The sequence below is a fragment of the Lissotriton vulgaris genome, chromosome 2_1 (assembly GCF_964263255.1).
Source record: "Lissotriton vulgaris chromosome 2_1, aLisVul1.2, whole genome shotgun sequence".
Taxonomy (NCBI): domain Eukaryota; kingdom Metazoa; phylum Chordata; class Amphibia; order Caudata; family Salamandridae; genus Lissotriton; species Lissotriton vulgaris.
Genome location: NC_141687.1, coordinates 624481444 through 624625622, shown reverse-complemented (window position 1 = coordinate 624625622; position 144179 = coordinate 624481444). Strand labels below are relative to the sequence as shown.

The window sequence follows — 144179 nt, the reverse complement described above, 5'->3', positions numbered from 1 at the left end:
TCAATGGATGATTCATGAGTGGATGAGTAAATGGATGAGTGGATGGGTGGGTGAATGGTGGATAGAAGGATGGTTGGCTAAGTGAAAGGGGAATGGAGAGAGAAAGGGAGGATGGATGGATGGGTGAAAGCATGGTTGAATAATTAGCAGAATGGATGGGCAAATGGGTGCATGGATGAGTGAAAAGAAAAATGTAAAGATGGATGAGTGAAAGAATGCGTACATGAGTGAAAGGGAGGGTGGAGAGCTGGAAGAAAGGATGGATGGATGGATGAGTGAAAGGTTGAATGGGTGTACAGATGAGTGACTGGGAAGATGGGTGAGTGAGTGAAAGGATGGTTGGATGGGTGAAAGGGTAAATGGTTGGATGGATGAGTGAATGGATGGATGGGTGGATCGTGAGTGAAAGGATGGCTTGGGTGAAAGGGTAAATGGTTGAATGGCTGAATAGCTCCATCTGCATCTTGAGTGGTGGGAGGGGATAGCACTTGGGCCTGAATAGGGCTGTGCCTGCCTTCCACAATGCTGGCTCTACCTCCTGCTGGGCGGCTGATGACCCTGCCCCTCTCTCTCAAAGGAAAGAAGGAGTCATGTAAACAGAGTGCTCCAGGACTGACCAGAACTGGTTTAGACTAGGCAAAGGCCTCTCTGCCTTCAGAGAACAAAGAAAATATTGGTATAAAAAGGGATACCCAGATCCCAGAACTTTAAATCATCCTGGAATCAAGAAGGAACCTCCGACAAGGAAAAAAGCTGAAAGAATGAAGAGGAAGGTCTGCTCTGCTATGTGTTTGTAGGCTGACCCGCAGCTGCTATTCTGACAAGGAGAGGGGTAGGGCTTTGCTGTTGTTGTGTCCCCTGCTTGAAGAGATCTCCAAGGGCCTTAGGAGAACTTGCCTCCTGTTAAGAAGTCCCAGGAACAAAAGGACTTCACCCCCAGCTTTCCCTCTGAACTCTGCTGTGTGAGTTCTGACCTGCCTAGAGTGCTTGAGGCAGTTGTGGGGCCTCTGGAGTTTGTTTCCTGCTGTTTGGGGAGCTGGAAAATAAGAAAAGAAGAAGATCTACCATTTTGCACACATCGCTCGCTTGCGGAGCGCATCATCGACAGTGTGAGAAGATTCCCGTTGCCGCGAAGATTGTCGCAGCACCTGATGCCGCTGAAAGACCTGTTGCATTGCTCACTTGCGGAGCGCATCGCCCCATGCGGGAAGATTCCTGTCGCTGCAAATATCGTCGCAGAGCCTGTCGTCGCTGTGAGACCTGTCGCACCACTTGCCTGCGGACCGCATCCCGTCACTGCGAACATCATCGCAGAGTCCAGTGCCAACGCATCAAAGGGCCGCGACAGAAGAGGATCTCGCTGTGCCACGCATCATCGCTGCACCGAAGATCGTCGCCGCGCCGAAGATGGTCGCATCGTGCCTGTGTGGGACGCTTCCTACCGGAGAACCTGCAAACCGGAATCCATACAAGGTATCGCATCGCTTCCCATACAGACCGGATTCGACGCAACCCGCCTGCTGCGAGCAGCGGGGTTGTCGCATTGCCTCCCCAGGGTCTCAGAAGTGACGCATAGCTTGTTTTCTGATGCTGCAGCTTCCGCTTGGAACTTTTGTCGCATCTACAGGTACTTTGGGCTAAAAGTGACGCAACTGTGGATTATTTTGGTACAAACCTTTCAAACTCTTTTTAAAGACTTCTTCTGGAATAGTGTGTAGGAGAGTAGGGTCTGCTTCCTGTGGTTAGCCCCACTTTTTGCTGTGATTCTTTGGTTTTTCGATTTTAGTGTGGCTGTGGGCCTGCTAATCAGACCCCCAGCCCAGCTGTTGTCTCCCTAATTTGTTACCATGTACTTTAGGTACATACCAGATTGGTTACTCGGTCACCCTTGTGAGCACCTGTATAGTGTACCATCGGTACCCAGGGCATAGGTGCACCTTAGGCCTACCAGGGGCTGCAGCATGTATTGTGCCACCCCTGGTTTGCCTTCCAAACTGACACCACAGGTTTGTTCACACAGCCTGGGTAAGGTGGTGTAATCACCCCTTACTTAGATATAGTATACCTATATCTATATATACATATAGACACATATACACCTATAAGTCACTCCTATGGCAGGCCTTAACAATCATGGAGTAAGAGTGCTTGGTTTTATGTGAGAGGGTGCTCTAGCATGAGCTGAGCCCCCCTGCAGCTTTCGGAACCATCTCCTTATAGCTGTTCTATGATATAGCCGTACCATATACTCTTAAGTGCATTATAATCCTTGCGGTTAATGCTAACTTTTGTTTGGCTTTATTAAAACATGTCGTGTAAGGTGGCAAACACTTCGGAATACTATCCCCGCCAGTCATGTAGTTACTAGTTTACCCGGTTAAAGTTAAACAGAGCCTCAGCATCACAAAATGGATACTGCTGCCACAGACACGAGTCTGACCTCCTGTTGCTGGACAAAACTCCGGCAGGGGAGGCCTGGACAATAGGTTTCCTACTAGGGAGGTGCCAGCACCTCCCCAGACAGGCTTTTGTGTATTGGGGCAGGGAGGGCTGCATTCAGTGAATACTTTCCAGACACTGCCTGGGGACACTAGGTGCTCCATGCATTTCCCAGTTCAAACCGGTTGCTGGGGCACTCTACCTCAGCTCTGGCGCGAAACTGGACAAAGGGAAAGGGATGTAACCACCCCCTTCTCAGGTCCACCCATAGGAGGGACTTTAACGATAGTTCAACCCCTAAACTTAGTATAAGTATAGGAACCCATTCCCTAGGACTTTAGATTACACTGGAATAATCTTTGCAAGACATATCCTGGACCTTCGACATTTCATTTCGACTGGAAGACGGAAGACATCTCCCTTGTGGTCAAGGAGTGACCGCCCTGTTCAAACAGGCACCAACAGCAAATTTGCCAGTCTGCATTTTCGAGGCTCCTGCCGGATCCCGAAGAATCTGTGACACAGGACATGGACTTCCAGACATCTCTGACCCGACCCACACCCACAGCAAAGCTGAGACCCGTGGCGGACACGAGAGACGTGGGACCGGAACTCCTGGACATCCTGCATTTTGCAAGCTGCACTCCTTCCTTGAGGTATCTTGAAGTTGTGCACTGGGGTGCTTGAAGTCCCAGCCCCGAACATCATTTGCACCGAAGCACAGGGTCCCACACTCCACGAGTGTCCCGTGGGCCCCGCTTTTGTATTTCAGCTTGACACGTCTTCCTGGTTCCCTGCCCATTGGCTAGTGAGCCCCCTGAAGACTCCATTTTGAATTTAACTTGCTTTCCTGGTAGCTCCAGGCTTGCTCCAGCTTCCCTACAAAGGAGAAGCGCCACAGACCTTGTTGGTCTGCACCGAAGCCAATCTTGACATCCTGCGTGAATTACGTTTGCCAAGACTTGTTGCGTCCAATCCAGATACCAACACCGCAGTCAACTAGATCCTTTGTCGGACAGCTCGAATCCATCTCCTGGTCCTCGTGGCTGAAGAGACAAACTTCACATTTCCATCTAAAATCACCCGACATCGCCTGGTTCCTTCCTGGTTCCATTCTGGTCACTGGCAAGTGACCCAGACTCTGTCCCTTCTGTTTTCAGGTTCTTCAGATCTTCGATCCACCCTTGGATCCACCCAGACACTTTTCCTCTGGTCGCCTGCAGCACTTCTTTGCAGCTCTCCATTGAAAACGACGACGAAACCCGACACGAAAAGACACCTATGCATCCGGCTTCCCTGGGTGAGGTAACACGAGTACTCCGGGGCTCCCGTGGGTCTTGGCTCTCGAAGTGTCCTAGTTTAAAAGGGTTCCATCGTAGTCCATCCGGAAGTGTCCTTAAATTGTATATTTGTAACTTTTACGTTTCCTATAGAAAGTCAATGGTAACCCGCGCCTGTGTTTAAACACTGCACGCGTCTCCGGTGGGCCTCCTACTTCCTAACCTTTAGTTGTTTAGAGTAGCCCCAGTGATTCCACAGGCCACAGACCTGCTTTCTAATTCTCCTGTGGTTCTTATACCACTATTTTAGTATGTGGTTTGTGAGGCCCCTAGGGCATAACGTATACTGTGCAACTTATCGTATATTAACTAAGTGACTTGTATTGTATTTTTATCTTTGACCTCATAAAGAGTGCAGAGGGGTTGTGTTTAGAATAAATACATATATATTTGATACATTCCTTGTGTGGTGTCCTTTCATTTGGTACTTAAGGGATTATAATTGGTAAAACAACTTGCCTAATACGCTCTCTGAAGTCTTAGCCTGATGACTACTGGCCCATGCCACCACTAGGATTGCTTTCTATAAGGTTGACTTTACAACTACCATCAATAAGGGTCGATTAGACTCGTGCAAGGTTCCCACTAGAACTAGTGGACATCATATGCCAGGTTCACTTCTCACATAGTGTATGTTGGATTTTTGTCGTTTTGGTCTTGTGTAGTTTAGATAAAGATACTTTATTTTTCTAAACTGGTGTGGAGTCCATTTGTGGTGTTTTCTCTGTATTACTGTAAGTGTTGGTACACATACTTTACACATTGCATTTGATAAGCCTGTCTGCTTGTGCCAAGCTACCAAGGGTGTGAGCAGGGGTTAGCCAAAGAGTGTATCTCCCTTACCCTGAATAGAAGCAAGGGTCCCTATTTGGACATTGGTACCTACCTCAGCCAACTAGAGACCCCCAGATCTAACAGGGGCATATCAGGGGTTTGATGGAAGGATGAATGGCTAGATCCTTACGTTACGTTACGTTAAAATTATTTGTAACGCGCACTATCACCGTAGGTTTCTTGGCGCTCAATGACAAATAACGTGATCCAGAGTGAGAGGGTTATTCATAAGCGGATTGAAAGAGCAGAGTTTTCAGCAATCTGCGGAAACAGTCATAATTTTGGCAGAGACGGAGGGAAAGTGGCATTGAGTTCCAGGTGGTAGGAGCCAGAACAGAAAAACTCAGGCCACCATGCTTTTTCCTTTTGAATTTGGGAACGACGAGAAGATTATGTGATGCTGAGCGAAGGGCTCTAGAAGGGAGGTGACGGGATAGGACCGAAGAGATGAACGCCGGGGCTGCATCCGAGAGGGCCTTATAGGTAGTGCATGCCAATTTGAAGGTGCAGCGTTTAGAGACAGGGAGCCAATGTAGACTACGAAGGAGGGGAGTGACGTGCTGATGTTTAGGCTGGCGGAAAATCAGGCGGGCGGCCTGATTTTGCACCAGCTGCAGTCGGTGGAGGTGACATGCAGGGATTCCTGCGTACAAAGTGTTGGCATAGTCGAGCCTAGAGGTGATCAACGCAATAACAACTTGGATCAGGGCTTCTTTGGTGAGAAACCTGCTGATCCTTGGACAAAGAGAGCTCCACTGGTGAGGGTTGGGATGACTTACTTTGCTTTCTTGGTGCCATAACAGCTTTAGTTCAAAGTGGGAGGCACTTATATTTTCTGGCTACTCCCTTGCCTATGTGTTACTATTCTGTATTTGCTGTGTGCTTATGTGTGGGATCTACACATCATGCATATGACATTTTGAGTGACATCCAACTGCTACTTGAATGTTACACCAGTAACTGCAAATATTTGCATGTGTTTTTTAGGTGTAAGGTTTTAGGGAGAGCCTCATAGTGCCATGAGCTGTGCTTGAGATGTATATTGTGTTTGGAGCAATAGGCAAGGCGTCAAAAATAAACTATGTAATAGTATATTGACAGTGACTTCTTTAACAAAGCTGCAGGGAAAATCACCTTCGAGATTTCCGTCAGCTAGTGCAAATCTCTGCGAAGCCCCCATAAGCAAAGTCAGATTCCATATTTTAAGATCCACTTGTTGAAACACTCATAATGTGTTCCCTATAGTGGGTTCATCACAGAAATCCTCCCTTTAGTTCATCTATGTGTGCCGCTCTACATCTCACAATCACACTCAGATATGAGATGCTAGTAACAAAGTCTATCCGAGCAGATATTCCTGACCACTTCTCTCACCAAATATGCCTGCTCAAGACCATGAACTGTAAATAAAATATCAGACTGGACAACCCAGTGCAGTAATCATACCAACCGATTATTATCACTTGAAATACCACAAAAAGACCTACACAGTTGCTAAAAGCCGCGCGAATACAAAAATAACATGTAGTGCACGATGGTCTCAACCTAATTTAAACTTGTTTTGACTTGTACCTAAGTGGTTGTCTATTTACTTACTTTTATATTTTCGTGCAACTTCCTCTGATGTGTCTGAAAAACGTACCTTTTGTCCAAAAGTTTTGTCCTGAATTTTTACCTTCTGGCTTGAATTTTTTTCCTGGATTTTGACCTTTTGTCCTGAATTTTTACACTTCCCGTACGGAATTTGCACCCTTGCCAGTTGGTCACACTACATGAAGGGGAATGGATAACTGCCTGGCTTGTAGTGAAGATGTGGAAAGTGGAGCGGGCATCACATGCCGCGTCTATGTCTATTTATGTAGCTTGCAGGACTCGGTCTGCTGCGGTCATATCAGTGTGCAGCTTGATATAAACATACCCGCATGTGACCTGGATTGCAACTGGGAAATCAATAAATAAACTTTAAGAAAACGTTACTTTAAGATTAAGATACCTCCGGCTGACGCTAACAAAGGTCCTTTGTGCATGCAACGGAGCAATAAATCTGGTGAATGCCGGGAGTTACAAAGGCAAATAATGTTATTTAGTGGGAAAAGGTTGTTGTGGCCATTCTAACCTCAGCTAAAATCAGGCTTATTCACATCAACCAGCTTTGTTTTTGCCCATGTTTTAGGTAGGATTTTAAACTCATATTTTATAGTGAGATTAGCCAGTAATTTTCACAACACTGTGGATTTTTACCACATTTGAGCATAACAATAAAAATACTTCTGATTGCTTCATTGATTGGGGAAAGCCTTTGTTTTTGATGTTGGAATAACACAGTTCGTAAGAGTTTGAAGAAATTAACTGTGAAGCCATTTGCATCACAGACCTTTCCTAGCTACAGTGATTTGATAATTTGCCCTAAAAAGTCTTAATCTCTTGACTAAAATGTTCTTTCTCCAAATCAGCAAGAGAAGGAAGAGGTTCATTTTCTAAGGATAATGGATAGTTCTCTATGGATGTTACTCGACTACTGAAAATAGTTGAATAAGTTGTGTAGAATTCACCATTTGTCTTTGTTAGTTACTGTTCCATCTTGAGTTTTATAGCATTGGCTCAGTTTATGGTTTGAAACTGGTTTCAACTTGACGTTCAACAACAGATCCTGTGCACCCGCATATGAGTGGATATACAATAACAGTGTAATAGTTATTAAAGATGAAAACAAATATTCTACTTGAAGTGTTGATTTTTAATGGTGTGTTACTTCACAGGTCAGCCAACACGTGTTTCGTCAATGGGGTGTAAAACCCTTGACTTCTTCAGGGCTGTACTAGAGTAGAGTAAGTCTTTGGACGTTGCAACTGGTGATACTTCTGACCCAGTGGGTCCTAAAGAAATTTTTTTCTCTCTGCGTTGAAAAAGTTCCCCATTGATTCTGTGTATCTCAAATATAAGATAATGCAATATGAGTCCTCAAGACAAGATCTTATTCCTGGCAAAATGAGCCGCATTTCTTATCTCTTAACGCAGTGCCTGTACGCCTTGTCAACGCAAGACCAAATCAATTTGGCGCCAACCGCCGTAAACAAACAGCTCAGACGAGTACGTCCTGTCTGTCTCTCTGTGATTCCGGGACGGCGTTACACCGCATTTACAATTCACCTGCAAGCTAACTTCACGCCATTTGGCAAGCGCCACTCCATACCCTGTGAAAAATAACACCCCTCTTTCGCTGTTTTCAACTTGACGTCTTGGACAGAATTTAAGTTTGCTTCAATAAAGAAACCTGATGTCGGAAGACAGTTTTCCCTAGATTTTGATATATTGTTAAATAAAATAAATGGGTTTCTAGTTTGTGTTTCTTGTGGAAGTTCTGGGGAGGAAAGATTACACAGTGGGGCATGATTTGAGAAACTGACGATGCCTATCTTTGAGGGTTGAAATGTGCATCTTAAGGTTTACTGTTCAGGAAAAAGTAAATGCAAGAACATGTTTAATGTAGTGCAGAACAGCGAGCACACTCCTCAAAGTTCCAAATACGCTGTAGCGCTATGTTATGCATATGCGATTGTGGTGCAGATCTACCTCTTGGACTCATGTTTTAGTATTGCTGTTCCTATCAAGGAACACTGTAGATACCTATTGAGGACACTGTAGATACCTCCTGGAATAATACCATAGGTTGCTGCGATCAATGAGTTGTAGAGATAATTTAGGACCGAGTCTTCGGTGAGGTTTCGTGTGTAGACACTGGCAATCGTTAGATTTTCATGCTGAATTTCCAGACTTAGATTGGATCCCCTTCTTTCTGGATCGTTTCTTTCCTTTAGCACTTTGCATTAAAGTCATTTGTGGATCAGGATACGAACACCTCTTGATTTAGAGAAAAACAGCTATGAATGATGCTCCAAGCCCACTTTCCTGCCAGGACTTGGGAGGAAGTGTACAGTAACAAAAAGCAGCCCATCGAAAGGTACACTCTTCCACCGGCACCAATTCAAACAAGAAATTAAAAAATACCTCCGTTTTGAACAGAAGAAAAATGGTAATAGGGAGAGAACCAGGGACATTAGACACCATCTTAGGACCTTCACGTAACCATTGCTGGGTACTCTTTGAAAAAGAGCCAAATACAAATAATCAGTGTGCTCCTAACACACAATATACTGTGTGTGACACTTGCATTCAGCATTAAACGTAACCCGTTTACAACCTGGAGGAATAATGACAAGCATGGAGTCTGCCCCAAAGCCAGGACTGGACCCCAAAACGCTGAGAAAAGAAGCCAAACTTTAACAAATGTACAAGGGAAGGGAAGTTCAGGGTTCAGCAAGCAAGTTCAAGGAAATTGAAAGTCAAGGCAAGCAGAGAAGGGGCGGGGAGGGGAACTGAGAGGGAAACACCACAAAAGATCTGAGATGAAAGCTGGTAATGAACTCATTGGCAGCAAAGCACCCATAACAACAGGGGATGTAGCCAGGCTCCCGAGTAAGTGCAGGAGAGGGTTTATAATGCTGCATATGTTCTTTTAATAACTTTTTAAAATAGATTTTCTGCATGCAAAAACATGCACGTTTACAGATTCAACTAGTGCCAAGGCTTGTGTGATTCCCATCAATCCATGAGTACACTGTTCACATCTATCCTCATAATCCACCCAATACTCCTGTTCATATTGCAACATAAGCACTGAGGCCATAACTCCCATCCTTGAGCTGTCACCACCTGGGTCCAAGGAGACATTATTTTAAAATATTTCTTGTGCACCTCCCTTGCTTTGAATACCAATTCCTCAAGGGCCCCACATTGATTCATTCCATGTTCCCATTCCAAGTTGGAGGGGGCAAGAGTTTCTCACCAATAATGGGCTATATCTCTTTTGGCCACCAGGCATCCAATGGCTACCAGTGTGCGAGCACCGTGGGGCCCCCAACAAATCCATCACACCAAGCAGGGCCACCTTTAGGTCAAGATCTAATGGTCTATTTAGCACATCTTGTAGCAAGTCATTAATGGCTTTCCAATATCGTGCAAACACTAGACACTCCCAAACAACGTGAAGAAAGGTCCCAAGGGAAGACTCGTACCTGGGGCACGGCAGGCTTCCTGTTCTTCCCATTTGCCAGAGTCTATGTGGCGAGACATAGAATTTATGTAGTTACTTAAACTGTATTAAGTGAAAAACATACTTTTATTGTCAACTGACAGGGCACCATCTTGGCTTCAAACCATTCCTCCTCCTCAACGGCCCCCAAATCCACCTCCCAGTGTGCCCTGAGTGTAAAAAAAAGGGGTCTGGGAATCATTAATGAGTGCATTTGTATAGTGTGGAGATGCCCCCTTTCTCAAGGGTGCCAAGTATGAGGTGCCATTCCAGGCAATTACTTTCTGGAAGGGATGCAAGTTTGTCTCGATGTAAGTCCAAAGCGTGTCGTAGCTGTAGGTAAATATAAAATTGCGACCTATGGATGTGGAAATCTGCCGCTAGGTCCTCAAAGGACATATTGACACCACCCCTTCACACATCTCCCAACGTGGAGGGTCCTATTAAATACCATTTGGTAAAGCTGGCTAGTCCCACTGTTTGGAAAACCAAGTGTCCTCCCACAGTAGGGTCACCACTGTCACCTTAACATGTCAATGCATGGGTTTTAGCACTGTGGGCCTGCAACCAAACGGAAGACGAGGAACAGGAGGAAGTACATATGGTGGTGACTTGCCATATATTACATGTAGGATTCCACAGGAGTCAAGGAGTTCATGCTCCAGGCGATCAGCTGAGTAAGTTCTATTCTGATATAGCCAGTCATCTACTGGCGCCAGGTGGGACACTCAGTACTATACTTTAACATCTGCCCATCCCAGTCCTACTTCATATGAGGACATTCGACACTTAGCAAATGATACTCATGGGGTTTTGTTGGCCCATAAAAAGGCCCCGATCTAGGCCTGATGGTTCGAGAAAAAGGTTGGGGGGAGAATGCAAGGATAATGTTGGAGGATATAAAGGAATCATGGGAGAGAAATCCTTTTGAATAATGCTCCACAGTCCATCATGGTCAGCAGCAATGACGCCCAAATCTCCTAAGTTGTATTCCATCCTCCTAAGTAAAGGTGCCACATTTACGCCCGAAACCTCTGTTGGGTGAAAGTCACAGTCATACACAGGTAGCGGAAGCTGTCTCTTGCCTGCTGGAGTGCAGCATCAATTCCACCCATCTCACATCTTCCCCCTTCACCAGTACCAATAATGACTTTCTCAGTTCATCCGGAGCCCTGACGCATCACCATAAAGCCAAAGAATTCCCATCAGGTGGGGTATAGTGGTCTCGGGGCATTGAACAATTAGGAATATATCATCTACATAAAAGGAGACACTGTCTTCCAGCCCACTTCGCCACCTGAATTCCTGCACCCTAGTATCTACCCTGAGTAGCTCCGCCTGGTGCCCCACCGCAGGGGATAAGAGAAATGGAGATAAAGGGTATCCCTGTTGAGTGCCCCACTCTTTTAAGAAGACAAGGGAGATAATTCTTTTGGCCCTGACCGGTGCCCATAGGTCTTTGTAAATGGCTTCTACCTAGACAAAAACTGAGGGTCCAACTGCATTTTATGAAAGATTACTAGCAGGAAGGGCAAGTGGACTGAGGTGAATGCTCGCTCCACATCAGTTAACAGCAAGCACTGTCTTCATGCAGATTATCCCTCTGCACCAGTGCCAGGTGAAGGCGGTGCAGGCAGTGTCTAGTGCTCCTCCCAGGCAAGAAGCCATTCTGGTCCAGATGGACCAGCAAGCAGATAATAGTCGCTAGTCTTGTTGCTAGTATTTTGGTAAGTATTTTCACTTCAACATTAATTAATGATATGGAACGATACGAGGTGCATTCATTGGACGTATCCTGGGCTTGTGGATTAACATTATGGGTGCTCCCCACTGATCATGATGCTTTCCTCTAGAGCAACCTCAAATAGAGTCAATAGATGCGGGGAAATCATGGAAGAGTACCTCTTAAAGAATTCTGGGGGGAAGCCATCAGAACCAGGTGGCATGGATGTAATAGCATGTGGCAACTCCTACTCTGTGTCCAGGTAAGTCTCTACTCCCCAGAGAGGGTTCTCACTGGGAGGTCCAACACAGTGAGATGATCTCAGTGGGTGGGGGTTTTGAGGGGGACTCACTGGAGGAATATAGGGCACCAATATGGGAGGCGATTGCTGCAGCGATATGTACCACCATTTAGAGCACCTCCCCTACAGGCATGGACCGGGGAATCTCCAGGACAAGTCTACAGCCCACACGTGGGGATGCCAGCCAGTGCAGTAGCTTTGCAGCTTTGTCCCACAGTTCATGCACCCTTCCATGAGAATGGAACCAGCCCAATCAGGTCAATTCCATTAGTGCCTTCCAGAGGCCAATCTAGCTTCGTTGAACTCAGCTCTGGTCTAGGAGCTAGAGTGGGTTGCCTCTGCAAACTCAAGGTAAAGTATGTCTTGCTCAAGAGTCAACAAGGCCTCTTCATGTGCCCTAGTCCTACCTCTCACGCACATCAAGGTCTCCCCCGGATAGTGACCTTACGGGCTTCCCATAGCATAGTTGGGGAAGAGACAGCACTGCCATTGTGGTCAAAGTAATCAGAAAGGATGTCATGGATAAGGCCTCTAAATGAGAGGTTTAGAAACAACCACAGATTTAACGTGGGCAAAACTAGCTCACCACCAGCTGGTTTCCCGACTGTACCCACCATGGGGAGTGGTCTGAAAGACCCCTTGAGAGTATTCGTATCTGGGAAATGGCCCCGGCATCAATGGTTGGGGCAAAAATATAGTCAAGGCAGGGTGAGGTACCATGAATGTGTGAATAGATTGTGTAATTATGGACATCATGATACTGTTGTCGCCATATGTCAGAGGCCGGGGACCTTTTACCCTGTTTGTTAGGTGCCGTGAGCTGCCGGCCTCCGCCTGCAAGTCTGTGCCCAATCCGGGATGCATAATGGCATTAAAATACCCCCCAACAAGAGTGAACCCCAGGGAAGAGTTCACCACGAGTTACGAGATCTCTTCCCGGGTTGGGCCCAGCACCAGGGAGGGGGAATACATTCTAAGAAGTGTCCACAGGTTGCCATCCAAGAATCCCATAAGTAGGAGATAGCGGCAGAGGAGGTCTGTCGGGGATGCAGCACGCTACACCATTGGAAATGTTTTCGTTAGTAACATAGCCACCTCAGGAGCCCCGTGTGAATCACAAGTGATATCCCTGGTATAGCCATGTCTGCCTAAAATGGAGTAGTTTGTAACCAGCAGCTTCAATTTATCATTCAATTCTTTGACATTCATGAGTATGGTGGTCCCCCGGAGGCTGCGCTTGTAGTGTCAGTGGTCATCAAGGGTGGGTGTAGTGTGATGAAAGGAGCTTGAAGGTGGTCAAGGAGCTTGGCACCTTAAGGAAACACAAATGTGCAGAACTAAACAACTTGAGGATAAAGAATTATGTGACAAAACATTCCCCCACCCACCACCATACACTTCTACCCATGAAGCATCTTTTGCCTACACAAGAACTCTAAGCGAGAGGCCTGAGAATTACCCAAACAGAAGAAAAAGAAAAAACAGAAAAGATCACCACAACAGGAGGTGGTGGCACCTGTGTTGTGCAATGCATATGTGAACCAAGCAGGGGAGCCTTGCATAGCATTGTTATGACAGTAAGGGGTCTGGAACAGCAGCAGCCTCCCGGCCACCGCCGGAAGCCCCAGGTCCAGCACTATAGAGGGCTTACAGCGCCCCAGGGCACCGATGCATCAACACCTGGACAGTTTCCATCTCTGAGTGGTGCCTGCGTGTGTTCCTTCTTGTCCAATGCAGTAAGTGCCTCTAAGTCTCTGTTCCATTCCCTCCCATTTGCACTCGGTGGGATGGACACCAAACAGTGACAACAAAAACTGGGGCTTTCTTCAAGCCAGGTTCAGACACTTTGAGGCATATCAAAAAAGAGGGTTTTGTCTTTGCAGATCAGTTTGAGCAGGTCTAGGAATAGTAGCATATATTGTATTTGTAGGCCCCCGAGTTTTCCTTGACAGTCAAGGAGGAGCAACACTGTTGCTGTACTTCACATGTTTAATCAGAGAATAGTATCACATGGGGTTGAATAATAATATACTTGCCCAAGTCTGTGGGCCTCACAGAGAATGGTGTCCTGGCCAGTGTAGTTCAAGAGCCGGGCTATCAATGGGTGCGGAGGGGACCCAGGCAGTGAGCGAGCCACCAAGGTCCTATGTTCACTCTCCACGACAAAACATGTCGAGAGCAGCTCCACATGGACCTATGAGGCCAGCCAATTAGCATCAAATTACGTTGGTTGCCATTCATCTTTCCCCTCAGGGATCTCCACAATTCAGATATTATTTCTTCTGCTCCTTCCCTCGGCATCTTCTGCTAAAGCCTCTACCTGGCCCATCATACTCTAAAGGGTTGTTATGATATACTGAAGGATGCGGGTATTGTCCTCCATTCTGGACAGGAGGCCCTCCGCCTCGGCAACCCAGTCCACCACATTTCAAAGATCTTGGTGAAGTAGCAAAAGATCTATGCTGAGCTCATCAATTTTCCCCTCAAGGGACGTTCTGGAGTCTCTCATTGCCTGCAGGATTGATGTTGTTGAGTCGCTCGGAGGCAGCTGTGTTGCTCCGCACCTCTTGTTTGCTCCCTCTGAAGCTGGCTTGATGAAACAACCTATTCGGTAAAGTGGGGTTGGCATGCTTATCCTTACCCATACAGTCTGTGTATGGTACAGAGGCTTCCAGAAAAGTTGGTTCAACCAGAGTATAGGAGAGAAGGGTCTGACCATCAAACAGGGTCTACAAAAGCCAGTAGGGGCGGCAGGGAGAGAAGGGCCATCAATCCTGCAACCCACTCAGCACCTGGCAATTACTACCCAGGTATCCAGGCTGACTCCTCCTGGGGCCCCCCTGCCAAGGTGCCCGTACATCTCTCAATCTCAGCAAACCAGGGCACTGGGAGTGAAGGGATCATAGTGGACACCTCTATTCAGGGTCTACAGCGAGGGGACAGCACACTTAGTCCATAAGGTGTGGCCTTTTTTGATGTCTCCCGCTACACACAAAGCAATTCTCAGCGCCCCAGACCCACACAGTCTGGTCCTATGCCAGCCGCCCACAGTCCTTGCTCCCTTAACCCCCCAGGGGGCCTCAGTCCTGCACCTGGACGACTCGACTCCTAAGGGCATGTAGTAGGGACATCCCCTGCAAGGCTCTGTGCTCTCACCTCTGGTAGCAGGATCGGGGTAGGCTCCCATCCACTCTCCGCCACCCCTCAGGAGGCCACACCAGCAGTTTTGAACAATTCAATAATTCCATGCATCACATTTATGGTTTAGGGAGTCATTTCTAGGTCAGACCCTAGAAAGATAAGTCACTTGTGGGAACTGGACCTTGTAAACTCGAGCTGCATGTTACAGGTGAGACCAAACAGACTAAAACCAGTCTGGGGTTGTTTGTGTTCTCAGACATAGATGAAATGATAATGGGGTGGAAAAGGTTCCCTGCATTGCTTGGAAGAGCATACGCCCAGACCCTCAGTCCCTCATAGTGAGACTGTGGTTGTATTTGACATTTGAGCACACAATAATTATTTATGTAAGCGCACATGCAGAAGGCCTGCGTGGAAACTGATAGAGACCCAGAGCTGGACTCTGTCTTCTTAGGGACGATACCAATTGCATCCCTCCTTTACCAAGCACCATCACCAGGCTGTGCGGAAATGATAGTAGTGGTAGCCGTGACTCTACATGCGGAACAGGCCCTCAGCCTGATGTATGCAGACAAAGAGATTCCTACTGACCTTCCAAGTTAATTTTGCCTGCCAGCCCCCTCCAACATGGTCCTTCATTCCATCTGTGTGGGACATGGATGTCACTTGTGTATGTGACATGCATGTATATACTATGTATGTGTAGCATGATGAGGGTGGTTCATGTGTGCTTTGCATGACTGTTACAGCCCAGGAATCAATTGTGGAATTCCTGTGTGTGAATGATACATACGATAGTGGCTGGAGAGAGAGTTCCACACAACATTGTACATTGCAGTACTCCTCCAAAGCACTTGTGAGGTACTCTAGACGGGCCACTCTCTAGGGCCCTTGTGAAATATAGGGACATTCCTTGCCCCCTTCCTACACCATTCGCCCCCAGAGGTAGTACACCCAACAAAACGTGTGAGCGAGGAAAGTGTCCCTCATTTGTGCCTTTGTTTATGGTCTCACTGAAAGGGAGATCCCAGGCCTAATTTCTGCTGATACTAGAGGACAGACTGTGACTTGAGCAGCCTGGGAGAAGTAAGCAAAGACACAAAGCTGTCAGAAAGCAGGTCTAAAGCTGGATCTGAGGAACCCTGTGTAGAGGTGAGGCTGCCCCAGATACGACAGGACATAGATGTGTTGTGGCACAGCTATTTATTATTTAAATTATGCACTTGCACAGAGAGCGCCGAGCTGGCTGCCTTCCTCTGCAGCTCCTGCACCCGATCTCGCGCTCGCGCGAGACCCAAAATGGCCGCCGTTCATGCTACGTGATGACATAGCGTGAACACTAGAATGTAAATCCTACATATCTCCCCCTTTTGTATCACACGAACAAAGGCAGTCTTGGGGGTGTTACTGTCCATCACCCAACTCATAGTCCTGGAACCTGGAGGGTCTCACAATCAATCGCCCCCCCGTGTGCATCTTACCGGGGTGGACGTCACTTCTCTTCCACTGGCCATCGTGGACCCCCTCTCTCTACCTTCATGGGTACACGGACTCTCTCTGCAAGACAGCTCTCTCCTCTCTCGACTCTGGGTCTCTGCTCTGGGAGTTTCACTGCCTGCTTGCTCCAACCCTTGGTCCGCACTTTCCATGGTTCCTTCCTGGGTGGTGTGCTCATACTCTGATGTACTCTGATCTGTCGCTCCCTGTTCCCGATCTTCGGGAGCCCATTGTATGATCTTGTTGCATCGAGGTGTGCGATCCTGGGACCACACGTTTCCATCACTAAGTAACGCTGCTCTATCATAAACCTCATTGACCTGGAGGGGCCGGCTGTATTTACTGTCACCCTTCTTCTGTAACTCGGCCAGCTTGACCCTCACCCAGTCTCCTTCTTCCAATGACGTGTCCTTTACATTTTTCCTCTTGTTATAGTGTTCTGTATATATGGTTTGAGCTTTTTCCAAATTTTTCTGTACCACCGCAGGTGACCATTTGCTGGTGACCGTCTTCTCCTTCCATGCCAAATTGTCTTTAGTGAAAGGATCTCTGCTTCTGAGAATCTGGAAGGGGCTGTACCCCGTACTTGTGGGTGTGATGCGGTAGGCCCAAATCATGTGTAGGATTTCTTTTTCCCAGTCCTTCCCTATCATGATGGCTGCCTGGATAGATCCCATTATTACTCCATTAAATCGTTCCACTTGTCCATTTCCCGCGGGCTGATATATGGACGTGTGTTTTGTGATTATCCCGTTCCTCTCCATGTATCTAAACCATTTTGCTGATGTGAATTGAGGACCATTATCACTCAATATGGACTTGGGAATGCCTTCCCTGAGAAAGGTCGCCGTGAGGAACCCGAGTATGGTTTCTGTGTCCATCTCCTCTTGGATGTGAACTTCTGGCCATTTAGAGTACCTGTCTGCTAGGACGCACAGATATTTCGGAGTTCCATGTTCGTCCAGTATTGGTCCCAGTATGTCAATAGACAGTTCCTCCCATGGATTATTCGGGCCGCAAATTGTCCTAAGGCCGGCCTCAATGGTGTCATCGTTTTGTCTGCGAGCTGGCATTGGTCACACTCTCTTACGTGTCGTTCCGTTTGTATGTCCATGCCAGGCCACCAGTACCCTTGTTTGGCCCTCAGTTTGGTTTTTCCAATACCCAGATGACCCTCATGCAGTATTGCTAGTAGCCTCGGGATAAGCCCCTCCGGGGGTACCACCTTATCCCCTCTGTATACAAACACCCCCTTGCCGTCCAGGGACAGTTCATCTCTTACTTCATAGTACTTTCGTAGATTTCCTCTCACATGTTTTTTCTCAGGCCATCCTCCGACTATGTGTTCTATCGCCTCTTGGATATTCCTGTCCGCCTTGTACGCATCTTTCCATTCTTGATTGCTTATCACTTTCTCCGGGTCTTCCATCAGTGCTACCATCTCTTCACTCACTTCCTTCTCTTCATCAGCTGATCCCATTTCTGCAGCCCTGCTCAGGTAGTCTGCCACCTTGTTTCTGCTTCTCAGGATGTATTCCACATCGTACCGATACTCCAATAGTTTCAGGGTCATTTTCGCAATTCTGGGAGTGGCGCTTGAATGCCCACTAGACGTGAGGACTCTCACCAATGGTTTGTGGTCCATTTTAAGTTGGAACCTCGTGCCCCATAAGAACTGGCGTAACCTGCCCATGACCCACACTCAACTTCTTTTCTGTGTCTGTCAGGGTTCTGGATGCGAAGCTTAAAGTCTCCATTGTTCCTCCGCCTCTGTCTTGCATTAGGACTGCTCCCAGCCCCTTGTCGCTGGCATCCGTTGTCAACACCTTTTGACCTTGCGGATCGTACTCCTGGAGGCGTATAGCCTGAACAATATCTCTTTTGATGGATTCAAACTCCTTCTGCGTCTCTTCCGTCCATGTAAACTCTGTCTTCTCTCTCGTGAGTTGTCTCATGTGGTGCGTCTTGGTGGCTAAGTGTTGCACAAGCTTGCTGTAATATTCAGCTATCCCTAGGAAGGACCTGACCTCTTCCTTGCTGGAGGGGGGTGGAGTATCACATATTGCTCTCACATTCTCTTTCTTTGGTGTGGTACCCTGTTCACCAATTTTGTGTCCCAGATAGGTGACGGAGGCCATTCCTAGACTACACTTCTCCCACTCTGTGGTCAGTCCTTTATTCTCCAGCACATTCAGTACCCTGGACAATTTATGTTGTGGTCTCGTTGGTCCCTACCCATCACCAGGATATCATCTTGGAAGCATTGGATCTCTTCCATGTCCTTGAAGAGGCAGTGCATGAGTTTCTGGCATTCTGCACAATTGGTAACACCCGAAGGGAGTTATGAATGACGTCAGCTTCCAACTCTCTGGGTGTAACGCCATCTGGTGGTACGCCGACGTCAGATCAATGGTGGAGTACCATCTTTTTCCCTTGGTTTTCGCCAGTATTTCCTCGATGCGGGGTAACAGGAACTTTTCCACCACTATGCTTTTGTTTAGTTTACGCAGGTCCACGCACAACCGGACCTTGCCGTTTTCATAATCACCACCAGGGGTGCAAGCCACTCCGCACACGTGATGGGTTCTACTATCCCATTCCTTTCCTGCTCTCTCAGTTCCCGTTGCACTGCTTCCCTCACTGCGATCGGCACATTCCTCACTTTGTGTGATACCGGCGTGGCATCCATCTTGAGGACGATCTTGTGAGAGAATTTTTCCAATTTCCCAACCTTTCCGCCGAACACCTTTGGGAAGTCTCTTCTCCATTTTTCTAGGTCTGGCCATGGTTCCGGTGCCGTCATCAGCACCTGTACCGCTCCGCCGGGGTCCAGCTTGATGCCCAGGTCTCCTTGATCCATCCAGCCTAGGACCAACGGGTCCTTTTCTGCTACATATAATTTACAAGCGGCCCTGCGTCCCCTGAACTCGAATTTCAACAGCCTAAACCCCACCATTGGGATGCGGTCTCCAAGGTACGTGACAGGTCTGATGTCTGGCGGTTCCAACTGCGGACCCAAATGGGGCGTGAATTTCTCAGTCCATACTGCTCCCTGGACTATCGTGTATGGCGATCCTGAGTCCGCCACGATGCTTATCATCACACCGCCTATTAGCATGTCAAGTAACGGTTTGTTCGACCTCCTGGCGTTCACACTTAGAACTTGATCCTCTATACATAGCACCTCATCCTCTTCCTCTTGACATCTTCCTTCTATGCCTTCTTGGTCTTGGTCCACATACTTCACCGTGTTGCGACCTGCTTTCCTCCGGCATATCTTTTCGTAATGCCCCATTATGCTGCAAAACATGCACTTGGCGCGGAACGCTGGGCATCTCTTGTTGTGTGCTTCATGAGCCGAACTGCCACAACAGTAGCAGGGATTCTTAACTCCCTTCGTCTGCTTACCTTGTTGTCCCGGCTTAGCCGGCCACCTGTTGGGTCCTCTGTAAGCCGCACCCATGTTCTTATTCCCTCCTTTGGGTTCTTCTTCCTCCATCTTGTTTAACATTGGCCTCGCTGCTGGTTCTCTTTTAGCTGCGTCTGCACATCTCCGCGCCAATTCCACCTTCTTCACTATCGCGATCACTTCTTTCAATGAGGCATCTCCGCTCGCCCATAGTTTGTCTTGCACCGTTTTACTTGTTGTGTGCATCACAATTTGGTCCTTGATGAACTCATCATGGAATGCGCCATATTTGCATGTTGTCGCTAACTTTTTTAACGTCGCCACATACTCGTCGATTGATTCTCCATTTTCTTGTTTCCGCTGTTGAAAGTTGTAGCGGTCTATCGACACGCACACTGCCGGCCGGTAGTGCTCGTTGAGTTCTTCAATCGCGTGAGCGAAGACGTCGTCATCTATATCTTGCTGGGGCTTGGGTACTAAGTTCTTAAACACCCTGATCCCTTCCGGGCCTAAGTTGTGCAGTAAAATCCTCCTAATTTTCATCTTCCAGGACCTCAATGTAATTCTCATGTCATTTCAAAATTCTTTATTTCGGCTTAAATGCCATAAAAGAACAGTGCATACATTACATTACATTTCATTAAATAAAAATATTTCACTGCATATAAAAAACATTGATTAGAAAAGTACAATTCGTGTTCGAAGATAATTGGAGCGGAAACAATACAATCATAAATCATAGGATGGCCCATCACATCGATTCCAAGCAAATCAGTTCAGTTACAATTGATGCCCCATTTTTTTCCTTTGGTAGAAAATAGAAAGTAAAAATCTACTGACACTAAATGTCATCTGTTGCGATGTATTTGTAGTTAGGATTCTCAGAGCCTGTGAACATGACCTCAGGCCTAGCAGTAAGCATATTGGTTTAATCCATCTCTTTCTGGCCTGAGCATAAAAAGGGCAGAAAAGGAGGATGTGCTGCTCGTTTTCAATCTGGTTATGTTCACACATAGGACAAATTTCGTCCATTGCTGGGGACGATATATCACGGTTCCTAGCCCAACGAGCCAAGGTTGTTTTAATTAAAAGGTTTCCATATCTGAATTTTAAAAATAAAGTTTTGGCAAGTGGGGGCTCTATTTCATCCATAAAAATCTCGTAAAGAGGTTCGTCCTTAAAATTTAAGAACTTTGAGACTAGGGTCCCACTAGTTGTATTGCTTACAGTCCTATTTACTGTAAAGGTCCAAAAGGCCCTTTTTAAGATTAGTTTGGGGTTGACGGGTAATTGCTCGGGGTTCTCCCAGAAATGTGTCAATCCTATATTACTGAACCAAGCCTTAACGTGCCTCAGCCATGGGATAGCAGTCTGGCTGTCAAGTGCCATGATTTCTTTTAGCCCGTCTCTATAATCTTGGAGTTCGGGAACATGCCATAATCTAACCCACAGCATTAAAGGTCGAATCAGGACTTGGTGGTCAGTTCTTTTAAAGTTTAGGTCCAATTCCAAGGGTACTAGTGGGGTGCCTCTCGGGACCCTTACCAAACTTCGCATAAAGTTGTTGTCTAAGACACTGAAAGTCTCCTTGGACCCAGGGCCCCATATTTCTGCACCATAAAGGACTGATGATTGGAACTTGAATTTAAATAGTTCCATCACTGGGGACACCGCTTTACTGGTGCTCAGGTTTTGCTCCCTGAGAATTGGTTTAACATTCTGAGCAAAGATTAGTTTACTTTTATCCATTTGGGCTTTCCAAGTAAAGTTTGAATCTAGTGTCACCCCTAAATAGGAGAAATGGGGCACTGATTCCAACTTTACTCCTTTTAATGTTAAGCAGCCCTTGTCCGGTTTGATCGGATTTAGGGCCATACATTTGGTCTTCTTCCCATTAATTTCCAACCCCTTTCGGCTACAATATTCGCTGAAGGTGTCCAATAATGTCTGTAAACCATTTTTTGTTTGGGAAATCAGAATAGTATCGTCAGCAAATAGTAAGGATGTTACCTTTTCGCCGTTCAGTTTAGGGGAGTCATTTTTACATCCCTCTAAAAATGAGGGGATGTCGTTTACAAAAAGGGAAAAGAGCGTAGGAGCCAGAACGCAGCCCTGACGGACTCCACGTTCGATGGGTATTTTTTGGGTTAATTCGCCGTTTGGGCCCCATCTAATTCTCGCAAAATTCCCTTCGTGTAACTCTTTAATCTGAACGACAAGGCTATTTGGCATGCCTGCTGCACTCAAGGTTTTCCATAAAAGATTGCGAGGCACCAGATCAAATGCTGCCCTTAAATCAACAAAGGCAACATATAAGTGGCACCTTTTGATCATTACGTACTTCCAATAGAGGCAGCAGAATCTAAAGATCTGGTCTATTGTGCTGACTTTTGATCTGAATCCGGCTTGGAATTTGGTTAGAATTGTATTTTCATCCAGCCAATCACTCACACGTAGTAAAATGTGTCGTGAGTAGATTTTCTGTAGGATGTCCATTAGACTTATTGGCCGATAATTACAGGGGTCCATCCTATCTCCTTTTTTAAAAATTAAAACAATTTCCGCTCCCTTCCAACTTTCAGGGAATTCTAAAGTGCGAGATAATGTATTGCACAAGTAATTAATATAAGGTGCCCATACTTCTAGGTCATGCTTATATAGGTCCCCCGGAATCTTGTCCAGACCTGGGGCTTTCCCAGATTTAATTTGGGTTATTGCCAGCTCTGTTTCCCCTAAGGTAAAAACGAGGTGGTCTGCTGGGGGTTCGTGGTTGGCCACATTCATGTCCATATGTGGGTCGTCATATTTTTTATATAAATTCGTAAAATGGGTGACCCAAGTTTGCTCATCCAGAAAAACATCTTTTACCACCCTACCTACATGGTTCCCATTTGCGACCAGCCCCCAGAAAGCCACATTATCACGCAATCTGGCGGCTAGCAACAAATCAGCCCATTTGTCTTCCTCCCATGCTGTCTTTGAGGCCCTTTGGACGGACTTGTAATTATTCCTTGCTCTTTTTACATCTATTGGAGACTTGGTCTTTATTGCAATAAATATTGCAATTAATAGTTCCCTCTTTGACTCTCTGCAGGATCTATTGTACCATGGCATACTATGTGACAGATTCTGGGTCTTTTGCTGGGATTTTTTGGGCATTTTGGTGACTAGTAATCTTAGGTCAGCAAAACATTTCTCGTGTATTGACAAAAAGGACATTTTGGTTTCATCCTCAGACATTACGGCTAAGTGAGGTCCAAATGTCCCAGCAAAAAGTGAATATATTTCACTGAGGATGTCACTGTGATCCAATATAAATGGCCTTTTCAGAGATCTTCTGTTGTTACTAATATGGATCTCAAGATTATCAACACCACTTTCCTCAGATGGAAATGGCTGAACCATATCGTTAAGCAGTGAGACATCTAAAGTCAAAATTAAGGGGAAATGATCGCTTTCGAACCGTTCCATTACTTCAAGGTCCAAAAGATGTGGCCAGAGGGGAATGGAAGCGATCACAAAATCTAGATTATTTTTATAATTATTCCTGGTAAATGTTGGTTTCTTAGAGCTATCGGATGGTAACCGTCCGTTACAAGCCCTAAGGGAGTGTTCCGTGCATAAGTTAATCAGTTGGAGACCCAGTGTTGAACATTTAACCGATTTAACATTCTCCAGAGTGGGGATTTTGTTCGCCTGATCTTCCTCATCGAAGATTTCGCTAAGACCCAAAACTGGCTCGAAGTTACAGTTTAAATCGCCAGCCAGGATAACAAAATCCTCCCTGGGGTCTAATCCACTCAAAAGGCAATCTAATTTTGAGATAGTTGGTGATTCTCTAGAAGAGGGTAAGGGCCTATTGTAGACATTTACTAGAAATAAGTTCTTCCCGCTACAAACTGACTTTTAGAGCTAGTATATCTACAGAATTTGTAGCTATCTCCTCAATTTTTGCCCTTAAGTTTATTTTCACCCAGATCAAAAGTCCCCCTGACGGCCTTCCACTTCTAGAGGGTATCGCACCGATTCCGTAGGTCTTGTAACCCACCCTATGTGGCGTCTCCACTGCCCAGGTCTCCTGAAATAAACAGAGGTCAAAAGACTCTATATAATTCGCCCACTCCGGGTCCCTCAAGTTTTTTACAATTCCAGCTATATTCCAACAGATCAATTTAACCGGCATCTCTAGAGCAAATGGCCTCTCAGGGAAAACCCTTGGCGTCTCTTCATAGCTAATGGGAGCCACAGGTTGTGGAGAAGTGTGGCTCAGGGGTTAGAGGCGGCAGACCCGGAAGCTGAGATCGGCCCTGGCCTCGGCGGGTCTTGGGCTAAAAATTCCACGGACTCGATAATTCTCGCTCCGGTGCCTTCTCGACTCACGGGTGAAGATGTGACATGAGTCCCCTCCATATCTGCTTGAAGAATACTGGGTTTCTTCACAGTGTTAGTGGCTTTTTTCCCAAAATCAGAGCAACTCAACTTGGGTTGTAACGAGTCCCCCCTTTTCCGCCGTTTTTTGTTCGGCGGCGGTCCATAGTTTTTTGGCAGGGGTGTGGTTTTTTTTGCCCTGTTACGGAGTAATTTCGCAGGAGGCAAAGCATTTCCCTTCGTCATACTTTGGCTACTAGTATGAAAAGTTGAGGATAGACCATTCGTGTCCGTCTTTGGCGGAGTGATTGATGTAAGCGCTATCACACTCCCGTCCAAAGGCTGGCTATCCAAGATGTTTACCGACTCATTAGCTATTACATTAATGTCAGTATCAGTAGAGCAAGTGGCGGGAAGCGATGCCAGTGAAACTGACCTATTCTTTATACTTTCTACAGAACGGCGGCGTTCCGCACGCCGCTCCGCCATAGCAATTTCACTAAAGATGTCAGGGGAGGATTTGGTAAAATAGTTGTCAAGGGTTCTATTTAACAGTACACCCTGTTTGTCTATCACCGGCTGATCAGGATTTGTAGAAGACATTTATATAAAATGGTCCAACAGGGCTAACAGGTCAAGCCTGGTTATAGACAACCTCAAAAATAAACTGTACCTGTCTATCAAAGGGATAAGCCCAGTCCAGTCTCCTCGGTTCTCTGAGGGTCTCAGAGGGTCCGCCCTTAGTCCGGGCTTTGTCCCGGGATTTGTCCCGCACACGCGTCCCGCTCACGCGTTGTAGCACCACTTCTTACACGGGACGTTGATTAAGGGGCGGAGTCACGGGAAGAGGCGGCAGGTGTGCCAGGTGATCCGCGCACAGCCTGGTGGGCCTCGCAGTCCCGTCCTCCGTGGCAGCAACTTCCGCCCCTAACGCGGCTTCTCCTCACCAACCGCAATTACCCAGCAGGGTTCCAAGCAGGCAGGCAGGCACAAAGTCCAGGTTTCCTCAGCGAGCGGCTCCCGCGAAGCGGGGGCCGCGAGGAGTTTTCCCAGGCACAGAACAAGGGGGCGGAGACACGGGAAGAGGCGGCAGGTGTGCCAGGTGATCCGCGCACAGCCTGGTGGGCCTCGCAGTCCCGTCCTCCGTGGCAGCAACTTCCTCCCCTAACGCGGCTTCTCCTCACCAACGGCAATTACCCAGCAGGGTTCCAAGCAGGCAGGCAGGCACAAAGTCCAGGTTTCCTCAGCGAGCAGCACCCAATGTAATTCAGGATGGACTCTCTCCAATCATCCCACTTCATCAGGGGTTCACCCGGTTTGGGCAGGAATGGTATCGAGCCGTCGCTGAAGATGTCTGCGCGCACATGGCCTCGCGCTTTTCCGGCGCTGTATTCAGGCTCTTGGGGCTACCTGGTGCACTGCTCTGCTCTCCCTGTCCTGGGTGGATTTGGGGACTCCCTGCGTCTCCTCTATCACTGCCCCTTGACTCCGCCAGTGCTCCTGCTCTCCTGCTCTGTAGGGCTCTTCCTCACAGTGTCACACCCTGTGCACTTCCTGGCACCTGTTGGGGCCTGGGTATGGCTGTCTTCCTAATGCCTCGCCCTCGCTGGGTGTGCTATTTCCTCCCCCTTAGTCTTGGTGCACGGTGCCCTTGTACCTGGACTCTTTGATCCTTGTCGTGGAAGGTGGCGTCCCGCCACTTCTGCCACGCTCTCTGTGGTCGCCTAGCCTCCTTCTGTGGGCCAGCCTTGTAGTGCTGTCTGGGTGTAGCCTCCTGTTGCTGCTGTGGGTAGCTTCTCCCCAATGTATTCGATTTTTTCTTTCTTTTGTTAGGTCCCAGCCTCGACGCCACTGTAGAGGTGAGGCTGCCCCAGATATGACAGGACACAGATGTGTTGTGGCACCGCTATTTATTATTTAAATTATGCACTTGCACAGAGAGCGCCGAGCTGGCTGGCTGGCTGCCTTCCTCTGTAGCTCCGGCACCTGATCTCGCGCTCCTCGCGCGCAACCCAAAATGGCCCCCGTTCACGCTACGGGATGACGTAGAGTGAAAACTAGAATGTAAACCCTACACCCTGTGGTATTGGGGCACTCGTGCTATCCAGGTGCGAGGATCTGCTTTGCCACGAGCCAACTGCATGTTTTGATTCTAGTTCCACGATCGATGCTGGAACGATGTCTGCTTGAGTTCTGGAAAAGTTTATTTAGTTTGTAGAGGTCGACGTAAGCATCGCGAGCCTCGATCATGGGTGTCTGCGTTTTGTTGGAATAAACTACATTTAAATGCATCTGCCTCCTGTGGATCATTCCAAAGTACTATATCTTGGCGATGATTTGGTTTCCATGCCGTGCAGACACCCACCAACGCTTATCCTTCATTTTCACGGAATGCTTCATTTCCACGTCGTGATACATTGGACCGATCGCTCCACAGGCTCTTCTTCATCTCCGATTGCTCCTCCTGCATCTCATTATTGGCGCATTTGGTATTTTCGAGAATCGTCCTTGCTGTTTGCCGAGTGGAGGAGCTGCGCGGACGTTGTCACGTTCGAGGTGCTGCCATATTACTTTACTAATAAGGATTCGAAACGCATGGACCGTGTGGGGTCAACTTTTGATACTCTGGTGCCTAGTTATTTGGCACTAAGTTTTGTTTGTTTACACCCATAAGTGTTATAAGTTCTTGACAGCGATTTAACAAAAAGTGAAATGACAGGGGTGTATTGTTTCTAAATTTAAGAATTGCTGTTCAACCTTATAGTTAGCCCGATATTCTTGTATCTGGTTCACTCAGTTCCTGTTCTTGTGTATTTTATGAATGTGTGAATGAAAGTGGTTTGAATGTGATATGTCTGAAGGGCGATGATATGGTTGAAGTTTTTTACTGTTTTTTGTGTCCTAACTTTCATTATTGGTTAAGAATATAACCTGAAATGGCGCACTAAAATATAAATGGTGTTCATTTTTGAATAATTTTTAATAAATAGCTATTTAATAGCAACCTCAGGTATTGAACTGTCAGCTTTACTTTAGAGAAGATATATCTCTTTAAAAGAACACATCAGTATTGGCAATCTTCCTTGTTGATTGCCATATTACTTTGGGCACTCAAGTTAGTGATGTCTGCACGTTTTACTGCTGCCATCTTGAATTTCATTGTATCCGAGTGCTGCTTCTTTTTATTAGGTATGATCTTTCTGCCTGCACCCACGGTGACAGACACACCTTTATCTTTATCGACAATACACCTATCATTATATTATCAGGTACTGTTGTTCTGCCTGCATCCACGGTGACAGGCACACCTCTTATTTTCATATATTATGTTTTCTAGCTTCATGCCTGCAGTCAATGTGACAAGCACACCTTATTGTAATTTTTTATTATTTTTATTTTTTATACCAAGCATTTAACAATACAGATTCACTATTACACAGCAGAATTGGTTATTAATACAGATTAACAAACAAAATTATTTGACAATATAAGCCTACGGTACAGCAAAACATTCCTTGAACTTAAAAATAAGGAAAGCAGAGCACAGGAAGAGAGAAGAAAAAGCAAAAAGAGAAAAAGAAGAAAGAATATCACAACCCCGTTAACCAACCCATTCCAGCACCGGCGCCCAAATCCTGGTTGCCAGTTGTCGCCTCCTCTCACTTTTACACGAAAAAGCAGAAAATTCAAGCCTATGAATAGCTAACAATCTTGCTCGCCACTGCATGAAGGATGGAGCTTCCGGAGAGAGCCACTGAGATGTTATACATAGGCGAACCTGCGACATAGCAATAAATGTAAGGGCTGATTTATATAAAGAATCCCTGCCTGTTAGACTATTACCAACCTCAACCCCAAATATCACTAGTGCCGGAGTCAATACACAGCTAATCTTAAGTGTAGTATTAATAAAGCGCTCAATGTCTTCTAAAAACCCGCCAAGGGATGGGCAGGAATGAAACATATGTATTATATCGGCAGCCAGCAACCCGCATCGTGCACAAGCAATGCCCTTTATGGCCTCCCACTTTGCAATCTTAGCGGGCGTGTAGTATAGATCTAACATTGCCATATAACTTTGAGTCTTAAGTGAGCCTGACAAAATAGCCTGACTGGCAAGTTCTAACACCGGAGTTAAATCGATAGCTGTCCTTCCAAGTTTCAATTCCAACTTAGCGCTTTGGGCTGTCAAGTCATCCGGAAGGGTAGATAATATATATTGATATAACATTCCTATTCTACTTCTTTTCTTAATTAATTCAATCATTGGTACTTTATCCAGAATACCTGGTGTTTTCTTCAGATATTTATAGATAAAGCTTTGAATCTGTAAGTACTTAAAAAAATCGCGTGGAGATAGCTTGAGTAAATTCCTAAGTTCCTTATAAGGTAAAATTTGTCCATCCTCCACTATATCGCCCAACCCAAGCCCTGCCTTTGCCATCTATACATAATATGATCTTGAAAGGTACTAGTAAACACTCGGGAGGCTCTAAAGGGCGTATACAAATTTATATTTGGAATAGCTATTTTCCTCCTAATTATCCGCCAAATAGTGCATGCAGCAATCATAACTTTGAAACGGGTTCTCTTATAATAGCTAGGCTCCAAGACCTCAAGTAAAATACCCTTTGCAGCGGAGCCCAGCCCTATCTCATAAATAGTAGGACGATTACATATTGGTACATTTGCTTTATCTCCACAAATCAACACTCCCATTACTTGTAACATTGCTGCCCAATAATACATGATGAGACTAGGAACCGGCCAGTCCCCCCGATCTCGAGGAAGGCACATCCATTTGGCTGACCGATGTGAGCGCCTATCTGCCTTAGTCAGACTACCTTGAGAAAATAAAAGAGGGATGGTCCTAAATAAATATAAACACTTAGGAAGAACTAACGTTTTAATAACATTGCAGCATCCATATAAAGATAGATGTAGACTGTCAAGTCGCTCTAATTTTGTGTTGATTGCATCTATCACAGGTAGGATATTTAGATCCGGAATAGTGTCCACTGCGGGGCTTAAACGCACCCCTAAATACGTAGCTTCAGGAACAACTGGGACATCAGAAATTAGCATGCCAGGCGTCTGAACCACCTGAGTCTTTGAGACATTGAGCTTATAGTCCGATACTGCCCCAAAATGCCCTGCTAGCTCCTTAAGTTCCCTAAACGCAGATGGAACGTCAGATGTTATAACGACTATATCATCTGCATAGGCTAAAAGATTATACAAAGTATTGCCAGCTCTTATCGGCACTATACTCTGATTAGCCTCAATTTTAGAAAGAAAGGGGTCTATATAAAGGGCAAACAGCAGGGGTGAACAAGGACACACCTGCTGTGTGCCCCTAGTAATAGAGAAAAAGCTAGTCTGCTGTCCAGAAATACGAAGTTGTGCGGATGTATGACGTTACGACGCATACTTTAACAACGCATACCATTACAACACAATTTTTACAACGCAGGATCCTTTACAACGAATGCCTTTACAACACATGACATTACATTGCAGATGCTATTACAACGCATGCCATTACAACGTAAGTATAGGTAAGTATATAATGTAATTAATAAATATTTAATTAATTAAATTAATTTTTTTAATGTATTTGTAAATATATATGAATGCCAAAGGTTGCCCATATATATATATATATATTTTAAAAATAGTGTAGGTCTTTAAAAATAATATTCTAACTCCAGGGGGGAGTAATAGTAGGGTAAGTGCTGGATAGTGTAGGGGTAAAAATTACTATTCTAACTCCAGGGGGGTGTAATAGTAGGGTAAGTGCTGGATAGTGTAGGGGTAAAAATTACTATTCTAACTCCAGGGGGGTTTAATAGTAGGGTAAGTGCTGGATAGTGTCGGGGTAAAAATTACTATTCTAACTCCAGGGGGGTGTAATAGTAGGGTAAGTGCTGGATAGTGTAGGGGTAAAAATTACTTCTATTTTTTTATTTTTAGAACTTTTTTTAATTAATATTAAAATTACTTAAATTTATTTATTTAATTTATTTAAAGTACTTTTTTTTATTAATAATTATTTTTAATTTTAATATTTATTAAATTATTAATATTTAATTAATTAAAAAAATTCTTTTAATTAAATAAATGTTTTAAGAAAATGATATACTTACCTATACTTACGTTGTAATGGCATGCGTTGTAATAGCATCTGCGATGTAATGTCATGCGCTGTAAAGGCATTCGTTGTAGAGGATCCTGCGTTGTAGTAGTTGCGTTGTAAAAGTAGTCCGTTGTAATAGTTGCGTTGTAACGGTTGTTCCCCAAGTTGGGCTCTTGGAGAAAGATACATCGCACAGATCGCCTGTATGAATTCTGCAGGGAATCCCTTCCATTTAAGTATGGCCCACAGGAACCCCCAGAAGACCCTGTTGAACGCCTTCTCGGCGTCCAACAGTATCAACCCGAGGGGAGAGTTAGTAACATGAGCCCAGTCTAGTAATGCAATGGAGCGCCTGACATGGTCCACCGTGCCCCGACCGGGAATAAAACCATGCTGGTACACAGAGACCAACATGTGCAAGTCAGCTTGCCATTATTTTTTAATACATTTTTGAATCACTATTAATTAGTGAAATCGGCCTAAATGACGATGGTAATAACTCAGGTTTGCCTTTTTTTTTAAACAACACTATGGTTGCGTTTTGCCATGATTCAGGTACTATGCCCTTCTGGGCAGCTCTTAATACCTCGAGAAAAAACTGCCCAGTTTCCGCTAAAAATACCTTATAGAATTCTAGTGGAACTGCGTCTGGGCCAGCGGCCTTGCCGTTAGCCAAGGATTTTACAGTAAGCTCAACCTCCTCCCGTTGAATGGGCACGGCCAAAAATTCAGCCTGTTCATGAGAAATAGAAGCAGTCTCAATATCTGCTAGAAAATCTTCCACAGCCCTCTATAAATTTGACCGGAAAAATCTTCTCTATATAGAGAAGAATAAAAATCCGAAAACACTTTGTTGACCTCCTCTTGAGTATCGCGTATTATTCCGTGTTCATCTTGTATTTTTACAACCTGACTCTGTATACTTCGCTGACAGAGTCTTTTGGCAAGGACCCTGCCCGAGTTCTCCCCAAACTCATACAACTCTGTACGATACTGAAGAAACTTCAATGCTAGGTCCTGACCAAAAGACTCCAGCAACCGGGCTTTGAGAATTGCTACTTTTTGTTGGCTGGGCACTATATCATGTCCATTCTTAATATTTAAAGTAAGTTCAATTTCTGCCTCCATAAGCGCTTTCATGCCAGTGCGCATCTGCTCTTGTTCTAAATTCCACCTGTAAGAGGAGAAACTTTTAATCTCACCCCGTAGTCCAGCTTTCAGCGTATCCCAAACTACTTGGTCTGTAGCCGACCCCCTATTAATATTCAGAAATTGGACTACCCATTTTTTAATGTGTGAGCAGTATTCCTCCTCGAATAATAGCTTCCTTTCAAACGTCCACTCCGTAGGACGTTTCCTAATTCGTGGCTAAGGACATTCAGCAATCAGTGGGTTGTGATCCGAAAGAAGTGTGCAAAAAATAACAGAGGCAGCTGCTACCTGTTTTGAAAGAAAAATAAAATCTAACCTAACATTTTCTTGTGAGGTATGGAATAAAACGTAAATCCATCTTCCATGTTATTATGCAAGAACCATAAATCTACAAGACCATGTTCCTGAAGGAGAGCCTGAAGAGCTTTTAATACTTTTGGCTTTCTCCCCACATAATTATGAGCTCTGGCAAGGTCAAAATCACTTACAATATTAATATTCATATGTCCACACAAAAGAAGTGGGCTAGGCCAAGCTGCCAATTCAACGTCTAAGTATTTGAACACATCAGGATCATCTAAATTCGACCCATAGACATTGCAAATCGTTAAAGGTTTACCACCTATACACAATTCGGCTATAGCCCACCTACCCATTCTATCCCCCAATGTCCTTTTACATAGACCTACGCCCGCTTCATAAATATGGCGACCCCTCTAATCATAGAGGTCTGTTTGGAACAGACTAAAATCTCAAACCCAGACAACCTAAGACACTCCCGCTTCCCCCATGGTACATGTGTCTCCTCGCATGGAATAAACAATTTTAGAGAACAGAGCCCACTTTTTAGGATCATTAAGACCACAAACATTCCAAGTACCTATAATAAGTTTATCCTGCCCCATCAAAATATAAAAAAATCAAACGAAAATAAGCTTTCCTCAGCCTTGATAATGTACCGCAATACCTACAAGCCGTCATATAGACAGGCTGTACTGCCAATTCTGCAATATGAATCTCAATTTTTTTTATTTTAAAACATCCAGACCCTCCCACCTGTGAGAAGTTGGCCCGATATGCAACGTTCGCTATTCTAGCGACCGCTATGTATCGTTCCAACGACCCTTATGGTGTTTGGTTGTAAGTCAACCTATAGACCAGCTATCCTAGTAGCGTGGATACGAGCAGTCTAAGGCTAAAGACTCGAGAGGGCGCGTTAAGCTAGCTGTTTACCACACATGTACCCCTTGAACACCCAGTGAAAGGACACCACACAAGTGTTATGAAAATAAACAGGATATTTATTAAGATTCACAACAGCCCTGGACTCTTTATGAGGACAGGGTACTAAGCACAAACCAAATCTCTTAGGAAAATACTTCAAGTGCACAATTAAAACAAGTGTCCGAGGACACGGAAAGTTTAAGGTCTCGGGCGGACCCGATAAGGCAAGTCGGAAGCGAGGGACTCGGGACCCTAGAGTAAAGAGGCTATGCAGGCACCGAAATGCCGAGTTACCTAGCCACGAGGGCTGCGGCTGCACAAGTCTTACAGGCGTCGGGGTCTTCGCTGACGAGCCAGGAGCCGGAAGAAAAGGAGTTGCTGGCCGGCGACCAGTGATGAATAGTTCGTAGAGATCCAAGCCTGGATCAGAGATTGTTGATACCTGAAAGCAGAGGGGACCAAGTTCGTACTACTAGCCAGTAGTCAGAGGGTACCAGGATGGCACCGGTTGGCCGTCACCTCGACCAGGTGAGTGGGCGACGCTAGGCTCTGCAGTCTCACGGACCAGGAGGCGTTGTTGGCGACCACGGCGGAGGTGCGAGCTGTCCCACGAAGGATGATGCTGTCGGCGTCGCTGGGCCCAGGATGGGGCAACAAGCCTTGGCAGATCTCAGGGCCACGTGGTGGGCCTAAGATGGCGTCTTGAGTGGACCAGGAGGGTCCGGGGTGCTTCTCGCAAGGATGGAAGCAAGGGCCAGTCTGGAGCAACCAGACCAGCAGTGTTGATTGTCGGATGTCGTCACAGAAGGGCACAAGCCAGCGGCGAGTGACCAGACAACGGGCTAAGCAGCGAGCAGAAGGGCCCCACGCAGATCGTGGAGATGCTGGGAGACTGCACTTCGGTGCTAGAGCGGCTCAGGGTCGGGGCTTCTCGGACCCCAGAGCACTCACCAGGGAATCGCTTCGATGGTCGTGCTGGTTTAAGAGCGTGCAGGTTCTGATGATGGCCGGTCCCTCGAGGTCTCGTCGCACCCACAGATCACAGCTGAGCTGATGACGTGGGTAGAGGTCAGAGGTGCCAGGGAAGCCGGTTCTCGTCGAGCTGGGCCGTCGGATCCTTGAGGAAGGACTTGCAGCAAACCGCAGAGTTCTTAGATGGTGCCCGCTGATGCAGGGTGACTACTCCTTAGTCACAAGGGAGAAATCTTGAGAAGAGTCTTGAGTGTCCTTTCGTAGAAAGTAGTTCTTGATTCAAAGATGATCTGATTTGGAAGGGTCCCCGCTCCGGCCTTTATTCTAAAGAAAGGGGTGGGTACATGACTAGGTCCGGCCCTAAGGGTGGGACCAGGAAGGGGGGTAGTTACACCCCTCTCCCCTGCCGGACTTTCCCCAGGCCAGGGCTGGCGCCCCTGGAACTGGTTCTGACCGGCAGATGCGTAGTGAGCACCGGGGTGCCACTCCGCAGTCACCTTCTCGCAAAAGCCCTACCTACCCAGAATACACAAACCCAGTCTGGGACGGTGCGAACACCGCCCTCGACAGGAAACCCTTTGTCCAAGCTCCCCTCACTGGAAGGACTCCCAGCAGCAGGAGGTCAGACTCGTGTCTGTGGTGGCAGCATCCATTTTGTGGAGCTGAGGCTTTAGTTAACTTTAACCGGGGTTCACAGTTACGTACATGTCGTGTCCCTCTAGAAGGGCGGAATGCTAACCTCGTCGCCAGAATTGGTGAGGGGGCAGCATCCCGATTCGTATGACACCTTACTCGACATGCCTTGATAACGCGACACCGGAGTTACCGATATGGTACGCGTTATCATGGAACAGCCATTGGGTCTTGGTTCCGCAAGCTGCAACCGGGCTCGGCTCGGGCCAGAACACAGTTCACACGAGCCCATGCACTCTGCCTTCAGGATTGTCAAGGCCTGCCATAGGAGTGACTGATAGGAACTCGGGTGTCCATTGTATGGTTAGATATAGGGCTACTACATCTATAGCAAAGTGTGATTACACGACTTCGCCCCAGCTGTCATGCAGCCAGTTGTGTCAAATTTAGGAGGCCAGCCAGGGGTGGCATAATACATGCTGCAGCCCCTGGCGGCCCTGGGTACACCTATGCCCTGCGTTACGGGGTCTGATAAGGTGGCCCAGTACCAATTGGTAAATGCACCTAGGGTACATATCGTAATTTAGAAAGAGAACAGCCAGGCTGTGGGTCTGATTGGCAGGCCCACAGCCAGAGAAAGTCGTAAACCAGTGAAACAAAAGCAAAAAATCTGGGTGATCATAGGATTGCAGACCCTACTCTCCTACATGACCCCCCCCCAAACGTCGGAACAATAAGCTAGGTGAGTCTTCTTGTTCTAAGTGGAAATATCTGGAGAGCCCATCGGCATTGCCATGATCAGTACCGGGTCTATGTTCCACTGTAAAGTCCATCCCCTGTAGGGAAATGGACCACCTAAGCAGTTTGGGGTTTTCACCCTTCATCTGATTTAGCCACAAGAGGGGCTTATGGTCGGTCTGAATCTTGAAGTGAGTGCCAAACAAGTATGGCCTCAGCTTCTTCAGGGCCCAAACCACAGCAAAGGCCTCCCTCTCAATAGCTGACCAATTCTTCTCTCTAGGGGTCAGCCTTCTGCTTATAAAAGCAATGGGCTGGTCTTGACCATCGAAATTCAGTTGAGAAAGAACAGCTCCCACACCCAACTCAGAAGCATCTGTTTGGACAATGAATGGCTTGGAGTAGTCCGGACTCTTGAGGATAGGCGCCGTGCACATGGCCTGCTTTAGGTCATCGAATGCTTTTTGACAGCTCGCTGTCCACTGAACCTTTTTTGGCATTTTCTTGCTTGTCAGTTCGTTTAATGGTGTCACGATGGAACCATAGTTCCTGACAAACTTCCGGTAGTATCCAGTCAGGCCCAAGAAAGCTCGAACCTGAGTCTGGGTGGTTGGAGGAGCCCAGTCCCTGATTGACTGTATTTTGCTCTCCAGTGGCTGAACCTGGCCTCCACCTACAAGGTGGCCCAGGTATTCAACCTGTGTCTGCCCTATCTGGCACTTGGTGGCCTTGATAGTGAGGCCTGCTGCTCGCAGAGCCTCTAACGCTTTCCGCAGGTGGACCAGGTGATCCTCCCAGGTGGAGCTAAAGACAGCGATATCGTCAAGATACGCCGCACAGAAGTCATCCAGCCCAGTAAGGACTTGATTCACCAACCTTTGGAAGGTGGCAGGTGCATTTTTCAGACCAAAGGGCATTACCACGAACTGATAATGCCCACCAGGGGTTGAAAATGCGGTTTTAGGCTTGGCGTCCTCAGCTAACCTGATTTGCCAATACCCAGCTGTCAGGTCAAACGTACTTAAGTAGTTGGCCGAAGCCAATCTATCGATAAGCTCGTCTGCCCTTGGTATTGGGTGGGCGTCAGTCTTAGTGACTGCATTGAGACCCCTGTAGTCTACACAAAACCTCATCTCTCTCTTACCGCCCGGGGTGTGAGGTTTCGGCACTAGAACTACGGGACTAGCCCAAGGGCTATCCGAGGGTTCAATGACTCCCAGCTCCAACATTTTCTGCACTTCACTCTTGATGCAGTCTCTAACGTGATCAGGCTGCCGGTAGATTTTACTCTTAACGGGCAAGCTGTCACCAGTGTCAACCTCATGGGTGCACCAATCGGTCTGGCTGGGTGTTAGAGAAAACATTCGTCTGAAAGACTGAAGAACCTGTTTACAGTCTCTCTGTTGATGTTCGGAGAGGCTGCCACAAAAGACAACACCATCTACCGATCCATCGTCAGGATTCTGAGTGAGCAGGTCGGGGAGAGGGTCACTCTCCTCCTCCTGTCCCTCATCTAGGGCCATGAGCAAACTCATGTCCTTCCTGTCGACATATGCCTTGAGCCTGTTAACATGAAGCACCCTGTGGGGGCTCCGGGGAGTTCCCAGGTCGACCAGGTAGGTGACCTCTCCCTTTTTCTCCAGGATGGTGTAGGGCCCGGACCATTTGTCCTTGAGTGCTGCTGGGGCCACTGGCTCCAGCACCCACACCTTCTGTCCGGGCTGGTAAACAGTCAAGACAGCCTTTTGGTCATGCCAAGCTTTCTGGAGTTCTTGGCTGGCCTTAAGGTTTTCAGATGCCTTCTCCATGTATTCAGCCATCCGCGAGCGGAGGCCAAGCACATAGTCCACTATGTTGGCTGCAGGCTTTTTGAGAGGTCTCTCCCATCCTTCCTTCACCAAACACAGGGGTCCTCTTACAGGATGCCCGTACAAAAGTTCAAAAGGGCTGTAGCCAACCCCCTTCTGTGGGACTTCTCTGTAGGCGAACAAGAGGCAGGGGATCAGGACGTCCCATCTACGCCGAAGCTTTTCAGGTAGTCCATGAATCATCCCTTTAAGGGTCCTGTTGAATCTCTCAACAAGCCCATTGCATTGTGGATGATAGGGTGTAGTGAACTTGTAGTTGACACCACATTCCTTCCACATAGCAGTTAAGTAGCTCGACATAAAGTTTGCACCTCTGTCGGAGACGACCTCCTTAGGGAAGCCCACTCTGGAGAATACTCCAACTAGGGCTCTTGCCACAACAGGTGCTGTAGTGGTCCTAAGGGGAATAGCTTCAGGATACCTGGTGGCATGATCCACTACCACCAGTATAAACTTGTGCCCTGAGGCTGTTGGTGGTTCCATGGGACCGACGATGTCGATCCCCACCCGTTCAAAGGGCACCCCCACCACAGGCATTGGTATAAGGGGGGCCTTTGTCGTGCCACCTGACTTACCACTGGCTTGGCAAGTGACACAGGAGCGGCAAAACTCCTTGGTATCTTCGTTCATATGAGGCCAGTGAAAGTGTGAGACAAGCCTGTCCCACGTTTTCGTCTGGCCTAAGTGACCTGCTAAGGGAATCTCGTGGGCCAAGGTAAGTAGGAAACCACGCTGAGACAAGGGTACAACCAGCCTCCTGGTCATGCCAGGCTTGGGGTCTCTTGACTCAGTGTACAGGAGTCCGTCTTCCCAGTATACCTTGTGGGTACCTGTGGCGTTCCCAGCAGCCTCAGCAGCAGCCTGCTGTCTGAGGGGTTCAAGAGAAGGGCAGTCTAACTGGTCCTTCCCCAGGTCTTCCCTTGAGGGTCCCCCTGAACCCAAGAATTCAACTTGATCAAGTTCGAACTCCCTAGGCTCAGTTTCCCTCAATTCTTGTAGGTCAGCCTCCTCTGAGACTTGATCCACGACCTGGGGCAAGGGGGAAGGCGCAGCCTTAACCCTACTGCTCTTTTTCTTGGGAGGTGTCTGGTCCATTGTTCCAGGATCCAGCACCTGTTCAGTGGGGCATTTCCTGACCTGTGACCTGGTCACAGCGAACACATGTGCTGGCAAACCTAACATTTCCATGCGAGTCCGGTGCTCCACTTCTGACCATTGTGATGACTCCAAATCATTGCCCAACAAACAATCCACTGGGAGGTCTGGACTAACTACAACCTTCTTTTGGCCAGTTACCCCTCCCCAGGAGAAAGCTACAATTGCCATACTGTGATTGGTAGTGACATTGCTTGCATTGGTCACCAGGAATTCTGTACCTGGCATGATCTGTCCAGGGTCCACAAAGTTAGGCGTCATCATGGTGACGCTGGCACAAGTGTCCCTATAGGCCTGGGCCATCTTTCCATTTATGAAAGGCGTCTGTCTGTATTTGCCCAAGGTATTGGGACTTATGTCAGGGGACACGTCCGCGTCCCCTGTACTGACAAGGACAGCCTGAGTGAGTGTGCCAACTAAGTTGTCACGCCCCTCAGAACCCAGGGTTAACCCTACTAAACCCTTGGGAGGCGCACTACCACTGCTGACTGTACTAGGGGGCACAGGTGCCTTAGGGGCTGCAGTGGCAGGAGTCTGCCCTCCTCCTTTCTTGGTGCACTCACTAAACCAGTGAGATTTACTTTTACAGTACTGGCACCATCTTTTGGATTGGCCTTCTTTCTTCTTTTGGGGAGCCTGACCCCCCCCCTCTTTGGGTTGTTGGGGACCTGTCGAAGACTTCTGGTCATTTTGTTCCCCCTTAGAATCTTTACCCTTTTGGTCTGCTTTCTTCTGACCACCTTGATTCTGGCCCTGGTTCTGTTTGACTCTCGTGCGAACCCATCTGTCTGCCTTCTTTCCCAATTCTTGGGGAGAGGTCAGATCCGAGTCGACAAGATGCTGATGCAACAACTGGTTCTGACAATTGTTTAAAATTTGTTCTCTCATCATCAAATTATACAATCCTTTGTAATCAGTAACCTTACTGCCCAGCAACCAGCCCTCAAAAGCCTTAGTGGCACAATCGACAAAGTCAGACCAGTCTTGAGACTGCGTTTTCTGGGTATCCCTGAACAGCACCCTGTACTGCTCAGTGGTTAGGCCGAACCCTTCAACGAGTGTATTTTTCAAGACTTGGTAATCGTTCGCATCCTCCACCCTTGTGGTGAGGAGCTTGTCTCTTCCTTTACCTTCAAAGGAGAGCCACAAGATAGCTGCCCACTGACTCTGGGGAACACCTTGCACAGTGCAGGCCCTCTCCAAATCAGTAATCCATTTGTGGATGTCGTCCCCTTGTTTAAAGGGGGGCACTATCTTACCAAGGTGTTTCGTATCGAAACTCTTTTCCCTATTGCTAGGTACATTGCTGCCACAAGTGGGGACTACCCCACTTAACTGTTGCTCTCTCGCAAAGGCAAGCCTTTCTTTGGCCAGGGCAAGTTCTTCCCTTTCGATCCTCAGATTAGCTGCCCTTTCCTTAGCTTCGTACACTCTCCGCTGAGGGGACGTCATCGCTCTCTGAGAAGAGTTGCGAGAGCCATTGGTTTGAAGGGATCTGCCAGAGTCTCTTGACAGAGATCTGGCTCGTCCGTTCCCAATGTTAAGCTGACCTGATAGTGGCCCCAGGGGTCCCCCAGTACCGCTATCATGTTTGCTTAAGTTGGACCTGCTTAGTCTGACGACTTCTACCTGTCCCTTATCTGCCTCATCCCCAGAGGGATCCTCATCCTCATCCTCCTCCTCATTCTCATTCTCGGTTGAGAGGAGGATTAGGTCAGGGTCACCTCTGGTTCCCTCGAGGGGAGGCATGTCTCCTTCTGGATTAGAATGGCTAAGAAGCTTCTCAGCCTTTCTGGCATCATAAGTCTCGAGGAGACCAATCAGAAAGGAGGTGGTGGGGTTAGCCCCTTGCTTAATCTTCCTAGAGGTACATACTTGTCGTAACTCATGGAAGTTAAGCGCAGTATATCTTGAAGGGATGACCTGTGGAGGGTCAACTGACACAAGGGGAGACTCAGAGTTTCCTCCTTTGTCCGACATACTGCTTCTAGTGTGGTGTAAGTGATGCACCTACCTACACTATGTGTTTACCTACTGTTCCCTTGCTAAGAGTTGCAGCCAAGGTGTGCTAAGCCTTGAGGAGCTACAACAGCTGGTTCAGTAGAACTCAGAGTATTCTAAGCTTAGTTATATGTACTAACAGTACTTATGCGATCTTTCAACAAGATATTCTTAGGATACGTGTGGTAAAACAACAGCAAGCTCAAATCCCACCGCTGCCACCAATGTGAGAAGTTGGCCCGATATGCAACGTTCGCTATTCTAGCGACCGCTATGTATCGTTCCAACGACCCTTACGGTGTTTGGTTGTAAGTCAACCTATAGACCAGCTATCCTAGTAGCGTGGATACGAGCAGTCTAAGGCTAAAGACTCGAGAGGGCGCGTTAAGCTAGCTGTTTACCACACATGTACCCCTTGAACACCCAGTGAAAGGACACCACACAAGTGTTATGAAAATAAACAGGATATTTATTAAGATTCACAACAGCCCTGGACTCTTTATGAGGACAGGGTACTAAGCACAAACCAAATCTCTTAGGAAAATACTTCAAGTGCACAATTAAAACAAGTGTCCGAGGACACGGAAAGTTTAAGGTCTCGGGCGGACCCGATAAGGCAAGTCGGAAGCGAGGGACTCGGGACCCTAGAGTAAAGAGGCTATGCAGGCACCGAAATGCCGAGTTACCTAGCCACGAGGGCTGCGGCTGCACAAGTCTTACAGGCGTCGGGGTCTTCGCTGACGAGCCAGGAGCCGGAAGAAAAGGAGTTGCTGGCCGGCGACCAGTGATGAATAGTTCGTAGAGATCCAAGCCTGGATCAGAGATTGTCGATACCTGAAAGCAGAGGGGACCAAGTTCGTACTACTAGCCAGTAGTCAGAGGGTACCAGGATGGCACCGGTTGGCGGTCACCTCGACCAGGTGAGTGGGCGACGCTAGGCTCTGCAGTCTCACGGACCAGGAGGCGTTGTTGGCGACCACGGCGGAGGTGTGAGCTGTCCCACGAAGGATGATGCGTCGCTGGGCCCAGGATGGGGCAACAAGCCTTGGCAGATCTCAGGGCCACGTGGTGGGCCTAAGATGGCGTCTTGAGTGGACCAGGAGGGTCCGGGGTGCTTCTCGCAAGGATGGAAGCAAGGGCCAGTCTGGAGCAACCAGACCAGCAGTGTTGATTGTCGGATGTCGTCACAGAAGGGCACAAGCCAGCGGCGAGTGACCAGACAACGGGCTGAGCAGCGAGCAGAAGGGCCCCACGCAGATCGTGGAGATGCTGGGAGACTGCACTTCGGTGCTAGAGCGGCTCAGGGTCGGGGCTTCTCGGACCCCAGAGCACTCACCAGGGAATCGCTTCGATGGTCGTGCTGGTTTAAGAGCGTGCAGGTTCTGATGATGGCCGGTCCCTCGAGGTCTCGTCGCACCCACAGATCACAGCTGAGCTGATGACGTGGGTAGAGGTCAGAGGTGCCAGGGAAGCCGGTTCTCGTCGAGCTGGGCCGTCGGATCCTTGAGGAAGGACTTGCAGCAAACCGCAGAGTTCTTAGATGGTGCCCGCTGATGCAGGGTGACTACTCCTTAGTCACAAGGGAGAAATCTTGAGAATAGTCTTGAGTGTCCTTTCGTAGAAAGTAGTTCTTGATTCAAAGATGATCTGATTTGGAAGGGTCCCCGCTCCGGCCTTTATTCTAAAGAAAGGGGTGGGTACATGACTAGGTCCGGCCCTAAGGGTGGGACCAGGAAGGGGGGTAGTTACACCCCTCTCCCCTGCCGGACTTTCCCCAGGCCAGGGCTGGCGCCCTGGAACTGGTTCTGACCGGCAGATGCGTAGTGAGCACCGGGGTGCCACTCCGCAGTCACCTTCTCGCAAAAGCCCTACCTACCCAGAATACACAAACCCAGTCTGGGACGGTGCGAACACCGCCCTCGACAGGAAACCCTTTGTCCAAGCTCCCCTCACTGGAAGGACTCCCAGCAGCAGGAGGTCAGACTCGTGTCTGTGGTGGCAGCATCCATTTTGTGGAGCTGAGGCTTTAGTTAACTTTAACCGGGGTTCACAGTTACGTACATGTCGTGTCCCTCTAGAAGGGCGGAATGCTAACCTCGTCGCCAGAATTGGTGAGGGGGCAGCATCCCGATTCGTATGACACCTTACTCGACATGCCTTGATAACGCGACACCGGAGTTACCGATATGGTACGCGTTATCATGGAACAGCCATTGGGTCTTGGTTCCGCAAGCTGCAACCGGGCTCGGCTCGGGCCAGAACACAGTTCACACGAGCCCATGCACTCTGCCTTCAGGATTGTCAAGGCCTGCCATAGGAGTGACTGATAGGAACTCGGGTGTCCATTGTATGGTTAGATATAGGGCTACTACATCTATAGCAAAGTGTGATTACACGACTTCGCCCCAGCTGTCATGCAGCCAGTTGTGTCAAATTTAGGAGGCCAGCCAGGGGTGGCATAATACATGCTGCAGCCCCTGGCGGCCCTGGGTACACCTATGCCCTGCGTTACGGGGTCTGATAAGGTGGCCCAGTACCAATTGGTAAATGCACCTAGGGTACATATCGTAATTTAGAAAGAGAACAGCCAGGCTGTGGGTCTGATTGGCAGGCCCACAGCCAGAGAAAGTCGTAAACCAGTGAAACAAAAGCAAAAAATCTGGGTGATCATAGGATTGCAGACCCTACTCTCCTACACCACCCCCCACCCTGCCACACCCCCCCCAACACCCACCCCCCCCTTACCCCCACCACCCAGATTGAGGCTTAAGGACACTGTCCTCAGCAATGACGAGGTGCTACAACCGTTCCCCCACCCCATCAACTTCCCTACCACACTCATGTGTCACTCTCTTTCCCCTCTCTTAAACCAAATTGTTTCTCCTATTAACAGGTTTAACTTAATTTTGGGCACCCTATTCTTAGGTCAAACCAATAAGAACTGTAGATTACACAGCTACAAAGAAACAAAACCTAAATATTTCCTAAAACATAAAAAAAGAGAAGCTTCTCCTACACTACCTACACAAACGAAGCATTACAATTAGCATTATTATCTCTTGAGCTAATAACATGACAAAAAGAACAGAGTACCCAGTTATATCAAAAAGCATACATGGAAAAATACTTATCCTTAGAAAGAGATATACACTTATTAGTACTTCAGTGAATAACCTAGACAGTGATTAACCCTACCCTCCGCCCAATAAACCCAGTACAATCCAAGAGAGGGCTACAAATTCCCTGTATCTAAATCCAATACTATATGACTTATTTTTTAGCATTTTCCTCCAGGTCCTTTAAATAGTCCAGCGCCATCCTACCGGATGTAAAGAACCGCGTTTGACCATTAATGATAACCTTTAATTTAGAGGGATTAAGCAAAAAAACCTGGGCTCCTATTGCTTGAATGGGAGCAATTAATTTCCGCATTTGCTATCGTTCATTGACAGTCGTCGGGCAAAAGTCCGGCCGAACAAAGAACTCACACCCCATACCAGATCTTTTTTTCTCCGGCCGTGCCAAATCATAAAGAGCTTCTCGCAGCAAGTAGTTATTCAAGCAAATTAATATTGCCCTTGGGTATGAATTCTGGTCACCCTGTCTTTCTCTCCCACGCTGTCGCACCACAAACGGAAACCTAGGAGCACGAATTACTTCCTTTTCCCAGTTCCATGTAGTCAATTCTGGAAATGCATCCTTAAACAACTGGACAACAAAATTACGAGGATCTGCCCCCTCTCTTGTTTCTGCAATTCCTAACACACACAGGTTATTACGACGTGCTCCATTCTCTAGGTCCGTGAGCTTCCAGTCCACGTCGACCTTAGATTTCTGAAGGGACTCTACAGCTGTTTGTTGCTTCGATAGGGTATCTTCTGAAGAGGATACTCTCTCCTCTACTTCCACCACCCGTGATGTTACTTCTGCGCAAGTTTTTATTAGCCGCCGTACAGTGTTCTGAAGTTTCCTTGCAGCTCCTTGCGTTCGCTGTCCCTCAATTTTTGTTTCACTGCGGTGAGTCATGACAGTCTTATAGATCAAACGAAGCGTGATTGAATCATCATCCAACTCTTCATCCAAGTTAATCTGTCCTAAAGGCTGGATTCGAACGCGCTGCACTCCTTCACTGATAACAGTTCAAATTCATCTCCTTCTTCATCATCTGGGAGGTCCCCCCAGTCCCCAAGGTTACTGGCACTATCCAATTCCTGTTCCTTATCAGATAAGGTCGTTAAGTCTGACACTGAATAAAATTTGCCATCTGACTCAGATTCGAGCCCCTTGTCCAAACCCTGAGCAGATAATTCACTATTTAGTCTTGACTGAGAGGCGGCATCTTCCACCGCCATTGCCGATGTTGTTACCACTGTCGGAGCAGAACTGCCCTTTGTCACTACAGAAACCTCTTTTCTGCCAGCACCCACAGTGGTAGTGATATGGGTACTAAGGGGGGTTACCGCATTATTTTTTTCTATGTGCTCCTGGCCCAGCTCAGCAATCTCTTTCACCTTGGCGCCCCGCCTTTTATCAAAAATAGCTGCGACTGTTTTTTGTTTGATTGGTGTCTCTTGGGTCTGGTGGGCTGCTGAATCTCAATACTGAGTCTGTATGGCTCTTAATGCCTCTTCCCCTCCTTGCACTTGCATTTGTGAAGCAACTGCCAATCAAGACGGAAATTTCGCAGTTTGCTCATTGGGGTTTCCAGCTCCTGCTGCCACACTATTGGAACCATCATTATCACTGGTAGTAGTCGACTTGCAAACAGCCCCCTTAGTTTTGGAGCCATTATTAATTCTATCAGCAGTAGTGTTCTATTCACCTCCCGTTGGAGTCTCAGTTGGTGTCTCAGCCATTGCCCCACCTTTATTCCTCGCAGCGCCCCTTCCCTTCGGCGTCATCCTTACAAAAAGAGAAAGTCTATTGCAGATTTCGAGGAATTTAGAAGAGAAGTACTACAGCCAGCGTTAATAATTTGGTATTAAGTATAATTTCTTCACTCCCTCTTTACCTTGAATACTTCAAGCAGAGCAGAACCTGCCGCTTCACAGATTATCATACAAAAATCCTTCAGTAGATTGAGAGGCTGCGCGGGTGTTTGCGCCGCGGCACTTTCGGGCTTCGTCGTTCCGCCTTGCAACTCGGAAAACTGAACCGAAACACAGGGCAAAGCAGTCCTTCAAGAAAGACAAAGGTAGAGGCAGAGCGAAGCAAGCGATAATCCACCTCGCTGAGCCCAGCGCGGTCGCTGCCCCGATGCGTCGTGCTCGCTCAATCAATTACACTCAGCTCGGTCCGCCAGCCCCTGTGCCGCGGAGACCGCCCCAAGCCACCAGACAGGTAACCTTCGGCTGCTGGTGCACCCCCGACGCGGCTGCCACAGATCCAAAACTTGGCCGGGAGAAAGCAACACTACACCGACTAGAGCAGGTCAGTAACAGGCTTGGTCAAATAGCATTCTTGAACTGTTGTTTGGGAGGGTAATCACCGCTGGTAGGGAGTTTGAACGGGGTCATCAGAGGAGCACCTCACACGGCCACAGTCACGGCCGCCATCTTGCCTCTGACCAGCACACCTTATTTTTAAATGCAAGTTAAAATACGTTTTTAAAAAGAAAAGTGTGAAGAGAGCTCATACTCAAATTCAAGATTCAAGAAATTCAAAATTCAAGAAATTCAAGTCTTCATACTCGGTAATAGGCTCACCTTACATTAAAAAAAAAAAAGTTCTTGTTTATTTACCATATTTTAAATTGTTATTCTTTTATGCTACCATCCTGTTAACTACATTACTAGTACATTTAGTATGGCATTGTCACAACAATTTACTCAACTTCCTCCATTTTTACCACACCCTGGTAAACCAAACATTAAATGGCGTCAATGGTTTAAAATTTTCGAAAACCATTTAGTTGCTATTGATGCCACAAAATGTACTCCTGCTCACAAAGTTCCCGTTTTATATGGCTGTCTGGGTCTTGAGGCACAACAGACTTTTGAAAACTTACCATGTTTTCCTCCTCCTCAAGGAAGCTCTGGAGATAGTGAGCATTGGGATGCTTACAAAGAGGCCTTGGCTCGTTTAGCTAAACGTTATGATGAGGAACCAAGCATAATGTTGAGAGACATAATCTTTTAGAAGGAAACAAAGTTCTGATGAGTGTGGATGATTACATTTCTGCTTTGTGTGTACTGGCATCCACCTGCAAATTTGAAGCTCATACTGACATTTACATTCGAGATCAATTTGTTTTTGCTTGTTTTTCAAAGAAAATTCAAGAACGTTTACTTAGTTGTAGGAAACCTACTCTGCTGGAAACTATTGACATTGCAAAGAGCAGTGAACCCTCTATGGTCACCTCGAAGGCACTTCATAATGAACTATTTGTAAATGCTATTAAAATGCCTGTTAATGAAATAACAGACTCTGTTAATGTAGTAACTGCACCTAGATATTTCAAGCAATGGATTACCACGTGAGGGTCAAGGTCACATTTAAGCAATAATCCTACTTGTCCTGCATTGGGTACGAAATGCATGCTCTGTAAAAAAAAAAAAATAGGACATTTTCAAGGAGTCTGTAGGTCTATGAGATCTACCACAAAAGTCAACAATGTGGAAGTTGTTCAAGCAGATGAAAGGTGCACAGAACAATTACAGGACCTGCTATTATCAGTAGAATGTAACATGATTTTTGATGGCAAAAAGGTCAAAGGACCTTGGAGTAATACATTGTTTGTAAATTTGAGGTTCCTATTATGGCAGATTCAGGATCTCCCATTACTATGTTATCAGAAATTTTATTTTTAGAAAAATGGAAAGGTTCTGTTACTCTAATGAATACTGCCGTAAATCCCAAAGCTTTCGTAGAATTTGATATAGACAAGTTAGGTTACTTCATGTCCAGGGTGGAGTGCTTGGGTAGATCTATTTGCACAAAGGTTTATGTTGCCATCAAAGGCCGTACCATAATTGGCTGGCAAGATCTAGCTAAAATGGGGTTACATCTTATTCCAGGTTCAGATAACCCCATTGTTTTAGGTGAACCACCTAAAGGTTATGTTGACATTGAATTGGATGATGATGAATACCAAGTAAACTGTTTGGGACTTGAAGAGCGCAATGTACATGTTAAGAAGGTTTTGGACTATTTTCCAAACTTAATCTCTGACAAGATTGGGACTGTCAAAGGTTTTCAATACCAGTTTAAACAGAAAGCTGATGCTCAACCTATAGTTCATAAGGTACATGCGCTTCCCCTAAGTGCCAGAGTGAGCTTAAGATAGTTCTGCGACGAAGGTGTCATTGCACCATGTGACTCTTCGGAATGGGTTTTTCCCATTGTGGTTGTTAAGAAGAAGTCAGGAGAGGTCAGGTTATGCGATGACTTGCGCTCACTTAATAGGAACATCCTTATCGACTGTCAGCCTCTTCCCAACATACAGGAACTTCTTGCTAGTCTAGGGGGTGGAAAATGTTTCCAGTAATTGACTTACAATCAGCGTATCATCAAATATCTTTATCTGCTGACTCTCAGGCTCTTACCACATTTGTCATTCCCTTTGAAGTGTACAAATATCTCAGATTACCCTTTGGCCTGACCTCCCCAGCCAGTGTCTTCCAGAAATTAATGGACACACTTTTTTGGAGACATGCCAGGAGTCCAGGCCTACCAGGATGACATCTTGATATTTGCAAGTGACTGGGAAACACATTTAGTCAATCTTAGGAAGGTTTTAAGTGAGTTATCCAAACCCGGAATGACCATCAGGATCGACAAGTGTAAGTTTGGCACACAAGAGTTGGATTATTTGGGTCACACGGTTTCCTCACAGGGCATTAAATCCAAATTGTCTTTGGTCAAGGCAATCAGTGATGCCAGGTGTCCCAAGATAAGGATACTCTGAGATCCTTTTTAGGATTGGCAGAGTACGGTGCAAGGTTTGTTAAAGTTAGTTGAGCCTTTGCAGGCTCTTCAAAATTGGACGAATGAAATTTCAGCAATTTTTGACCAAGTGAAAAAATTGATTATTGATGCACCTGCACTGTATGCTTTCCAAGACAACTGTAAGTGTTTTCTCATGGTAGACGCAAGTCTCACTGGGTTGGGTGCAATACTTGGTCAGTGGCTTGAGGGCAAGGAAAACAGAATAGCTTTTGCTTCAAGAATGTTGAAGTTATCGGAAAATCATTATAGTACTATCAAATGGGAAGCCCTGGCTTGTGTGTGGGCGATTGAGAAGTTTAAGAAGTAAATCTGGGGATGTGAATTTGAGATGTTCACGGATTACAAACCTCTCATGCCTATATTAAATGGTGCAGGATTAGGTAAAGTTTCAGCTAGGTTGGTGAGGTTATTGTCCAGAATACAAGAATTTAATTTTTCCATTTAACATATCCCAGGTGGTAAAAATGTCAGGGCTGACTGCCTATCACGCATGGCCCTGGATGATGAATTGGATCTTTCTGATAATATGTACAATGAATGTGTGGTAGCGGCATTAGATGCAGTTAAAGAGTGTTCCCTTATTTCGAAGCAGTCTTGGTCGGAAGCCTATAAAAATGACAACAATTTAAAACAAGTCTAGGAATTCATTGTAAAGGGTTGGCCAGAAAGAAGGAAATTGACTGGAGAGTTGAGAGCTTTTGCCATGGTTGCCTCGGAGTTATCACTTGATTTCTTGATCACATGATCAAATTTTGTATAGACTCTTGTCGTGAATGTCTTCTGTCAGACAAAAAATGGAAATTGATGAATACACCCATACATCCTGTTCCTTTTCCTGTCAAACCCTGGAACAAGGTCGGTCTGGATTTTTGAGGACCCTATGATGTTTTGCCCAGTGATATAAGGTTTTTTAATATTGATGATTATCACTCAAAATGGATATATCACATGTTTTATAACTCACCAAGTACAGATAATGAAATCAAGTTAAAGACTTTTTGCAATTGAAGGTTCACCCTCTATTATTGTTACTGCTAATGGTACACATTTCATTTCTCACAAGATGTGCACATTTCTGGCAACCAATGATGTAAAACATTTTAAAGTTGCGTTGTATTCACCATCTTCTAATGGGTTAGTTGAGAGGGCAAACAGATTGGTAAAGGAAGGTATTCAAGCAGCTCTCTCGTCTGGCCAGAATGTTCAGAATTTTGTTGACACCAAGGTCTGGTCCTCTAACATATCACCTCATTCTACTACAGGCGTGTCACCTTTTAGTCTTGTGAGAGGGAGAAAAGTTCATACAGATTTATGTCCAGATTGGCTTTTCAACAAACAGCATGTTGAAAAAGCAGGCAAAGAAAGCACTGGTCTTTTGTCTCATGTTGCACAAAAACAGGAAAATATGAAGTTTAGGCAAAATGAAGGGAAAATGTTTAAAAATACAGATTTGTGCATAAATGACTGGGTCCTTATTAAAAATCCCAGAAAGGTCAGCAAGGGTTTGTCAAAGTTCTCCTCAACAGTTCAGGTCATTAATGTAAGTAAAGGATCTGCTCTACCTGGTGAAAGGGGTTGGTGGTATAAGAGGTCGCTGGTTCGACTCTCAAATACGCAAGCTTGTTCTTTAATGAAACTCAACAAAAAAGAGTTCGATATATGTGACTGCTCTAGTTGGTTGCAGGATTCTAACTAAGTTGTTTCTCACGATACCGGTCATGAGCAACTTGATCTGTTGTCTGTTGCTGAGGGAACCTCCAAAGAGGTTTCCACAGATTTCGGAAGAGTTATCTCAGATAATGCAGTGCCGAGCAGTCGTTTCAGGAAAATACCTTCAAAGTTTAATGATTATATTTTAAGCTAAAATATGTAACCTTTGAGTTATTCATGTTTTGCTTGTTTTTTCTCATGTTGTTATTTTTGCTTTCAATTTGTTAAGGAGGGAGAAGTTGTGGTATTGGGATACTCGTGCTATCCAAGTGCGATGATCTGCTTTGCCACGAGCCAACTGCATGTTTTGATTCTAGTTCCACGATCGATGCTGGAACGACATCTGCGTGAGTTCTGGAAACGTTTATTCAGTTTCTAGAGGTCTACGCAGGCATTCCGTTGGACTAAACTACATTTAAACGCATCTGCCTCCTGTGGATCATTTCAACGTACTACAAACCCCCCCCGATGTTTGTTCCTAGTTAACAGTTTAGCTTCACTCTTGGGTGAGATAACACAATGCATCACTTATCACAAGGGGTACTGCAAAGCTCCTAGACTTGCTTCTTATCACTAACCGTTGTTTAAGGCATAGATCGGAATAACATGTTCCACCTTAAGCCTACAACAGCTTTTCTGTGTAAGGACACTCTGATGCATATGGCGGTCATCTGCATTGAGATTGTACCATACAAAAAACCAATAAAAATGTTTTGAAAATACATGAAATAAAGCTGGATTCAGAGTCGAGTTCTGTTAATTGCGTAGAAGTATGGGGCAGAAACCCCTCTCAATATGCCAGTATTTCTCTTCAACTACATCTGATGTCCAAGAAAGACTTTTGAGCTGCAAGGGTGGTGTACCTCATTGCCAGCTTCCCTTGCCAGCTTTGGGAACAGGCACCTGGAAGCTCTGCACCCTGCCAGGAAAGCAACCTTGAAACCACCTTGAGGGATCGAGCCCAGTGACTGATGTGGATGGGTGCTGGAGGTATCCAAGCACAAAGAAAAGGCTGCCTACAAGAGGAGGTCCATGAACAGCTGTACAGGAAGACGTTACGTTGGCTTGCTGCAGCACTGGGAATAATCTACACCATGAGGCGGTGTGGTAAGGCCTGGTGACCCATGATTCCCTGTTGTGTGCTCTGAAGTGCGACCCATTGCTCCCGGATTCTGTGCTTGCATGTAGGTACTTGGAGCATCACTCCTTACTGGTCCATGGATCACTAGGGAAGGTGGCTGGCAAGGTGTCCTTCAAAAGACAGACGAGATACATAAAAACTCAAATATTGCAACCAGATTTAAGTGTTACAACTCTACCTTCGACTTGATTACTGCTGCGACCTTGGGTGTACTCTTCGTTTTGGTTGGATGGCGGGCTTGTGGTTGACCTGGGGAAGACCAATGAAAAACTTTCCCACTGAACTGATCGGAAAAAGTGGTGTACAGCACCCCCTTTCTGTGCCCACAGAGACCCACCTTCGCCTAGGACGATGTCCTTGTGTAATGTAATCTGGTGCCTATGTATAGCTCTCTGATACCCTTGGGACAAGACTGTTCTATATAAACCAGAAAAGGAAAATAAAAATGCATGCCTACACAAAGAGGCAGGGACCGAATATGTTGTTGGAGCTGGCAAAGCAATGGCAGTTAGTGCTGCTTCCCCCCTGGTTCATGCCTGTTCGCACACAGGCGGGAGTAGAGCAACGCCAAATCCCACCTGGCAGAAGCAAGCCAAGCTTGCGTCAAACTTCTTAAAGGTACAATTGCTTGTTGAGATATTTTGAGAGCTGCAACAGACACTGAGACAAGTCCGTTTTCTACATAAACATTCCATATCCATCTTGGGAGGATTAATAAACTGAGAGGATTGTTAGGAAATGACAACATACCAGTCAACTGGGAGCAATTTGTATGTGGGTTTCTCAGCCTAAATGTAGTACATGGAGATGAATGGCGAGTGGTAAAAGCGCTGGAAAATTGCAAACATATTGATACCTTGCAGATGATGTTCTGATCTGTATTGATTACTATGTGCATTTACCACCCATATATGCTGCCCGATGTAAACGTTAATAAAAAGATTTTTTTTATAGAGCATTTGTAGGTAATCCTTACCTTAGGGAATCTAGTAAGAGCCAAACTCAGTGGTGGAGGTTCCCCAGAGCAGTAATTACTCCCTTGCCCCCGCACCCATAGTCATAAAGAGCTCAATATTGCCATCTAACTTTTTAAGTGCAGCCTTTAGTTGCAAGTTGTGAGTGAAGTACTCTTTCTTTTCAAGTAAAAGAGCTGGTTGGACATTATTTCACCGCACTAGGGGTCAAGTATTAAAAGGGTGCAGTGGGTGCACTAGGTTTTGGGTTTAGGAACAAGGAGACACCCAGGACGCCAACGGGAAAATCTCTCAATAAAAGTCCACAGGCAACGACAGGAATATAAATATATGAGAAAGGAGTCATCCTTGTGAACTGTGCCAATACACAGTAAGGTTTGAGAGTATAGCGGAGGCTTTAAGATGGAGCTTTGCTCAAAGCAGGACCAGAGAGGGTTCAGTGTTGCTTGTAGTTTGGCCTTTATTGGATATCAAATGAGGTAAACTAGATGTAAAGACAAGCATGGTGCGACAAACGTGGGTAGACGAAAGCATGCACCTCTTCGGAACATGAGACTAGATGCATTGTGCATGCAGGTACTTACCACTTTTGGGGCAAAAAGCATAATGCATAGAAAATGGCCTTCAAGTGCACCAGTGGGGCCTGTTTGATTACATGGAGTAAACCTGGAAGTGTCGTAAACTCCATCCCAGTGGAGGAACTGTTGAATCAGCAAGGGAATACTATATGAACCCCACCAAGAAGCGAGAAGACCCACCCTTAATGGGAAATACTGTAGCGAGTTCACCCAGGAGCCACAGAGCACCAACCTACAGAAGGCACTGTGAGCCACCAAGGTGGCTGTTTATGGCGCAGTGAGCGAAAACAAACATATGCAATACTAGTGAGAGTAACACCAGTGATTAGGATTAATTGAAGTTTCCATCTATCACATTTTCTGTGTTTGTTAGTGGACCCGCAACATTGGGAGAACACACTCAGGATGTGAATGAAACCTAATGTCAGAGAGGTGCAACAATAGCTGAGAGAACACAGAGGTGTGCGAACAGACACTACTCCTCACTGGTGACACAAATGCAGGCACCAAGAATGAAATTGTGAGAGCAACAGCTACAAAGAAAGCTTAACACATGCTGGGCTGCTTCTGGGCCCCATCCCCCTGAATCCATTAGGATGCTGTGAAGATCACACACACACATCTTTGCTGATTCATCCCTTTCAGCAAAGAGCGTTTGTGCCTCATCTGCCAACAGCTGACACCTCATCTCACTTGGAAACGTTCCACATTTTAAAGAAGATACTTTATGGCAAAAACAGAACTGTTATCTGTGAAGATACTGGGCTGGACTGAACACCGGCTGGACGGGATACAGCCAAAGCAACGGTGGGCGACAGAGACACTTTCAGCCCACAGCCCTAAAGGCACCCAAGGAAACAACACACTATATGCACATAGACCCATACATAAATTATATTATTTGAACAACTCTACACCATAACCAAGACAATTCTGAATTGCTAATAAAACCATAACCATATTTTGGGGGTAGTCTGGCAGTGCACCAGATGTGACCCACACAGAACTGGGGGTTGAGGGGGGTTCGGGTGGAAACAAACTATGATGTTTTATTGGAAGTGTTTCCCCCAGAGGGCTACATTAGTTTCTGCTGCTGAGAAACAATGTTCCTTACTTGTAAGCTAGACCATGAAATATAGAAATATTTCATGAGTTGCTCTTCGGCATCTTCAGTAAAACCAATATACTTAGCAAATGCACTTGGAAGCTGTGTGTGAACAATTGGCTAAGCCCCAGTTTTCAAATAAAAACAGACTGCGGGGAAGAAACTCGAAACCAATCAGGATAAACTTGGATTTGTTTGCTTAGTGCAGGCAATAGGGGCTGACAGTGAAACGCCCCAGAGCGGTTTGTAGTTCGCAGTACAGCCCTTGGAGGCAGTGCCTTGGCTGACTGTTTCACGGTCACCAGCCTGGTTTTTAGGGCTGAAGCGCATTCAGCTGCTAGTTTTGCATAGATATATTCGGTCCTATCTTCACTTACATCTTCTAACACCCTTGGGTTCTTACCTGCCAGGTTGGATTACCTGGTGATCCCTTTAAGACCTGGCCTCCTCCCGGAGTGTACCCAGTTCCTCTGCATGTTTGCTCACAGTAATTAGATTTTCTACATGAATTTGTTTGGTAACTTCTACCCAGTGCTTCATTTGTAAAGTAAAAAGTGCCCTGCCCAAAGTTGTACACAGAACCCCGCAGCTGGCGCTATTGAAAGTTGGGGTGCTAAATACCAAGGGTGCGTTTTCTTGATTCCACCAGACACTCCCTGCCCCTTTATCTCACTCTTGCAGGTTCTTTTTCATGCTGCTTTCAGACTGTGTAAATGTTCCCTTTTCTACTTTTATCTCTCTTGCTCTGAGTCAAAGCGAGATGAGGAAAAATATTTCAGGTCCATAAATAATGAGTGTCAGTGTGCCCCCCACCTGCAAGCACCAGCTAAAATAAAGTACTTATTCCCTTGCCTTCTAGTGCCTATTCATTTACATCCAAGTGGCCTTCCGAAAAGAACTTATCCAACACTTTGCATCATGTCCCAACCACTTGTATTCTCAAGTGACCATTCATTGGCGAAGCAAACTGCCTTTGCATATTTCCAATGGGAAGACAAATCATGAGTGAATCCCATTTCATATCCACAAAATGAGGAATGGACATTGCTTTATGTTGACTTATGAAACTTGAGAGCTCTCTGCACCTACCAGTTCCGAGTCACACAGTTGTGACAAGTCACGAAGGCCCATTGCAGCTAGCTGTGGACTGTTTTCTGGTGGGAAATACTATCCCTTCATGTATCACATGCTGACATACGTCTACTAACAGACACAGCTATGGCCTTTCAACATCCCCCGGAGTTCATGTAACATTCGGATGATCCTTTGACCAAGAAAACAGAGGTCTATTTAGGTAGTTTTCATTCTCTAACGAAAACAAGTCCACCAGCACCACTAGGGGCATGACGGACGGTGAAAGGTGAAGGTGACCTAAGACACATCCATTCTGCTGGACATTGTGTCTGTTCTGTAGGGGTGCTCTCCAGGTGGATGCAGTGGGCAGTACCTTCAGAACCAGGAACTGAATGCGGCACAAATGTGGACTGAATATACTGATTGCTGAATTGCATTTATCCATTGCCTTATGTTTTTTAGTTGATGAGTATTTACATAAGACGTTTCATACTATATGTATGCTACATATGATTTGCATAAATCAAAACAATTCTTTATAGTATTAAATATACTTCTGTAGTAAGTATATAAAAAGGGTCTCTCTGAAGTGTTCTCATCGTAAGTATAAGTAACGGAATGTGCTTATTTGTTGCACTTCTTGACAGTAAAGGACTCTAAACCAGCACTGGGCTTCGTTTTCACCGTGGAAGTATCTGCGTCACCTCTCAAGTGCCTCTAGAAATATTGTGTAGGCTACATTTTTAAGAGCAGAATTGATTAGAGTTTCATTCAACAGGTTTACATCCATAAATTGCTTGCAAAATTTCTCCACCGGATATATTCCTTAAAATCCTGCATGAAAAATTGACATTCTATCAAACTCACACTTACTTCTAGCGCCTATTTTTCTTTAAGTGCACCAGTTTCCATTGTTCCTTCTGCCTGCCTTTTCATGGGCCTAAGCGCGAACTATTCCAAATAGCCAAAAAAAGGCTGAGCACATAGGGTGAAAAGACCGACCAGCAAAGGGGTTAATATCTGCGCTGATGACTGGCATCACTAGCTAACAGAGGTTTAAAGGTGGCACTGACTCCACTGTAGTTCACCAAAAACAGGTGCAATGCTAAGAGCACCTGAACAGTAGCAAGATCAGTTTCAAACATGTCGCGTGGCACCAATGCCAGGAAAAAAACACTACAGAGGTCAAATGGGAAACGTTCCTATCAAGGCTTGGAAGGCGTCCTTCCCCCTGCACTCGCACTCACTCCAGTACCCGGCTTCTGCAGACAACAAGAGGCCGATTCACAAAGGCATTTGCGAGTATGTGAATTAGTACTCCTGTAGTACTATATCATATACTCTTGAATGCCTATGCCAAACATCTCAAAATTGGAATGTTCAGGGTACTGTTTTATTCAGTTAGTACAAATAAAAAGAACTAAGCCCTTTGTGCACTTTTACTAATAGTGGGCTGGATATTTCGGGGCCAATTCAGACACGCAATAGTACTCGTGAAACACTGCTTTATATACTTGAAAGCCGTTAAGAATTGGCACCTGAAATTCTTCGAGTCAAACACACATCTCTGGACGTACTAGGCAGTCTGTGCTCGGCAAGTCTATAGGAATTTGACTTTGACACACACCATTAGTACAATGCTTTTGCTATTCAGCAAACTTTCCATAGCCTAGCCTGGCCAGTCAGACTGTCTCCACTATTTGAATTTCCAGGAGTCTCCCTAATCCAGAGGGTTGGTGTGATTCAGGAATCATCCCCTCACGCATTCCTCTGGCCTCTCCCAAGGCTGGTTTATACAGGCTGCAGAATCTCCTTAAGAAAAGCACATCCTGAGCAGGAAGAGCTGTAGGTTTCACTCCTGCCTTGGGGCCACAGCCACCTCAAAGGAGTTGGTGGGCTAATGTTCCACCACACAATATGGCACCTTCTTTTGTGGAGGGAAATACAAGAGGCCTATATACAGGGCTCCGGTGTCTGAAATGACCAGTGGCAGATTCACACAACAGTGAGCGCCAACCTGTAACATCTACTTTGAACCCAGTGGACCCCACTATTTACCCATGGATAGGTAGAGGCAATCCACATCTATGTACTAGACAAACAAGTTACTTGCCTTCGATAATGCTCTTCCTGGTAAAGACTATCCAACCATAGACCCCTCACCTTTTGAATATTTCCCCGGCGTCAGAGTGGGCCTGTAAACTTTTGAGCAGTACCTCTGCACGCCAGTAGGTGGTGCAGTGTGGCTCCCCACCGATGCTATTCCGCTCTGGAAATTATATGGGAACAGGTGAGGAATCTGCATTTAGATAAGTCACTACCAGAAAGAGCATTACCTAAGGTAAGTAAACTTCTCCTTCTGATACAAACTTCTAACCACTGAACCTGAGGATGGAGCCATCTGAAATAGGATTTCAGAGGAAACTAAAAACACTCTTTTTCCCCATTTCATAAATCCGTTACCCTCTTTCCTCTGTAGAATGTATCTGTGGTCAGCGCGGGGACACACTGTTCTATGTGTAACCAGGCGCTCTATAAATGATTTATTATTATTATTATTAACCATAATTTCTCACTTTCTGACTAGCTAACAGAGCAGTACATATTAAGAGGCGGGCCTGTGATTTGGCTCAAACTAAATAGTCCTGCAGAACAGAGCAGGTGAAATACCCTTCTCGGCGGAAATGGCTGTCGAGACAGTAGTGCTGTGTGATTGTACGGCACAGCCCCACATAGCTGCCTAGCAGGTGCCCAGGAGAGGAACTCTGCGTGCCAAAACATTGATAGTGGCATTGGCCCTGGTAGAATGCGCTTGCAGAACTTCTGGAGGCTGCATTTGGCCAGTGCGGCACAGATCTTGATGCAGGGAACAACCCCATAGGAGATGGTCTGCTTCGGCATAGCCTTGCCTTTTCCCCCTCCAGCAAAACACATCAACAGCTGATCGTCATCCTGGTGATCTCTGGTGTGGTTGATATAAAAACTCTGTGTTCTTTTAGGGGCCAAGCAATGGAGTCTCTCCTCTTCCTCAGAGGGGTAAGGTGTAGCATAGAACACCAGAAGGGTGATGGTTTAACTGTTGTGGAACAGTATCATGATCTTCGAAAAAAGGATACTCGCATCCACAGACCCAGTTTGTCTGGGAAGAAGGTGCTGTATGGCAGATTAACACAGAGCACCTGACGCTCACTCAACCGATGTGATGGCAACAAGTAATACAGTCTTGAAGGTGAGAAGCCACAAAGGACAACTGTGAAGCAGCTCAAGGGGAGTGCACCTGAACTATATGAGGACCAAGTTAAGGTCCCACTGTGGTATGACAAATGGAGAGGGAGGAAACAGATGTAACCTTTAAAGAAAAATATCAAACATGACACATTGTAGAGGATTTTGGGGTGGGCATTGTCAGCTACGCTGACGACACCCAGTTGGTGTTCAAGCTGACCCCGGATCGAAGAGAACTTGCCACCAATTTCTGGAACTGTATGTCGGCGGTAGCAACCTGGATGAACAACAACTGTCTCCGGCTGAATGGAGATAAGACAGAGGTTCTGGTGATGGGGAGAGATGTCTCTGCATGGTCTCATGCATGGTGGCCCAGTGAACTGGGCCAGCTGCCTATTCCCGTAGAGACGATTAGAAATCTAGGCATTCTGCTGGATTCCGACCTCTCCGGTAAGACCCAAGTCAATAAAATAACGGGAAAATGCTTTGGCATATTAAAAGTTCTCCGCAAGGTACTTGACCTTCTTCCCACCGAAGCCAGGAAAACAATAGTCCATGCTCTGATAACACCTCATCTGGACTATGGAAATGCCCTCCTGATAGGTCTCAGCCAGAAGGGCCTTCACCAATTACAATGTGTACAGAACACAGCAGCCCGACTGGTGCTCGGTCTCCCAAGAAAAACATCTACCAGAGCTGCCTTATCCAAACTCCATTGGCTCCCTATTAAAGAGAGAATTAAATTTAAGACCCTTTGCTATGCCCACCGTATCACTCAGAACAGAGGCCCCGACTACCTGAAAAGTCTTCTCACCATTCACCGCCCGATTAGAGATCTAAGATCATCAGGTATGATGTTATTTAAACTTCCCCGTATCACAAAAGCTAAAATGGGAGGTAAATCCTTCTGTTACCTGGCCACAAAATATTGGAATGCAATTCCGCTCCACCTGCGGATGGAACCCTCCGAAATGAGATTTAGGGCAAAATTAAAAACTCATCTGTTCCCTAGCAAGTAATTCTTCTGCTGAGCTCCACGCCACTACTCCTCTGGATTTGTTTTGTATTAGCAGTTAGCGCGGGGACACACAGTTTTGTGCAGCCAGGCGCTTTATAAATGTTTTATTATTATTATTATTATTATGAGATTTAAATAATGAGCTCTGATCTGGCACCTATACAAAGGCTGAATGGTAACTTTTAACTGTGCTCAGAGCAAATCCTTGCCTGCCGAGGGACAAAACAAACAGCCATTTCCTTGAATGGGCGAACCTGGTGTGTGCTGCACCAAGCCAAAAATGTGTCACAACGACTGGCGGATACTGTTTTTGGCAAGATGACATCAACTTGAAGAGGTCCAGCTATTGCCACTCAATCTTCAAGCATGAAAGTGGAGCGTGAGAAGAACCAGGTATAGAATCCTGCCCAGTTGCTGCAACAGTATAACCTCCCAGGGGGGCATTCCTGATCGGGGGACAGTAGCTCATGGCCAGGAGTTCTGGATACCATATCTCTGTGCTCAATGTGGGGTCACTAGGGTGACTTGGGCACGGTCGGTTCTGATCTTCTACAGAATTCTGGCAGTGGCAGTTTTGGTGGAAAGATATACAGAAGTCTTTAGTTCCACCCTAGGGGAACGCGTTTCAAAGCGAGAGATGCTTTGAATATTCCAACGTGTGCGCGAGTATTGTGCTTTTTCAGTGGCGGTAAATAGATCCAGCTTGGTTTCTCCCCATGAACGTAAGAGGCCGTGCACCACCTCTGGATGCAACTGCCACTAACCGTCAACGTCCTCCCTGGAATTCAAAGATCCTGACAGGTGGTTCATCACTAGGAAATTCCCTGGATGATATAGCCATTTCCAAAGGCACTGTGCCTCCGGACACAGGACCCCACTCCGCCCTGCCTGTTGCAATACCAAATGGCGGTAGTGTTGTCCATAAGCACATGAACCAGCTCCTGCTTAATGGATGGAAGGAAGGTTTTCAACACCAAGTGGATGGCCCTCGGCTCCTAGAGGTTGATGTGGACCCAGGACTCCTCTGGAGATCACAAACCTCTGATCTCCACCTCTCCCCTGTGGTCTCCCAACCTAGAAATGACATCTTGGTCACCACTGACAACTCTGGGTGGAGTAGGGAGAGGTGTCTGTCGCTGACCCAATTGCAATCCAGAATTCATCTCTGCAGATCGCTCGCAGTCTCCTCCAAAATCTGGATGTAGTCAGAGAGGTTCCATTGATGTTTGAGCCCACTGAGGCTTCAGATCCCACTGCACAGCCTTCATAGGTCATCTGGCATGCATGACCAGCAAGAGTAAATAAGTCCCATCTGCCTCAGAGTCGAATTTGTTGAAATCCAGGGCAGAGGCTGAAAGATCAGGTTCACAACCTAAACGTCCTGGTCTATCCTTTCAAGCGGAAAAGCACGAAACAGAACTGTGTTCAGAATGGCTCCAATGAAGGGAAGCGTCTGAGAAGGAGTCAGGTGTGACTTCGGCACATTGATAGTGAACCCCAAAGAAGACAGGAGGTTTCCCATAATCTGGAGGTGACTGACGACTGTCTGGGGCGAGACAGTCTTCAACAATCTTTTGTGAAGGTAGCGGAAAACTGGAACCCCTGGCCTCCAAAGATATACTGCCACCACTGCCATCACTAACAAAGCAAATAAAAAATGTTCTTACCATGAATCACAAGTAGCACCTGTGGGCCCGCATGACAGGCATATGCAAATACATGTCCTAAAGATCCAACACCACCATCCAGTACCCAGGATCGAGGAGAGACAAGAATTGGGACAGGGTGAGGATTTTGAATGTGTCCTTCTGGAGAAAGGCGTTGGGAGGATGCAAGTCTAAAATAGGACGAAAGCCTCCATCCTACATTGGCCCCAGAAAGTAGTGGGAGTATCAACCTCAACCTACTTCTGATGCCGGCACACTCTCAATAGCCTTTTAGATTCAAAAGGGCCTGCATCTCCTCCCATAAAGCTGACAGATGTTCATCCACCAGTCGGTCCAGGGATAGGGGAAGGTTCAGCGGAGCGGTCAGGAAGGGTAGGGAATAACCCTTCTGTACAATTTGCAGGATCCACCTGTCTGATGTTATAGATTGTCAACCCAGCAAGGACCATTGGATCCTGCTGTCAACCCGGTGGCTGTACTCCACTAAGGGCATGCTAAAAGGGCATGGCTATTAGGGCCACGAAGGGGCAGGGAACCGACTGGCACAGTATCTTGTACCATGGCGTTTGTGGGTGCCATGGTCTCAAAAAGGCAGGTTACCTTACTGAGGTTGAAGTGGCTGAGCAAGGTACCTCTATCAAAGCCACAAAAGGAACTAAAAGATGGATGCAGTTGGTGTCGAGGAGCAGAAAGGCCCAGGAAGCACGGTGTGGCCCTGCTCTCCTTGAAGCACTCAAGAGTGGAGTCAGCCTTGTCCCTAAAAAGGAATGCCCCATCAAAGGGCATGTCCATAAGTGTGTTGGCTCAAAAAGCGAGCTTGAAAGGCGAAGCCGACTTCGAAGGGCAATTGGTGTGCGCACACACACAAGAGAGGCAGCTCGATTGTTTAGGTAGACAGGCTGGCAGCAGGGACAGAGAGCGGAAACAGTTGCCAAACTTGTTTTCCCGTGGGTGTGCAGCCCGGAGGACGCCACTAGCCTAGGGCAGGTTACCATGCTCCTCACACCAATAGATGGATCCAGACAGGGGTCAAATATCTTGGGAGGAGGAAGAATAGAGCACTATGAAATAGCCAGATGCCCAACTTCACAGAAAGTTGTCATCAGGCAGCAGGGAACTACTTAGCCCATTGGCTATGTACCGCAACCTCCCCTAAGGGCACTTTCTATGCATAACACGGATGCCCCTGGCACCCAGAACACAGCTCTCGGCAGACTGGAGAAGAGGATCGAAGAAGGACCACCTTGTTTACCCTAGAACTGGCAAAGAAGAGGCTGTAACAAAGCTGGACTGCACCTGCGGCTCTTTGGGCTAGCAAACACAGGAAAGGAATGCGTGCCTGCTATGCCCTACTCGCAGATAAGTCGTCCCATGAGCCCAACCAGAAGCAGAGTCTCCAAGAGTTAGTTGGCTAACTTCTTGTTGAGTGTCAAAAGCTGAAGCAGCTTACATGGGAGAGTTGGTAACCCAGATCACCGAATTGTCACTCCTAGCTGCAGTGCAGCCTGGGAGACCAAAAACCAATGCTCAAAAGTTACTCTAGAGTTTACTGGACTTGGAGAGTAGTCGGAGTGCAGCTTGGTTGCCCCGAAGGAGCGATATCACCAAAAGAAGGAAACCGCTGAGCTTGCTGTGACCGGTTGCCAGTAGTCCAGTTGCGACTGGACTTTTGCTGGATCAAAGAGGACTTGAAGGAAGTCAACCCCGGTGGCCAAAGTCGCACCACCAGGATCGTCGACCAAGGAGTGGCCCTAGGAAGACACCCCTTGAACACACAGCATCCTTGAGCATCTTCAACATCCTGTATCCCTTCCAAGATTACCCCATAGAAGTCAATGGCAAAAGACAAAGGGACCACCGAGACTAGGAATGGGGTGAAGATTGCTTTTCGTGTAGTGTAAGCTGTTTATTTAGACCTTGATGGTCCACATGCATGGTACCCGGTCACCAAAATGAACTCCAAGTAACAGCATGCCACTCTGACCAAAGTTTTCTTGAAAAGGTTTTTAAGTGTCAAATATGTTGAATTTGCTAATGCTTGTTCACCCTTAAGTGAACGTTTTGATTTAATCTTTGTTGTAAAATCTATAACTCCGTAACCCTCCGGTGGATCTTTTTTCATTTTGGTTTCCATAAATTCACAAAAATATAATCTACTTTTATTAATCGGTGTGGGATTTCTGGAGTGTTGAGTTTTTTTGTTCAATTGTTTTGGTGCTGTTTAAATGCTTTACACTTGTTCCATTATCTAAATCGGACTGCGAAGCCACTGCTACCCAAGTTCGAGCTAAGGTTTGACAAACAAAATCTGACTGGTCCTAGAAATGTAAATGTAAATGTACAGGAATTTATATAGCGCAAATCACCAAGCGGTTTCTAAGCGCTTGCTTAGGGAACCCGTCCTAGTATTCCCCTCTGAGATAACCCCGGCAGGGTATCCGCAAGGTGAAAGCCAGGCATCCCGCCGCGAGGGGCCGTTGTGGAGATTAAGCAAGCTATTGCCCAGAGTCGCAGTAGGCACCGGAGCGAGAATCGTCGAGTCCATGGACATTTTTAGGATTCAAGACCCCGCCGAGCCGGGAATTGAACCCTCGTACCAGGCTGACCTCTGCTTCCAGGTCTGCCTCCTCTAACCAGTGAGCCACACTTCTCCACTGAAAGGTTTGTAGTTTATTACACATTAAGGTCTCACATCCATACCATATAATACACACCATTTCCACACATAAACAATCAGTGACATGTGAGCCTTTCATGGGCAAAACTCTCATGTGCTGTCCCTTACCCATCACCGCTGGCATTTTGCAGATGATGACATGTGACCGAATTATTGCTCGTGCACCTAAAATCCACTCTCTTATGCGGGGAGGGGTGAGGGACTTCCTATATGCATGTTCTAGGTGAAACGCTGGATACTGCCTCCCTACATAAATGTGTTGAACACTAAGGTATCCTACCACCCTTATTACGAGCCTTAGCTCAGTTGGAACGTATTCCTTTGGAAAAGGGAGAAAACTAAAAAGGCTTTTTATGGACCCTCACACACTATAAACCAGGGAGGGCGTGACAATATTCCATGGAGCATTTTGAATGTTCCTTCTAACAGTGTTTAAAGATTAAAAATACCTAAGGGACACCCAGTGAGGGGACGGTGGGGGGTTACTCCCCTGCACCCTAGTTTCTTGTCAACATGTTTCAGCCCTTTCAAAGGTCCTGAGCTTTCATCTGAACTATTCTTTTTCAGGGCCCAGTTATTGTAAATTTGTATTTTTAATCTTTAGACCCTGTTAGAGGGGAAATTCAAAATACTTCCTGGAATATGGGCAAGCCCACCCTGGTTTGTGAAGCATGCCACCAACAGGGTCTGTGACGTTCCAGGGTCCATACATTTTTTTAAAGATTTCTTCCCATGATGAAGGAATACGTTCTTAATGAGCTAAGGCTCAGTCATTAGGGTGGTAGGATACCTTAGTGTTCATGGAACTAGTGCTCCCACCTACCAGCCTGCTGGTGACAAGGCAGACATACAATGGACACTGCACACCTTTCTGATACAGGTGACTGCAGTGCTGCTAAGTTGCCCCAGAGGATGTGTGACATCCTTAACTAGTCTCAACATAGCCAGTAGCGCGCAGCCTTATGTGATAGTTTTTTTATTTTATTTATAGGAGTGGGCTGTCAGTCTCAGCACATGAAGTGCTTTTGATTAACAAGCCAGAAACGGTCGGGGTTTTATTTAGCACATGACATGGGGCCAATAAACAGACACGTGACTGACTCCAATCCGGCCTCTTAAACCTTCCAAAGGCATATAAATTAGAAGCAGCTATGCATACCATAAAAGCATCAGCATATTATTGGCCAGACAAGACATCCAAATACTACAACCATGAAGAGATCCGATTCCTTCTCATCACATGAAAAGCAAACACTTACGAGGTCACAAACAACCGCTTCTTAAAGGTTTCCAGCGTACAGAATTTATATTAGTGCGAAGGGACATTGTGTAAATCAATTTAGTCATGAAGGTATAGTAAAGAGAACAAACAGCTTGCCGCCATAGATAATGAACTGCTTGTTTGCACACTCATCTTAACGCTAGTCGACATCCAACCAACCTAAACCCACCCAACCACCCATTAATTGAATTACTCCGGATTGGGACAAATCCTGCCATTTTAGATTTCTCCCTTCTAAAATATCCTCCTCTCCAATGCCAGTAAATGGAGTTAATTACATCTCAATATGTTTTTTCTCGAAATGTCCCGCTTAGAAGTTCCTAAATGTTGGCATGCTTCCCTCCCTCCCTGGCCCTCCAAGACTCTTCCCCCACGCCCCCCGTCCGCCCCCATCTCAATGGAGTCTAGACCACAGCACTTTGCACAGGTTCTCTTTATTGGCAGCTGGGAGGTGCTGGAGCAGGACAAGAGCAGGAGTTAGAACACCACGAGGAGCCCAGAGCTGCGTCACTCGCGGCGGCGCGCGCCTGAATGTTCGTGTGGAGCCTTCCGCCATGGCTAGGGCCCGATGGTCGATCTGTTTTCAGGGTTGGTGTACTTCCCTTCCTTCTCCAGCTTCTGCTTCTGTTGTCGAATCTCGGCGAGGCGCTGGAGCTGCGAACGGAAAACACAATAATGAGACGAAAGAAGGCAGTGTGTACCCAGGGTGTATGAAGCAGCTTAGACAGAACTGGGCGCTACAATCTCTGTTCGAGTTTTTCAGAATGTGTGAAGCGCACAGTCTTTGTTTAATGATCTCATTGCACGTTTTAGGCTGGCCTCCGCCTTTTAACTTGCTCCCTAGGTTACCATATTTTTCAACGTATTTTCGCCCAGTCTAGCAAATCTTTACTTTGTGTAAAGCAAACAAGCAGACACGCTAATCCGCATTCCTCCGCCATGGAGCAAGCATAGGGCAGAGACAGTGACCCAGAAGTAAGCAGACTCCTTAATTGCGGTGTGAAGATTTTTCGCTGCTGACTAGTGACTATTGTGGTGTTGTTTTATATTGGCTTAACTGAGCATAACCCGTTTTTTAAATTATTTTTTGGGTGGTAGTTCATGTCCAGACATCAACTGATCATCCAAGACTATAACTCTTTACATTCTCTCTCATTCGAGTATATATATGCAATAAATGCAGCAGCACAGTTTGTTTAATATATAGCGGTCCGATGCCCAATAATCCTGAATCCCTACCATGAGTAGCGACCGGTCATGCAGATTGCATTTAGTCATACCCACCATATCTTCTCCCGGGGCCCCAAACATTTTCGAACTTGTGGGTGCAGCCGCGACACTCGTGTAATTTTTCTTCTGCACCCTTGCACCACTCCAAATGTTCCTCCCACTTTCAGAGCGAGGGCAAATGGGGCACCCCCACAGCTGAGCGATATTTCTTCGTGTCACTACAAGCACCACGTTACTAAACTGCTTTTGGCACCGATACAAGTGTCGCCCCACATATTCCAAGGATATATAGTACATCATCCGACACTGTTATGGCTTTCAAGAGGCTGAGATAACTTTCCAGGGTATTCCGAGGCGAGCACAAGACGGAACTTTTACTGAAGCAATGAACGCAAATAATTTACAGAAGATTGCAATTTTTCATTTAGAGGTATTGGGATTAGGAGCGTTAATGAGAGGTGGAGGACGAGCAGTTGAGATCTGAATATACATAGGTATTACTTGACCGGAGCACACGACTAAGGGCTCGTACAATAAAGGGTGGACATGGCCACCACATAAGGACGGACATAGCTTATCAACAAGTCCTATTACTGAAATAATCTTTCCTTTCCAATACCACATTAAAGATGTATACTGGGTTGCAACTGTACATAAATAGTCTGAAACGTGTAATAATACCACAGCATCCTTCCACATAGGCAAGAAGGAATGGAGTCTCATTTTGGAGCTCTGCATCTAGGGGCGGCAGTCTATACAATATCCCAAACATCCTCCCGGGCCCAAGAATATCAGTGAAATGACAAAAAAACACAACAAATGAACTGTGCAAGAAAAATACCACCTCTTATCGTTATGGAGAGAAGTTTGAAAGCTGCATTATATAGGACCCTCTGGGGTCTAGAGCTGTGTGGGACTGATGACCACAAATTGCTGGAAACTACCTGTATGCGCACCAGAGTATCTCTGTAGGACCTCTTGACGATGGTCATTGGTCACAGATCGAGGAAGTGAAGGTTGAAGACTTACTTCAGGTGTGAAGACCTACCACAGAGGTGAAAGTATGAACAGGTGGGATACTTGAACCGTGCAGTGCAACTTCTGGAGGAGTTTGCAAGTCCTCTGCGGTCATGACTAGAAGAGATTACAGAATAGGTTCCAAGCACTCCACAGTTCAATGACATGTATAGTCTCGTATATAGATGTCCAATGTCTTTTATTCAGACATATGTTCTCTTGTTCCTTATATGGATGGAGACGTGGGAGGAAAGCTCGACAGACTGCTCAGAAGTAATAAGTTTACCCTAGCTCAGCTGCTCAGAAGAGAAGCAAGAAAAAGAGCTTGGTCTAAGACCTGCTCAAAATACTTTACACATCAAGGATGATCCTATATCGCTTCTGACACATCCTGTGCCTAAAGGTCAGGATTCCTGGTACACTTCTGTCCAGGATCCCATCATTTTGGCCGGATGTGTGCATCTGAAGACTCTTTCAGACCCCTTGTAGATAGCCAGGTGATGAAGATGGACGAGGTGGCAAGCCATTATGACTCCTGACACTGCAACATCATTACAACTTGAACGGATGGTGGCTGTCCTGAGTAAAAGGCGGGGGAGTGGTACATGGTGCATCACAGCCTGCTGCCAGCAGGACAGGGAAAAGTCTATTTTGGAGCCTCATGGTGTAACTTGAGCCGCTAAGGATTTCAAGAGTGTCAGGGCCTCGTCTGGGCGATGAACATGCCAGAGATTTAATCTAATACACTGACTGGTAGAATGGCAGAGGTGGTGGCCATCCTGCTGGGAGACTAATAGGGTCCATATTGTGAAGTGATTGGGAGAGCTTGTAGGCTCTTCCTCAGGTCTGTGAAAAACAGTGGGGCTGGCTGTTTAAAGTTGGAAATGATGCTTCTTTCACAAGACCTCAGGCAGAAAACCATATGGGTGGCAGTCTAGAAGAAAACTGTGTTTGTGGACGAAAGCCACTACTCTCTCCAGATCTGAGCCCTGGTACTTTGACAAGGAAAAGAGAATGGATGCCTATATACGAAAAGACTTGTTGGCAAGGGGATGGGCAAATCGGTAGGCCATCCCGTGAGGTCTGGAGTAGAGCAGAGGGGCAAAATGTTTCAATTTTCACAGATGTATTCTGCATATTCCTACTGCAAAGCTTTGGGAGAGATTCGACTTGACGGTTGTATGGTATGGCAGGTCTCTATCGGTCCAAGGTGGAGCAGAGTGCTGTCTACTGCCGAGCCCATATGAGTCCAGGGGGTAGACTCTCACGTTGGAAAGGAGGGGGGATGGAGGTAAGGCGGCGAGGGAACGCAGTTTCCATTACGTAATACAGTTGGGTTGTACATTCTTTTGTTTCTCTGGTGTCTGCCTTTTATTCTCTGACCTCAGGGACTCACTAAATAATGTCAAGTGATTGATTTGTGAAAGGAACATATACTATACATACATGAGTTCTGTCGGATAGTGACTTCATTAAGGTGCTAGCTTGGTGACCGATTTAGATTTGTTTTTTGTTCTCACCCGCCCGTGGTTTGTAAGTGGGACATATCTCTACCTTTCAAGAAACACATATAAACATAACTATTGACCTATTTCTCTGCTGCTTCTTCTCTACAAAACGTTGTCAAGCCAGCTATTTATTTCCACTTGTATCACCTCCTCAGAGCAAAAATGCAATGCATTTCCATCTGGTTTCCATCCAGAGCATTCTACGAAATGCTCTGCTTGCTCTACCTAATTTGGTTTTTCACACCAATTACCGATAACTTTCTTCTAAGTTGGTACTTTTAGATCTTGATGCAGTATTTAACACCATTGATCATCCTCTCACATCATCTTTACATTCTTTGAGTATCTCATGATTGTAAACATATCTATCAGATCTTTTTTTCGGTCTCTGGGAACGTTTCCTCTTCATCACGTATATCTTTAAGCATTCTGTTGAAGTGTTTAGTTCTTTACATTTACTCTTTAGACTGTTCAATGCCTCCCATATTTCCTCTCTCACCGTTTATGCATATCTCTATACCAATCATTCTTCTTTTGCAATATGGGCTTTCAGTGTCTGGAAACAGCAGGGGATGAGGATTTGGAGACCGCTTGTCAGAAGATCATGGAGGTATTCTCATTTAAGACTGTGGCTGACCCGCCTTTGGAGGCTGGATTACCATAACTGCACTACAGGTTAAGTCCTGGGACATCCAAGGTGAGGCAGCAAGTAGCAATATTTATAAAACATAAATTAGGCACATAGATGCTGTGTGGAAACGTTTTGTTGCACTGACTTTCCGTTTGCCATGCAGTTTGTTCACCAGCAAGTCCATCACATTTGTTTTTTTCCTCCTGTTCGGCTTTCTCACTATTTTTGCCATTTGCCTGCTTTCTTAACTTGCTCTTGGATGTCGATTTGGCTTTGCTATATTTACGTGTTTCCCTTTGCACTGTTCCTTTTCCCTTGCAGTAAATCCTTGGCTTGCACACAAGGAGTATTACTGGCTTCCTACAGTTCGGCTTAGCTACACCGTGGCCCACCATCTTGAAGTATGTAATTACTTGTGGTGTTTCATCATCACAGCAAATTCCTTGTGTAAAATATTATTGATAAAGTTTCATATGCTCGTTCCCTGTACATAGGCTCCAGTTCCTTACCAGAGAATATAGTTACATATCTGCTGTAACTTTTGCTAGTTGTTTTTTATTCTCTTGCTGCATCAAATTCCCCTTTTCTTTTGGTATTATTATCTGCCTGAAGCTCCTCTTTGGTTTGGACAGTTCTAAATTCTCGGGGGTTTCATCCTGCCATTCTGCTTTTCTTTCCTGCTGTAATAACTTGAGTGGCGTCCACAATTCTAAGACTAAATTATTCAAAAACACAACTTAATTTCCTTTCAGCTTCTGATTTATTTTGTGTTCCTCCTTCAATTATTCCATCTGACTCGTACTGTTGGTATTATTGTTTGTTCTCGTTTAACATTCCAAAAATAAATCTCCAAAAGATCTGTTCTTCCATTCACATCTGCTACACGTTTTATACAATCTTGGGGACTGTTAGTTTGAATTACTGGTACCCACTTGATGTAGGTCTTTCACATTATCTTATGCTTCCATTATAATGTATCCTTCACATATATTATTTGGACTTATGAAATCCCAGCACATTACACCTTATTTAGCTATGATACATTGATTGAATATTTTGTATCATCTTCAATTTCATAATTTGTGCGTGGTTTTCAAATGTGTTAAAGGACTTGTTCTGTCATACCTCATTGACATACTCCATCTACGGTACCCTTCCAGAGACAAATACTCAGTGGGACATGGGCTCCTACTTAGTCCTCATCCTCCTTGCCCCGCTTCTCAAGTCTGGTCTATTGTTTTTCTTGATCCATAGTTGTGAAACTTCTGATGTCCATTATCTCCATTAGCAATGTTAAAAAAGCGATAAAAGATATTTTACTATGTTTAGCTTTTCCTCGTATATAGTTTATTCTTTTGCATTTTTTGCTGTTTTGTCCTTCCTCTCCAGAAAAAAAACTATTTGAATCCTTCTCGTCAGTCGAATTATCAACCTATCTACCAGTGTTTTTCCAAAGTTTTGTAATAACATGTCATCGACCAGCTCACTGCATATGTGGATGCCCACCATTTCCTCCATCCTTCACAGTCGGGCTTAAGGGCTGGGCACAGCACTGAGCTCGCCTTTCTTGGTGCGACTGAACATCTAACACAATATCTGGATGAGGTAGGTACTGCTGCACTCATTCTATTGGATTTCAGCACAGCAAATCAACACTGTGTCTCATTCTGTCCTGGCTGACAGACTAGTGTCATTAGACCTTGAAAGTTCAGCTTTGGGGTGGCTTGTCTCCTTAAAGGAGTTCACATTTGAGGTCTTGTCAGCCAATGTAAGATCTAAACCACTGTTTTTGACTTCTGGGGTTCCACAAGGTTTATTTTGAGGCCCTTGCTATTCGACATCTACGTCTGCTCTTTGGTGTACCTAATAGAAATCTGCAGACTGACCCTTTTTCAATATGCTGATGATACTCAGATAATCTTTTCTCTATCTTTGGCACAGAACCATTACCCATCTTTGTTGCACTTGGGGATGATAAAAATTTCGTTATGGATAAAATAAATTCACTCAAACTTAATGGTGACAGGACAGATGTCATGGTTCTGGGTAATAACACCTCCCTTTGGGGCCCGAGACACTGGCCGAAATCCTTAGGGACTCCGCCTACTGCGTCTATTAAGGTGAAATATCGATGAAGCCAAAGGTGACTATGGGAACTGCCACCTGTTTTGCAGTCCCTAAATGGTCGAAAAAGAGACTTTGGTTAATTACTTTAGCGGCTCAAAGGACTGTAATTCAGGCTCTAGTCATATCCAGATTGGATTATGGGAATGTGTTGTACCTGGCTGCGGACAAGACCTCTGTCCATCGTTCAGAGATTGTTCAAAATGCTGCTTCTAGGATGCTCCTTCCTTTACCCAAGTATACTTCAGATTCTCATCGAGTCCAGGAAATGTTCAGGCTTAATGTTTCCAAATGTATGGAGGTCAAACCATTGTGAAATATGTTTAAGGCCAAACCTGGCCTGGTGCCAAGTTACATGCAGGAACTGGTAGTTCCTGATCAGCCCACAAGGTCCTTCAGATCCTCAACTCAAGCTTTTTTTTACTGTACAAACTTTTCTTCTAACCTGTATGAAAGGCCCTACTTTCTCCTACCTAGGCCCAAAATTGTGGAATTCTTTGATGGACGCTCTTAGAAATTGCAAGTAATTTCTCACCTTTTGCAAAAATCTGAAGACGTGGCTATTTTAAGTCATTGTTCTGACCCGATTCTGCCCTGTGCCGGGAAACCCCTTCGGGGCAGCTGTGTGCATAAATCACAAATTATTATTATGTTGATTGTATTGCATGATTTTATATTTTTCTATTACATTTTGTATCAATGTTTGCTTGTTTACAACGGGGTTTTGAATAAAAGTGCAATAGAAATCTAAGTAAATAAAAAAACTGTTTGGAGTCCTATTACAGAGTGGACATTGAGATGATACTGGATGCTGTTTACATTCTAACACTAAATCAGAGTTTCTAACTTTCGCGACCTCCTGGAGTAAGCTTTGTCTGCTGGACCCGCCCTGTGAAAATCAAGTGCCGCAAGGGAGTAACACTTTTGTCAAATAAAAGCGTACCTGCATTCTGGACCTGCTACGCCAGTACTTAACCCCTTGCATGCGGCCGCGATTCTGCGCCTGTGCGGCACTTCTATTGAGTGGGCGGGTTCATGACGGCCCCCCGCCGTCATCAGCACACGAGCACCGTGATGCATGACGGACGGGGGCCGTCATCAGCATGCAAGGGTTAAAAAAAATAAAAATAATAATAATACCAAGTGGTGACTGCCCCCAAAGCACCACTAAGAAGCCCCACACCCTATGTAAAGGAGCAAAGCCCAATAGCTAGGAATATGGTAATAGAGTGTAAGAGACTGAATAATGCACTCTTATTAAGTTATTTATTTAATCACTGTCGACTTCATTTCCCCAACATTATTCCAAGGAAATCATCTGGTTCTCCAGAACCAACAATTAGGTAATATGCCAACAATATTTTCACTTGCTGGAGCTCATATGCCCTCAAAACCTCTTAAGTTGCTAAAAGGTGTGGGTGGTTGGGTAATGCATTCTTTTTGCTCGGGGTTGCCATGAGCAGCACTTAGTTTCAATCTTTGAAAGACCCTGGGGAACTGGAATTAGATCAACCCCAGAGCTATGGATCCGCTCAGAATGACTTTTAATTAAGGAGCATATACATGCAAGGGTACACCGTTCCCGGATCATTTCAAGCTGAAAGTTGTGTTTCATCTTTATAACAGAACGAGGGGATGTCCTTGGTGGTTATAACTCAACACAGGAACAAAATAAAGTCTTTTTTAAATATGATCAAAGAGGGATTCATCTTTGAAAAGACAAACACGGGAACAACGTACTATGTTTTACTATCGTAGTCTAGTAACATTGTGTTGCTGAATTCAAGACTCATTAGTTGATGGTATAACAGCAACATTTACCTTCGCCAATGCAGGGGAATCAAGTTATTATATGCAACAGATTTACAACTTGCGTTGACAGGAGCTTTGGTCCTATTGTTGTGGGGTGTTCTTTGCTTTTTCTCCTTTTTCCTAAATAATGGGTGCAAATGCATGTAATGTCAAAGCGCCATTAGTTTTTTGCTTGAGGAATTTTCACGCAGACCGCAGATTTAGAGTTTATTGCTCCGCACCTTGTAACCTAGTTATCTTATTATGCTTTCTGGGTAGTCTGTTTTTGGGTATCGCCTAATAGCGCACATGCGCTGTTGCTGCAAGGGTATTGTACACAGTAAAGGGCTTGGACCCCACCCATTACATACCATTTCTTGGCTTAACTGTCATTCCTTTTGTCTGCATGCTAATGGGCCAGCATATGGCGCACGTCACTTCCTTTTATTTCTCTGGAACATGGACCTAGTACTAATTGACAGGGTACGACTTTTTTCTCCATTTTTCTGCCCATCATTTCCACCTCTCAGTTTCTTTTAACTTTTGTCTTAGAGGTTTGTTTGCTGTTGCCTTAATTTGTTTTGGAATTCAGTGCTTCCTTTTACAGCACCACACAAATGGCATAGAATATTTAAGCAGTTTGTGACTTTGTTATACAGGTCACCGCTTTCTTTTATAGCACCAAACAAATGGCACAAAACATTAAAGCAGTCCTTGTGACTGCATGTGTTTGTTGGCTGCGCCTCTTCTATACAAAGTATATGTCTGTTTAAAGCATACATTAGTCTGAAACCTGACTCCCATAGTATTTCCAGACAAGCAGTCCAGTCACATGCTTCGGGTCAGGCTGCCACTAAGCAACATAAACATTTTGAACACATTAGATCATTTTCAAACAAAGTATGTAGCTTTTTAAAGGGCCTCTACGTAGGGCAGGGTTGCAGTTAATACATTTATCTTTAAAACCTCTGCCCTCAGTCTCATATGTATTATACTTCTTCTCTGCACATACAAAGTATGCATTTGTTTAAAGTGCTTCAGTTTTGCAGCATTTACTCCATTTCTCCTTAAAACCTGTGCCTATGTCCTCATTATCTTATGTAGTCTACTGAAAGCGCTTTTAAGCGCCCTATATTCATATGCACTTAGGTGGAAATCATGTAGCCTAACATCCCCAACTAAACTCCACTCCAATCTTCCCCACTCCATCCAATGTACTCCATTCCAATTCGCCCCACTCCACTCCAATCTACCCCACCCCAATCTAACCCAATCCACCCAGTCCAATCCAACCCAATCCACCCAGTCCAATCCAACCCACTCCACCCCAATTCACCCATCTCCACCTCAATCTACCACAACTCCACCCCAATCTACTCCAGTCCAATTTGCCCCACTCCATCCAATGTACTCCATTCCAATTCGCCCCACTCCACTACAATCCACCACACCCCAATTTACCCCATTCTACTCCACCCTAAACAAACCCACTTCAATCTACCCCACTCCACCTTACACCATTCCACTACATATACCTACTCCATTCCAACTTGCCGAACTCCAATCTTCCCCATTCTACCCAGCTCCACTCCAATCTACCTTACTCCACTCCAAACTACTACAATCGACCACACTCTATTCCACACTACTCCACTTAACCCCACTCCACCCTAATCTACAGCACTCTACTCCAGTCTACCCCACTCCAAACCAGTCTACCCTACTCCAAAGCAGTCTACCCCACTCAAAACCAGTCTACTCCACCTCACTCCAATCTATCCCACTCCCCCACTCCAATATACCCTACTCCAACCTTCCCAATCTACCCCACTCCAACCTTCCCCTATCTATCACATGTCAATCTCCCCCACTGCACCTCACCCCACTAACTTTCAGCCATGCTTAACAGCAGCCATATTCTATACATGTCTAAAACACATTGGTTTTTGCAGTCTTGTCACATAGGTGAGACCTATTGGCTTTGCCAATGCTTCTTTAACGGTGGCTATACTGGCACATTCCAGGTTCAATCTTTTCCACAATCAAACATTTGATGCTAGATATACTTGTGTCAAAAGAAATAGTGTCTGCACTCACAGTTTGGGTTACATGATTATCCCCACGCTTCATGAAGCAATACTGCATGGCTGTCAAATCTTAATAGGAAATATGCTCACTAAAAAGGCCAGGGGAGAAGCTGTCACCTTCAAGACCTCATCAACCACCAGCTTCCAATATGTTTCAGCTGTAGAAGGTTATTATTACTCATCTTTTGCTCACCTCTTTGAATGTAATCTTACTCTTACTACTGACCAAAGTACGCCCACTGAACCCAGACTTTTCATAAGTTTTCCTGCACTCCATAGCTGGCATCAACATCAACCATAATGACTGCAGTTGGTTGACATGGACAATTAGGGTAACAAACCTGACTGGTCACAAACTAGACCCTTCCTTTCGAATATAATAGCAATTAACTTTCTCCAGCTGTACTCTGGTCTTATGCTTTCAGCTGGACACAACCATAACACAATCTCTCTGCCCATCACATCTGAATGACCACAATTCATCAACCTTCTACTTCAACCTCCTCTCTGCTCCTATTTTATGACTATCACCAAGACTCAATTCAAGCTTAACCTCAAAGATCTCCAACTACAAGGGAGCGTGGCTTAGGAGCCGAACATGGCGGACGCGTCTCCCTAAAGCTGGGCAGTTCGCTCCTTCTATGTGCCAGAATCCTGCAACATCCTTGACCCCAGTCACTATTCCCAGGGGTTCCTAGCTGAGGTACCCGCTGTGACACTGCAGGCAAAGTTTGGCGGTGTTGGAGGGCCGGGAACACTGCAACCGGTTCCCTGATCGGCAGTAGCCGTGCATGAGAAGGAAGGCAGAGAAGACTATTCCGTGGCTGCGGCGTGCCTTCCTCGCCGGTGGGACAGCGACGGGGAGACGGCTCAGTCCGATGCAGTCCCCGGGATCACAGGTACCAGAGCGTCGCCGCAGCGGAGCGGCCGCACATGGACCGAGCGGAAGGGCAGAGGGCAGGAGTTGCCGCCGCGGCGCCCCTCCCCCACCTCCTTCACTGTAGGCACTGACGGGGCCTGCGCCGCGGGCCTGGCAAGGCTCTGCTTCGGCCTCGGACTATCGACTCGGCACGCTGCCTGGCTGGGTTGTCGGAGGACACCACCTACCCAATTGGGAGCCATGGGGCCCCCTGTATGGAATCGCCTGCCCGTGGGAACGTCGTGGAGCCCAGACTGAGAGCGGCCTGCATCCTGCCCAGGCCATCCGACAGAAGAAGCTGCTGCAGCAGTGTGGTGGTCGCCGGGGACCCTGTAGTGTGCCGGTGAGAGGCCCGTCCTGCATCCGGCTCATGCAATGTGACGCCCGGGGCCTGCATCCCTGAGGTGAGAGATCAGCCGGGGACACTGGGACTGCCAGATTTGCGGCGCATAAGGGTGGCTGGGCTGCACCATCAGTGCTTGGCTCCCTTCTTGCGCCAGGAGCCGCCCTGCGACGTCCGGGCTGCTCCGGTGACGGGCTCTGCAAGTTTGTGGACTCACCATAGAATACATCCAGTGAGGTCACAGAGGGCCACCGTTTGCAAGTTGTGGCAGGCGCCGAGGTGGTGCCCAGCAATGGAGTCCACTGTGGGGCGCTGCCCATTGCTAGCGGCTACTAATCTTCACTGTTGCCCCTCGCGCCAGCCGAGGGGGAGACCGGCCTGGTGAGTACTTCCCCGGTTGGGTATCCCCGGTCGCCATGGGCAAGGATAAGCAGGGTGCGGCGGCCCCCCAAGCAAATACAATGGACCGCTACACCACCAACAACCGTCCCGGGGGGGAGACCGCGGAGGGCCTGTCCTCGGACACGGCGACGCTGCTGGCAGCAATTAATCAATTGCGGAGCGCTCTCAAGGCTCCGATCGGGGCCGTGGGCTCCGAGGTGTCATTTCTCCGCCAAGATCTGCGAAAGGCTGTTGACCACATCACAGAAGCGGAGACTAGGATCTCCACTGTGGAAGACTCCATATCCGCACTCCAGCAAAAGGTGGACAAACTGACCAAGCACTCGCAGGAGCTGGCTGCACGGGTTGAGGATGCGGAAGGGCGGGCCCGCCGCAACAATATACGCCTGGTGGGCTTTCCAGAGGACTGCGAGGGGACGTCTATGGACAACTTCCTCTCGGGTTGGCTCAGGGCACTGCTGACCCTGAAGACATGTCCCCCTGCTTCGTGATCGAGAGGGCGCACCGCACTTTGACCAAGAAACCGCCACTGGGGGAGCGTCCAAGGTCAGCGATCGCCCGGCTCCTTAACTATGCTGATCGAGATGCCATTCTCCATTACCCCCGGCTACATAAGGACAAAATGATCTTTGAGTCACATCCCATCATGGTTTACCCCAATTATACTAAGCTGGTGCAGCAACAACGCCAGTCCTTCAGGGCGGCCAAGATTCGGCTACCTGAACTCAACTTATCCTACACACTACTGTTCCCGGCCCAGATGAAGGTAATGTACAATACAAAAAAAATGTGTTTGATACCCCAGACGAAGTCTTTGCGTGGACTGACAAACAACGTGTTCTTAAACAGCACTCACCGTGCCCGTTGGACTCAGACTCCTCCCTGGGCTCACATCGGAGTGGTCGGCAGGGCAGAGACGCGACCTCGAGACGCAACCGATCCCGCTCCAATTGGCGTGTCCAGGAACGAATGGGCGCTGGGGACTGAGGTAGACTGAGGCATGTAGACACATCTTTTCCACGTTCACTTCCTGGGGCGGGTCATGATCTCGGGCAGAGGTCGTAAACTAGATTGCTTAGGTTTTTATAGGTTGGTGTCTTTACTACCAGCCCTGGAGGGAACTGGACATGGAATGCCCTGAACGTTTGGGGTAATGTTGGGGGGGGGGGATCCATTGGAGGAACCACTTGGGGAGGGATTCCACGGCAACAGATGCTCCACGTTCCTTGTAGTATGAGTGTGGGTGGGGTAATTGGGGGGCAGTTTTTGTGTAGTTTTTTCGTGATATGTTTATGTACCATGCACCCACCTCACTGCTCTGCCGTGCGCACACCGGTCGTTACTTTATACCCTGAAACCTAAGAATGGCCCACACAGTGGGTAACTCTCCATTGAGGGAACTGAACATTCTCGCCTGGAATGTGCGAGGCTTACTTAATAAGGTTGAACGAGGGGCAGTGCTCCATCAGGCAAAGCGCTCTGCGGCACACATCCTACTGCTCCACGAGACGCATCTTCTGGGCACTAAAGCCCCATGCCTTGCCCGCTATGGCTTCACTACAGTGTACCATTCTGGCTTTCCACGGGGGGGGGGGGCACAGAAGAACTTATTCACCGTAGAGTGCCGATTCAGATTACATAACATTGGCTGAATCCCGGTGGCCGCTTCACAGTGATCTCGGGTACTGTAGCCGGCGAACAGATTACAATTGGCAGCATATACGGCCCTCCACCGCTAGGCCAGACCTTTTAGACAAATTAACACAGCTCTGAAGAGATCTCCCGGTGGCCTGATGATACGGGGTGACGAGTGGAATGACATTATGGGTCCATTGGATAGGTGGCGAGCCTGACAACCAGATACAGCCCTTGCTAAATCCAAACTAAACATAATAGCACATACACTGGGCTGGGTGAACTCATGGTGGGCCCTTCACCCTTTTGAAGCCGGGTTCTCATAAGTTTCCTCAGTCCACCCCACTTTTTCCCGCCTCGATTATCTGTTCCGTCCACATAGCTACATGCACAGGGTGTCACATACATCCATTATGCCCCAGGGACTGTCTGATCATTCATCGATCCATATTAAGCTGCGCCTGCAGACTAGCAGGGCCCCCTACAGGTGACGCATATCCCCATATCTGCTTAGAGACTCGGAGTATCAGGAGATGCTAAGTCAGGCAATCACAGATTATCTCAGCTTTAATGCCGGCACTTGCCAGTCCCGGTCATCCCCGGTCATCCTCTGGGAGGCATTCAAGCCCAAGATTCGAGGGGTCGACATAAGCTATCGTACAGGGGAGAAGCAGCATCGTCTGGCTCAGGTGCAAGACCTGGAAAACAGACAGGTTGAGCTCCAATCCCTTGTGGTGGGGGGCTCGGACCCCGCTGCCCGTCGGAACCTGCTGCATGTTCAACAGCAGCTCCATCAGGCGCACACCAACTGTGCCAAAGAGGCCTGGCTGGCCATTCAGTATAGGATCTACCAATGGGGTGATAACTCTAGCCAGATGCTTCATAGGCTCGGTCAAGCTACAGCGTCCCCAACGCAAGTAACCCAAGGTGGTGGTACAGGCCTTTGCAGATTTCTACGCAGCACTATACGAGGAGCGAGAGGTCATTGCAGAACCCCAAATCGATGCCTTTTTCACGGATATCCCTCCCCGCCGCCTCTCAGATGAGCAACGCGCCGTCCTAGAAGAACAGATTTCTTTAGATGAGCTGCAGTCGGTGCTATCCAACACACACCCAGGACGCGTGCAGGGCCAGAACGGGTTCCTGTGTGACTTTATGCGGCCCCATATGGAGACTCTGGGCCCTCATCTGCTCAAGGTGATGCACGACGCCTCAGAGCCGCACATTCTGCCTCCAGGTTGGAGACATCTAGAAAACGTAGTCTTCCTTAAGCCGGGCCCGTATCGTCCCATCTCACTGCTAAATTTCGAACCTAAACTGCTGGGGAAGGTTCTGGCAGACCGCCTCCGCACGTGCATACAGGATCTGGTGCATCCGGACCAGTCTGACTTTATGCCGCAACGTTCCACCAGATACAATAACGGGCGTGCCCACAACGCCGTGGCGGAGGCCCACCGCCTGGGGCACCCCGCGGCGGTCTTGCTGCCAGACATAGACAAAGCATTCGATTCGCTGAGCTGGACATACCTCTTTAGGCTCCTGGAGGCAGTTAATCTAAGTCCTCGCTTCAGGGCATATGTGACATTATTATATACAGATCTCACTGCATCGGTCCGAGTGGCTGGTCAGTGCTCGGCCCCCTTCCCTATCCACACGGGTCAGGGATGCCCACTCTCCCTGCTTCTATTCGCGTTGGCTATTGAGCCATTGGCCGCATGGGTCCGCCTGGACTCTGTCTTCTGGGGTCTGGACTGGTCGCCGGAGTGCTCGGATAGGATTGCGCTTTATACTGATGACACTTTGTTTTTTTATATCGGACCCTTGGGCCTCGGGCCCCGGGTGCTCCAGATTCTGCGGATCTTCGGGGAGACCTCCGGGCTCTACGCTAACCCTTCCAAATCCATTTTGATCCCTATATGTGGTGATCAGCGGTCTCAAGCTTGGGCCTCGGAGTTGATCGTCACGGAGGCCGGCTTCTGGTACCTTGGGGTGTATATCACGCAGTGCCCAACCGAAGCATGGTCACGTAATGTCGCTCAGTTGCTTCCCGCTGTTTGTGATGAGACGACGGTGTGGTCTCAACTACCCCTCTCGTTATATGACAGATCAGCCATTTTTAAAATAGTGTCTCTACCACGCCTGCTCTATCGGCTGCAAAACTATCCATTTCCCATCCTCTCGTCGTGGTTTCTTCAAATCAACGCACTCTTGAATAGGTTTCTTTAGGGGAAGGGGTGCGGTTCGCGTGGCACTTGCAACGTGTGCTCAATCTACATACTGCGGCAGGATAGCGGCAGCTGACGTTCGGGCATATTACTGGGCTTCGCACCTTCTGGGGATAAACGATGATGGTATGGCTCACAGGCAGACCCGGCTTATGCAGTGGAAAGACTCTTCATGGCTGACACCCCGCTGCTCCACCTCCTGTATAGTTTCTCGTCTCTGGTGCAGCTTCCCCAGGCATGTAGGACAGTCATCCAGATTTGGAGGCGAGTGGTGCACCAAATGGGCTGGTGGGGCAAGCTGACCTGTGCAACGCCTCTTTGACAGGGCTCCCACCTCAGGCCGGTCTCGACATTTGTAGGGTTCCATAGGTGGGACGACATAGGGATCTCCACATTGGGTGATATAATGCAGGGGTCCATGCTGAAGTCCTTTAAGAGGCTGCAGGAGGACTTCGACCTCCATAAAACACAGTTCCACAGATACCTGCAGCTCAGACATGCCGTGTCCCCTCTAATAAGGACTTTAAAACCCTTCTGAGTTCCACCCTCTAGAAGGCCGGTTGCTCATGGGAGATCTTGGTGCCCACAAAATTCGACAAATCTACCAAACCATAACTACACATTTCAAAACCACTATACAACAGACTCGGGAGGCGTGGGAAATGAATATGCCCATCCCGACAGATGGTGATTGGGCTGAGGCGTTGACTAGCCCCAGATACTCTGCTGTCTTCACCCGATACAGGCTGATCCAGTTTAAGTATCTTCGTAGGATATACTACACACTCCTCTGTAGGAGGGGGGCTATCCCGTCCCCCACATGCTTCCGCTGTGAACTGGACGAGGGGTCGTTTTTTCACACTGTGTGAAGCTGCGGGGCACTGCAACACTTCTGGTCGGGCTTTCGGTCCTGTATGGGGCGGGTATTAGCATGGAACATTCCAGCAGACCCTAGGCTGATTCTCCGGCACAGCACCGAAGACATCGGGGGGAACAGATCTAAACGGCACCTATTATTCTTGGGCCTCACACTAGCCAAGCACAACATTGCACAGCACTGGAAGGCTACATCCCCACCCAGTATAGGTAATTGGAAAAAATCCATGCATAGGTGCATGTCGGCTAAAGTTGCGGTATTTCAGACACGAGGCTGTATGCAAAAGCATGGAAAGATTTGGGCACGCTGGGCCAAAAACGGAGACATTGACTTGTCCCTCTTGAGGCCTCCAGTATCCCAGGACCCAATTGACAGACTGGTGGTAAGGGACTCATCGGTTAAGTGTAATGGTGTTGCGCAAGGGCAGAAGAGCAGTTTTGCATTATGTCTGTATCACAATCCATGTAAGGTGCGTGGTGCGTGGTTGGGGGAAGGCGGTTCAGGTCTGATGTTCTGCAGACCTCCATAAGGGATGGTATACGGTGCCTAGAAATCCTACAATGTGCCTTTTACCTGTCTGATGCTTGCCAGGCTTTGCCCATGTGGAACTATGGAAAATCAATAAAAAATGTTGTTAAAAAAAAATAAAAGATCTCCAACTACAGCTAGAAAACACATTGGCAATCTACTTCCGATTAGAATTGCAACAGCCCAACCTCTGGCTCTCTAAAGCCTTCAACAAACTGATCCACCTCAACACCATCTCACTCCTAGATCACCAACAGAAGACCAGCTGTTTCTACCAAGATTTAACCAATGGACTGCAGAATACTTGAAAATCAATGCATAAAATGGAAAAGCACAAAAAGCACTAACTCCACTGGCACCAAGGCATGCACATAACTGCCATGAAGAAGCCAGTTGGACTGAACTTCTTCTATCATATCTCTGAAACCTCCAAGAAACCTCGCAGATTCCGCTCTGAGATCTACAGCCAGAAATGCACTGCCATCAGAGTAACAGTAACTCCTGCACTAAAGTAAAAATAACTTCTGAGAGTTATAGTTACTTTTGGGCACGAGTGATGATCACTACAGACAATTGGGTGATTTTCAGTGGTTTATTCTTTTAAAATGGTATGTTTTAACAGAAATTTCCACATAACTATAGCTTCCCTTTACTTTAGCCTTTGGTTTTTTCAGTTTATATTACAGATTTATTCACACACATTCATGCATTTTATATGCAAATTTACAAACGCACACATAAGTGCATCTCTATAGAAAATCTATACTGATGAGCATAACAGTTACATATCTTACACAAATATACATGTAATGCATAAATATAAATACGATTTTTTTATTTAAACATAGATACATACATGCATATATATGCATTCACAAATACATACATAACGGTGCATCCTTGTAAAAAGATTAGATACACATACATACACAATACAAATTAATGCCTATATACATTGGCATATACAGATGTGTATGATATAAATAATTTCAAACAAAGCAGAAGTTATAGTTTTTTCCGTTTAGGTCTTGTTCATACTATTGCTGTAGATTATTGTGTTATGAGTATTATGATCATGTAGGAAAGAACAAGCCCGACTGGTCTTTTGATGCAGAGATAATTCGTTCTCAGTAGATCTAATTTTTGACGGTACCTAATTACATAGTTTAGCCTTTTGCACGGAGAAAGACGTGCCTCCCACGTTTTTGTTCTTGTATGCTGGTATTTTGCGATGGGTGCCAGTCAAAAGCGTAGGTTCTTGTTCTTAGAACTCTCTAGTCTCTAGTTGGCAGAGGTAGGTACCACTGTCCAAATAGGGACCCTTGCTTGTAGTCAGGATAAGGAGGAAACACTCTTTAGATAACCTCCGCTCACCCCCTTGGTAGCTTGGCACAAGCAGTCAGGCTTATCCAAAAGCAATGTGTAAAGTATTTGTACCAACAGTCACAGTAACAAAGTGAAAACACCACAAACTGACTCCACAACAGTTTAGAAAAATAAAGGTATTTAATCTAAGCTACACAAGACCAAAACGATAAAAATCCAACATACACAGTTCAAGAATATGGTTGCAAAAGAGTTCTTAAGGTTGCGATAAAAGAATCCCCAGTTGCGTGAAAAGTTCACAGTTGTGTCACGTTTTAACAGTACGTTTTAGAAGCGACAAAGTTCCAAAGCAGAAGCTGGTGCGGTGAAAAACAAGCGATGCGTTGCTCCTGAGACCCTTGGAAGGCCCTGCGACAACCCCGCTGGAGCAGCGGGCGTGTTGCGACGAAACCGGTCTGTATGGGGAGGAAGGCAGACTTGTATGGATTCCATGGGTAGGTTCCATAGGAAGTTTTTCTCCCGCAAAGGCACGATGCGATGATATTTGGAGTTGCGACGATCTCCGGGGCGACTATGGGCGAACCAGCGGTGATCTCTCTCTCGTAGCTCCTTTAAGCGAAGGCTTTTGCGACGACACTCGCAGCGACGTGATGCGGTCCGCAACCAAGCAGTTCAGCGACCTCACCCAGCGACGACAGGCTCTGCGACGGCACTCGCAGCGATGGTAATCTTCCCGCACCAATCTGGTGCGTCCCGCAAACGAAGGCTGTGACGGCGCTGGCAGCAGCAACAGACGCTGCGTAGATCCCGCCCTTCATAGCAGCGGTCATTTCCTCGCACTGTCGGGATGTGCTCCGCAAGCGAGCAATGCAACAAAACTTGCAGAAAGTCTTTAAAAGCTTGGTTTCCAGCTTCCCAACACGGGTACAACTTCCAGCGGCACCACAACTGGCCCAAGCACTCTAGGAAGGACAGAACTCTCTCAGCAGGGTTCAGGGAAGCTGGGGTGAAGTCATTTTGGTCCTGGTACTTCTTAACAGGGAGCCAGCTCTTCTCAGGCCCTTGGAGATTCCTTCAAGCAAGGGGACACAGCACAAAGCAAAGTCCTTCCCCTCTCCTTGGCAGCAAAGCAACAGCAGGTCAGTCCAGCAGAGCAACATCAGGACAGTCTTCCTTCTTCAGTTTTAGATTTCTCTTTGGCAGAGGTTCCTTCTTGATTACAGGATGATCTAATTTTCTGTTGTCAGGGTCCTGTACTTATACCCCTAAAAGTCTTTGTTCTCTTTGTGCAAGTGGGCCCTGAGCCCGGTCTGAACCAGTTCTGGGTGTTCCTTGAGCACTATGCTTTCCTGGCTTCTCCTTTCCTTTCAGAGTGAGGGGCAGGGTCGTCAGCCACCCAGCAGGAGGTGGAGCCAGCATTGTGGAAGGCAGGCACAGCCCTATTCAGGCCCAGGTGCTATCTCCTCCTATCACTTAAGTTGCAGTCATTCTGCCCAGGGCTGACCCAGCCAGCCTCCTGGGGGGGCTCCCCAGCCTCTGTCACTCTCAAACCAGACAGTCAATTCACAAACAGGCAAAGGCACAAAGAAAGGTCAGACAAGAGAACAGCAACTTTCTAAAAGTGCTGTTCTCAAACACAGGAGTTAAAAACCACCTTTCCTAAAAGATGTGTTATTAAATTCTGAGTTCAGGGATCCCAGACTTTTATGTCCTACCTTGCTCCTATGGGAATATATGCTGGTAGCCACTGTAGTCAGCATTCCCCATGATAGCCTATGGGCAAGGTAGCCTTTCAATAGTGAAAAACGAAAATGTCTGCCATTCACTACCAGACCATGTCACCTGCACTAGTACATGCTCTACCTTTCACATACACTGCACCCTGCCCAGGGGGGTACCCTAGGCCTTCCATAGGGGAGACCCATGTGCACAGAAAGGGAAGGGTTAGGCCTGGTCAGTGGGGACACTGACCAGGAGGACATGGCAGTTCACAGACTGCACACATGCACTGCGGTGGCAGGCCTGAGACACCATTTTAGGGCTACTCATGTGGTTGGCACAATCAGTGCTGCTGGCCCACTGGTAGCATTTGTCATCACCAGCCCTGGCACACCCAGTGCACTTTACTAGGGACTTCTTGGTGATACAAATATGCCAATCATGTAAATCCAATCACAATAACAATTTACAGAGGGAGCACTAACACTCTGGCACTGATCAGCAGTGGCAGAGTGTCCAAAGCATCTGAAAAAGCAAAAACGAAATCCAGCACAGCATCAAAAATACAGGAGGTAGAGGCAAAAAGATAGGGGGAAACCACGCCAAGGATGCCAGGTCTAACACCTGCGTTGGATTTATGTTGCGATTTTCTTCCTGATGAAAAGTACTCTATTGCCATTTATTCTTTACAGGTGATACAAAGTAGCTTGAAAGAGGATCTCTGACAACTGGTGCCAGTGGGGGGCCTTCAAGGCGGGGGAGACATGGGTTTGTCGCTTTACACGTAGAAGCCGTAGATCCAGAATATCGACTACAGAATTTCATGGGATACTAATATCTTAGACAAAATATTGAGGAACAAAATATCGAAAGGTTAAAATATGCATAGGTTTTCTATACCCAACTCCACATCTACATACCTTAACTATATGTACATCTTCAAGGTACAAAGACATGGAGTTAAGAATAGTAAATCTGTACTTCCCTTTATGCACTTACCTTTCAATATTTTATCTACGAAAAAAGTGCGGCATAATATTTTTGCACTCAATATTCCAGAATGCAATCCATCTAGAAGTACTCTTGCTGCAGGGTTCGGAACTCTCTGTAATCTTCTCATGACTGATAAAGGTGATCAGTGATATAGAGCATTACCATAGTTTAGTTTTGATACGACAAGAGACATTGTTGCCTGGACCCTGTGGGTGAATCCTAAGTGTGAGAAGATGCGTTCAAAACAAAATGGTAATCTTCCACCTCAGGCTCGGCCACCCAAAAACACTGCACTCTGAAACATGTAACAAGAGTTGTTGGACAATGAAATTATCAAGTCCAGCGACACTGGTTTCCCAGTTACTCACTTCCCACCGCCGCTATCCAAGAACATGTTATGTTATGTTATAGTAAGTTTATATAGCGCACGGCTACTCTAAAAGAGTGTCCCGGCGCTTTCCACAAGCAGCTCAATGTATAGCAACATAACAATGAAAAGCAGATACAAGAAAAAGAAAAGGCCCACCCGAAAAAACTAAAGATTAAAAAGCCAAGTCTTCAGGCTCTTCCTGAACTGAAGCAGATTGGAGGTGCTGCGTAGCGCCAGTGGGAGCGAATTCCACAACTGGGGTGCCTTGAAGCTGAAAGAGCGCCCCCCAGTGCGGGCCTTCCTCACACGCGGAACCACAGCAGTGAAGAGAGATTCAGACCGCAGTGAGCGGGCTGGGCGATAAAACGCCAGCTTCCGCTGCAGGTACCCAGCGCCTGAGCCATGCAATGCTTTGTGCAACAGCGTCAAAGATTTAAACATAATCCGCTTCTGGATGGGCAGCCAGTGGTGCGTCTGCAACAACCCAGAAGCACGTGCTCGCCTACGTAGGCCAAAGATGGCGCGGGCAGCAGAATTTTGTGCCACCTGCAGGCGCTGGATCAGATAATCAGGGAGGCCAAGAAAGAGGGCATTGGCGTAATCCAACCTGGATCCAATGAGCGCCTGCACAGTAATCCGCCTATGCTCCACAGACAGCAATGGAAGGAACTTGCGGAGCATCTTCAAGATGCCGAAACAGGTGCCGGCCAGACCGAGGACATGAGTTCTCAATGAAAGCTTGTTGTCCAGCTTGACACCAAGGTTTTTGGCAACCAATGATGACTGTGCGGGAGGACACATGTCAGATGGCCACCATTGCCGCCACTCAGGATCGGTGGCACAGCCAAAGAATAAGACCTCCGACTTACTGGAGTTGGCCTTCAGACTGTTCTGCTGGAACCAGTCGAAGACCATTCCCAGACAGCCCCGAATACTCTCTCCGTCCCATGCCTGGTCTTTACCGCACGTGAAGAGGAGTTGCGTGTCGTCAGCGTAGGACACGATCTGGGCCCCATACGCCTCCACCGCCGCCGCCAAAGGGGACATAAAGATGATAAACAATGACGGGCTCAGCACAGAGCCCTGTGGAACCCCGACTCCCAATGGCGGCATCTCGGCGGAGCTCTGAGAGACCCAGATCGTCTGGCGGCGGCCTTCAAGGAAGGATGTGAACCATTTGAGCACCGTCCCCCTAATGCCGATGTCATAAAGCCTGGCGAGGAGAGCCTCATGGGGGACGGTGTCAAAGGCCGCCGACAGGTCCAACATGACTAACATGGCCTTGCCACCAACATCCAAGGTCTCCCTGATGATCTCCGAGACCTCCAGCAACGCCGTTTCCGTGCTGAAATTAGGACGGAATCCGGATTGGGATGGATGGAGCAGATTGTTGTCTTCTAAAAAGCTCGACAAGACGCCATGGACATGTTTCTCAGTGATCTTGGCCAGAGCCGGGAGAAGTGAAATTGGCCTATAGTTGGCCAAAACCTCGGCATCAAGACCAGGCTTTTTCAGGAGGGGGATTACCATCGCCCTTTTCCAGGTGCGAGGGACACTCCCCTCCCTCAGGGAGGCATTGAGGATGGGATTGACCAGGGGGTTCACCACCGCCGCCATCCCGGCCAAAAATTTGGCAGGGCAGGGGTCGAGTGGCGAGCCTGATTTAAGGCTGGCCAGCAGCACCCGAGACGCCTCGCTAGAGACGGCAGGAAAGTCTGACAGCACTGCGACCGGCGTGGACGATGATCCATGTCCCGTCACGGGGCCGCAGCCACCCTCCTCCGAGCTCTCCAAGAAGGAGGCCTGAATCGCCCTGATCTTGTCGGTGAAAAAACTGGCGAGATCACACGCCCACGCATCCGATGATACTGGCGGGGGTGAGTGGGAGCTAGGGGTAGTGAACTCCTTCACAACGTTGAAGATCTCCTTACAGGAGTTCGCCGACGCCTCAATCCTCCTGGCAAGATATTCTTTCTTAGCTCCTAGGATGTCCCGGTGATAGGCCTTCACAGCCGCCCTGTAGGCAAGTTTGACCTCCCCGTCGTACTGAAGGCACCATGCCCGCTCAGCAACCTTACATTGGCTGCGAGCCACACGTTCATAGAATTCACTCCTGAGGCGGAAGCCGGGAGTTAGCACTGTATTTTAATTTGTGTACTTGATTTTAGCTGCTAATACTTCCCTGACTCACTCGAGCAACACCAGACCGACCAGCCGATTCAGGGCTGACGCTCAACACTGTTGCTAGGGCGACGCCGCCTTCCTTCCGGCGGACACGCCCACACGCGCTGACCACGCCCCCTCTGACTACAAGAGCGAGCGCTGAACACGAGCGCCTGTTCATAGAATTCACTCCTGAGGCGGAAGCCGGGAGTTAGCACTGTATTTTAATTTGTGTACTTGATTTTAGCTGCTAATACTTCCCTGACTCACTCGAGCAACACCAGACCGACCAGCCGATTCAGGGCTGACGCTCAACACTGTTGCTAGGGCGACGTCGCCTTCCTTCCGGCGGACACGCCCACACGCGCTGACCACGCCCCCTCTGACTACAAGAGCGAGCGCTGAACACGAGCGCCTGTTCATAGAATTCACTCCTGAGGCGGAAGCCGGGAGTTAGCACTGTATTTTAATTTGTGTACTTGATTTTAGCTGCTAATACTTCCCTGACTCACTCGAGCAACACCAGACCGACCAGCCGATTCAGGGCTGACGCTCAACACTGTTGCTAGGGCGACGCCGCCTTCCTTCCGGCGGACACGCCCACACGCGCTGACCACGCCCCCTTCTCATGGCACACGCTGGCCAATAAAGCATGTGCTACGATCGGAAGCGCAGCGGGCGCGCCGATTGCGCGCCGAAGGCGCGCATAAGGCAAGCTCGTCTGCGCTCGTCCGCGCCGAGGACAGGCCAGTGGCCACCCCCCTTGCAACACCAGTACCACGTCCACCTTCAAACACGGTGAGATTACAATATTCATCATCTGAGTTACTAGAACTCAAGCATACTGCCGCAATACCCCATGCTCCTCCTTACCTAGAATACTCCAATCCCACTCTAGGTCCAATCCTATGTCCAACTTGCATTAAAAGATCCGCAACATCTGATAAAGCTGTCCCGTCAGTGGTTCAAGCTGCATTAATAAATGCCAGATCCCTCCCCAAACATAAACTAGAAATCGCCGACTTGATCGACGCATACAAGCTGGATCTCCTGTTTATCACGGAGACCTGGGGCGATGAAGCCTCTGGACCCGACTTTAGAGCAGCCACTCCTGCCAATTACAACGTAAGCAGATTGGACAGGCCAATAAAGAAGGGTGGTGGTATTGCGATAATTTATAAAGATCACTTCAAAATTACAACGAAACATTCAACTTGTCCAGAATATGAATCCCTTCTTTTTTCGTTATGCCTCTCCACCAAATCTTCCTTCAAGGGCATACTAATTTATCGCCCACCCGGCTCAAGAGCCAAGTTTTTAGCAAATTTAGGCAACTTAACTGAAGCAGTTGCAGATTCCACACATTTTACGCTATTAGGTGATTTTAATTTTCACCTCAAAGCACTTGATAACCATGATACCTCACAGTTATTAACAGACCTTGCAGCAGTTGGCATGACTCAATTAATAACTTCTCCCACGCACCAAGCAGGCCATACTTTAGATGGTCTATTTACCAACAGCCCCTTAGTAAAGATCACTCGAACTATTCCTCTCGTCTGGACAGACCATGCAGCGATTTTCTTTACTGTAGAAACTAATCCACCAAATCCTACAGTCACAGCCTCCTCCCAATCTTCATACAGAGACTGGAAAAACATCAATCTACCGCATTTAGCGGAGATGATGCAAGAAAATTTTACTCCTGATGAGCATGACCCCATCATAGCGTACTCTACCTACTTGAGGAACCTAAACATGGCCTGTGATAAGCTAGCACCAACCAAATCCTCCTATCGAAATAGGAAAACACCATCAGCACAATGGTTTAATGAAACCCTTCGGATGCAGAAACAACACTGCAGAAATCTTGAAAGGCACTGGCGACACAACTATAATCCTGCAGATAAAATGACCTACAAAAACGCCTTAGTCATCTATAAAGGACTTATAGTTGCTGAAAAAAGCCGCTATTACACCTCTCAAATCGAGCAAGCAAAAAACTCAGCGGGAGAACTTTATAGGGTGGTCAACACTTTGTCCAACCCCCCGGCACCTCGCTTAGAAGGCTCTCAGTCATTAGTGGATGCCTTGGCCACCTACTTTGAGGAAAAAGTCAGATCCATCTTCATCACCTTTACGAATTCCGCCCCCCCTCCTCTCTCCGAGGCACCCCCTACTAATACCCTGCCCTACCTATCATCCTTTGATGCTGTCGATCAGAAACATATTCATCGCTTGGTATCCAGCATCAAATCCGGCTCCCCTCTTGACCCTTGCCCGCCAGCTATCTTAAACCGCATCCCTGATGCAATCTCTCCTGCTTTGACCTCTATATGCAACGCCATGTTTGCAACGGGCGTATATCCTTCAGTCTGGAAGGAAGCCATTATCAAGCCCCTCCTAAAAAAGCCTACACTGGACCCTCAGCTTCCAGCTAGTTACAGACCCATCGCCTGTCTCCCCTTCCCAGCCAAAATTTTTGAAAAGTCTATTAACATCCAGCTCTCCAAATTCATCAACGATAACAATCTTCTTGATGAAACCCAGTTTGGTTTCAGACAGGGTCATGGGACCGAGACGGCACTCCTAAAGGCCACAGATGAAATTAGAACAACCATGGACATGGGAGGAGCAGCAGTCCTAATACTTCTGGACCTTTTGGCGGCTTTTGACACGGTCGATCATGTCACTCTGATCGACCGTGTCTCAGCGTTAGGAATAAAAGGCAAAGCTAAAGATCTGATTGCCTCATTCCTAGCTAACCGCCCTCAGACCATCAAGTTGGGCAATTTCACCTCCCACACCTTCTCCCTCCCGTGCGGTGTCCCCCAGGGCTCCTCGCTAAGCCCGACGCTGTTTAATATCTATGCGTCGGACTTGGCGAGGGTGATAAAATCTTATGGAATTGCCCTCACTACTTACGCCGACGACACCCAACTAGTGTTATCGGTTTACAATAATGGAACATCTGTTGCAGCCAACTTCCAGGAGGGAATGAAGGCAATAAGCTCCTGGATGTCATCAAACTGTCTCAAGCTTAACTCCGATAAAACGGAGGTGATGACATTCGGGAGCTTGCGCCCAGCATGGTCTCCTCAGTGGTGGCCACCTCAGTTAGGACCCCCACCCCAGCCGGTGGAAAAGGTTCGCAACTTGGGAGTCATTTTTGACAACAAGCTGACGTTTCACCACCATGCCAACGCCGTTGTTTCATCGGCTTTCTATACCCTCAAAAAAATAAAAAAACTGCTTCCTTACCTTCCACAATCAGCAGGAAAGACTCTTATCAGTACATTAGTGTTCTCGAGAACCGATTACTGCAATTCACTTTTTTTGAATGCGCAGGAAGGAGTTCTCAACAAATTACAATCAGTACAAAATGCTGCAGCCAGAACGCTACTGTCCATCCCTAAATTCTCATCTGTTTCCCCGTTCATCAGAAAACTCCATTGGCTCCCCATCAGGAGCCGAATTAAATTTAAAGCTATGTGTATAGCTTATAAGACCCTGAACAATACGGGACCACAGTTTTTAAAAGAAGCCCTTCGTCCAGTTGAACAACTTAGAATTCTACGGTCCTCTTCAGCTTTTCTGTTGAAAGTCCATCGAACTAAAAGGGCCAACTGGGGAGACAGACGCTTTACCATTGCCACAGCCAAATTGTGGAACACTCTACCTTTCCACATCAAAACTGCTCCCACGCTTCTAAAATTTCGTAAAAGCCTCAAGACATGGCTATTCTCTTCCTCCTACTCCCCTGTCTAGACTCCCCTGACACCCTCTAGTGAGTTCTGTGAATTAGCGCCGAGACACCCTAATGGGTATTTGTTTGCGCTTTAAAAATTGCTAAAAATAAATAAATAAATAAAGTAGAGCCTCCGTGAACCACGGCGCAGATTGTCGTATTACCGTGGACCGAGGGGCGGCCTTTGGGGCAAGATCATCCAGCCTATCAGTCAGCCACAGCTGCAGAGCCTCAGTATCTCTTTCCAGATCCCCCGAGAGGTGGCAGGGATGTTCCGTGAGCGCCTGCTCCAACATATCAGGCGTAACTCTGTGCAACGCTCTCGAGGCTGGTCTAGGCACCGTGAGGGCGTTGTTGACCGGCCGCCCATTCTCCAGCACGGAAAACCTGATCAGCCTATGATCCGTCCAGAGCACTGGCAGGGTTTCGATATCAGCAATCGGGACTGACGAGAAAACTTGATCAAGGGTGTGCCCTTTCTCATGTGTAGGACCCGACACAAACGGTGCAAGGCCCAGCGGAGATGTAATGTCCAGCAGTTTAATAGCGTCCGGGTTAGCTGTCACGTCAAGATGGAAATTGAAGTCGCCTGCCACTACACAATGCTGTGTAGACAGCGCCAGCTCGGAGCTCGCTATCTGCAGGTCCTCAAAGAAGGAACCCGTAGGGCCTGGCGGCCTGTAAACCAGCAGCCCCTTAAGCGCTTGGCCCGGGGACAGTCTGAGTGTAAAAGCAAGGGACTCAGAGCCCCCGATGGGATTCAGGGGGAGAACTGAGCAGGAAACGTTCTTCTTCACCACCACAGCTACTCCACCACCCCTTCCCTTAACTCTGTCATGCCGGAGAATGTTATATGCCGGAGGAATGGCAGAAAAAATGTCCGGATTGGACGCCTCTCCCAACCAAGTTTCGGTCAGGAGAAGGCATAAGGGATTTTCCCTGACAAGAAGATCATATAGGTGCAGGGCATGGCAACCTACGGACCTCGTATTGAGCAGCAGGCATAGATGTTTAACACGAGCCTCGGTACGCCTATGGACGTTGAACGGTGTCCAAATAGGCGACCAGCCGCAGCCCGGGCAACGCCGTTTACCCTTGAAACGCCCCGGAAAAACCGAGCGACAGGAGCAAGAATAGGTCTGCATAGCACGCAGCGTCGCCGAGGTGTAGCTAATCATCCTCTCCCACGCCTGACCGGACCGGCGTCCACCGCCGCCCCGACGCCTCCAGGACGCTGACGGGCGCAGACGGGCAGGACTCCGGCACGACTCAGGCTAAGCGAAGGCGTCCACCTGCGCGTCCCGCTGTGCGTAATGGAGCGACTTTAAATAGGCGCTCCAGTCCGCCCTAAGCGCGCGAGTCTGCTCCAAGATGGCGGCCGCCGCCGGATGGAATGCCCCAATCAAAGATGGCGCCCAAAGTTAAGCCCCAGGACCCGGACCCACCAAAGTGGTGGTGCTTTGTGGGCAAATAATGCTCTTTTTAAATGCGGTGAGGGGAGTGAGGGGCGCGAGCTACAGACAATGAGACTAAAATCAGGGGGTAAGTTTCAAGCAAAAGCAAACCAAAATACAAAACAGGAGGTTTTAAAATACACAGCGCTAGTGCCAGCGCGAGCGCAGCAGTGTGGTAGGTAGTCAAGACCTCCGCCACACAAAGGACCGCCTTAAATAGGCGCTCCAGTCCGCCCTAAGCGCGCGAGTCCGCTCCAAGATGGCGGCCGCCGGCGGATGGAATACCCCAATCAAAGATGGCGCCCAAAGTTGAGCCCCAGGACCCGGACCCACCAAAGTGGTGGTGCTTTGTGGGCAAATAATGCTCTTTTTAAATGCGGTGAGGGGAGTGAGGGGCGCGAGCTACAGACAAGGAGACTAAAATCAGGGGGTGAGTTTCAAGCAAAAGCAAACCAAAATACAAAACAGGAGGTTTTAAAATACACAGCGCTAGTGCCAGCGCGAGCGCAGCAGTGTGGTAGGTAGTCAAGACCGCCGCCACACAAAGGACCGCCTTAAATAGGCGCTCCAGTCCGCCCTAAGCGCGCGAGTCCGCTCCAAGATGGCGGCCGCCGCCGGATGGAATGCCCCAATCAAAGGTGGCGCCCAAAGTTAAGCCCCAGGACCCGGACCCACCAAAGTGGTGGTGCTTTGTGGGCAAATAATGCTCTTTTTAAATGCGGTGAGGAGAGTGAGGGGCGCGAGCTACAGACAAGGAGACTCAAATCAGGGGGTAAGTTTCAAGCAAACCAAAATACAAAACAGGAGGTTTTAAAATACACAGCGCTAGTGCCAGCGCGAGCGCAGCAGTGTGGTAGGTAGTCAAGACCGCCGCCACACAAAGGACCGCCTTAAATAGGCGCTCCAGTCCGCCCTAAGCGCGCGAGTCCGCTCCAAGATGGCAGCAGCCGCCGGATGGAATGCCCCAATCAAAGATGGCGCCCAAAGTTAAGCCCCAGGACCCGGACCCACCAAAGTGGTGGTGCTTTGTGGGCAAATAATGCTCTTTTTAAATGCGGTGAGGGGAGTGAGGGGCGCGATCTACAGACAAGGAGACTAAAATCAGGGGGTAAGTTTCAAGCAAAAGCAAACCAAAATACAAAACAGGAGGTTTTAAAATACACAGCGCTAGTGCCAGCGCGAGCGCAGCAGTGTGGTAGGTAGTCAAGTCAAACATCCTCCTCTCTTAACTTGCTGCCTTCTCAAATAATGTTATCAACAAATCCTAGTGGTCCAGCTAGTATCCAAATGACTATATGACGTTCTCTGTCAAAGTCATCGTCTGTGATCCAATAGACCTGTCCATCTCCTGACTGTTCTCCAATAGTTGCAGTATTTAAGATTATAAAATGAGCTAAGCAAAACTAGATTTTGAAATGATGTTGCAAATATTACTTTTTGTGACTTTTTTTTCTTCATTTTTGTATCAATGAGTTGAATGTACCTCACAATCTGCACCTTTTCCCTATCATTCTGTTTAGAGGACTAGCTAAAAAGTTGGGCATTTAAAGTTGTTCTAAAATAAATCTGAGTAATAAACTTCTTTTAAACAATTTACTGAGCACACAGGCTGGCATAGATCACTTCTGGACATTTTGTCATCAGCCACACAACAAACAAGCACTGGCAAAGCCAATAGGTCTCGCCTATGTAAGAACTATTGGTGTTGCCAATATGTTTTAGCAAGGTTGTACACCAGAGTGGCTGCTGTTGTGCATGGCTAAAAGTCTGTGGGGTAAAGGAGAGTGGAGTGTCGTAAAGTAGAGTAGAGTGGAGTGTTGTGGTGTGGCATACAGTAGAGATGAGTGGCATGGAGAGGAGTGAAGTGGATTGTTATGGACTAGTGTACAATGTTGTGGAGTGTCGTGGAGGGAGTAGAGTGTCGTAGAGTGAAAGGGTCTAGAGTGGAGTATGTGAGAGTGGAGAACAGTGTCAGAGCTGAGTGGAGTGGCATAGATTGTCGTGGAGTGGTGTAGAGCAGTAGAGTGCGGAGTAGAGTGTTGTAGGATAGAGTGGCCTAGAGCAGAGTAGACTGTCAGAGTGGAGTACAGTGTTGTAGAGTTGAGGGGCGTCGAGTACAGTGGCAGAGAGTCTCATAGAACAGAGTGGCATAGTGTTTCCTAGTGGAGTGAGGTAGAGTGGAGCAGTGTGTCACTGAATAGAGTGGAGTAAAGTGGCATAGAGGGAGTTGCGTAGAGTGTCACAGAGTGGAATAGTGTCTTCTTAGAAGGGCATAGAGTGGAGTAGAGTGCTGTGGAGTTGCATATGGTGGAGAAGAGTGTCAGTGGAGCAGATTTTAATGGAGTAAAGCATTATAGAGTGGAGTATCGTGGAGTGTTGTATAGTAGTCAAGTGGCATTAAGTACAGTGCTGCAGAGTAGATTGGCTTAGAGTACATTTGTTTTGAGTAAAGTAGTGTAGAGTGCATTGACGTAGAGTAGAGTGAAGTAGCATAGAGTGAAGAAAGAGTGAAGTGGTGCAGGTTAGAGTGGCGAGGTGTAGAGTGGCGAGGTGCAGAGTGCAGTGTGCAGTATAGTGAGCGGAGTGGTGCAGAATAGAGTGCAGGGGCATGGAGTGCAATGGTTTAAAGAGCAGTGACGTAGAGTACAGTGGTGCAGAATAGAATAGAGGGGTGTGGAGTGCAGTGATGTAGAGTGCAATGGTGCAGAGTGATGTAGTGTGCAGTGACAGTAGAATGTTGTGAAGTATGCTGGCGTAAAGAGAAGTGGTGCAAAGTAGTTGGCGTAGGTGCAGTGGTGTAGGGTGCTCTGGTTTTGAGTAAAGTGGTGTAGAGTGCATTGGCGTACAGTGCAGAGGTTTAGAGGTTAGTAGAGTGGTGCAGAGTGCAGTGACAGAGTAGATTGTTTCAGAGTAGAGTAAAGTGGAGTGGTGCAGGGAAGAGTAAGTGGTGCAGGGTAGAATGCAGTGGCATAGAGTAGTGGTATAGAGCGCAGTGGTGTAGAGTGGTGTAGCGTTTATTGCAGTGACATAGAGTAGATTGTTTCAGAGTGGAGTGGTACAGGGCAGAGTGGAGTGGTATAGAGTAGTGGCGTAGTGTGCATTTGCAAAGAGTACAGTGTTGTAGTGTGGCGCAGAGTGGAGTGGCGCATGATAGAGTGCACTGGCATAGAGTAGGGTGGTACTGAGAAGAGCAGAGAGGCGGGGAGTGAAGTGGCGTTGAGTGGTGCAGCGAGTAGAATGTTGTAGAGTATAGAGATCTAAAGTGCAGTGGTGCAAAGTAGAATAGAGTGGCGGTGAGTGCAGTGACAGACTGGAATGGTGTAGAGTGATGTAGAGTACAGAGGCATGGAGTAGAATGTTGTAGAGTATAGAGATGTAAATTGCAGTGGTGCAAAGTAGTGAGTGTAGGTGCAGTGGCATAAGGTGCAACAGTTTTTAGTAAAGTGTTGTAGAGTGCAGTGGTTTAAAGTAGAATGGCATAGCGTAGAGTGCAGTAGCATAGAGTGATGCGGCGCTGAGTGGAGGGGCACAGAGTGCAGTGGCATAGAGTAGATTCTTTCAGAGTAGAGTAGAGTAGAGTAGAGTAATGCAGGGTAGAGTGGAGTGGTATAGGGTAGTGGCATAGAATGTAGTGTTGCAGAGTGGTGTGGCGTAGACTGGAGTGGTGCAGAGTGCAGTGGCCTAAACTGAGGTGGTGTAGAGTGCAGTGGCAAAGAGTGCAGTGGTGCATAGTAGAGTGGGGTAGACTACACTGGCATAGAGTAGAGTAGAGTAGACAGGTGTAGAGTGAAGTGGGGCATGGTAGATTAAAGTGACATTGAGTGCAGTGCCATTGAGTGTAATGGCACAGAGTGCATTGGCGAAGAGTGCAGTAGCGTACCGTAGAGTGGTGCAGAGTAGAGTGCAGTGGCATAGAGTAAAGTGGTTTGGACCAATGCGGTTAGAAGGGTACGCACTCCTTTTGATGTTTGGGTGTAGTCAAAGTCAATATAGGTAGGTGGTGCCCGTGGAGTAACACCTCCTGTACTTGGGGTTAAACAAAATTGTAGAACGCACTGTTTCCCTCGAGATCAGTGTCTCTCCAGAGCACTCTGTGCTAAATTCATCACATGATTATTCTCATGGTGTTTTAACGGGCCACTTGTTAAAACACCATGAGAATAATCATGTGATAAATTTAAAATGAACAAATAAAAAGAACGAATTTAATCATACAACAGAACTTTGTCCACATTTCATGAATAAATCATTGAATTTAGCACAGAGTGCTCTGGAGAGACACTGATCTCGAGGGAAACAGTGCGTTCTACAATAGAGTAAAGTGGCACAGAGTGGCATGGAGCTCAGTGGCACAGTGTTCAGAGTACAATGCTGCAGAATAGTGTGTTGTAGAGTGCAGTGGTGTAGAGTGGTGCAGAGTGAAGTGACATTGAGTACAATGATGTAGAGTATAGTGACAGAGTGTAGTGTTGTACAGTGTATTGGTTTTGAGTAAACTGGTGTAATGCGCATTGGTGCAGAGTGCAGTGGCATAGAACAGAATGGCGTAGTGTGGAGTGGCGCAAAATAGAGAAGCGTAGCATGCAGTGGCATTCAATAGCTTGTTTCAGAGTTGAGTGAAGTGGTGCAGAGTGCAGTGGTATAGAGTACGGTGTCACAGAGTTCAATGGTGCAGAGTAGATTAGCAGAATTGATACATGCTGTAACAAAGAGCCCTAAAGTGGTGAAGGGGGGGGGATGTGCGAAACCACACCCATTTTGGCTTTACACACTACCTGTTTCTTTTGACTGGACTACTGGTTTTGACAATTCACTAATCAGGTTCTCATTGCTTGCGCTTCCCTTAAAACGTAACAATGAGTTGGAAAGACTCATCATAAAGTGCTCTAGTTGGACAAGTGTGCACAGTACTTAGTTTCTCAGAGACAGGTCCACAACCTACATTTTGTACTGAGGATACCGAATAGAATAAGGGGGAGAAAAAGTCATGCTGGTTCCTTGTACTAGATTCAGAGACCAATGCAAAAACAACAAATGACGGACGGAATGTTGCACAATGGCAAAACATTCACCCCCAGTCACAGATTTGGGTTTAATTAATCGTTATTTTGCTCACCACACCACCCCAGTTCAGACATGGCCATATGCAAATCAGTCTTGACCCTGTGCCTTATGGGAACAGTCCAGCCCGAACTGCTAAGCCATGTCTTCCCTGGACCGGAATCAAGCATCCTAGGACCGGTTTCTGGCTATCAGCCGTCATCAGCCAGGATAGCTTGATTCCAGTGGCATGGAGAGCACGGGACTCACGTCTGAGCATACCCGTCCCTCTCGGGGTGACAAATGCAAAAACAAAAATGGATGGACAGAATGTTGCACAATGGCAAAACATTCACCCCAGTCACAGATTTGGGTTTAATCAATCGTTATTTTGCTCACCACACCACCCCAGTTAAGACATGGCCATATGCAAATCAGTCTTGACCCTGTGCCTCATGGGAACAGTCCAGCCCAAACTGCTGAGCCAGGTCTTCCCTGGACCAGAATCAAGCATCCTAGTACCGGTTTCTGGCTATCAGTGGTCATCAGCCAGGATAGCTTGATTCAAGTGGCATGGAGAGCACGGGACTCATCCATGTGGGAAGGGTATGCCCAGACGTGGGTCCCGTGCTCACTACGCCACTGGAGTCAAGCTATCCTGCCTGATGAAGGCGGATAGCCAGAAACCGGTCCTAGGATGCTTGATTCCGGTCCAGGGAAGACATGGCTTGGCAGTTCGGAATCTCGGTTCGGAACGGCCCATCGGGGCAGTTCCTTCCCAGAGATTCCCAATTCTTCTAATCCCTTGGACCTCCCAGGATGTCTAGCATCTATCACTACTCAAATGAGGAAAACGATTTGATTTCTAGAAAGGTGTGTAATAGTTATACTTGGGAATTCCTAGAGTTTTCTGGATCACCTTCCACACCCTCCAAACGCTTTCCAGTACCTTGTATCTTTTTTATTATAATACTGTGGATCTTTAAACACTTCTGGTGCATGCTTAATGACTCCTTTAATCATTGGCAGTATTTGCACAGATTTTTGGGAGTGTTCAAAAATCTTCCTCTGCCTCATCTGAATGCATGGTGACATTATAATAGATGGCAGCCCTATTAATTAAGTGTCCAAACCCAATATTGTCTTCTGGAGGAGAAGGTTTAGATGTATATGTATGTGGGTCAGGAAAATCTGGTACATCCTGTGGGTTTGGATACTCCCAGTCTGGTGAACCTGTTGGGTAGGGAAAAGGGTCATCTGGGTCTCTCCCTCCCCCCATGCTATACTCATCATCATCAACATCATGAGGAGGAGGAGAATTCTGAGGTGAAATGTTTAAAGGAAGAGGAGGAGAAGGAGATACAGGAGAAGAAGGGTGCATAGGAGATGTTGCAGAGTCCTTCTTCACAGGCACCTGAGGTGTAGGTGCTGTATCCGACTTCCTCTTCCCGTGTGGTGTAGTGGAAACATGTCCTGTTTCTGGATCAATGTAGATCCTTTTTTGTAAAGGATCTGGTTGGAAAAGCTCCTCTTCTTAAGGTACAGCCTTGGGTGCCGATTTTTTCGGTTCCGAACCGGTTTGTTGCTTGTCTTTAGCCTTAGGAGCTGATGTTGAGTCTTTTGGCGTAGATTTCGGCACTGAAGATATTGTCTTTAGAGCTGAAGCCTGTTTCGTGGACTTGGAAGCATCGTAAGCAGGCTTTGTGTGTTTCGGCATCGAGGGTATCGGCTTCGGAGTGGAAGCGGTTTTCGGGGCATCGGAAACCGGATTTGTTGTTGCCGGAGCGGCTTTGTCTCTCGGAGTCGACGGTTTTGGAGTGTCTTTCGGAGACAGGACTTTTTGTTTCGGTGCCAAGGGAGCAGGTGGTATCGGCACATGCGGTCTGCTTGGTATGGAGCTACCGAAAGGCTTCATTATTTTCTTCGGAGCGGGCTTGATGGCGGGGCTTTCGAAGTGTTTTTGCGGTCTCGACTGGGCCCCGCAGGCAGAGTGTTGACCTTTGCCTTCGATTTTGGTGTTTGGGCTCGGTAGGGGCAGTGATACTCACGCATTGACCCGAAGGTATGGAGTCATCGGAGTCATCTGCCTCGGATACGATCTGGAGATCATCAGAATCTTCTTCTGGGACACATGGACCTTCGTTGAAGATATGCACTGGTTCCGGAGCTGATCTCTGCATATCGAGTCAACTGGCCCTCCGATCTCGAATGACCTTTTTCGATCAAAAGGATGCACAGGCTGTGCAGCTGGATTTGTCGTGTTCCGGCGATAAGCACAGGTTACAGACCTCGTGATGGTCACTGTGTGGAAATTTTGCTCCACACTCATGGCATCTTTTGAATGGCGTCCTTTCCATGCGGTGTAGGCCTCACGGCGTGGGTGGGCCCAACGGCCAGCGACGACGACCAGAATCGAGCTGATGAATTCTAGTCAATTTTTATCGGTATTGAAAGTTATTTGGTGAAGTTTGAAGAAAATGTTTACACGTCGAAGTACTTGAAAAGTAGATTTCGAATCGGAGCGGAAAATCTAAGGATGGAGTCGATGCTCATGCGTACTATCGTCCAAGGAAGGAGTCACCTATCTCGTGACTACAAAGACTTCTTCCAAGCTGAAAACAACATGCAATCATCCGAGCCCAACACCAGGTGGCAATATAATGCACAGTATGAGATCTGCAGCTCATATGCCTCGAACATATCATTTAATTATAAAATATTTTAATAACCTTTTTAAAACGAACATTTAATGTAGCATATTTTTAAATATTATGTTTGGATCGAAGGATTTTTGTAACGTTAAATTATATTTATTTTTAAATAACTTAATTTAACATTATTTCCAATGGGGTTTTAAGTCCCTATCTCCATTATTATCAATGGAAAGGGTGTTGCAGTATCAGTAATTGGCCAAGTGTGGTGCTGGACTTATTACTGGTTCTTTTTGCAGCAGTAACTTACACTCTTAACTTTGGTTCCACCACTTGTTTCAGGGGTGGAGACGTAAGCCTACACATTTCAGTAAATTTACACTCAAATTTTGTTAATAGCCTACAGTAGTAAAGTGTTTTTAAAAAATGTGTTAGTAGTATGGAGATCTAGATCAATGTACAGATAGCATGTTATAAACATCAATGCCATATACTGTTGCCCGGTTATGAGAGCGGCTTGGTGTGGTTCCAGGTTCATAGAGCGCATCCCTTAGGGGGCACCTTACAGGAGGTAATCTTACATTGTAATCCTGGCTCTTTTGGGACCCTTTGTACCCCACCACCAAAATGGTCCATTTGAGGTTGCATCCTGTGATCACATTACTACTTTTTAGATTTACTTATTTTCTGAAACAAAACAAAAAGTACAAACGTATTATTGCTATTTGACAGCATCTGGCGGTATAAGCATTCTCCTGTAGGTTGTATTAGTAAGTCTTTCTTTGACATTTAGACATGGTTTTGTTACGTGGTGCAGCGTTTCGTATCTTTAATCTCTGTAGTCCGTTGGGGTGTGCCTGAGCGGGGGCCTACGTTTAAGACGGACCAAGAGTGCGGGCCTCGCTCATCTGCTGGGCCTCCCAGGCATTGGACTGAGAGTCTGCTGGATCTGAACATATGTGTGTATGTGGCTCAGGAGTGCCTCCCCAGCGTGAGTAGAATCCTGGTGTTATTGTCGCTATGCGACTACTGGGGAGGAAACGGTGGGGGTGGAGGGGGAAGCCCTCCTGGAGTACCGCGCCATGTGGATGACCCTGTTTTGTCCCTGGAGAAGTCAGTGTTGGTCCTGTCACAATGATTTGACCTCTGTGCACTGTCCAGCATAATACCCCAAGTCTCCAGGTCTAGGCCTGCATGGTCATCTGTGCAGACCGACCGGAGCCGGCGTGCTTTCGCTACTCCCCATTCGCATAAATCCGTCCTCCATTTCTCAGGGAGAGGGGTTGGGGGGGGGGGAGGAGTAGCCGATTTCCAGTGAATAGATACACGGCAGTTCGAGAATACCAGCCCAAGGATAACAAATTTATGCTGCATATGAGTTGTGGCCTTGGGAGTCTGGAGTAATCCCAGGAGACATTGCTTAATTGAGGATTCAATTGAGAGTTTCGTTGCTCTTCGCAGAGTGTCGAGCACACTGCTCCAGTAGGAGTAGAGCATGGAGCAGTCCCAGGTCACATGGACTAAGTGTGCCGGGAGGTGCCACATCGTGGACACTTAGGTGAGAGCGATGGGTCAAACCTCGCCAGGCGCACGGGGTCATGTAGCTGCAGTGTAGGTAATTGAACTGTGTAAGTTTGAACCAGGCATTGCTCGAAACATCATGAAACAGCGCCAAGGCACGTTTCCATTCCCCATCTATTAATGGTGTCTGGGTCAGGTCCAGTCTGTGGTCCGTTTTTAGGGCCTTGTACAGCCCAGATATTAATCCTGAGAAGGATCCTGGGTCTAAGATCGTGCACAACGTACTTGATTCCACGGGTTCACTCAGGAGCGTGGTCCAGATTTCGTGAAATGTGCGATACTGGAGGAAATGGCCCTCCAAGACCCCATAATGTTCCATGGCATCATCAAAGAAGAAAAAGGAGTCGTTGAGGTACAGATCCTCCGCCATGGTGCAGCCACCTGCACTCCAGCAGACATCATCCATTACAGATTGTATCTGACAGTATCCTGGGAGCCATTCCAGTGGGAGCGTAGAATAAAAGCAAGCACCGTAGATTATTTTCTATTCAGATTTGATTTTGTTTTTAACTAAAGATGTGGTCCACAGGCCGTCAATGGTGAGACTTTCCAGGAATTACACAATGGTGAATGATAGCTTTAAAGGGATACTGTTCTTCTTCTTTCCCCAGTTTGGGTGGCGTTATAAGATCCAGCGTTTTGACAGAACAAGGGAAACCCAAAAGGAATCTCACTAGGGTCCTTGGGCAGTAGACTATTGTACAGAACAGGGGACCCTAGTAATTGAGGATCACGTAAATGATAGACATATACTTAATAGTATATATGACCTCTGCCCAGCCGGACAGGTTTTTTATTATACAATTTTTTAGTATTATTCCATATAACATTATACAAAAGTGGGCACAGCCTGTGACCCACAAAGGACAAGACAAAACAAGTGACACAAACAATTATGTAGAAACGCTCAAACGCGGTCTGTACTCATTCATTGGTTATACAGACTAGATTACAATCATAGCAACCCATTGTTGTTCAGTATTTATGAGGTCAAATCAACATATGGTGCAGTTAGGTCGACGACGTTTCGATGCAGTTACAAAATACTTGCATCATCATCAGGACAGAAGATAATATGTCATGTTTGTCTGGAGATTCTATTACAAACACAAAGCCTCTCGTAATGACTTAGACTGGGTCCATAGTAGGTAGAATTTCGACACAGCATTAACCAGATGATTACGCTTGTCAAGGCGACTAGAGGAGAAATTAATTCAGCATTTCCATGCGTATATTCTAGGTAGTCGGAACTTCGTCATAAGGATTTGTTATTTCAGCATGATGGCTGGACGAGGGGGTTCTGGCGGTGATCGCCGCCAGAACCCCCTCGTCCAGCCATCATGCTGAAATAACAAATCCTTATGACGAAGTTCCGACTACCTAGAATATACGCATGGAAATGCTGAATTAATTTCTCCTCTAGTCGCCTTGACAAGCGTAATCATCTGGTTAATGCTGTGTCAAAATTCTACCTACTATGGACCCAGTCTAAGTCATTACGAGAGGCTTTGTGTTTGTAATAAAATCTCCAGACAAACATGACATATTATCTTCTGTCCTGATGATGATGCAAGTATTTTGTAACTGCATCGAAACGTCGTCGACCTAACTGCACCATATGTTGATTTGACCTCATAAATACTGAACAACAATGGGTTGCTATGATTGTAATCTAGTCTGTATAACCAATGAATGAGTACAGACCGCGTTTGAGCGTTTCTACATAATTGTTTGTGTCACTTGTTTTGTCTTGTCCTTTGTGGGTCACAGGCTGTGCCCACTTTTGTATAATGTTATATGGAATAATACTAAAAAATTGTATAATAAAAAACCTGTCCGGCTGGGCAGAGGTCATATATACTATTAAGTATATGTCTATCATTTACGTGATCCTCAATTACTAGGGTCCCCTGTTCTGTACAATAGTTATAAGATCCAGCAGCTGTTCGTGCAAGGGATGCTACAAAGAGATTGCCATGCACAGTCTGAGCACCAGAAAGCTTTGTTAGGGCAGGCTGATGGAAGGCAACATGAATGTAAATAGTTTTAGGGCCAACACTTACATATACAAACTAAGACGCTTCAACAACATTATTTAACTCGGTGTCACAACAATGATTTCAAGGGCCTTCTGACACACAAATTGGTACAACAGTGCTTCGTGGCCCCATGTTAGGAAGGGAAGGATTAGCTGTAATTCTGTTATGATTAGGCTTTCAGCTAGCACAAGCACATCAGCAGTTGTGCCTTTGTGCAAGCCTAGTGTATTATTACAGTGGATTTTGTTCTTCAGTCAAAAGGGAAAAATGAAAACTGAGGAAGTACTAGCTAATGACAATGTGTGTTGGCTAGTAGGCTAACAGATAATAAACTACTTCCCGTTTGAATTTCGAGCCTAAAACTCAGCATGAAAAGATCCCAGATTGGATTCTACATCAGTTTTCTGTATTTGTAATGTGAGGCAGAGGCCCCAAATCCCCACAGTTGAGAAAGCCGACAAGTCCAAAGGCAAAACGACAGGCAAGACTCGCTGTGGCACTGGTGCTCCTCCAACGTCAGGCGTGATAAGTAGGCCTCCATGCTGCACCAGCCACAACCTCACATCACCTGCTGCGTAAACTGCCTCTGCAGCATGAATTCAATGCAGTCTCCTCCTCCTTGCTGCACTGGTCCATGGTCCGCCTGACAACACCCAAGCAGGCTCCGTGGAGCGGTCTCCACAAGGACGTAGCAGGATGCGCACCATGCCTAGATGGTGAAGGCATATCGCGTTCCTTCCGGCCCAGCCACAACACGTTCAACAGAAAGTGTAAAATGGCAACCTGCAGATCCCCTTGGTGAGTCCTAACAAACCTCCTGCGTACTTCCTCTCGAACTGTTATCATCTCCCAATGTATTACTTATAAGCAACGCAACATATTTTGGATCTCCTTAATATACACGGGCTAGGTCACTTTCTTGAAGGCCAGCTCCTAGAACAGCTGCAGCAAGCCTTGGCTCTCCAGGTATATACCTGCCACTCTAAGTGCAATGCTCTAACGCCAGGGCAAAGTCTTCCCCTTACGATACCCAAAATAAATTAGCCTGTGGCCAAACATGAGGACCACACCTGCAATTATGCTAGGAAGATACTTCAGCAGACTAACACCTTTAGAGCAGTGTATAACACCTATCATTCGGAGGCTTATTCAACTAAAAATGTAAGCTATATTGAAAAGTGCCAATCATATAGGCACGTCCATGCATTTTACCAGAACATAAGTTACTTGTCATCAACTGATGATGGTCTTTAGGCGTAGCTGAAGGCGTGCTGGCAGGTTTTATAGCAATCTGTAGCAGATCTCCTTTGAGTGGGCTTCCAAATGTACCGCCATTTACATTACTTAAATGGAACATCATTATTTTGCTGCCATATTTATACACACAACTTTTTCAAATACTTTTTTCAGGCATGTAATAACTACTTTCTTTTCTGCATAGAGTACAATCCTTCCCCATAGCCCTGAGGCACTCGGACTTACCGTTTTGGTCCGGCTTATACATTCCTTGAAGTCTTCTAGCTCCAAAGCACACTCCTTCACGGCGCGGGTCTGACCGATGCCGTGTGCACACTCCACCCACTCCTTCTCGAAGGCATGGCATAAGGCCGGCCGTTTGTAGGGCTGCTGCGAGCTCTGCAGAAGGAGCCATTTGTCGACGTCAATTCCCACCTTACTTTGGAGGTCCAAGAAAGGCATGGCTGAGGACAGAAGGATAAAGGGTTCGTCAGACACAGGACCAAGCGTGGCTGTGAAACATAGACGGGCTGCAGAGATTCACTGAGATGCTTTTTGAGACAAGAAGTTGTGCATGTAGGGTTGCGCTTTTCGGACTGCAACACCGCACACGTTTTGCACTTACTATTTTACCATGGCAGAACAGGTAATATACAATGATGACCTTGTGTATAAACGCATGAAAAAAACAATTAACTGTTAGTGAATAACATCCTGGATGTAACTAGTTGTTCTTCTTCAGAAATTGTTTGTATTAAAAATAGGGATTTATTTCGTACTGACTGGTATGGTTGTCAGCAGGACTCAAGTCCTAAAAAAGAACGGCGGGGGGGGGGGGGGGGGGGGGGGAGAAGAGAGACTCACCAAATTAGGCAAAATGGGTGTGACATCACCACAAGTGACATCACTGTGTGACATCACAGGAAGTCACATCACAACCTGTGAGATCGCAAATGGCACCACAGGAAGAGGCATCACAAGCCATGACCTCTCAGGAAGTGACATTAGATCTTAAAATCTCACATATGTTTAGCAGGTCTATTAGGAGTACATTTGAGCGCATTACAATATTGAACACATTAGATTTTGCATTGGGGCTGTGCCAAAATATTGATGCAACTCATACGCAAAATCTGGGCCTTAACTAATACATATATTTTTATTAAACACTGCCACAAAGAAATTGGCAACGAAGAGAAATGTGGCAGTAAACATGTTCTGCTTAATTGGTTGCAATGTCTATATTTTAAAATATCTTTTGGGATCAAGGCACCTGCTGCAGAGATCTTGGTGTGCTAGCTTAATCTCAGGGAATAATAATAATGGTAACCTAACTCAGGAGGATAACGTATTTACTGGAGAGATCTGTGTTTTGCCTAGAACTGAATCAAAGTAGCTTAGAGGGTTAATATGTCTCCCGCAAAGCACATTTCATAACACACAGATGACAGATTTTGAAGTAAATGGGTACGTGGGTTGCTGCGGTTCTTGTGTTACTTGTAGTTCATATATTGTAATCCTTCTAATATACCAAAGTGAGGTATGAAGGAAATGAGGCTCCCACCCCTTGTAACCTACACTGTCTTATGTAACACATCCTTTATATTGATGTACACACATATGACTTACTGTCAATGTATAATGTGCACGTGTGATGTAAAGAGCTCTGACACGCCACATTGGGATGTGTAGTGGCACAACGCTTCCCAATGCAGGGTGTCGGAGCACTTTACATCACACGTACACAAATCACATTTTAAAAACCACTTTTTTGTTTTATTTCTTTTATAGTGCTTTAGCACTACTATAGTGCTAAAGGGCTATGAAAGAAATAAAATAAAATAGTGGCATTTAAATTGTTATTGTATAAATACTGGGGCGACCAAAACATCTAACATTCTTACAGTATATGAATATCTCTTATACACAGGGACTGGACAAAGCCAAAAGCATTTCTCTCTTCAAATGAAGTGATACGCGTTGTGTCTTTGTTTCCCCTCCATTGTATCTGGGTGCGAGGCTCTCTATAGATCCCAGCCAGGATACTCCAACAACAAGCATCTACAATGCAATCGGCCTCGCATTTACAAGCGTTTGAGCTATTGGCATTGTAAATGGCAATGCATTTTATTTATGTTTTGGTTTTTGAAACATAAATAAAAGGCATTGTCAATAGCTTAAACTCTCGCAAATGCGAGACCTACTGCATTCCAAATGCTTTAAGATATCTCTAAGTTGCCCCCTTCTGTCTCCCAAGGCCCCTGATTAGCTGTCCGTTTGCTACAAATTAAATAAACAAGCCGGTGGTCAAAACCACGCACAAGAGTCCGTCCTGCCCTCCTGCAGTAAGGGAAATTCATTAAAGAAAATAGTGCTTACAGACTTAAGAAGGCGTACCCATGTAACAACCGAAGTAAAAGGTCTAGTCCTCTTGGGAGGTTACAAATGAAGACAAGGTTGTACTAAGGAGGGATTAACAATCCTAACAACGAATCAGAAGCCAGCATTTAGGAATGACAATGAAACAAGCCAATGACAAATATTTTGTATAGCGCGCTACTCACCCGGAAGGGTCTCGAGGCCACAAATATGGGCAGCAAGTGGGCAGGGCTTCAAGTACATACTGCAGTAGAGCAAGGCTCGCAGAGCAGTGCATGCCCGGCCCAGGCTTGACCTAACAAGAGGCCTAACAGCCCATTAACTTCGGCCTTTGTTATGGGCCCAACTTGCTTCTGATAAGCTCTTTACAGGGGCGGATTGGCAAGGCGGGCATTCGGGAATGGGCCGAAGGGCCGGTGCCTCAGTGCCCTCTGTGGGCCGTTTTTTTCTCCCCTGTCCCAGTCCACAGAGAGTGGACTAGGAAAGGGGAGGAAAAAAACGGCCCACAGAGTGCACGGAGATAGACAGAGAAAATTAAAGCAGCCTCGCTGTGCGGCCGGACAGCGATTGTCAGCTGTGGCCTCTCCTTCACCCCTGCCAAGCAATCAAGCTGAGGCTGGGCTGGGGAGGGGTGATTGTTTGCAAGAATCGGCCTCCCTGGGGGCAAGGTGTTTCTCAGGCCTTTGAGCCATTTGCACCTCGGCCCCCTGGCTCCCATGCAGCCCAGAAACGGTGTTAGTTTTAACACCTCGCCCACAGCCCTTCACATTCAGGGCATAGTGGGCGAGGAAGAATGGGTCTTGCTGTGGGGGCCAGGTGATGTTTGGAATCTTTTTATTTTATTTATTTATTTATTTAGTTATGCGATTTTATATAGCGCAGACTTTACCCAAAGGTGTCAGAGCGCTTCACACAAGGAACAGCAATAATACATGAGGAGAAAAATTACAAGTGGACAAATTACAAAAGCAAACGTTAAGTTACATGAATCAAAAGTAACAATAGTGAGCAACCAAAATACATGAGGTAGCAATCGGTACATTACAGGAGGAAAAAGTGATATTTGTGCAGGTTACAAAAGCGTACAAAGTACAAGTAGAGGTATAATACTGCAATAAATGGCAGACACTCCAGCACAAGAACAAACGTTACGTAGGCAATGGTGGCACTTGTGCAAGTATCTAAAGCAAACAAAATTGAGAGGTAGCATACAGTGTGATACCAGAGAAAAGTGACGTGCGCAAGTTACAAAAGGGTACCATACACAGGTACAAGGGTAATACTACAGTAAATGGTAAACACTCAAACTGCCAGAACACACTGGGAAGGCACTTCCCATGCACCAGCTGCACCTCAGCCTCCCCCCTGGCTAACCGGCTACCTTGGATGACCCAGAAAGCTGTGTTTTGTGCTCCTCTGCCAGGACATTTTCCCGAGGCCTAGAGGACTGATTAATTTACTAATTGCAGGGGCCTTACCTGTTCATGTGCTCCTGAGCTGAAGGTCTGGGGAGGGCTAAGTAGGTTAGTAATAGCAGGGGCTTTGCTGCTTTTCAGGTGCTCCTGTGCTGGAGGGCTGGAATAATTTTGGGACAGAAAGGGGCCTTGCTATTTTTTTTAGTTGCTCAGCATGTAGGCCATTGGCACCTTTGCCCTGTGTCCTGTGCAAGAACAGTATCCTCCCACTTCCATTCCTTGTCTGTGCAAATAGTGTTTCATGAAAGGGCACGCCCCTTGAATGTGGGCCACGCCCCTTAAATATGGGCCACGCCTCTTGAATGTGGGCCACTTTTATCGTCAGTGCCCGGGCCGAATTGTGATCCCAATCCGACCCTGGCTCTTTACCCGTCCGCACGTTGCTGCCCGGGACAAAAAAGGACAACGTGCAGACGCTGCAGAAAGTGTCCCAGTGTCTGAAAATGACACTGGGACCAGTTCAGTATAGTGAAGTGGCAGTCCACTGATAGCGGGCAGCTTTGCAGAAGGGTAGACCGCGCTTATCCTCTAGAAATAGTGAATAGATAACATCTATCCGCTTATACCCTTCAATCGAGCCCTGTTCTCAGAGTTTGTAATAGCCACATAATGTTCCTACGCTGCACCTTTAGTCACTTGATGAGAGGCTGTTATGTTACCTTGCTGCATAATTTGGTTAACCTGGCCATGTAACTTAGACCTCCGTTGCCACATTATTCCAGACCAGTGGCTTTAGTATTAGGTAGGGAAGCGACAGACCAAAGGGACCTGCGTCTTTTTTTGCCGCCGTTTATAACCTGGGGTGTATTTCAGCAGAGTTATTTGCGAGCGTGAATGCCTAGCTCACAGCTGGCGCGGAGGGTGTTAAGAGCGCCTTGTTCGCATTCGCCGCTGCATGCAAGTCACGCGCACGGAGACCAGCAAAGCCAGCTCAGCCTTTCCGACGTCAATAAAGGGTTCTATGCAAGAAGGGTGCAGTGAAAACGATAGCTGGAGGTGGAGCGCGGCAGAAGACCTTTTCACACAAGGTCGTGATGAGATGCTTAACATGGAAATGGCGAAAAGACCGTCTGACAAAATAATGTTGTTTTACTGAAATAGTGCAGCCTGTTATAACGTGTTTCACATAGGATAAAATAATAATATAATATTATAAAATAAGTGAGCGTTTAAACACCCAAATATACCTAAGTGGACCCGAGGAAGGATGCTGTCAAGCTGAAGCATTGCTCCGTTTCGTCGGTATCTTGGCTCAGTGACTGGGGAAGGAGCAGAAGGTGTAAAGGGTTTGATGTTTGCCACCTCTCTCGCAATTTGGGGTTGTTGGAAAATGCTGCGCTTCGTTTCAAGCCCTAAAATGTAGTTTGGGAGAGGCGGTGGTTGCAGGAGTCCGCCGCCTCCTCGCCCTTAAACTATTTTGGATTACTTCTTGAGAAGGTGGGAATAGAACGAACCGAGAACGGCCTCGTGAATGTTTTTAGGGATTTGTTTGAACACCGCAGAAGATGGGGGGGGGGGGAATGAAGGGGGGCTCACATATCAACAGTGGAACAGACAGTTGAAATTTGTGCTTTCTTGTGTCAAAAGTGCACATGAATGTCTGTCCGGATAAGTGTCTGACTTCCTTTTGAAAGAGGTGGCAGTGGGATTTTTGTGTCTTATATCCTTTGCAATACCTCAGTGCCTGCTGGTTGTAAAGTAAATATCTGATGCCCCAGTACTGCTGTTAAGGGGCCATGTGTCACATGCAGTGGTGGCTGGTGACATTTGAAAGTGGTGGGCCGTAGCGCGCGTACCCGAACAAACCCCAGTCTACCCACCCCCCCAAGATCACCCCCCCCCCCCACCGAAAAAATTGTCTTTATGTATGAACTGGCTTGGCCGTTCATGCTGGACTGTTCAGTTTGGAGCAGGGTGAAGACTGGTTTGCGTATAGCTGGGTCTAAATTAAGGTGACAGGCAGCCTGATTCATCAAGGTGAGTATTTGCTATTCCTGAATAGCGATTATTAAGGTATCGCTATTAAGGAATAGCAAAATGCTATTCACCAAGAAAACGCTAAATAAAATTGCGATTTCTAATTATTCCATAATTGCGATTAGCAAATTGCTAATCGCAATTAAGGAATATCTCCCCATTCACTCCTATGGGCCCAAAGGCCCATAGGAATGAATAGGAAGACATTTCAATGTGCGAATCGCAATTTGCTATTCGCATATTGAAATTGCAATTTCAAGGGTGCAGGGATGTCCAAAGGACACCCTGTAGCACCCCTGAAATGTATGCTACATTGGTGTTGCGCGCACACATGTCCCAAGGACATGTGTATGCGTAACATGAAACTTAGAAAAATGCATTTAAATGCATTTTTCTAAGTTTCCGCTATTTACCACGAGGTTTGACCTAGCGGTAAATAGCGGGAAATTTTTGCGAATTCGCAATTTACAAATGTTTCAAGAATAGCATTTAAGGAATCTCTAATAGAGATTCCTTAAATGCTATTCCTCGCAAATATGCGAATTCTTAAATAGCGATTTTTGCTTTTGGGATGATGAATCCCAAATGCAAAAATACCGCTCGCAAAGGGCCAGATTCTCAGAATATGGCCCTTTGCCACCGGATTTAACAATGATGAATCAGGCTGATGGTTTGCACTGTGCACAAAAACAACGAATTGGAATGCAGCCTGTGTAATCACCTGATGAATTCAAGAATTCCATCCATCACTTTTTTGTATTCTTTAGGAGGTTTATTGAGGTCAGCTTACTTGAATCCGCCACTGACTCGGTGACACCACAGACCAAATGTTGTGGCCCCTGGGAAAACGTTTGCTAGTACCCATGGTTCGAAACATCAAATTATTCCCCGAGGGTCCAGCTTCCCACAAGCAATAAGGGTAACATCCACAATTAAAGCGTCTCCCCCTAGGAAACATCTGTTCTACATTTATGCAAATGATCTACTCGAAGTCAAGATAATTTTCAAGTTACTGGCTTGGGGGCAGAGACACGAATCCCAAGACACACATGTCTGCCTGGCAGAATGAATGCTGTTGTACATCAGCGCTGAGAGTTGTCTCTGCTGGGCGCTCCACATTTTGGCTAAATGGGGAACCGAGGTACAGCTGAGGGTGTGCCACAGATCACACAATTTGTTTGATAGTAGCTAGGCATCAAAATGCTGCTGTGCTCATTCCTCCCAGCACTGAGGCAGTCTTCGACGGAAGATCCAGGATTGACTGTGGAGCAGCGTGACTCCCTGCCCCATTCGGAGACCGGGGGCTGCAGCATGAGGCAACCCTCTGTTTCCCAAGGGGGAGGCTACTGCGCATGTTCGGGCTGGTCAGAAAAATGACCAGCCCGAAGCAAACATGCGTGCCAGCGCCAGTAGCACTGCTGAGCAGCGTGAGCACGCACGCTAACAACAACTCGTTATCTGGTGCGGCCGGTGAAGTTTCTGATGGCGGTGCGCATCGGTTGGTGGGGCAACGCCCGAACGCCCCAATGGACGCACCGCCGCTGGTCACAAGGGGCACCTTAAGCCAGTGTTGGGTTTACCTCGCAGCAGTTTGCATTCTAGGGACGTCTAGTTTTGATTTGAGTTGAGTAAATAGAGTTTACACAGCCTAACATGCTAAATACCTGTGCGAAATAGGCGTCGCTCCATTATCGGACTACAATTAAAACACATAGATGTTCTGTAAGAACATGTTTCCCCTTAAAGATGCCTGTTTTACTGTATATAATATCCAGTAGATGCTATTTCTATAGTACTCTGCAATGTTGACATAACCCTTATCCCTCTGGCTCGGCTCGCCACTCGGCTATACCTGTGACTGGTTTGCCTTGCCCAGTTGTTGATGGGGCTTTGAGTTCAGTTTCTTTGAGTGCGTTGGAAGAGAGTGGAGTAGGGACCACTTGGGACCTGTGCTTCGTTCTCCCGGTCACTACTAGCCACATTGTCCGTGTCACAGGACTTCTAGACTTTGTAAGATCTCCTTGCCTTCAAAACCTGTGGAACCAAAGCACCATTGCAGGAGATCGCAGGGGACTGGGCGAATCTTACCGGTGTCCCCAAAGTGAAAGGTTCGTAACACGAAAACACTATACCGCAGGGTTTACAACCTGCTTTGTTTTTACTTATTAAATGTAGATGGTGTGTGGGAACCACAAACCTGAGCAGGTCATTTTCATCACAGCCATGACTGGCAAGCAGGTCAAAGTAGGTCTATGGTTCAAAACATCCTCTTTGGCAGTGACACGGCCTTGAGCATATACAATGTTAGTGCTTGTTGCTTTGAGTTTTTCAGGTTAAGAGGTTATTACTTATGTCAAGTTTGCCCATCTGCGCCTGCTGCCTGTGCCTTTAATCTCAGGATGACAATCTGTAGTTAAGGGCCACAATTTTTTTGCGTTCAGGAATGAGTAACGTCCTTCCCGTCTTCACACCTTCATTGTACTAATATATGAGGCAGGCGTTTCAGAGCCTCTGGGGCCTGGCAGGCGGATGAGATCTGCATTTTTGAATTTTTTATTACTCTGCCACTCTCCCACCATTGTTTCTTGATAATGTACAGGGGCTTGTATCTGCTGCGCCCTAATGTTATTGTTCTGGCTCCGGATAATTGTTCTTCTGGGCGCTTGGCCCGCTGTAAACTATTGCTATGGTAACATGTAATGACTGCACACCAGAGAAGCTCGAACATTCAATGGAGATGTGCTGTAAATTGAGGCCATGTCTTAACTCACCATTGTGTTTGATAAGTTGTGTAGAGTTGCTGCATGTTGACAGTGGGAGTTGCACAGTGCAGCAGCATCATTTAATGTCACCTGTCCCTGAGGTGCTGTTTGTAGCCAGGGCTGTTCCAAAGTTGTATACTTTTGGCAACATTGCGAATATCTAGCAAGTCTTGCACCATCACGTTTGTTAGTGACATTTTCACTAATTTGTTGTATATTATATATATGCTTATTTAACTCTAACAAAATGGTTCTGCGTGAGGTGCTCTTTGCAGGAAACTGAGTTCTCCTGCGATGTGCAATTGTTCAATGACCCGCTTTGGGGAGAAAAAATCTGCATCTTTTTTGCAGCCTGGCTGACTTTGAATAAAAGAAAAAGTATCTAGCTATTCCGAGGAGACTCGAGTGAAGGGAACCCTGAAAGCCTAACAAACTTTGTTCAGTGCAAAAATCGGCAATGTCTAAAAACTTGACAGAACTGGAAATCTTTGTATACCCTACTCACGACCCCTGTGAGTTAATCTATCTACATTTTTCCCGAAGTAAGCATGTTAGATATGTGTCATTTGCCTATTATACTAGGGGCAGTACCCTGCTGGAGGGAGGAATGGAATACTTTCCTTGGGACTCTATTCACTAAATCTAGACGATAGGCCCCTAAGTGCAAAGAAAAGGCTTGGACTTAATGAGCTACTCACACATGGACATGGGAAATTTGAGAGTTCTGATACAGTTCATGTATAATGCTTCTAATAACCGTATATGTGGCACACATCTCCTGTGCTTTAGAGGTTAGGTATAACACAGGTATTATTGACTGTAAAGACTCCAATCTTTTCCCGTAGATCACTCCAAAGCGTAAGTCTTAGGAATGCACCTCACAAAAACCCATTTATAACTGCCTTGTCTGTTCATGAAAAAATGGGCCACAGGGGTTTCTCTAGACCAATTTTTTTTCTAAAAGCAGGTAGATTAAACTGGAATATGGGTGAAAATTCTGATGCCATCTCCTGATGGGATATATGTATGCAGTACAGGACAGAGCCGCATAGGTTCAAACGTTTTGGAAGTGGGTGTATTAGGTAATCATTGTCACACGTGTCTACTGCTTATTTTTAAATAGCGCAGATCTGTACCAAATATGCGTTGTGCATTCGATTATATATACACACACCTTTTCTGTGCGTGTGCTTACTTGCATATGTATCTACAGAGTTACCTATTTATAGAAATATATAAAGTCTTGTAGTAGTAATATTGAAATCTGAAAGGCAAGTGTTTAAATCCAGATTCCTTTCGACAAAAAAAAAACTATTGGAAGCAGTTTAGTATTTTTTCGGTTCCAAAATACACCATTTTCAGCTCATTTTGCACACCGAATAAAACGAATAAGATGCCCAGGCATAAAGAGTCAGAAAAGTGCGTTTAAAATGTTTGATGTATTTATCTGTGCACTGTGTGGCAGGAAAGGTGTAGGACGTGAATAAGATTTACTCTCAAATCCAGTTCACACCCTTTCACTTGCACACATAAAGGACATATGTCTGGTCATTTGTGGAATACACCCACAACCCTCGATGTTAAGACAAGAGACAGAGGGGGGGGGGGGGGGGCATAGGCCTAGTGCAGGGAGGTGAGGCTTTGGATCAGGGCCTGAGAGGCTCAGATCCATTTGGCAAGAAGTAAAGAACCCCCATGAATCTAGAGGCTATGAATATGCTCAATTCACGGAGATGCCGCCCACTCTTCCTGTCCCCACTTAGTTCCCTGTTTTTGTTTTTTAGGTCTCGGCCTGCAAAAGACTGCGCACATGCGCAGTCAAGCTGGTGAGATTTAAGGATATGGGGTATTTTCTACTAGCGAGGTTAAGCCCCGCCCCTCTTTTCTATTGGCTGGCGTCCTAAACGGGGCCATCCATTGGAGAAGAGGTCCTAATGACGTTCTTCTTTCTCTGGAAGCCCCGTCCTTTTCAGACTGGCTTACTTGACTTCCTTCTGCTGTAAAAGATTTGTTATCTTTATGGGGCATGCCCCCTAAAGATTAGAAACCTTTTACAGCAGAAGGAAGTCGGGGAAAAAGAAAGGCTACGCTAGCGCTTGTTATGGTTAGCTTCCCCCACCCCACTTCGACCACTCCATTTCCTGCTTGCTAAACAAGCATTCCTGCTTTTGCTGCTGCTAGTTTGTAATTCAAACTCAAAATCTGGTAATTATCAAATACCAATAAAGTGCAACCAACTTAAATTCTTATCAATATACACCTAACGTTAAATGCATAATGGTAACAGACGCCCACCTATTGTAATGAACAGTATTATTTTAACGGCTCTTTACCATGGAGGCAATATTTTGATAAGGTGTCGATCACCTCTCAAGTCGCTCGCTCTTTCAGTGGACGTGGATAGTGGCAGCCATGTTGCAATGGAATCAGCCATTACCTAGTCATTCGGTGTGAGGCACTTTGTTTTTACAGCATGAAAACTGATATCATATAAAAGCTCTAGGCACTCTTCAGGACATCCCTTGCAGTAGCTCCCATCAGCAAGTCTCTGGCCCCACATCTGCATAACCAGTTTAGCTTCCCTTTGTCTTCCATACCAGCTGTCTTATATTTGAAAGGTACGTCTATGCACACACACCCATTGCATCACCGAACACAAGGGTTTAAAAAATATATATACTTTTGTATAGCGAGGATTTAAACCGAGGGTGTTGGAGCATTTTGCATGAGCACCGGTTACAATGCACAAGAACACATCAGTTTTTGTAGGCATCGGGAGATGGAGTGCTTTGCCTGGAGTTGTAGGATGTTGGGCTGACACCCAGCCTTAACCCCGGTTCCCCAGCTCCGGATTCGGCAGCTCTGACCTTAACGTCACACCCTCTCTAAGCATGAATGAAAGAGGAATTGCATGGCGCACTGATTTTATGTGTACAGTTTTACAGAACACAAATTGGTCCAGGGGAACTGGAGCACTTTCTATCAGCATCATACTTTTTTTGCATTATCAAGGGCTCTTAATGTTTAAATGATGTTTAAGATTTAAATCACATGTTTAAGCTGTCTGCCCTGGATATGGAACACTATGATAAAGTTACTCTCTACAGTTTATATTCTCTGACAACTTGCTAACTCAGAAAGCCTTCTCCCACTATGCTCCTAAACACTGCATGATAAAATTACATTGATTTACTCTCGCTCGATTCCTCTCCTTTCTTTCTTCAGAGTGACCCTCTTCTTACCTTCCATCCACTGCACAACTTATATTTCTGCGTGGAGCCTCCTCTCATTCTCATGCCTGCCTGCCCTTAATCCTGGTTATTGTAATTCTGCAATTGGGTGACACCTCATTTCATAGATCACAACCTCTCCTCTTTAAATCCCTATCCCTGTAATCTAACATTAACTAATTTCAGCCAACCTATCTATCCCACCAACGGTTCACCTGAAGCCACATAGCTCCCACTAACGATCACTCCTACCTGATATTAATATATAACATAGTAACTGGAGTAAATGTATGCACTGTTTCTTGAGGGCACATTACTAAATCACAATAAACACTGGACTAACCACCAACTTTGGGTTCAGGAGTAGCATGCTACTTGCCATAAAGCGCTTCGACGCCTCGTCAGGGGTGGTAAGCGATATATAAATCCAATTACAATAAGGATTATTTTTATCTTTACAAGACTTGGGTCTGTAAAGAAGTTTGGCCATTGAATTATAGTTTTAGTGAAATACCTCAAAGAATATTAAAGGAAACTCAATTTATGAGCCAACACTACATGTAAAGGCTTCCAATGGACTGCATCAAATTAAGCATATTGTTGTGATATAATGATAAACGCCATGCACTTTGGTAAGATTGTAAGTTGTTGTGTCTTGTATACATAATAAACAGAAAAAGAACTTCCCACCAATAAATGAACAATGCATTTCAAAAGGTAACACATGTTTGGCTATTATACAGGATAAACTAAATATTATGTGTACTATACTTGCCATGGGGAGAGTATGAATGCATTAAGAAAATACTTGACATGAAGGAATGCTAATACAATATAACAACAAACGACACATAGGTTATTGCGTTTAGTTAAAAACCACTAAGCTTGACCTTTCCCTTTGTGAACAAAAGCGCCACATCAGGGTAACTGCCGTGCTCTAAAGCACACACAATAGCTAAACAGACATTGAACCATATAATACTGTATCCCACATTCCTGAGATCTGTGCTCCAAAGCAACACGACAGTCTCTTGCTACAGCACATCATTAGTTCATCCACCTATTTCCCTGCTCCACCACACAAATAATGGCCACTGCACAAACACACTGTGCAAATGTGTCTTACACCAATTTAGATCATTCCACACATCAGATCTTGTGCTTCTCTACACAACACACCACTGCCTCCTGCACCAACCTGGATATTGTGCACATTTGAAGAGCAACTCTTTTACTACTCTGAATGTTATGTACTTGCAGCAATATTGAAATTACACAAAATGAAATATGTATTTCAAGAGATGCCCATGATACAACACAAATATCACAAGCAATAAAAGCATGCAGAAAATACAACATATTATAAAACAAACTCACAACCCACTTCGAACACCACCTACTGGACAAACCACTCAATCAAGATTCAGGATAAAAACGCAGCACTGAAACAGCACTCATTGCAGCCACCAACGACATCGGGACCATCACTGTGAGGAAAAAGAGCTGCCCTCCTCCTGCTCAACCTCTTCACAGCAATAAACACAGTCTCCCAAAACACACTCATCAGAAGACTTCACGAGCTCGGCTCCAGAGGACCTGTACTCAACTGGATCTGCCTCTGCCTCCTAGGAAGAACCCAAAAAGTCAGATTGACACCAGTCACATCAAAGACCAAGAGCCCGTCTGCAGAGTCCATCGGGGATCGTCTCTCAGCCTTACTCTGTTCAACGGCTACATGACTCTGATCGCCAATGTCATCCGATCCCAAGGCATCACATCTCAACTCCAACAAGACAGAAGAACTGGTCTTCGGAAACAGGACATCCTCTTGGGACACCACCTAGTGGCCGACAGAGCTAAGGACAACACCCATCACCCACACCAGGAATCTGAGAATCATCATGGGTGACAAGCTTAACATGACAGCACAGTTCAAATGAGTGAGCGCTGCCTGCTTCCACATCCAACGCATGCTATGAAAGATCATCAAGTGTCTGCTGCACAACACCGATGCACCGTCATGCAAGCACTCATCACAAGCAGACTCGACTACAGCAATGCACTCTACACCGGGATGTCCAAGCTGCTACTACGCAGACTGCATATCATCCAGAATGCCGCCGCAAGACTGATACTTAACCTCCCATGCTGCACCCACATCTCACTCTACCTCACAGGACTCCACTAGCTCCTCATTCACAAACACATCCAATTCAAACTCCTCACTCACACATACACAGCCTGGCACAACCATGGGCCGAAATATCTGAACAGTCGTATACGCTTTCACCAGCCTGCCAGAAACCTGTGGTCAGCTTCACTGTCACTCACACACAACCCTCACATTCAGAAAAGCAGAGCAAGAGGTCACTCGTTCTCCCACATTGCACCTAAAACATGGAACGACCTCTCTCAACACGTCAGAGCCTTCTCTTCGTTTCTGGAGTTTTACAAAAAGCTGAAGTCCTGGCTCTTCGAATAATCTACAGAGATCACATGCCTACACACAGGCTCAAGCTCCAAACAGTGACAAAAGAAGAAAGCATGTGTGAGAAGTTGGCCAGGTATATGATGTCCACTAATTAAAGTGGGCACCTTAAACCAGTCCAAACAACCCTTATGGTGATTTAAGAGGTCAAAAAGAACCTTAGAAAGCTATCCAAGTGGTAGCGGAGGAGAGTAGCCTTCAGGCTTAGTCTTGAAGAAATGTTAAGCAGCTTGTTTTACTAGAAGGTAACCTTAATGTATTGACTAAATGAAAGGAGAACCACACAGTAGTTATTAAAATATGTATTTATTATTATAACCCACTTTAAATACCTCACAGTATCTGCTACACACAGATAATCACAATGCACACAATACTGTAGCACAGAAACAAACTTAAGTAGCACTAATACACAGTGGGCTTCACTGGGAGACCAAACTATATACTAAAATAGTGGTATAGGAACCACGACTAGTCAAGACAATGTCTAGAGATTGTAGAATCGCTGGGACCCCAAGGAACCACCCAAGGTTAGTAAGTAGGGACCCCATGGAGGAAGGGGGAAGTGTAAGAACAGGACAGCATGCTACGTACAATTTCATGGGAGAGTTGCAGTTGCAGTTTTAGTGTTAAAGACCCTTCCAAGTGGATTATGAAGAAACCCTTTAGAAGATAGAAGGTTGGAGAGCCACCCCACCCGTGGATACTGAAGTACCAGAGTTACCTATCCTCACCCGTGGATACTGAAGTACCAGAGTTACCTATGCACCCTAAGCCGGGTGCATAGGGTCAAAATGGTGCCAGACACCGCAGTCGTTCTCAATGGGAGTCTTCAAAGAAATGCCACTGCTGGAAAGAAGAAAAGTGTCTGGTGGAACCACAGGTGGATTCTTGAAGGAAGGAACCTGAAAGCAGAGGGGACAGAGTCTGGGTCACTCAGGAGTAACCAGGGGTTCGGTAGACGAATGCCCACCAATGTCGAGTGCTTCAGGTGCAAAGATGGAGACCTTGACACTGCAGCCACGGGGACCAGAAAACGTTGAGGACGACCAGGAGCCGGATATGAGCTGTCCCACGAAGGATGTCAAGTGCCGAGGGGTCAGTGTCTGGCGGGAGCACAAACAAGCCTTTGACAGAGGCAACCCACGGAAAAGGTAGAGGAAGGCCATGTCTGGCCCAGCAAGGACCAGGAGACCCACCACAGCAAGGGGAGTCAGTGCAGGCCTGGAGCACACAGGGGAGCCCAAGAAAATCAGTGATGTCCCTCAAATGGACCCACAGGATGAAGGCACAGGAGTCGCGGGGTGACCTCTAGCAGTTTCACAAAGTCACAGCTTGCAGGGCACAGAGTGCAAGGAGGCCGAAGATATGAAATGTGTGCAGAGGTTGGGGCTATCGATAGCCCAATGCACTTAGTTGGGGGAACGCCAACAAGCATATGCAATTGCAAAAGTATACGATGCACAGGGGATCAGATTATGAGGTCCCCATGAGGGATAATGGCCTCAAACTCGGTGAGAAAGCAGCTCAACCTCCTGGAACGTAGGAACCCACTTTCTGTGTTGCTGGAGCCTTCGGAGTTCGCAGGAGCTCAGGATCAGCAGACTGGTCAGTTGCGTTACGGTGCCTGCCAATGCAGGCGAGTGACTCCTTCACCTCAAGGGAGATACTTCAGATGTCTTTGATGCTTCACAGGTCCTGCACGGAGCATGTATGGTGCACAGGCACAGACAAGGCATTGGACGGAGAGGAAGACTAAGTCTGGCACAGTCGATGTCCAGCTAAGTCCAGACGGTCAAAGTTCAGTGGTTTCTTGCTCAGAATCTTGTCCACGTCGAATCTAGGGTCCTACAGCCAGATAAGCCCTTTTGTACCCAAGGGAGAGGGTTGGGCAGCTTCAGGGGACCCTTCCAGGGGAGGGTCAGGACAGTGGGGAGGATACTCCCCTGTCCTTTGTCCAGTTTCGTGCCAGAGCAGAAGCCAACAGCTCCCAGGGCTGGTTTGACATGCACAGGGAAATCAAGTGTGCCCCAGATGCAGACTTTCAGGCACTTTGAAAGTGCACCCACCCAGCCCCAATACACGAAATCCTGTCTGGGAGGTGGTCACACCTTCCTGTGACAGGATGCCTATTGTCCTGCCTTCCCCTGCTAGAGCGTGGCTCAGCCGAAGGAGAGCAGAAAGGTGTCTCTGGTCGGCAGCAACTATTTTGTGCTGCCCGGGTAAAGAAGGCTGGTACCGGAAAGACCAGTGACCCCACGAAGCTCGCTTCATAAGGGTGGAATCGTACCTCCCATACCCATTACCGGTGTAGAGGTATGATTCCAAGGTGTTTGATACCAAACACAACATATTTTGTTGATACAGTTTTCTAGATAGCATTTCATGCGAGCATATAATACACCCTACCTAGATGTCTGGCTGCATCACCAACAACCCGGGAGAATGGTCTCCGAAGGCTGCAGAGGGGCTCTGCTTATGCAGGGGCACCCTTATGTAAAACCCAGCACCCTGCCTTCAGGATTGACAAGGCCTGCTAGAGTGGTGACCTTAGATTCAAAGCAACAGCATATGCCTAGGGTAACCAATCATCTGTAAATTTCACAGACCGTCCGTCATTTAATTACTAAATCTGTTGTCCATCATAATTCTTTTTACAGACACTTTTTGTCCGTAATTCTGGGGTTTCCAGGGGCCTGCGATGCCCCACGTGAGAAGCCTCAGGAGTTTTACAGCACTCACTGTTAGGTGCCCGCTCGCATTTCTTGGAAGTGAAGAGGCTACAACAGCCCCCCCCAGACTGCCAGTTAGCCCCACTGTCATTCTGCATGTGGCCGATTCTCATACTGAATGATAATGGGCCATACTGCAGTTACAGCATGTGGTGTGTCGGTGCCTGCATTCTGCTTTTGAAAACAACAGATTGCAACTATGGTGGAATCTATAAGCTTTCGGATACACAAATATCAGAAGTGTTCTTGCCAACCTATTAATAGTCAAATTCTGTCCAGTGGTCAGAAGGATGAATAAATAACAAACTAAGTTCAACTTAAGTGCAACTGAAACTGAAACAGGAGCCATGCTTTGGGGTTCCCGGAGCGCTGCATTTTGAAATAGAGGACAGGGCTAATGGCAAAGACTTCTGTGTTCTTTGCCAGCCTGCAATTATTATGCCACCATAAAAATGTCAATTTAACTCTGGTGATTAATGTATCTCCTTGAGAGATATCGGAGCATCGACTGATACTAGTTTTAAAGAAGAACAGAGGGATAATGTGCCTCTAGCAAAGCACAAAGTGTAACATGCAGTTCAAACAAATTCTTTTTATGTAGATAGTTCAGTGGGTTCATTTGATTAATAATAAATATGTATTGGTAAGAACAATCCTAACCACTATGTTATATTTTAAACCCAGAGTTTGCATGTCCCCAGACTAAGCATTCTTTTTTTTTTTAAACATATTTTTATTATAGCGAAGTTATTAAAAGGGCACAAGGCATACAGTCATCAACACTGTTGATATGTAACCGGCAGGAACAAGCAGTCCCAATGTTAATACACAGCCATAGATTGCCCACATCCCGGAGGCTGGGCGGCGTAGGAGTAAAGCATGTATAATAGCAGGGAAAATTGCATTTGTGCTCCAGGTATTTTGAAACTTATCAGTGCCTTCGCCAGTTTTCATATTTCGCACTCCTATATTACGTAACAGTTTAACAATAACTAATTACCCCATGAATGGCATCTCTAGTACTGATCCGAATAAAGTAGGAGATTTGTGTGAGGGCCAGCTAAGTCACAGTCATTACAATTCAGTTTGGGCCTATGGGAATCACAGCTAGATACAGGCATATCGGCGTGACTACAAGGGACCTCTACACTGTCTCCAGACACCCCACATCAGCCCCCTCCCCTTCACAATCAGACTCCGAGGACGCAGAAGAAAATAATTCAGCGCTAGTGGCATCCAAATCATCCTCCGCTAGCCCCTCCATGCATAGTGTCCTCCAGGCGAGCAAATCATCCTGCAGCTTCCCATCTTTGCGAGTGCGTTGCATGTGTGTCTCCTCAGCTAAGGCCCATTCCTTTGCGTCCCTCAGCCAATGAGAAATCTCAGGCGCCCTCTGACCCATCCAAGTGATAGCCACTCGTCTCCTCGCCAGAACCAGTAAGAGCTGCAGGAATTTGTAAGAAAGTCCCTTTTTTTTTGGCTTGGGCACCAATGCCAGCAGTCAGTGGAGTGGGTCTAGAAGAAGCCTAAGTTGCGTGGCTCGGGCAATGTACACCACCACCCTCCGCCAGAATTCCTGAACTAAAGGACATTCCCACGTTAAATGTAGGAAACCCGCCCTCCCCACCCCACATCTAGGGCAATTGTGACGTCTATCTGTCGATATACGATGAAGGGAGACAGGTGCCATATAGGTGCGGTGGACAAAGTTAAAGTGAATAAGTTTAAAACGTGCATTGCAAGAGACCTTGTGAGTCAACAGTCTGATCCACTTCCGCTGGGAAGGTTCCTGTTCCACCCCTAGGTCCGCTTCCCAAGCCACCCAGGCCGGTGTTATCGGGGGGGGGGGGGGGGGGGGGGGGGCGTGTCGAGTCTCTGCGCATGGCAGAGTAGAGAAGGGAGATCAGGCGCTTACCTCTCCCACAGGATATAATGATGCCGAGGGTATTGGTGAGCGGGGGCGCCTCTGGGAATTGGGGCCACGTTGTCCTGGCCACATCTTGAAGACTTCTGTAGTGCAGGTATTGTCCCTCGCCTAGTTCAAAGGACTCCATGGCACTTTCAAAGGACACGAAGGAGTCATTCGGGTAGAGGTCCGCAAGGGTCTCGCAACCGCCCGAGCGCCACTCCCAAAAGGACATATTTTCCTCCAGCCTGAGTATCGGGCCAATATCCAAATTGGGAGCTCCCTATGGAACGGTGCGCGCCGTAGCACCTTTTCGACAAACCGCTGCCAAATGCTGGCTGCGTGTCGCACCACATATGGTAGAGTGCCGTCGGCGCCGCGACCTTGCATCATGGCCTCCTGTAGGTTCTTATCATTTGCCGTACCAGCCAGCAGCGCCAGTTCCCAATTCTCTTCATCGGCGAACCACCTGGCGGCCGGGAGGAGCTGCGCTGCATAGTAATATAGGTCAAACCTCGAGGCCGCCTTCGTCCCAACATCTCGTCACTGTGCGTAAAGCGACTCTGCTGCGCCCACCCGCCCAAAGTAGGGAGGTGAGGAGCGAGTTCAACGTGCGGAACACTCGGGGGGTAACGGGCACAGGGTGTTCTGCAACACATAGAGGATCCTAGGGAGCATCACCATTTTGGCAATTGCCAATCGCCCCATGAGAGAGAGAGGAAGTGTGTTCCAAAAGGCAATAGATTTATAGAGGGCCGCGAGTATTCTGTCAACATTGTGAGTCAGTAGAGTCTCTTCAGATGTGGCCACCTGAATGCCCAAGTACCGGAATGCCAGTCGCTCGTAACGGAGGCCCAAATGGTGGAGATCCCTATCTGGGTCTGGGGTAGTGTTAGTCAGCGGGAATATCAGAGATTTGTTGAGATTTATACGCAGCCCAGAGGCTGCGCCAAAGCGGTCCAAGAGCCGCAACAAGGCGGGGAGGGCCTCCACTGGGGAAGTCAGATAGAAAAGCGCATCATCGGCGTAGAGGGAGACTACATTGGTAGTGTCACCCACCACTATACCCCAGTTCTGCAGTTCAGTGGGGGCGGAAACGGCCAGGGGCTCAATCACAAGAGCAAATAGGAGGGGGCAGAGAGGACAGCCCTGCCGGGTGCCCCTCCCCAACGACCACTCGGCGGAAAGGGCCGATCCCAGGCGCACCCTGGCTCGGGGCGCCCCATAGAGCACCCGGATCCAATCGCGAAATCCAGGTCCGAACCCCATTTTCCGGAGCACTTGCATTAGATATCCCCAGTGCACCATATCAAAGGCTTTAGCCAAATCAACTGAGACCAACACGTGAGGACCCTCCCGTCCCCGCTCATGCAATATGTGATTTAGGCGACGCAAATTTATTGCCGTGTTACGAACCGGGATAAATCTGCACTGGTCGGAGTGGACGAGAAGAGTCATGAGTGGGGCAAGGCGAGTGGCCAACAATTTTGTAAGGAATTTTGCATCCGTATTTATCAACGTGATAGGGCGATATGCCGCGGGGTCAGTATTGTCACCGCCTGGCTTCAAAATCATGCACACCTCTCCCTGATTCATGGTGGGTGGATGGGTGCCAGTGCGCAAAGCCTCATTGTAGACTTGTAAGAGGGGGTGACCAAGACATGCCCGAAGGAATGATAGAACTCAGCCGGATAACCATCCCCGCCAGGGGTCTTAGCACGGGGGAGGGCCGCTATCGCCGCAGTAATCTCACCCAGTGTCAGCTTTGTATCAAGTTCCTTCACCGCAGCTTCCGGTAGGGTCTGGAGGTGGAGGCCTTCAAGGTACGGGTGATAGATATCCTCCGATACCAATGGGTCAGCCTCATATACGGTTTGCAGATGGCTTTGAAGGACCTCGAGGACATCAGACTCAGAGTGGACCATAATGCCACTAGAGTTTCGTAGGGCTACTATCCTTTCAGGTGCGAACTCTCGACGAAGTATCCAGGCTAACAAGCGGCCAGACTTATCTCCTTCACGATGGAGACGTTGTCTGTACTGGCCCAGTGTAAATTTGTTAAGCCTTGTGAGTATGTCGTGTATCGACACCAAGGCATCTTTCTCCGCCTGTTGATCTAACGCGTTCGGATCTGATCGAGATTGGGCGCGTTGAAGCGCAACTTCCGCATCTTGTAAGTCAGACAACAGTTGTTTCCTGACCCCGTACGAGAGGCTCATACACGCGCCACGCACTACTGCCTTTAGCGCCTCCCACTTGGTGGAGTAGGGTAATTCATCTCCTCCCCAGTTGAGTTCCAAGTAGTTCGACAGTGACGTCGCCACATGTTCTCTGGCCACCTGATCCTGAAGCAGGTCAGCCGGCAGTCTCCACGTGCGCGGGCGTGCAGCGCAATCAGGCCACTGCGCCACGCATGTCACTGGGGCGTGGTCCGACAGGTATCGGGCCTGATGAGTAACCGTCAATGTAAGAGAAGAGGTAAGGTTAGCCGCAAGAATACGGTCTAGCCTACTATGCGTGCCGTGTGTCGGAGTGTAACATGTGTAAAGCTTTTGAGCGGGGTGGCAGGTACGCCACACGTCTATTGCCCCAAGATTGTGCATCACTTCCTGTAAACGCGCCGTCATACGGGGCTTAGTGCCCGCTCTGGGCGGGTGACGGTCCAGCTCATGATGCAGTATGCAATTGAAATCCCCAAACCAGAGGAGACGTGCGTCCAGACTCGGAGCCACAAGATCCTGTATCTGAGAAAAGAAGGCCGGGTCATCAGTGTTCGGGACATATGTGTTAAGGAGCATGAGTTCCTTGTCGTCCAATCTAAGCCTCACTAATATGTACCTGCCTTCCACATCCGCATCAACATATTGAACAGCACAAGGAATCCCCGGGGCCACCCAAATGAGGACCCCCCTAGCATATGTAGAGTAGGAGGAGTGGAAAATCTGGCCTCTCCATTTCTTGGACAGCTGCTGTGCGCCGTCGTCGTCTAGATGGGCCTCTTGTAAACAAGCAATTGAGACCCCATGGCGTTTAAGGAAGGCGAGAACCCTGTGTCTCTTGGTGCAAGTGCCCAAGCCACGCACATTCCACGTTAAAAACTTAAAACCCATGGCCAATAATTACGCCCATTTGGGCCACAGTGTAGGTGCAACATGAACCGCCTCCACTTGGCCCCCACTGTATGTGAATCTGGGGGTGCAGCTCTCGGGATGAGCTCCCCACAAATCGGAAACAATGTGCACATGATGCCAGTATCACCTTTTTCATGAACCCCGCCCCACCCCCCAACAACCCCAAAACACGGAACTTTTGCAAGAACACCCTCATCCCCCCCACCCACGAGCAATAGGATAGCAACAAACAGAAACGCCACCCAGCCCTTCTCCCGCCAGTGCCAGGACGTGCACAGCCACCCCATACAACACACTCACACACAACAATGCAACCCCAGGGCTCCCCGAAAGACCTAACGAGCCTAAGAGAAATACCCGGGCACGTCTTCTCAACTCTGTCAGTAGTATGGACACGATATTACTCAAGACTATAGTCAGCCCCACTCCCCCCCCCCACCACCCGCACACCAGGCCACAAGGGCGCCAGTCCTCTGGCACTATCCATTATCTAAAAAAGCCCCAGCGACAAGGATGGGATGTGGTAGCCCACAAAAAATTGTTAGTTAGTGTAGGGTCACTCAATCGGAGGACAGCTTTACAGAAAGGCACATTCAATTCAAGGCAAGAAAATTATTCCAACCCCGATGCAGGTAGGGCCGTCTCCGGGACCACTGGAGCCGTAGAGTCTGTGTTCAGCGGTGTTTCCTGCAAAGTGTCCGGTACCAAAATCTCACCAGGAGCAGGAGCCCCGGCTGAACTCGAGCTTGCCCTCGTCGGCGAGGTTTCCATATGAATAGCTCCATCTGCCCCCACCGTAGGCCGAGTCTCAGGAGAACCACGGGACCCAGAGCGGCGTCTTCTTCTACCACTGCGCCTCCTCTGTGGTCTGGTCCCCCAAGTTTCACGTGAGCCCCCTCGCTCACCCGGGGGCAGGTCATCTCCCCTGATCTCAAGCCACTCCCACACCTCCGCTGGTGTCGCAAAGAAGTGCGCACGGCCTTGAGAAAGTACCTTAAGTTTGGCAGGATATAAAAGCATATACTGAAGCTTCATTTCGCAGAGTTTTTGTTTAACTCCCAAGTAGGATTTCCTTTGCTCCTGCACTTGTTGTGTATAGTCAGGGTAAATTGACACGCGACTGGTCTCAATCATGAGGGGCCCTGTTTCTCTCGCTGCTCTGAGGATACAGTCACGGTCTTTGTAGTTCAGAATCTTTGCGATGAGGGCTCTAGGAGCCTCCCCCGGCCGCGGAGGGGGCACCGGGGCTCTATGTGCCCGCTCCACTATGAAGACGCTGGACAATCCAGTCGGGCACAGATGTGTGCGGATCCAAGTTTCCAGGAGGCGTTCAGGGTTCCCCGCCTCCAATCGTTCCGGCACTCCCAGGACCCTTATGTTGCTCCGACACGCTCTCCCTTCCGCGTCCTCGGCACGCCTTTCCAATGCACGGGTAGTAGAGGTAAGTTGGGCGAGTGATTTTTGCAGAGATGCAACCTCTCCCTGCAGTTGAGTGATATTGCCCTCTGCTTCTGAAACCTTGTCTGCCACTTTGCGGAGGTCTGTCCACAGAAGGTTAACATCTATAGAGACCGTCTCTATCTGACGCTCCAGGGCAGAGTGGGAACCCTGAATAGCCTTGAGGATTTCAGCTCTGGAGGGTTCCGCAGGACCTTCACCCCCGTCGTCAGGTCCAGTCTGTCGCGTGATCCTCTGTGGTTGCAGGCGAGGGGTAGTGTACTGCACGATTGTATTAGGTTGGGAGGCCCTCGAGGTTCAATCTTTACTGGCCGCCACATCGACTGTTGCGATTCAGTACGTTCCAAGGTGTTCATCCTAGGCCCCACTGGTCAGAGAGGGACCACTCAATCCGGCCTGGGCCAGGGACAGCAGATGCAGGGAGGCCACACCCGGGCTCACGGGCAATGCAGTGCAGGCAGTGCCCGAGGCAGGCCAGCCGATCCAGCAATCAGAGCAGAACGGGAGCAGTGCGCACCCGTCTCCCCCCAATACTGGGAGCGCAGTGGAGACCAGAGTCCAGCACCTCCCCGAGGTAACAGGGATCAGGACAAGCGGGACCGCGGGCACAACCACCTCCCTGCTCCGCTGCTCCCCCCACCTCCAGTCAGCAACAGGGCAGTTCTCAGGCCCCAAAGATCGCCACCCCCGGAGGGGCACACAGCCGCAGGGCAGGCAGTGACAGAGGTGCACTCCGCCACGCGTGTTCGCAGCTCCACTGTGAGGCCGCCTGATGCAGTAGTCAAAATGGCGGGCGAGTGGGCAAGGGGCGCAGCGTAAACGTAGCTCCAGCGGTGTTGCTCCCCGTTTCTCCCCGAGGGTAGCAAGGTAATGAAAGGCAGAACCGGAATGCAGTCCGTAGTCCGGGGGGGGGAGGAGGGAAGCAGGCACGCAGCTCCCGCAGGGGACAGTGAAGGGGCCAGGCCCGGCCAAGCAACCAGCAACCTGGGATCTCCGCACTCACCACACGTCTCGAGCAGGGGTTAGGGCATCAGCACTCACGCCCTCCGCCGTTGGTTGCAGGCTCTCCGAAGGCCATTTAGGCAGTCCCCGGCAGCATCAGTGAATGGATCAGAGCTCCGCCGCGGGAGCGCTGTTTAAGATGGACGGCGCCTCCGTCCCGTCCCCAGCATCACCCCAATCATCAGGGTTACCGAGCCGCTGCTTTCCGCCTCTTCAACTGTTTCTCTGGGAGTCGCGGAGAAAGCGCCTGGGCCCACCAAGGGCCCGCTCAGCCCCAGGCGGTCCGCCCGCAGCCCGGCTCCACAGTGTAGGCCCAGACCGCGGCGTCGCGTGATTCAGCGCGCCGCCGCCGCCACCTCCGGCAGTATCTTCGTCTCCGCTCACAGAGGGATTCGGGACCGCTTCTTCGGCTCAGGGGTCGCAGTCGGGTTAGAGCAACTTCCGACACGCTTCTCCGATAACGAGACAGGCCGGGCAGGAGTATTTACAGGATTTTGCCGGTCTTCGGGACGGAGTTGGTGGAGCTCACGTCCTGTCGGCCATGCTGCTTGGCCACACCCCCCCAGACTAAGCATTCTTAACATATAATCAGGGCAACTGGAATTATGCACTTCTGTATTTAGTTGTTAAGCTGGAATTGATGAGGGAAACCTTTGCTCAGACTGTATTGCTATGTTACCATGTATTAAAATTTAAAAATAATACAGTAATACAACAAAATATGTGCTGCATTATGGCGCATAATTCGCCTTTACTTGCTGTATAATTTGGTCAATCCTGCCGTATAATTCCAGTGGCCCTGCGTATAATGCCTACCAGTATGTATGACATGGAACTACATCTTGCAGCCCTCATTGTCTTAAGTAACATTTCCTGTACATTGACTTACACACTTATGAGTCATTGTCTCTGAATAATATGTGTGTCATGTGAAGCGCTCTTGACACTACATTTAATCAATCAATCATAGCATTTGTAAATCGCACTACTTACCTGTGAGGGTCTCAAGGCGCTGGGAGGGATGGAAGGGGGAAATGCTGCTACTGCTGAAAAAGCCAGGTCTTGAGGAGTCTTCTGAAGATCAGCAGGTCTTGGGTACACCGGCACAGCATACCTCAACAGAAGACTCAGCTTCTACACCCCCACCCGCCAGCTGCACTCCGCCAGCCGCGCCCTCGCCACAGTCCCCCGCATCCGAAGAACGACTGCCGGCGGCAGATCCTTCTCCCACCTCGCCGCCAACACCTGGAACACCCTCCCCGCCAACCTACGGCAGACCCAAGGCCTACTGGCTTTCAGAAGACTCCTCCAGACCTGGCTCTACGATCAGTAGCAGCACACCGCCCCCCTCCCCCCTCCGGCACCCTGAGACCCTCACGGGTATGTTGTGCTCTTTATAAGTGTCTTGATTGATTGGTCGGTGGGTTGGCGGGCCGGATGCTGGTGAAGCTGCAGTTCCGGCAGGAGAAGGGTCCGTGGGTGCACTTCGGGGAGCAGAAGGTGCGTGATCGTTTGGCATTGAGTGCGTGGAGGGTGCTGGAGTCGTAGCGGAGACGGGCGACCAGGGGTTCTGGTGCTGGGCGCGGACGGGCGCAGTCGGGCTTGCCTTCGGCGCGCCAGCAGCACGGCCTATAACCGGCTACCATAAGAGAGGGAGGTGAGAGGGAAGAAGCATGCTGGGAGGAGGGGGTCGGATGTATGGGCGAGCGGGGGAGGCAAAAGGGCACAGGGCACAGAAAATAAGCAGGGAACAAGGGAGGAAGAACAAATAGACAAATACAGCAGAGGCAATACAATTAGATCAAAAGACAAACCTACGGCCTAATACTGGCCATGATGAATTAGGCGGAGGTGGTTGCCTGCGGGTGGGGGGGGCCTCGAATTCCGTCAGCAGCAGCGGCAGCTGGGCTAAGGACACGGGCACACAGGTGGTGCTGTGCGGCGTGTGGAGCGACCTGCCTATAAAGGGTCAAGGGTCGATCTCCTCATCGCGCAGCGGCCGCTATAAGAAGGGGAGGTGGGAGGGAGGAGGCAGCTGGGAGGAGGGGGCAGGCGAATGGGCGAGCGGGGGCGGGGACGCAGAGGTGGGAAAAACGGGGGAAGGAACGGCGAAAGGAAACAGAAGCAAAAGGGGCACAGGGCACAAGGGGGGGGGGAAACAAATAAACAATACTACACAGGCAATACAATTACGGCGAAAACGGGGGCAGGGACGGCGAGAGGAGACAGAAGGCAAAAGGGCACAGGGCACAGAAAATAAGAAGAGAACAAGAAGGGAAGAACAAATAGACAAATACAGCAGAGGCAATACAATTAGAGCAAAAGACAAACCTACGGCCTACCACTGGCCACCAGGGTTGAGGAGCAGGTGGTAGCCTGCGGGTGGTGGAGGGCCTCGAACTCTGTCAGCAGCAGGGGCAGCTGGGCTAAGGGCACAGGCACACAGTTGGTGCTGTGCGGCGTGGGGAGAGACCTGCCTAAAAAGGGTCGTTGGGTTGAGTACCACTACAAAAGAAATTAAATACTCATGGGAAAGAGTATATGAAAAAAAGTGGAACACTGCGCCATCTTGAAGGGAGGAAGGGTTGGCGGTCCAGTGGCAGGACGCCTCCCGCCCTCCAGGGTTTTTAAACCAAGCTGACCTTAACTCTGTGTACGACTGCTACTCTCCCCTGAGGCGGAAAGCCGGGGGTTCTATCTCTTTTCTTAGCGTGGAAAAAAAAAACAGCAATTTTCAAGTGACAAAAAGCGGCAATTTTAAAAGGTGTAAATATTTTAATTGTCCCGTTTTAACATTTGCACTAATTTCCGCGTTCTCGGGTGCAAGGCTATATTGCACCGAGACATTCTTTTTTCACCTTGCTTCTCCCGGTGTGGCAGACTAGGGGCTACAACGCGGGGATAGGCGCCATCTTGAAGGGAGGAAGGGTTGGCGGTCCAGTGGCAGGACGCCTCCCACCCTCCTCTACAGAGTATAAATGTCAAAGCCATTCCGTCCGCGCAGCGGGCGCGCCGGCGGCGCGCCAAAGGCAAGCCCGTCTGCGCCCGTCCGCGCCGGTCACGGGCCCCCCCCCCCTGGTCCTGATGTACCTCTACGCCTCCAATACTCGCACTCTATGTTAACTGACCTCCGTGCTCAAACTACGGAAGAATGTATCAGGAATAATCCTGATAATATATCATCTCTATCCACACTAAACTGCAACCACTGTCAGACCTCCATCCCCCTGCTAAATAAAGCGGTCGGTTGGGACAACGCTAAACAGATAACGCAAAAGTTCACCACAGCCCTTATCAACGTACGCTCATTGGTGAAACATAGGCAAGAAATAGCGGATTTACTTATTGACAGGAACATCGATATAATGTTCCTGACAGAGACCTGGTTGGACAAGGCATCAGACCCAGACCTTGTGATAGCCGTCCCAACAGGTTTCAAATCGTATAGGCTAGATAGAACTGGTAAGAGAGGAGGTGGGATCGCTATAATTGCTCGTGATACACTAAAAATCCGTACCACAGCAATTCCCTCCACTACTTGCGAGGCCTTCCAATTTGATATATACCTATCACCCTCTCACAACTTTAAAGGTATACTATTATACATGCGACCAGAAAACCGCCTAGGATTTCTTGAAGAAATCGCCACCTTTCTGGAAACTTTTGCTATTGATAAATCCATAACCCTGCTAGGAGACTTTAATTTCCATCTAGACTGTAGTGAAGATAAGGACACCATTGCCCTGCAGTCTCAAATGGAGGTCTTCGGTCTAACCCAACTGGTGAAGGGACCTACTCATAACGCAGGACACACACTAGATGGAATATTTACCAATCATGAGAATTTGGTGGTGTCTGATGTCCTGCCAATGACCTGGACCGACCACCACCTGGTCTTAGCCACGATCCAAACTAACAAAATAGCTATTGGAACAATACCAGTACCAAAACAAGGAATATTTAAAGTATGGAGAGACATCAACATTCCCAGTTTTAAAGACGCGCTGGACAATTCAAAGCCCACGCTGTCCAATAACCCAGAAATCGCCACCAAACAATATCAAGCATGGCTGGACCAGGCCGTCAATGAATTAGTCCCTAAAAAAAGGATGTCTAGAAATAGAAAGTCCCCCTCTGCCCCATGGTATACAATGGAACTTAAAAAACTTAAACAACAATGTAGAAATCGAGAGAGACAATGGAGGAAAAACTATGACAACGGAAACAAAAAGACATACAAAGAGCTCCTAGCCCAATATAAGCTCCTGATTACCGAAACTAAGAAAAAATATTATACTGAGCAAATTGAAAGTGCGAAAAACTCAAACCAGAAGCTTTTTGAAATAACTAAACAGCTGGCCGGATGCGTCCCAGATTTGACTCCCCCATGCTCACAAAACTTCTGTGATTCACTGGCCACATTCTTTTTCAATAAAGTGAATGACATCTTCTCAGTATTCAATCTTGGCGATAATCAAAATATTGAAAAAATAAATACCCCTTCCCCAAGCAATAACTTATCCTGCTTTGCTGAAGTCACTGAAGATCAAATCCAGGACATTGTCAAAACCATTAAATCAGGATCGGCTTTAGACCCCTGTCCTCTGAACACTCTTCGCCCATTTATGGACACGGTGACGCCAGTTATAACCCAAATATGCAATATAATGTTCCATACAGGCATTTTCCCCACCCAACTAAAAAAGACCTTATTAAAACCTCTCTTGAAAAAGCCCGGCCTCGATAAAGCCGACCTGAAAAATTACAGGCCTATAGCCAACCTACCGCTCCTCGCGAAAATAGTGGAGAAGGCCATGAACACCCAACTTACGGAATTCATCGAGCAATACAATCTGCTTGATGAAACACAATTTGGATTCCGTAAGTTCCATGGGACTGAAACTGCACTTATAAAAGCTGCAGACGATATCAGACTAATCAGAGACCAAGGTGGTACAGCACTACTGGTGCTTTTAGACCTATCGGCCGCCTTCGACACGGTTGACCATAAGATTCTTGTCAACCGTGTCGAAAAAATGGGCGTGCGAGGCCAGGCAAAAAATCTACTGGCATCCTTTCTGATGGAGAGAACCCAGGCTGTGACCTTGGGTCAATTTGAATCGGCTGAATTATCTCTGCCATGTGGGGTACCTCAAGGTTCATCCCTCAGTCCGACACTTTTTAATATCTATGTGTCGGACCTCGCAAAGACCATCAAAGCGCACGGGATGAACCTTACCTCCTACGCAGATGATACTCAGCTAGTTCTGGGTATCAGAAATGATGGAGAAACAGTAGAGGAGAGTTTCAAGGCAGGTATGCTGGCCATAGGACAGTGGATGGCCGCAAACTGCCTGAAACTTAACTCCGATAAAACTGAGGTGGTCACTTTTGGCCGTCTCAGTCCCAGCTGGTCCCCAGTATGGTGGCCGTCATCTTTTGGAGCCGTGCCTGAACCTGCCACAAAAGTACGGAATTTGGGAGTCATCTTCGATGACAACCTAAACTTTATGGCACATGCCAATCAGACGGCCGCCACGGCATTCTACAAACTAAGCCTAGTCAGGAAGATTCTCCCTTTTCTACCTAAAAATGTTGGCAAGACACTTGTCAGCGCCCTTGTTTTGTCAGCACTGGATTATTGTAATGGCTTGTTTGCCAGTGCCCAAGCAAGGGTCACCAAGAAACTGCAGGGAATCCAAAATGCGGCAGCCAGACTACTCTCAAACACCCCTAAATTCAAGCCCGTAGCTGAGACCCTGAGAAGTCTTCACTGGCTCCCAGTGAGGAACAGAATTAAATTTAAGACACTGTGTATTGTCTATAAGTCACTTCACCACCAAGCGCCGCAATTTTTGAAAGACCACCTTGTCCCATATACCCCCTCCCGGACACTGCGTTCAGCAAAACAAAATGACCTGGTTGTGCCACGGACCAGGCTGGTCAATTGGGGAGACAGACGTTTCTTAGTGGTAGGCCCTAAACTATGGAACACTGTCCCGCAATCCATACGATCTAGCCCAAACTTGATATCATTTAGGAAAAAACTGAAAACCTGGTTATTCAATCTTTAAAAATTCCCACTTATCCATGACACCTTATAGGAGAGCATACAGTAGTACAGCGCCGAGACGCCTGCGGGCAATTGTTCGCGCTTAACAAATGCTAAAAATAAATAAATAAAAATAAATAGTGGTGCTGAGGGAATCCTTGGGGAATGAGGTCTTTGGGCGGGTGGTACCAACAAAGATTGTAACACAGGTTGGAACCAGCAGTAGAGCCGGCCCTGTCGGCTTATCATTCCTGTAGCCTTTGCGGTGCCCCAGGCCCCAAGACAAAAGCACTCCAGGAGCCGATTGTGGGATGGACTGGTAGTAAGACAGTCTATGAACATAGAGCGTTCATTGTATTGTAATCCCTGTTTCTGTACATTTTTTATTTCAACATTTCAATTTAATGGAGAATCAACAGCACAATTAGCAATGTCTAACATAGCATGACTGGTGTGCACTAATCCCAAAACTTCTACTGCCCCACTGTAACCTGCTAGGCAAGTGCCTTGTGAAGCAGTCTGGGATGGATTTTTCCCTCATTACCTGCTGACATTTCCTCACAGCCGCCACACCTGTGGTCTGACAGCCATATTTTGAGTTTGGCAGTCGGACTGCCGCAGGCCCACTGCAACTGCCGGGGAACCACAATTCCCCGCCGATGTTGCAGCTGTGTGAGGCAGTAATAGGCTGGTGGTGCAGCTGCTGCACCCCCACGCATATTACGAGTTTCTTCACTGCCAGCCATTTCATGGCGGTGAGCTGGCCATGAAAAGGCTGGCGGTGAGAGATCCAAGGGGGCCCTACAGGGCCACTGGTGCCTCAAGGCCATGGGGATGCATGCAGCAGCGGGGCACATATTGTGCTGTGCAGGAACTTGCTTTGATGTTCCCATTGGGGTGCCTTTTTAATAGGCACCGCCATGGGAACGCCAAAGGACTGTCCGCCAGACAAGAACTCGTAATCTGGCCAGCGGTGAGCTTTGTCAGTGTGGGAGCGGGGTGATGGCGTGCTGCCCTTCTACCACACGGCCAAACTCAGAATCAGGCCCTATGTGTTCAAGAATTGAGGGCATATGTCAGGCAGTATCGTCTGACAAATTTCTGCTTATTCCTTCAACATGTGGATTGGTGTTTACAAAATTCTCTAACTTTGCAGTCAAAGACAGAATTGTAAAGTGGACTAGTTGGCAGTCTTGTTGTGGTGGTAAAGGGCTTGTGCAAACAAGGGCTGTAAGCTGTCAGTTTTTTTTTAACACACAACTTTTAAATACCTGTCAAATCAACTGCGCAAATGTTTCAAAACATATCTGCCGTTAGGAAACCAAACATGGACCACTTGTTTGTAATTTAGACACTTTACTTGATGATGTTCAAATGATACATATTTGCTGAAACCACATTTCCACACATTATCATTTGTGCGCTATATAGTTTTATCAGTTAAACTGCATGTTGTCATTTTGCTTCCATGCAATGGAAAATGTTCTGTATGTAAAAGCCAGTATCTCCTTCTGACCTACAATAATGTCTCAACAGTGCATACAGTTGCTAGTCTGTAGCTCACTACTGTGCATCAATGAGAATCCGCAGTTTACAGCTCACACAAATGAAACAGACCAATCGGCAGGGCCGGACTGGAAACCACAACAGGCCCTGGCAAAGTGCTCGGCCGGCCCTCCCTCCCCACTCAGGGGGGGTTGGAGGTGCCGCCGAGCTCTTTGCCGGGGCCGTTTTTCGGCCGTTTCTGTTACAGGGCTGATTTTGCAGCTATGCTGCAAAAACGGCTCTGTAACAAAAATGGCCCCCAGGGGCACAAAACCGGCCCCCATCCGTGCGGCGCACTGGGGGATTGCCCGGTGCCCGCTATGGCCAGTCAGAATATTTCCCTTGTACAGATAAAATAAGGAGGGCTGATATAGGCTAGCCAGGGCATTATGTAGTAATGTCAACTTCTACTTAACCATTCTGGTCAATAACAATGCCATAACAATCAGCAGCCAATTATAGTTCATGCTGGCTAGTAAATAACCCTTTTCCAGCTTAATGCTCTTACCCTCACATAAGACCTGTCTGCTATGGGTCTTATTCATCACTCAGTACTGTACCAGTTCGAAACCAGTCATCACCAGCTGAATAGCCATGGAATACCTAAACCAGTCATCACCAGCTGAACAGACATGGAATAACTGAACCAACCAGACACATAAAGGTGGCCACTCGAAGGACTGCACTCTAGTCCAGCACTGCAGGTCCCAATTAGATATATTCTATGTATGCTGCTTTACAGCTCACAATGGCATATTAGATGCTAGTAACAAAGTCCATCCAAGCAGATCTTTCTGACCACTTCTCTAACCAGACTTGCCTGCGCAGGACCATCAGCTGTAAATAAAATATCACACTGGGCAACCCAGTGCAGTAACTATATAAATAGATTTTGAACATATGAAATACCACAAAAAAAAATCTGAATAGATGCACAAAGCTGCACGCATACTAAAAAACCATGAAGTGCACGAGAGTCTCAACCTAATATGAACTCATTTTGACTTGTACTTATGCTGGTTGTCTACTTACTCACTTATACACTATTGCGCGACCTCCTCTGATGTTTCTGTAAAACGTATCTTTTGTCCTGAATGTTGATCTTCTGTCCTGAATTTTTACACTCACCGTTCAGAATTTGCACCCATGGCAGTTGATCACCCTATATATACCCGCAATATACTAAATGCACATTACATATAACACATTAGTAAATAACATAACAAAAGCAACAAAATACATAAATCTAAATATTTCTTAAACTATGATAAAACAGCTGTTGATCATATGAAATCCTAACGGAATGCCCCATTTCTCCAGCAGATTAGAGCCTCTTCATTCTCAGATTGTTCCCTGCACGCCCACCTTCCGAACACATAAAACCCCGGTCAAACCAGGGGGTGTGTACAAGGGCGAGCCTTACCTCCCACTTCCAACAGACGATGTTATGACGATGCTTCGCCTTCCTTCAAATCCAAACCGATTTTTAAACAAGAAGGTCTCCGAGATTGAAGGACTTTTTTTTGACAGACTTCAATAACCAAAGGCAACCGGAAAACACGTTTCTATTGATTGATGGGCGAAATGAACAATCACAAGCCACCGTGAGTAAGTGTGATGCGTCTGTACAATGTGTGATTGGTTAGGAAAATAACCCGCCCCGGAAAAACAGTCCTATTTCTCGCTCCGGAAGAGATCATGTAACTGCTCCGGAAATAATGGATCAGACAGTACTGAGCCTCTTTCAGACCCTGTCACAATCTCTTTTCTGCTCGACTGTATTTGAACTCTGTACTGACAGCGCCATCTGCTGGAACAAGAAGCGAGAGCTTCGAGGCTCAGCACAAGGTCATTTACGATGATTAAGAGTTGTATGAAGAGGGCATACTTTCAGACAGACGTGGAAAGGTCAAAATCGGGAGCAGTGCCCCTGTGCCAGCATAAAAGGGTCTATCTGTCAGGCTAAAGGGAGTGGGCAAGCCTTGGGTTTGTGTTCAGACAGATACGGCTTGTATCTGATACCGCACCAAAGGAATTGCAAAGTGACAGTTTTTATAGGGTGACCAACTGGCATTGGTGCAAATTCAGGACGATGAGTGTAAAAGTTCAGGACAAAGGGTCAAAATTCAGGACACAAATTCAGGACAGGAGGTCAAAATTCAGGACAAAACTTCAGAACAATTGGATAAGTTGTACAGACACATCAGAGGTCGCGCAATAGTATATAAGTAAGCCCAGCCATGTCCAAACATATTCAACCATTTGCAAACCTATCCATCATGTATCCTTCCATCTATCCTTTCACTCATCCATCCCTTCATCCATCCTTTATCCATTCATCCACCCTTTCACCCTAGCATCTGTACACTCATCCATCCACTCTTCTACCCATCCATTCACTCATCCATCCAGCCTTTCACCCATCCAGCCATCCTTTCACTTACTCATCCATCCACCCATTCACCCTTTCAGTCATTCATCCTCCCCCCTTTCTCTCTCCATCGTCCCTTTCACTTAGCAGTCCTTATTTCCATCCATCCTTCCACCCATCCATCTACTCATCCACTCATGAATCCATCCATTGACCCTATCACTCATCCATTTCTCCTTTCACTCCTTCACTCATCTATTCATACTTTAGTCCATCTACCATCCCTTTCACTCACTCATCCATCCTTACATCCACCCTTTCACTCATCTGTCCATCCATTCACCCTTGCACCTATCAATTCATCAATCCATCCATCATTTCACTCATCCATCCACCCACCCACTCATCCACCTTTTTACTCATCCATCCTTTCACTCATCCATCCACCCTTTTACCCATCCAGCTACCCTTCCACCCATACATCCAGCTATTTACCCTTTCTCCCTCCCATCCTTCCACCACTCACTCATCAATCCATCCATCCTCTTTTATTATCCATCTATTCAATATTTATTCATCCATTCACCCTTTCACTAATTCATCCAGCCATCCACCCATTCCTTCACTTACTCACTCGCCCACCTTTTCATATTAATTTTGAGCTGAGCCTTTTTGAGCTGCAGGAGCCATTCCTGGACTGGGACAGAAGCCACCCTGGGCAGAGACAGGATCCACCACAGGTGGGGGGGCGAGGGACAAGAGCCATCACTGGGGGGAGGGTGGGCAGGAGGGGGACCAGGATCCACCAGGGTGGGCACAGGGCTGGGCATGCGGTATTCTAGTATCATATTGGTCTCTTCCAGGGGGGGTAGGGCTCCTCACCCCCTCCTGGACAAGACAATGAGAAGTCAGTCTCTCTTTCCAAAGTGTTACTTTTGCCATCCTCCACTGATTTAACCGATTGTCCTCCATACTTTGTTAATCAGTGTGGGTGCGATTGTGCCATTTCTTTATTTTATTACATTAAAGACTTCATGTTTGAAGAATCGAGGTTTGTTTACAATTTGGTGACAGTAATTAAGCTGTGTGATGTGAAGAGAACCACGTGCTGCCTCGGTGTAATCCAGACCAGTTGTAGGATGTTTGGGGCCCTGGGCAGAAAGGGAATGTCTCACACAAATTGCAGAGACATGACGCATTCAGGGCTGTTTGCATCTGAATAGATGCCCCCTGCTCCTGAAGCTGCCGCCCCTCCCTCTCAGTCACCTTCAAGCACCTCTTAACAGCTCATCAAGGGCTGGAGGTGTGAGGGGTGGGGGCTGCAGATTCAAGAGCAGGGTGCATCTATTCAGATGCAAACAGCCCTGAATGCGTCAAGTCAAGTCAAGAAGGGAGGTGGGTGGAAGCTGTGCCGGCTTTAGGGAGGTGTGACCGGTGCCCGGTTAAAATTACGGACAAATGGCGTCCGTTAAAGAATCCTTCACGGACAACGGACAGATGGGCGAAATTACGGACTGTCCGTGAAATTTACGGACGGTTGGTCACCCTAAGTTTGTATTCAGAGTGGCCACATTTTTCACTAAAAATACTTGTCATTTTGTGGGGGGAGATAATGGGGGTTGTGCAAGGGACAGGAGCTGCTACACTAAAACCACAAATAGAAGTTTATGCAAAATTCACAGTATTCTTTAGGTCTCGCCTATTACACCCCGAAGGGATGATAGGCGAGATCTATAGTAAGCAGACCTAAAAAGTCTACCCACTGCGGATCGCATACAGTTCATGTGAGCCGGGCGCGTGCACATCATCGCCAGTCACTTCACACATCACACACCACCATTTTTCTGTGCCTCGGCATCAGACTTCAAAGGCTGCCGCTCCCCCGCCCCGCATCAGACTTGTTTTTTATGCTGCTTGGTCTTTGACGCATATGCTGAGCTTATCCCTGAACCACGTGACCTTCAGGAACTGCCTCATTCCTCGGTCTATTATCGCTTCATTCTGGTTCATGTGCCGCTTTCCGCGTTTGCCTCAGCTGGATGTTGCACACTCACTAGAGTCATTCCGGTCAGGCAATCACTGCAATGAACTCTTTGTATTCTCTGCTTGGGACAGAGGGCCTTCCTCTGTTTTTCCCATCAGATAGAGTTGCTCCACTCCACCTCCTTCAAGAGGCTACCACGGCAAGGCCAGTGGGACGGCGCACTTTTAGGGCCACATTTATCCTCAGAATGCCCTGAACTCCAAAACTCACATTCAATCCAGGAGGTATTTTTTAAGCCCGCTATATTCTATGGGTGTGTGCAATGCAACACAAGCAGCATTATAATGTGCACAGTTTAGCATTGACTTCTCAAACAGTGCATGTGAGCCAGGCGCGTGCACTTCGCCAGCCACATCGCACACCACCATTTGTCTGAGCCACGGCATCAGACTTCAAAGGAATCCGCTACTCCCCCCCAGCCCCACACCCCTCCATACCGTCACCACTGGACAAGCGCTTTCACTCGCTCCCTTTCTCCTCCCACCCAGCATGTCTCTGTCTTGCTGCCCCCGCCCCACACTCCTCCATACCGTCACCCCTGAACTCGTGCTTTCACTCGCTCCTTTACTCCTCCCACCCAGCATGTCTCTGTCTTGCTGCGCCCGCCCCAAAACCTCTGCCCACCGTCACCGCTGGTCTTTCCCCTTCTTCTATCCTTTATTTCCAATAAAACACTGCAGTCTGCCCCTCCCCATCTCCACTTCATTCATCACTCACTTTCCTCCCTTTTTCGACACTCTCCCGTCCTTCCTTCTGTAGTGATCTTCATTTTCTTCCTTGTTACTGTTAAATCCTATCCCTCTTTCTCCTCTTTGTTTCCCCCTCTCCCTGTCCTCCCTTGGTTGTGCCCAAAGAACCTCATGAAGTTTCTAATTGTCCGTTTGTCGGTTCCCCAAAGGCATTTCATGATGAGGCGCCACACTTATTATTTCTCAAATTTTCACTCTAATAAATCTTGAATAATTACTTGGCCTTGTAGCCTTTCTCTCCCCGCCCCTCCCTTCGAATACAGCCATCTTCACACAGAGTATTGTGCCTTCTGTGGCCATACGTACCCTTTTTTTTATGCCGCCTTGGTCTTTGACGCATATGCTGAGCTTATCCCTGTCCCACGTGATATTCAGGAACTGCCTCATTCCTCGGTCTATTATCGCTTCATTCTGGTTCATGTGCCGCTTTCTGCGTTTGCCTCAGCTGGATGTTGCACACCCACTAGAGTCATTCCAGTCAGGCAGTCACTGCAGTGAACTCTTTGTGTTCTCTGCTTGGGACAGAGGGCCTTCCTCCGTTGTTCCCATCAGACAGAGTTGCTTCACTCCACCTCCTTCAAGAGGCTACCACTGCAAGGCCAGTGAGACTGCGCACTTTTAGGGCCACATTTATCCTCAGAATACCCAGAACTCCAAACCTCACATTCAATCCAGGAGGTAATTTTTAAGCCTGCTATATTCTATGGGTGTGTGCAATCCAACACAAGCAGCATCATAGTGTGCACAGTTTAGCATTGACTTCTCAAACAGTGCATGTGAGCCAGGCACGTGCACATCGCCAGCCACATCGCACACCACC

General features: G+C 47.2%; 1 protein-coding gene across 1 annotated transcript; it reads right to left on the bottom strand.

The window, feature by feature from the left end:
- Positions 1 to 64836: 64836 nt before the first annotated feature.
- NDUFS5 (NADH:ubiquinone oxidoreductase subunit S5) lies at positions 64837 to 139757 on the bottom strand. Its single transcript, XM_086955742.1, has 3 exons — positions 139619 to 139757; positions 106305 to 106522; positions 64837 to 65075 (listed from the first exon to the last, which is right to left on the bottom strand). The coding sequence occupies exons 2-3, from the start codon at positions 106518 to 106520 to the stop codon at positions 64980 to 64982; spliced, it is 312 nt and encodes a 103-aa protein (XP_086811868.1). The 5' UTR covers positions 106521 to 106522; positions 139619 to 139757; the 3' UTR covers positions 64837 to 64979.
- Positions 139758 to 144179: the final 4422 nt, after the last annotated feature.

Coding starts and splice junctions, on each gene's coding strand:
- NDUFS5 (XM_086955742.1), bottom strand. CDS start 106,520: ATGCCTTTCTTGGACCTCCAAAGTAAGGTGGGAATTGACGTCGACAAA. Junction 65,076..106,304: donor GTATAAGCCGGACCAAAACG/GTAAGTCCGAGT, acceptor TTCCGTTCGCAG/CTCCAGCGCCTCGCCGAGAT.